This window comes from Quercus robur, chromosome 2, assembly GCF_932294415.1.
Source record: "Quercus robur chromosome 2, dhQueRobu3.1, whole genome shotgun sequence".
NCBI classification, from domain to species: domain Eukaryota; kingdom Viridiplantae; phylum Streptophyta; class Magnoliopsida; order Fagales; family Fagaceae; genus Quercus; species Quercus robur.
The window spans coordinates 58,160,926-58,305,104 of record NC_065535.1 but is presented as its reverse complement, the minus strand read 5'-3'; the positions used below and the strand labels follow the sequence as shown (position 1 = coordinate 58,305,104).

The following is a 144,179-nucleotide window of genomic DNA, read 5'->3' as shown; positions in this document are numbered from 1 at the left end:
AAAAAGTGTGGGTATAGAATTTTCCTATTGATAATATTTACAAGTAAATAATGGGCAAAAAAGCATTTATATTTTCTTTGAACCTGATGAAGCATGAATTCATTAGTCAAAGTGGACAGATGGAACTCCTTGTCGGCGCAAATATATCCTCTATAAGGGTCACCGATGTGGTGCCTGCCACAACGCCTTCGATGCCAAAGTTAGAATAAAAAAGCACCTTTTGAAATGAAAATGGAAGAACAAGATAAAACCAGAGTGCTTTCTCAAAGTGTGAATGTATGTGTACCTTCTGTTGACAATGTAAGGGCTTTATATATGTGGCTTTGGGTGCTAGCTGTTGTGGTTGTTAATGCTTTCTCTAGTAACGCCTCTTGTCCAATAATGGGGCTTTTAATAGGTTCCCAACGGTCTGCCTAGCTGATTTGGTAACTGCCCAGGTCATTGATCGACTACATTGAATGACTCCCCTACCTTCGTCACTGATGACTGGTTTCTTCGTCACTCAGGACGCCTTTGTCATGAGTGTTTTCTTCGTCATGAGTGTTAGCTTCATCTATGGGATGTAACCTCGTCATTCCCATCAGTTGCCCCCCAGGTTCTGTGGTCGTCTATGACGTGTCATGAGGATCACAGAAGACGAAAAGTTTTCCTGAGCTGTCTGTGACTCTTGGGGTTTTGTTCTGAATTTAATGCTTAGTGGCGGCACTACACACAACGTGGCCACGTGGCGCACGTTGATCCATGGAGTTAATGGCATGACCCTTGGGTTTCTCGCTGGTTTTTCAATCGTTTTTGAGCCTTGATTTGAAACTTCTCCTCTTCTAGTATCTTTTACTTTTCAGAAAACAAAACAAAAGCTTCCCAAAAACTGTTCCGAGCGATTTTCTCGAAACTTCCTTCTGTCAATCTTCTCCAAACCAGCGAGCTACGCCTTGGTGCTTTGCCATTTGTGGAGGTACGTTTTTCCTTACACGTTTTTACCCTTTCTTTTCTATCTTACTGTAGTATAGCTTCTGATTTTCTTTTCTTCCTTTGCTTTTGTTGGTTTTTGATTTTCTTGGGGATTTAGCTTGTGTTGTCCTCCTTTGCCTCTTTTTTTCTGTATTTCCATGGTTAATAGTTCTGAGGTTAGGATAGCTTGTCCCTCCATTTCCTTTCTTTTTGCGCGCCTAGGGGAGTCTTTGGGTGTTTTCCCACACTTAGTGAATTTTGTTTTTAAGGGTAATTGCCTGGGTATTGTTTTGGGTGATTTGTTGCCTTTGCTTCGCCAATCGCTCAGTTGGTTCGAGGGTCTAGTGAGCGGGAGACAGGTGATGTCTGAGGTTAAGTCTAGTGACCTCGAGACTGGGTTATCGTCCAATGGCGATCCGATGGAAGGGGACACAGCTGTCTCTGCTCCTCGAGAGGTTAAGGCTTTTTATGCCCTCAGGGAGGTGTGCGGTTTGGATGCCGAAACTGTGAGTAGATTCAAGGATAGGTTTCAGTTTCCGGCACAAGTTCATGTTCATCTACCCAATGACGAGGATAGGGCCTGTCACTTTTTTCCAGGTGAGGTATGTTTTTACGAGTCGACCTTCACCTGTGAGCTTAGGCTACCCGTCCACCCGTTCCTGATGGATCTCCTGGCCCATTTTGGTATTGCTCCGGGGCAGCTCATGCCCAACTCGTGGAGGATTATGATCAACTGTATGCAAATATGGTTGGCCTCCAATGGAGACATGATCAGGGTAGGTGAACTCACCTATCTGTACCGTTTGAAAGAGTCAAAGGAGTACGGGTATTATGAGTCAGTTCCTTGGGAGAGAAGAACTAGGATTGTCAAGGGTTTACCTTCATCCTTCAGATATTGGAAGTAACGATTTTTCTTTGTGTCCGGGGATGATTTCGAGACTTAATCCAGCAGTGATTGGGGTGATATCCCGAGGCTGCTTCGTCGGTGGGGAACCCCGACCTTAGGTGCGTCAGTATTCCTCTCCGTCATTTCAATTTTGTTGCTTTTGATGTTTTATTATCGCTGACTCCTTTGTCTTCAATTTGGCACAGTTAAGAGACGGCCTAAGCTTAAGAGCAAGCATAAGGAGCGCATCGAAACCGCAATCGGATACGCAGAGACGATTGAGAGCTGGGACGATCTAGTTGATCCCCGGACCCTTGCCTTCTACAACTTTAGACCTGACCCATCTCCTTACGTCCTTCGTAACATTGACATTGAAGGAAAAAAAAGTAAGTACTGTCATCGTCAGTGTTGGTTCTTCTCATGTACACTTAGGATTTCCTATTAAGTGTTTTCCTCTTGCAAAGATGACGACCAAGTTTAACAAGGACATGTACGCGAAGATGAGGTCCAAAAAGGACGAACCGCTGTCCAACTTAGGGAAGAAGGTCGTGCGCGTAACCGAGAAGGGCCCTTCCGTCAATCCCCTTGGCTCCGTTACTCCGATGGTTTCTGCTACTAAGACGACGAGGACGGCCTCTTCAACCATGTCGATAGAGGAGATCCCTACTCCAGGCTCCAAAAGGCCACGCGTGACTGATAAGGAGAAGGAGAAGGTTGATTCTCGATCATCCACAATATGGGATGACGAGAGGCTGGCTGTGGACAGGGCTCACGAGGTTGTTACTCCAGCAGATTTGAGGGCCCTCTCTGACATGTCGCTTAACGAGGTCGCGTCTCGTCATGTCCACAGGCTCATCTAGGTACGGTGTTCTCCTTTCCCACTTTTTTTTTTTTTTTTTTTACTGACAACTTGAAAATTTCTTTCCAGGTGTTGGGGGAGAGCCTTCATATCACCTCTGAATATTTCACTCAAGAGGCTAAGGTGGAATCTCTAACATCTCGGATGGAGGCTTTGGAGAGGGAGAATTCTGAGCTGAAGAAGAATTTGATCGTTTCTATGGACGAGACAACTTCTTTGAAGGCAAAGGTCAAGACCTTGGATGACGACCTCAAAGTCGAGCGCAAATTGACTCAGGAGAAGGATGAGCAGCTCCTTTCTGCCAAGGAGAAACTTAAAACCATTGCTACCAGATCAGTTGAGGCCTTCCAGACCACTGACGAGTACAACATAGTACTTTTCAGTTGGTACTTCAAAGGCTTCAAGTTTCTCAGGAGAAATCTGGTCAAGCATCCTGCTGGGGTCGACATGGAGAGTCTAGACCTATAGGAGGTTGATAAGGAGATGGCGATGGATGAAGCTGCTCAATCCTCTGCCCCAGAAGGTGATGCCTCTAGGACTGCTACTGACGCCCCGGCCGGTGAAGATGCTGATGCCTAATTTAGTTACTTAGAAAAAAAATTTGTTTTTGGTGGATGCCCGTCATGTTTTGGGGCCTTTTTTTTTTGTAAATCTAATTCCAGAACAATTATTTGTTATCTTATTTTGAAGACAATGCTTGTGGCCCAGCGTTTATGGGTTTTTAATTGAGCATACTTACTTGTTTATCAGATGTTTGGGCCATTTTACATTCGTCCATATTTTGCACTTGAACATGGATTTTTAGCTGCGATCTCTCTATTCGTCAATGATCTGTTACTTACTCACGACCATTTAGATGGGCTTGGATATAGCCTAAGTGTTGTTTTGATTTGTTGCAAGGTTCTTGTCCCTTTTCTTTTTCTCCTTTCCTTTTTTGTGGATTCGTCAGTAGCCTGAATCCGTCAACCGGATCTTGTCACTTGCACCTGCTTAAGGATTGTGCCTGCGTCAGTGGCTTGTTCCCGTCGAGGCGGGGCCTTCTTGCTTGACTTATACTCATTCAAGGGACATTTGTTGCGTTTATGGCTTCGTTAATGACTTACATCCGTCAAAGTGGAATCTTATCACTTAGCCATTTTTTGGTGACCAACATCCATTCAAGGAATCTTACCACTCAGGCTACGTCAATGATTTACATTCATCTTAGCAGAATTTTATCACTTAGCATTTATAGCCTTATACCCGTTAGAGAGATCGTCAATAACTTACATCCGTCAAGGCGGAATCTTGTTACTTTAGTTTTTGTCTTATACCCATTGGAGTTATCGTCAGTAACTTATATTCGTCAAGGCAGAATCTTGTTACTTAGTTTTTGTATGCCCTACACCCTTTGGAGGGATCGTCAGTAACTTACATCCGTCAAGGCGGAATCTTGTTACTTAGCTTTTATATGCCTTATGATTGACTAGACCTGCTTACACAAAGACATTAGAGGAATAATTCTTTTATTAACTTCAAGAATGAACGTATTCGTCTATTACATCTACTAGTGGTACTTTTTTAAATGCTCAATGTTCCATGGTCGAAGGAGTCTTTGTCCGTCCATGGTTTCCAAGTGGTAACTGCCTTGTCTTGAGTAGTGAATGACTCGGTAAGGTCCTTCCCATATGGGACCCAGCTTTCCTTAGGTAGGGTCTTTAGTTGCTGTGGTGGTCTTGCGCAGGACGAGGTCTCCTATGTCCAGTCGCTTGAGTTTAACCCTCTTATTGTAGTATTCGGCCATCTTCAGCTGGTATTTCGTCATCTTGCTGGATGCGTTGTCTTTTACTTCGTCCAGACAGTCCAAGTTGAGTCGCAACTCATCGTCATTGCACCCTTCGTTGAACGTCCCTCGTCTGACGCTTGTTACCCCCACTTCGACTGGGATTATTGCTTCTGTGCCATAGGTGAGCCTGAACGAGGTCTCTCCTGTTGGGGTTCTTGCTGTGGTTATGTAAGCCCACAGGACATTAGGTAATTCTTCTGGCCAGGCACCCTTCGCATCGTCCTGCTTGGTTTTGATAATCTTGAGCAGCGTTCGATTCGTCACTTCCGTCTACCCGTTTACCTGGGGATGCCTCGGGGACGAGAACTGATTCTTGATCCCAAGGTTTGAACAGAAGTCTCTGAAGCCTTGGCTGTCGAACTGCCTCCCATTATCTGATATGATCGTCAAGGGAATCCCGAACCTGCAAATTATATTCTTCCACACAAAGCTCCGAATTCTTGTCTCGGTTATTGTTGCTAGAGCCTCTGCTTCAACCCGTTTTGTGAAGTAATCAATAGCATCAAGTAGGAACTTTACCTGACCTTTACCTTGAGGTAGTGGGCCGACGATGTCGATCCCCCATTGTGCAAATGGCCACAAGGAGGATATAGTCGTCAGTTTCTCTGCTGGGAGCCGTTGCACATTCTCGTATCGCTGGCACTTGTCGCACTTCTTGACGATCTCAACAGCGTCCACCTGCATAGTTGGCCAGAAATATCATGTCCGTACTACCTTGTTCACCAGGAATCAGGGGCCAGTGTGGTCGCCGCAAACTCCTCAGTGGATCTCTTCCAGGATGTATCTAGCTTCTTGTTTATCGACACACTTCAAGTAAGGCATAGAGAAGCCTCTCTTGTATAAGGCGTCATTAAGGATCATGAACCTGGTCGCCCTCTTCTTGACCTTTTTAGCTTCTTCAGTGTTCTGAGGGAGGTGCCCGTCTTGGAGGAAGGATATTATGGGTGTCATCCAGTTGTTTGCGCTCTGGATGGTAAATGTTGAGACCTCTGCAATGCTGGGGTGTTTCTAGATCTCCATCGCCAAATCCATGCTAATCTCCCCTTTTTCTGATGACGCTAGTTTCGAGACTTCGTTTGCCCCCATATTCTGACTTCTTGGGATCTACACGAACTCCACTATATCGAACTCCCGAGTTAGATGTTTCGTCAGCCTGAGGTATTTCTGCATCCTTTCTTCCTTTGCTTCGTACTCCCCCCTAATCTGCCCGATCACTAAGCTTTGAATCATTTTGGATTAACAGGTTCTTAGCACTAAGTGCCTTTCCAAGCCTCAATCCCGTCAGTATCCCCTCGTATTCAGTTTCATTGTTGGTAGCCGGAAATTTTAGTTGGACCCCATATTTTAGCACCTCTCCGTCGGGGGTGGTTATGACAACCCCTACTCCCCCCCTTCCTCTGGGCTGACGAACCATCAGTTTGTATCGTCCATCTATCAACTCCGTCGGTAAGGCTGTCTTCATCCGGAATGGTGAACTCTGCGATGAAGTCCGCCAGAGCTTGTGCCTTGATTGCCGTTCTGGGATGGTACTCGATGTCAAATTGACTAAGTTCAATCGCCCATTGGACCATTCTTTCGGCTGCCTCAGGCTTGTTCATTGATTTCTTGATCGGTTGGTCTGTCATTACGAGGATGGGGTTTGCCTGAAAGTATTGCTTTAGCTTGCGCGAGGCTACTATTAACGCAAACGCAATCTTTTCAATCCTTGGATACCTGGATTCAACCCCTTGGAAGGTTTGGCTGACGTAGTAAACTGGGAGCTGCTTCACGCCCTCTTCTCTGATCAGGGCTGCACTTACTGCCGAGGCTGACATTGCCAAGTATAAGTATAGGTCTTCCCCTTCTTTGGACGGGCTTAAGAGGGGTGGACTGCTCAAGTAACGCTTTAGTTCCTGGAACGCTGCTTCGCATTCGTCGGTCCAGGCGAAAGCCTGCTTTAAGGTCTTGAAAAAGGGCAGGAATTTGTCTGTAGCTCTGGAGACGAACCTGTTTAAAGCTGCTATCCTTCCTGTGAGTTTTTGAACATCCTTGACGGTCCTGATGAAACGTGAATTCATCAGTCAAAGTGAGCAGATGGAACTCCTTGTCGGCGCGAATGTATCCTCTATAAGGGTCACCGGTGTGGTGCCTGCCACAACGCCTCCGATGCCAAAGTTAGAATAAAAAAGCACCTTATGAAATGAAAATGGAAGAACAAGATAAAACCAGAGTGCTTTCTCAAAGTGTGAATGTATGTGTACCTTCTGTTGACAATGTGAGGGCTTTTTATATGTGGCTTTGGGTGCTAGCCGTTGTGGTTGTTAATGCTTTCTCTAGTAACGCCTTTTGTCCAATAATGGGGCTTTTAATAGGTTCCCAACGGTCTGTCTGGCTGATTTGGTAACTGCCCAGGTCATTGATCGACTACATTGAATGACTCCCCTACCTTCGTCACTGATGACTGGTTTCTTCGTCACTCAGGATGCCTTCGACATGAGTGTTTTCTTCATCATGAGTGTTAGCTTCGTCTATGGGATGTAACCTCGTCATTCCCATCCGAACCTATATAATATATATATATATATATATATACACTTAAGGGCTCCAAGTAACAATCATCAAAAGCGAACATCAAAAGTTAAAACTATCTCTAAAAACAAATAGTGATGGAATACCGTTCCATTTTGAAATACTCACTTTTCATGATGACCTATCTAATTTTCAAAGAGATTTTGGGGGCATCAACAATGCAAGGCCCAAAGGAAAGATCATTGTTCATGGAATATCAACAATGTTTCCTCTTATTTAGGTTTCATGCAATAAGTGATATCTTCTTAATTTTTTATCTCATTATTGTAAGAATGATACTCATTATTTTTCTTTGTTTTTTCCTTTCTTTTTGATAAATATGTTAGAATTTAAACCTATGACGTTCACTCCATAATAATTGCTCTTATCATCAGGCTAAGATACTAATTAGTTTTTTGTATAAATAGAGTTAGAACCCGAAATTTGACGACAAAAGACTTTATCATTTGAGACAACTAGAATCCACTCTTGTTATTTTCTATGTTATACATATTTGTTCTTTATGGGTATGTATTTGTGGAATTATGTCTAGTCATAATTGTTTTTGTTAAAGATAAAAGGCACCCACATAAATATTTGTTTCTTTATGTGTATTTATTTATTATTTTTTATTATTATTATTATTATTTTAAGTTGTCTCAAATCTCAAATAAAACATAAAAACTTTTTGTCCAATAACACGCTTCCCCGTGTTCTTTAGTTTTCCTTTTTCTGCCATTTTCTATTTAAAATGAGCCTTCAGGAAATGGCACAGGCTATGTGTAATATTCAGTCATATCACCATATATATATATATATATATAAAGAAATTTAGATTGTGATAATAATAATTATTTTCCTCTTCCTCTCAAAAAAAAAAATTATTTTCCTCTTCTATTTATCCATAAAAGAAAGGAAAAACAAAGTACGTAAGATATCTGGATTCTTTCTCTTTGGTTAAATTGTATATATAGTACAATGGTTGATGAATTAAACATGTCTTTGATCATGTACGCAGAAATATGGTCCAGTGTTGAATCCAAATATGCCTGCACTATTTGGAATATTGTCTTCAACACATGTTAGATACCAAAAATCATCATTTTTTTTTTTTTTTTGGGGTAAACAGGGCAACTGAGATTAACTAAGAAACAACAGATACAACAGATTGGAACTGTTCATACATGGTTCCCACAGCATCAAGACCAACTAAGAGAGCAACATCAGCCACGGGAGGGGGGGAGGGAAGTGCCTCCTCTCCTAGCAAGAGCATCGGCACACTTATTTGCTTCTCTATAAAAGCGTTGAATTGGGACTCTCAGAATTTTCTTTAATCCCTCTTTGCAATCAGCAATAAGAACGTCATTTCCATGGATTTTCTCTTCACCTTTCAGTAACAGGTCCACCACCAGGGGCGACACCACGTTGAAGTCAGGGTGTTCCTGACACCACGTTGAAGTCAGGGTGTTCCCAGGAACACCCTGACTTGAAAAAAAAAATTATATAATAATTAAATTTTTTTTATTTGTTTACCCTTTAAAAAAAATGAGGAACACCCTCAAGCAAAATGAGAAACACTCTCAAATTAAGAAAAAAAAATTATTTGTTCTACTTTCAAGCCAAAAAAAAAAAAAAAAAAAAAAAAACCCAAAAAATTTTTGAACTAAAATCTGAAAATAAATAAATAAATAAAAATAAAAATAAATAAATTGTATCAGAGCAAGCCCACAAAAAAGCCCAACGTCAATCCTAAATGTAAAGCAAACCCAATCTAAACAAAAAAACAACCCAACAAATGATAAACAGGTAAAGCAAACCCACGAATTCTCACAAAAAAAAAAAAAAAAAAAAAACCAAAACCCAATATACACTGCAAATCACTAAATTAGAAACCTCAAATCACTAAATCAAATATCACTAAAGCAAACCTAAAGACCAAAACGTCAACAGAGCAACACAGCCAACATTGCAACACAAGCCAACAGACGAATGGCATCGCCACATCAGAGATCGATCAGCCAACACAACTCGAGCTCCAATCCAGAGCACATCGCATCGGGATTCGGGCATCGGAGATCGGAGATCGCTCACTGGATCGGATCGGAGATCGCCGATCGGTCATAGCGCTCACTCCGTCGCTCGTCGCTCGGCTCGGTCACGTCGCTTGCTCTGTCGCCCTTCGCTCGTCGCTCGGCTTGCTCCGGTGCTCCCTCAACCTCAACCTCAAGGTATTTCATAACTTCTCTCTTTTTTTCTCTCTGACTCTCTCAGTCTCTCTCTTTATCTAAAAAATTAAAATGAAAGTGAAATTTGAAATGAAATGAATGAGTCTCTCTCTCTTTATTCTTTTAAGACTTTAACAATTTAACTTTAATAATTTATCTAATTCTTTTGAACAACTGTGATTGGCTCAGCTTAGCTTTAACTTTATTAATATTTAGGCCCTGTTCTTGACTTTTTCTTTTTGGCTTTATCCGTTGGTGTTGGTGTTGGTGTGTGTTGGTGTTGGTGAGACTTGGTGAGATACAATTAATTATTTTATTATGATTTGTGATTTTGAAATTTTTTTTATTGGCAGCTGGCTCTTGTGATGGGGGTTTGTATCATTGTCTGTTGAGTGGGGTGGGGGGTGGATAGGCACATGGGGCCGGGTGAGGAATTTGAATTGGGGGAAGTAAATGCACATGGTGCAACTAATAAACAATAATTTAATTAATCAATAATTAATTAAGGAAAACAACTAATAAATAATAATTAATAATTTAATTAATCAATATATTATAAAAGATAAACAAATTAAATTATGTTAGGCTAAATAATAATTAATAATTTTATAATTAATGAAACAACAATGTAAGGACACGATTTATAACGACCCATGAACGACGTTGGGCTCGTATGTAAAGGGCCCGAACAATATGATTTGTAGAGAGTGGGTTTGGAAAGAACTGCCCTTGGGCGCTGGCCATCGGTCTGGTCCTGATTTCATGAGAGCTCATACAAAGACAGGTTTGGACTGTATAGCTAAGCCTTACATCGATGTAGTTCGAAAGGTTTGACTCCTCAGAATTAGTCCGAGGAGCATTATATTCTCACCATTCTTCCTCCTTTTTCTCCTCCTTTTTCCGGGGCCTCCCCCCCCCCCCCTTTCTTTTTAGCTCTCTTTTCCCTTTTATACTAGTATTCACTTCCCCTTCTTCATCTACGTGTCAGTTTCTCCTTATTTGGGGTAATTACTCGTCCTGTCAATCCATACGTCAGAGTGGTTGGGAAATGCTGGATAGCATGGTATGGAGTATGGGGTTATCAGGCGCTGGGCTCCACATTATGGTGTTGGCAGCTTTCTCGTTTGTACTGCTTTTGTACTGAGTTTGTCCTTTTCTTCAGGCGTTTTGTGAGATGTTGAGCGTGAGATCGTCCTCGGCCACATTCTTGGGCCATTAAGGGGCTTTCGTCATACGTCCTCGGCAATAGGCTCCTCGGCTTGGGCTTTGGGCCCTTAATGTGAAGTGGGCTGGGATTTCAAATTTCAGGCCCCACAATAGCCCCTCAAAATCCTGCTTCCCGACTTTTTAGTTGGGGAGGAAGGTTTTGGTGATGTTGGGCCCGCTTCGCGGTTTGCTCAAGTTCCACACCTTATTGCTGTTTGTGTTCTTCCATTTGCATGGGAGATGTGCCGAATTAAGAGGCATTACTTTATTCTTCACCCGCGCAGTGTCCTTTGATGTTTCAGTATTCGAGGCACGCCTTCACGAGGACCTTTAAATCTTGTGGTGGTGGATGGTGTTGGAAATTGTGCCAGAGCTACCTTGTCCGCAGCGTTTCTTGGGAATCTGCTCAAATTAAATGACACCACCTTACCCTTTATATAAGCAGGATAGGTGGTTATTCTCCTGGCATATAAACCCTTCTGCTCTCTTCAAAATCGTAACCTTTTATCCATAACCAGTTCCCACATCCAGTGTCGTCTTCCCTTAGTGCAATATGTTTGAGGCTTGGGTGGAGGTGGAGGAACTTCACCCGCCACAGAGGCACCGGACCCTTCCAAGACTTAAGGTGGCGTGGTCTGGGCAGGGGAGGCACAGATTCAAGATAATCTTCCGCCTTGATAATGGGGAAATGGTATTTCTCCCTCTTTCAGTCAAAATCCGAAGCAGGTACTGGTCGCACCACATCCTTGGTGCGTCAGGAGTAAGGTTTTCCACCATCAGCGTCGTCTGCTATACCGCAGGCGTGGTTCCGTGGAGGCCCATCAACTTCCGGCTACCTGCGCCTTTTCTTCAACGGTGCTGGCCTCAAGTTGGGTTCCCTGCACCTTTTCTTCAGCTACGCTAGCCCGAAGTCGGGCTCCCGGAGCCTTTTCTTCAACGGTGCAGGCCCCGAGTTGGGCTCTTTGGCTGCCTGAGTTATAGGCATGTAAAAGTATTGAGGAATGGCTTCCTTAGACGAAATTTTGAAGCGGCAGCACGTCTCTTCTCTGCACTTCCTCTTCGGCCCTTTCTTTATTCCCTTGTATCTTTTCTTTTCGCTTTTTGTAGTTAGCTTCAGTGTGAGCTTATTTAAGCTCTTTCGTTGTACACTGTACTATTTTTTTGTCTTAATAAAAGATGAATTTATTTACTTGTTTTAAATATTTTTCCTTTCTGCAACAACTATTTTGTCAATGGCTGTGCTCCATGTGTGTTTTTCTTCAATGATACTTAGAGCAGGAAACCTTGAAACATAATCCGACTAATTCTAATTTACCGACATTACCAGGCATAATAATGATAATTCCCAGTAAATTAAACTCATGAAACTAACTGAGATAACAGCTGAATACTCCGTAATGCGTGCGAGGAGACCGTCTGCGAACGATAAACTCTAAATGATTCATCCGAGGGGGTAGCCGAGCAATGAGGGACTCTAACTGCGTTTTGACAATGTATGGCACTATATTGCAGCTGCACCAATTCCCCTGGTACCGAGAATCCGAGGGTAGGCTGGGGAATCCATGCAGCTTTGGGATTAGCCCACTTATCAATGGGGAACTCTTTCGCGGGGTAGATTCTAAGGGCCATATAACGTCCAGGTTGTGTCCAAACCCCGTATTGTCTCTTCTAAGTAGTTGGTTTCCCCATAGGCTTGAGTCTGAGGACCATGCAAGGCCTTGATTCTGTCCAAAACTTTGTAGTTTTTCTTTTAAGTAGTTGGTTTCCCCATAGGCTTGAGTCCGAGGACCATGCAAGGCCTTGGTTCTGTCCAAAACTTGTATATTTTCTTTTAAGTAGTTGGTTTCCCCATAGGCTTGAGTCCGAGGACCATGCAAGGCCTTGGTTCTGTCCAAAAATTTGTAGTTTTTCTTTTAAGTAGTTGGTTTCCCCATAGGCTTGAGTCCGAGGACCATGCAAGGCCTTGGTTCTGTCCAAAACTTGTATATTTTCTTTTAAGTAGTTGGTTTCCCCATAGGCTTGAGTCCGAGGACCATGCAAGGCCTTGGTTCTGTCCAAAACTTGTATATTTTCTTTTAAGTAGTTGGTTTCCCCATAGGTTTGAGTCCGAAGACCATGCAAGGCCTTGGTTCTGTCCAAAACTTTGTAGTTTTTCTTTTAAGTAGTTGGTTTCTCCATAGGCTTAAGTCCGAGAACCATGCAAGGCCTTGGTTCTGTCCAAAACTTTGTAATTTTTCTTTTAAGTAGTTGGTTTCCCCATAGGCTTGAGTCTAAGGACCATGCAAGGCCTTGGTTCTGTCCAAAACTTTGTAGTTTTTCTTTTAAGTAGTTGGTTTCCTCATAGGCTTGAGTCTGAGGACCATGCAAGGCCTTGGTTCTGTCCAAAACTTGCATATTTTCTTTTAAGTAGTTGGTTTCCCCATAGGCTTGAGTCCGAAGACCATGCAAGGCCTTGGTTCTGTCTAAAACTTTGTAGTTTTTCTTTGAAGTAGTTGGTTTCCCCATAGGCTTGAGTCTGAGGACCATGCAAGACCTTGGTTCTGTCCAAAACTTGTATATTTTCTTTTAAGTAGTTGGTTTCCCCATAGGCTTGAATCCGAGGACCATGCAAGGCCTTAGTTCTATCCAAAACTTTGTAATTTTTCTTTTAAGTAGTTGGTTTCCCCATAGGCTTGAGTCCGAGGACCATGCAAGGCCTTGATTCTGTCCAAAACTTTGTAGTTTTTCTTTTAAGTAGTTGGTTTCCCCATAGGCTTGAGTCCGAGGACCATGCAAGGCCTTGGTTCTGTCCAAAACTTTGGAGTTTTTCTTTTAAGTAGTTGGTTTCCCCATAGGCTTGAGTCCAAGGACCATGCAAGGCCTTGGTTCTATCCAAAACTTTGTATATTTTCTGAAGGTTAGCCCCTCGACCAAGGTGGGGAGAGTTAGCTTGAGGTTGGAAGCCCCTAGAGCTTCTTGTGCCATTGGCACCGCAAGGCGCAGCCCCTGGCGAGAGTTTATGTCGGAGTAACAACTGCATGTCGCTGGAAATGGAGGAAACTTCGCGGACCTCTACTTGATAGAGACTTGACTCCACCGCCACCTACGCCAACGCGCAAGCCTTCCCACAGACGGCGCCAATTGTAAGGACACGATTTATAACGACCCATGAACGACATTGGGCTCGTATGTAAAGGGCCCGAACAATATGATTTGTAGAGAGTGGGTTTGAAAAGACCTGCCCTTGGGCGCTGGGTATCGGTCTGGTCTTGGTTTCATGAGAGCTCATACAAAGACAGGTTTGGACTGTATAGCTAAGCCTTACATCGATGTAGTTCGAAAGGTCTGACTCCTTGGAATTAGTCCGAGGAGCATTATATTCTCACCATTCTTCCTCCTTTTTCTCCTCCTTTTTCCGGGGCTTCCCCCCCTTTCTTTTTAGCTCTCTTTTCCCTTTTATACTAGTATTCACTTCCCCTTCTTCATCTACGTGTCAGTTTCTCCTTATTTGGGGTAATTACTCGTCCTGTCAATCCATACGTCAGAGTGGTTGGGAAAAGCTGGATAGCATGGTATGGAGCATGAGCTTGTCAAGCGCTGGGCTCCACATTATGGTGTTGGCAGCTTTCTCGTTTGTATTACTCTTGTACTGAGTTTATCCTTTTCTTCAGGCATTTTGTGAGGTGTTGAGCGTGAGATCGTCCTCGGCCACATTCTTGGGTCATTAAGGGGCTTTCGTCATACGTCATCGGCAGTAGGCTCCTCGACTTGGGTTTTGGGCCCTTAATGTGAAGTGGACTGAGATTTCAAATTTCAGGCCCCACAAACAATATAACAAATTATAATTTATAAAAGACAAAGAAATTAATGAAACAACTAAACAATAATAATTAATAATTTTATTAATATTTTAAATGAACTTATAGTTTATTGTTTATTCTTTTACTAGAATTATGGACAAATATTTGATAAAAAAACCACGTACCCAAAATTCATCTCCTTGATGATGGCTTTGGATCTTTCAACTAAAAAAAAAAAATTAGAAACACTCTAAAAAAAATTCCTAAAGTCGCCACTGTCCACCACAATCTTCACATCCAATTCAATCAGCTCGTTAGTCAAGTTCAAGTTCAACGTTGGCAGAGACTTGAGCAAGCCAAGTTCAACGTTGATGGAAAACCGCTTTCGTGTAAAGAGGTTTGATCTGAAAAGGAGCGTAATGATGAGCAAAAGTAATTTCAGATTATATCATAGACTCTTGAGTATTTACTTAATTACTCATGGATTATGTGAAACTCTTGAGCAAGCCAAGTTCATCTAGCAAGCGGTTTGACCTAACTAAGAAGAAGCATGGTGGTTGAAATAAAGGAGTAATTTCAGATTATAATTATCATGTTTTATTATAAAAAATTTATAAATAAAAAATAAAAAAGAGTACGTTATCATAGACTCTTGAGTATTTACTTAATCACGGATTGTGTGAGAACTTCTTTTTTCTTTTCTTTTCTTTTTTTCTTTTTTTCTTTTTTTTTTTTGTATTCGAATTAGCAAGCTTTGCAACTCATGGATTATGTGAGAACTTTTCTTGTAATTTGCAATACTGGCTCTCTTTAAAGAATAAGAATGATTTTTTATTTTGAAACTATATGAAGCTCATTTATTGGAGTTCTGAAGTAAAGAAACTTGCATGTAAGTTTATATGATGTACTGCACCAAGGCCAGTCTATTTTAGTGGGAATTTAATGATTTATGCCATGTTTGGTACCCCTATTTGAGCAATAATTTTCACATTTCAAACACACTTACACACTTTTTCACTCACACATATTTAAAAAAATTACAAAAATCTCATCTCTCTTCATGTCATTGCCAATGTTGTGAAATTGGATTGTATCCAAAGTTTTTTCTTGGCCAAAATCTAAAACTTATCTTCTAAGTTTCACATTTTTGTCATTTCAATTCTCTAAATTTAACTTTTGTCATTTCAATTCTCAGAGTTTCAATTATACTCAATTCAATCCTCTGTTTATTACCTGTTAAATTGCATTGTTAACTTACATAAGACGAAGCCATTTTATGGTTTAATTAATATTTAATTTTTTTTAATTTCTGAATTTTAGAAAAAACGTTAATTAAAAAAAAAAATCATAAATTAAACCCAAAACCAAAGTCTGAGAAACCCCGAAAACATAAACTAAACCCAAAACGTTAATAAAAAAAAACATGAACCAAACATAAATTGGAAATTACTAGGGATTAAGAGGTCTAGTCAAAGCTTACATTTTCCATATTGTTTTTCAATTGTTGATTTGTCACAGTCGCACACGGTTTGGAATTTTGCTAAATATTTTTGGTTTGCCTTTGGCATCAATTAAATATAATGCTATAGTTTAATAATGGTTATGTCCAGCACACAGAAATTTACTATGATATCATCCCAATCTCTGCCTCTCGTGACAAAGGGGAAACTCATACGGGTTTTACAAAGAGCGATATCAAAGACCCTGATTTCACGAATCGGTGGTGAGCAACAGAACTCAAATGCTCCAATCAAAGGCGGTGGGCTGAAAGACCCAGATTGGAATTTCAATGAGAAGTAACAACACACAGAATTTGATGGTGAATAATAGCATGAATTTTTTAAGCAGTGATGGCAGTTTGGAAGATGATTTGGAGAGTCAAAATCTACCGTGGGCTCAAGGGAAAGCAAGGCAGGATCAAAACATAATGCTAAAGTGCAATAACAGTGCAATTTAACGGAAATTAAACGGAAGACTGAATTGAGTATAATTGAAATTTAGAGGACTAAAGTGACAAAAGTTAAACTCAGAGGATTAAAATAACAAAATGTGAAACTTAAAATGTGAGTTTTGCATTTTAATTTTTTTTTTTAGATTTTTTTTTTTTTTTTTTTTTTAGAATGATTTTTTTTTTTTTAGATAGAGATAGAAATTGTATCCTAGATTTAAATGTTAAGTGTATGGGATAGATTAGGATGAGTGTTTAAATGTTGTCATTGTGATGCGTATTAATTGCTTGTACTGTGTTGGCCAGATATGGTACGCATGAGTTGGAACAATTTCTTTGGATTAGCCATTTAAATCCAATAACCATTAAATACATATCAAATTGATAAGGACTCTCTCCTTGAATTTGGTTTAATTACTTAAAAATCAACTTCTTAATTAAGATTTTTTTTATAATGAAATTCTCAATTAAGACTTAGCAACCACATGAATCATTGAATCTCTCACTTCTTCTCATTTAGTTTGTCAACTCATTATTTAATTAATTCATTTAATCATTTTCAATTTTTAATATTAAAATGCACCACCATATGAGGGAGACCACAAATCCACAAAACAAGGCGACTACTACAGTGACTTCTAGGCCAAACACATAGCTAATGCAAATAACATACAAGTGCAATGCATGAATCGTGCCCCGCGTGCGTGTGTATATATATATATATATATATATATATTAAAAGTCAAAGTTGAAAAAAAAATTAAAAAATCGAATTATATTTCAAATTTGAAGCCTAATTTTGCCAGGTCCTATCTAAAATTTTCAATCTCTGTGCAAAAATTTTCAATCTCTATGCAAAAGTAAATGATACATTAACACCTAATATGCAAGCCAAGAAGACCACAATAATAACTTAAGCAAGAGCATCTCACCAGCACACTGATATGGGTAAACTCTTAAGCTCCTCTCTTTCTCTCTCTCTCTCTCTCTCTCTCTAACGTTTCCTTCATCCTTCATATTTTCAGACAATCTGTATTCTATTTTATTTCATATGTTTAATGGGCAAAGATTCTATATTTTGTTTCATATTTTCTTTACCAAGGTTTGGCTTCATCAAAATATGATATTCGGAAAAGATATTCATGTCTGCCAAGGTCAGTAGTTTTTAATTTATATTTATAACGATGTTTAAATTCAAAGATATCCCGCTATATCTCCATTTACTTTTTATGATTGGATTATAATAATAAAAAATGATGTTATTAGAATTTTTTGGGAATTTCAGTTTTATGTTATTTTTGGTTGTTGAGAATCATGGTTTTTTTTAAGCTAAAAAAAGAAGACTATATAGTATCATGGAATATGAAAGGAAATTTGTAATATTTTTGAGTAAATTGTTGTGGTTTTTTTTTTTACTCCAACATCCAAATGTTCCATTAGTGGTGCTTGGGTAGTAATTTACATAGCCAGACTTTCATGTGTTTAAAGAATTTGTAAAGTTAAATATGAAAGTTTCATTTAGTTCTTTGTATGTTTCATGTTGTGATTCAATAGGCCTTACATTTTTTTTTTTTTTTTTTTTTTTTTTTTTTTTGAGAATAGTAGGCCTTACATTAGAAGCAATATCCCTGCCCAAATAATATTGCCTATTGATTTAGTGTGATATATGTATTGGAGTAGTGTTGGCATTTATGTGGTATGATTCCAATATCTATAACCTCAATCTCAAATTCTCAATTAAGGTCAATCTGTTTTATATGTTTCTAGGGTCGTTAATGGGTTAGGTCGGGCCGGCCTGATCCATTTTTACTTGGCCTATGGGCACAATGGGTTGGGTATAGTAGGATATTAACTAGATAACAGGCCGGGTCATGGGTTGGGGTCGGGCTAGGCCGAAAGAGAAAACTCTAGCCCATGACCTACCCATGGATAATGCCCATTTTGTCTTTAGCGGGTTAGGCTACCCATGCACTTATGTTAGCATCTTATTTTATTATTTTTATAAGGAAATAATTAAATTTTTATAAGGGAATAATCAATCTATTATTTTTTAATGGAAAGAATCAAAGAATTTAATACTTAATTAAAAAAATTATGGTCAAATCAATTTAATTTTTTGTTTTGTTGATGGAAATCTATTTAATTTTGTTTATTAAGGCTTTAAATAGTTTTTAATTTTTATCTTTAATATAAAAAAAAAATTCATATGGTTAATTCAAAGTTGTTAAACTACTAGGAAAATATATATTTAGTAAACTAAGTTAACATAATCACTTTAAGTATCTTAGTGGTTTAGAGAGTTCTCTTAAGAAATTCATTTATAACGTCTCAAGATCAATCCTTCATACTAATTCTATATATTTTTGTTATGAATTCTAAGTTATTGAGCTGAGCAATTGGTTGTGCCAATGGGCTGGGCTACTGGGCTAGCCCACTAGGTACCCATGGACATAAAAACTAACCCACGACATGACTCACTAGGCTAGTGGGCTACCAATGGGCGTCAATAACAACAGGCTGGGCCGCCCATTAGCCTAGTGAGCCATCAGTCTAGTTTTGTTTTGTCTCTTGGTGAAATTGTTGGCCTGACTTTTTTCAAAAAAGTTCTATATATATATATATATATTATTCATTAAAATTTATTGAATTTCCTTAATTTTGATGTCAAATAACTTATTTATTCTACTTAGCACAAAAGTCGAGACAATTACCTCACCCAATTAAGTAAAAGCCTCTCATCATTATCATTATTGAATATTTTTGTGCCTAAACACGGATTATAAACTATAAAACATGACAGTTATTAAAGCACTGAAGAAAAAAAAAGGCAACCAAAGTGAACCTATTGCCCATTAATTATATCATAATTTGGAGTCTTCTGTGAGAACCACAATCGAAGACGACCCTTTTTAAATTCTCCTCTTTAATGGATGAATAGAATGAATGTCCTCATTACTCAATATGGAGATTCAACTGCCATTTGCTGGAGTGAAATTGAATTTCACTTTAACAAAATTTCCTATGATTGTTGGATATATAATATTTAAGAAGATCGGGAAAATTGAATAAAGAATTTGGATAGAAAAACACATGTTTTATTGTCATTTGCATCTCATATTCTTAAATCTATTAGATTATAACCAAAAACAGCAAAGAATGGTTTTATTTGTCATGAACATATGTTAAAAAGCTAATTATTTAAAGCACAAATTTTAGTTACAAAATTGTTTGTAGCCTAAGGTTACAAAATTAGTTGTAGCCCAACCTTACTTAATAAAATAAATATTACTACATATTCTGAAAATCTAACCGTTGAATTGCATGTTCTTTACGCTCTTAATACATATGTTAAATTTTTTGTCAATTGAATATTATTTAATATATGATCTATAGGCTTATGTTTTATGCATAACTTTAAACAAAAACTTACAATTTAAACAATTTATTGATGACATAGCTATTGATCTTTAATTTTTAAAAAAATTTACAAGCATGGAGGATATAAGAAAAATATATAATCCAATGGTAGATTTATCAAAATTCACCTCCAATAAAAAGATATTAAGTAAGATTGTAGTCATAGATTACAACCAATTTTGTAACTAAATTTTGTCTTTATTAGAGATATATTAACCTATTAGCATAGGCCTAAGCCTAATTTTAATTTGTGTGCAAGCCAAGGGGCTATTTGGATTTTGGTGTTTCCATCACCCGTCACTCTGTTTCCATCACTTATTACTCAAAAATGGTGGGACCCATGCAGAGAAAGGCTGTTTGGGCCTGTTTTCAAGTTTTGTTTCCATCACTCAATTTTCTGATTTTTGAGTAATTAAACAAAACTGAAAACAAGTTTTGGGTGTTTTTGAGTTATGGAAACTGAGTTATGATGGCATTTTTGTAAATACACACACGTTGAGGGACCCACGGTTAGAGCACTTCTCAAGTCCAGCCGCAACTTTTGACAAACCCACCAACGACTCCTTCAGTCAATACAATGTCTGATCATTTCACACTACAACTCCAAACCACACAAAGCACAAAACACCATCCAACCTCATACCTCCTCACACACACCCTCAGCCCAACCATGCCTATCGAGCCCACCTCAGCCAACTCGCGCTGCCTCGAGCTCAGACCGTTCTTCATGACGCCATCTCAAGCTCAAGACATTTTTTAATGTTTAAGGTCCTAGAAAACCTAGATTGAGCACTAAACAAAAACTAACAAAACCCAGTAAAATTAAACTTAGAAATCTAAACGTTGGAAGAGATCGGCTCCGCTAGGTCACGATGGATGAGATTAGCGCCACTGCTACATGTCGAAGAAGATCTTATGGTGCTAGGTGACAATGGGCACGAGGTAGGCGGCGCTAGGTGATAGTGGAGATCAATGCTGGGTGACACTAGAGATTGGCGCTGGGTGACGCTGGATTTCCTTTACTAGGTTCGTCAAGGGTTTTAAGAGTAATAGGGCTGAAGGGAAAAAATAAATGAAATAGCTTTGGTGCTACTGTGTTACGTGGGTATGCTAACTATGAGCCTAACATGGTACTCAGGCAATAGGTCCCACAAAAAGTAAAATTTTTTGAGTTATCAAAAGTTGAAAACAAGTGCCAAACATGCCACCTTAGGAAGGTGGGGTATTTTCAGTAATAAATGATGAGTTATTGAGTGATGAGCAATGAGTGATGATATTTTAGTGATGAGTGATGAGTGAGCATTTTTTTTTCATCCAAACAACCCCCAAGTCTTCTACTTGTACTAAAAATTTATTAGTTTAGGGTTTAGTCTACTATATATAATTATGCTATGGTTCATTGTAACACAGATTTTGTACTACACCCTCATATAATAAAGATGTAACTCTTAAGGATTTCCTTCGTGGATGTAGGCCGGTGTTCTTATGTTCCTATTTTATACTTCCCTCTTCCAGATCTATTCAAGCATATTCAACATGAAATATATCATAGCTTGAACCTATACTAATGGACTAATATATCTCTAACAGTACTTATTTAAATTGAATCTTCAAAAAACTACTTTTGCCCTAATATAAAAGAGTAAAACTTTCATTCAATCCAATACACTAAAAAAACACAAGAATAGCATATTACCGTTTTTAAAATGACATGATATAATTTTTAATCACTTATCAAGTTTGTGTTGCCACTTGCCACTCGAGCATTGGAATAACCAAAATCTCTATATAAAAAATGAGTTTGTGATATGGAATACTCCACAATATTTTCTATTTTTTATTAAAAAATGTAAACTTGTAAACTACACCCATTATTTTTGGTCAATTGTTATTTTAGTTCTTTAAAAGTTTTACTTTTATCGTTTTAGTAATGTAAGTTTACATTGCAATTTACAATCACCATTAGTCATTCTATTCAATTTTCCATTAGTTATTAAATTTTTTTTAGTAAAAATCATTAAATTTTGTTTGAAATAATTAAAAAATTTTAAAACAAAAAACATGAACCCATATTTGGGAATTTGGCACACACAGATCTTCACCACGAAGACTTTCCAAATTTTCAGCAATACAAGGACTCAAATGAAGCTTTATAAATTCAAATCACATTCAGCAAACTCAAAATTACTATAAAAAAAAAAAATCATTTTTATCTATTAAAAAAAATAATTTGATTATAAAAATATTTGAAATTTTGGGTAACACAATTTTCCCAGATTTTCAAACATGCCAAACACTCAAAAAAAATTATACCAACTATAAATCCAACCCAAAAAAATCAAACCAAGTAACCCAAAAATGGAGAACACAAATAGCTTACCACAAATAAACCATGCAAGAGCATTAGTAGCACCCTAAATTTACACCAAATTTTTGGTTAAAAACATATTTTTCCTCTTTTAGTTAACTACTTTTTCTTTTCTCTCGCATGTTCCTTATTCTAAACCATATTCAATTAGAATGTTATTTTTTCATTAATTTTTTTATTATTTCTATCACTTTGCAAAACACCCATTTTATGTAAGATCCTAAATAGTATTATTACCAAAATTATCAACCCAAAGAACACAAATATTAACGAAAAAAACTTTTTCTCCTTGAAGAGAAAAACCACAGGATAAGCTTTGAATAATTTTACTATTATCAAAACAATTACAATAATTTTCAAGTTTATGCCTAACTTGAGATTTATCAAATAAAATAGTAAATCATTTTGTGTATGTTTCACAACTAAAGAAAATATCCTTATTTTCTTTACTCTCACACACACACTAATTATTTAGCTCAAAGGCAACGACACTTTGCTCTCTTATCTCTATTTTCTTCTCTCTCTATGCGGCTCTTCTTTTTCTGGCACACACACTAATTCTCCTTACACGACACCTACTCCTTACTTTTATAAGCAAGCTAGCTGCCTCACTTCTTTTTCCCAAGCAGCATATGGATTCCTAATAAAACTTGAGTTAGGACTCTTCTTAAGCTTGGACACACTCATTAAATGAATTTACACGTGAGCTGGACTTTCGGTGTCATGCACCCAACACTTTACTTCATCATAGTTACCAAGAAACAGAACAATAAACAAATGTTTAGGGATGAAGAGTGCTCCCTAAAGATATAGGGAGCAACTGTAACTGAAATCCAAATTGGGCAGGAATAAGATGTAAGTTGATACAGTAAGTTTTTGAGTTTTTCTATTTAGATAACTTACTACCAATGCTCTAAGGCCACCCTAATAGCCCCCATCATCATTGAGTTCAACCGCCAAACCTCCACAATAAACCCATCATCACCGATGGCACAGTGACACCAAGCCTGATTATAGGCAGTGGCTAAGGTTGAGGTCGGTCTTAGTGTCAAGAACCTTGCTATTCGTTCCATGAACATAATGTGGTGGGACTCCATAGCCATTGCCGAATCACTAGATCTATCGTCCATGCCCAAAGTTGGATCTCACAATATCGTCATCAAGAAAATTTAGATAAAAATGATTTTCTTTAATGGTAATTTTGAGTTTACTGAAAAATAAAGTTTAGCTACAAACTTGGTTATAGCTTAATTTTCTTTAAAAAAAATGACTACATATTTTTAAAATCTAACCATTGAATTGCATATTCTTTATGCTCTTAACACACATGTCAATTTTTGTGTCAATCAAATGTTATTTACTATATGATCTATAAACATATTTTTTATGCGTAATTTTAGACTACAAAAACTTGTAATTTAAACAACTAATTGATGACATAACTATTGAACTTCAATTTTCTATAAATTTTGTAAGTATAGAGAATATAAAAAAAAAAAAATGTAATTCAATGGTAAATTTGTCGAAATTTGCATCTAATAAAAAAATATTGAATAAAATTGTAGCCTTAAGCTGTAATAAAATTTGTGGCCAAACGTTGTCCTTTGCTAAATGTTGATTCGAATTTATGGAGCTAATTTGATTCATTGTGTTGTGAATATTAGGATGTACCAGATTGTCAAATATGGGTTCATGTCTTTTTTTTGTTAAATTTTTTTTTTATCATTTAAAAGAAAATTAAATAAATTTTAATATAAAATTTATTATTTAATAGTTAACTCCAAATTGGATGGAAAGACTAACATTAACGGCAAATGTTAGCTTAAATGACTAAAACAATAAAAGCTAAACCTAAAAAACTAAAAATGACATTTGACTAAATTTGATAAGTGTAATTTACATTTTTGACCAAATAAATAAATAAACCATGTGACAAATGTACTTTTATAGAATGTGTAAAATAATATATTTACCATTTTTCATGTTTTAGCCCAACATGTAAACTAAGAATTATCCTTTATTTAATTCTTGTTGGGATATGTATGGACGAAATTATAATCCTCATCTTTTGAAAAAAAAAAAACAGCTGAAATACTTTATGAAAGCATGAACTACCTATCTATCTATCTATCAATCAATATATCTTCATGCGTTGACCTGAAACTCTGAAGAGAAGACTCTAATTTTCTGTTTCGTGCTCGCTCAGCCTCGGCCTCGGCCTCGGCCTCAGTCTCAGGCTCAGGCTCTGGCTCGGCCTCAGTCTCAGGCTCAGGCTCAGGCTCTGGCTCTGCCCAACCTACAGATACAGGAGAGTCAAACAACAACGCTCTTCAAAGTTCAAAACTCCCCCAATTGACACTGCCACCTCCTCACCTGAGCCTCGCCCAGTTGCGATTATGAGTTCAGTGGTGGTGGCCGTCAAAGGCGTTGCCGGCGGAGCTGGTGGCAAAGCAAGCCGACGCGCCGTTCGTTGGGCGGTCGAGAATCTCATGCCCGAATCCGGTCGCTTCATATTGGTCCACGTCATGCCCAAAATCACTTATATACCGACTCCATGTATGTTTGTTTCTTCATTTCTCTCTGCTTTGTTGTTTGGTTCCCGAGAAAAATAGTTTAGTAAAAATTAAAACTTTTGAGAAAATACCCCCAAGAGAAAAGGACATGATGTATTTTTTTTTTTTTTAATGGTTTTGTGTTCTTGTCTTTTTTTTCTACAGCGAAAAAAAAAAATTTGTTTCAAAAACATAATTTTGATGTTTTATGAAAAAACGACAACGATGTTTTCAAGAGTAATTCCCTGAAAACAGTTTTTAGAAACACGTTTCTGCTGTATTTTCTGTTTTTGTGAACTTCAAAAATGTTTTTAAATACATGAACTAAACAGGTCTTAGATTCATGTTTTCAAAAAAAAATAAATAAATACTAGATGTTTAATAAAAGGCGTGAGAAAATTAAATTGTGTACTCGATTGTACCAAATATCATTTTTTTTTTATAAGTAATTGTGCCAAATATCATTACTTGCTATATTAAAAAAATACATTAGTAGAAGTAGTAAAAAAAATGGACAGAGGTAAGTTAGGTAACGATGAGTATGATTTTGGATGATATGATATAATGGCGGAAAGAATACACGTAGTCGACCTTGATTATTCAATTGAGAACCCATAGTCGACCTCAAAGTTCTGGGACTAAGTCCGTCCTAAAAAGCACAGTCACTTCATTTAAGGTGTTGTTCTCCTGTCTAACCAATACTGTACTGGCCATTTCATGTTATAATTTTTTTAAAATTGCTCATGTCACGGTGTTGTACTGTGTCCATGTCCGTGCTTCCTAGACTAATTATTGGTTCATGTTATTGCTATAGATCTACTTGAGGTGAATTTTCCAATATTCTACAGTATATATCAACTATATTTGCAATTAACCAATAAAATAATATAGAAAATAAGTAATTATGGGCCAAATGTGTTTGAAATTGGACATAAATTTTTAAAACTGGCTGTGCTGTGGTGACCTACTTATATACTACAGCAGGAGAGCCTATGCCTATTGAAGAACTGGACGAGAATGTGGTGGCGATGTACGTGGACGATATGAGAGCAAAGTTTGAAGAAGTCTTTGTACCATTCAAGAAACTATGCAAGACAAGAAAGGTGAGATTGTCTTCTAGATCAAGCTAGATTCTGTGCATGTTGACCTTGTAAAGAAATATGAATGTTTATTATGGAACTTCTGTAGATGGAAACCCTGGTGCTGGAAGATGATGATCCTGCAGCTGCACTTCTTAGATATATATCTGAGGCGGGGATTACGAGTTTAGTGTTGGGTTCTTGCTCTTCAAATTTCATAGCGAGGTATGGCATCATTTTTGTACTCGGAGTATTACACATTCATCTTTCATAAATATTTATGATGCTATATGGTTAGAATAATATATGTGTGCGTGTGTGTGTGAGAGAGAGAGAGAGAGAGAGATACAAATAGTCAGAACAGTTGTGTTGTGACTATTTTGTACAATTAATATCAACATTATTGAGGACACCTAGGAGTGCATAGTAATTTGTGGGAGTTACACATGTAGTGGCACAAGTTTGTTTGCAAGTTTTGGCTACATAGATAGTGTGATATCTGAATTATGTGGTTTGAATTGGATTGGATAACTAATTACACATTGAGCTTACAAGATCAAGTTAGGCTTTATAAGTCGTGACAAATGGTGTCATTTACTGACATCTAAACTCTATATATGTGGTCAATATAAAATGGTGAAGCCCTTCTTTGGCATTTTCTATGGTAAATTTGGGGGTTTTATTTCCGTACTTCCCCCAATGTTCTTATAGTTGTAGTTCTTTCTTTTTCTTTCCATTTATCTTTTTTTTTGGGGGGTGGGGAGTGGATCCAGTTTCATACTGTTTTCTTTTGTGCTTCTTATGAGATTTATCGCAATTTCTTTAGGAGATTAAAGGGGCCAGGGATACCAACAACTATCCTAAAATGTGCTACCAGCATTTGCAATGTTTATGTTGTTTCTAGAGACGAAATCATCAATAAACCAGCTGACACCCCATCTGCTAATGGTGAGTTGGAAGTACATGCTATTTCGGGTAAAAAAATTTCATGTTGTTAAATGTTTATCTGTTCCTCTTACAGAGAGCTGTATGCACACAAGTTATACTCAAAGAGATTATGGAGAAGGTTCCAGTGATATTAATAATCAAATATCTTTGCTTCATTCTCCCACCGTAGAATCCAATGTTTACGGCAGCTTTGAAGCAACATCAATATCACTACCTAGTTACCAAAATTCTCTAGACTTCGCACATGTGGATTCTTCAATATATGCTAATGAAGATCAGGAAAGAAATCTTCTCAACTTAGTAGGTGACTTTGAATCTATTAACACTAAGAGCTGCAATTCCTTCTCTACAAAATCTGAGCAGGTGAAATTTTTGAGAATTTTCTAACACATGCATATTCATTTGTAGAATTTTTCTGTGCAAGTGTAACATGAAGTACCTTTCTGCAGTCTGAAGTAGAACAACTGCAAGTTGAAATTCAAAATACGGTTGTCATGTACAAACGAGCTTGTGAAGAGCTGGCTCATGCTCAAAACAAAGTGAGTTTGATCTCTTATTAAATTAATATTATGGTGTGAGTTTTATTATTCTATGGTGTTACAGATATCTGCAGTGTAAACTTTATGTACCTTCTCATTTATTTCTAACCTTTTGAAAAAACAAAGGATATGAAAATCAGTGTTTTAGGATTTTATGTTTCAACCAGGTTTGCAATATGCCTTAAAATGAAAATTAATGTACTTGACACACAAAATTGCACGTATATAGTGAACCTATCAAAATGATCTTGCAGAAGAATGCATTGTTTTGATTTGCTCAGAAAAGGAAGTTATGACTCTCATGGACTTCTTACCATCGGTTCTTCAATTTCCAGGTCCAGATAATTTCTTCTGCATGCCTTGAGGAGGCTAGAAGAGTGAATGATGCCCTAGAAAGAGAAGAAACTTTGAGGAAAATTGCTGCTGAAGAGAAAGCCAAGTATTTGAAAGCTATGGAAGAGGTTGAGGAGGCAAGAAACTTGCTTGCTAAAGAGGCTTATGAAAAGAAGCTAGCCGAAGTGGATGCCTTAAGAGAGTCCATGGAGAAACAGAAAATTGTTGATGCACTATTCTCTAGTGACAGGAGGTACAGGAGGTATACAAGGGATGAAATAGAGGCAGCAACAGATTTGTTCTCTGAGATTAATGTGATTGGCGAAGGTGGGTACGGGAAAGTTTACAAATGCAGCCTTCATCACACCCCGGTAGCTGTTAAAGTTCTAAGGCCTGATGCAATTGAAAAGAAGCAGGGGTTTTTGAAAGAGGAGTTTCTGAAAGAGGTAATTTTAGCTTGTAATCCTTTTCACTTTTCAGTCACAATGTTTCTAAACTCAATTGATCTCTTTGGTCTCTCTACCATCATGGGTACCCTATCGAAGTTTTGTTTTAGAAATTCAGAAGCCTACAAAAACTCACTGTGCTCAGGATCCTCTTTGACTAACTTGAAGTCAAAGGCCCTTAACAATATCATGAATGTCACGGGAAGTTCCCAAATTGTCATTTGAACTCTCTAAAATCCCATAAAATGCCTATCCTCTCTGCATTTTCCCTCCCCCTTCTCCCCAACTAAACATGGTGTATATCTGATTCTTTATTTGAGATGGTTGACCTCTCCCCCTGAAACTTTGTTTTTTGGGGTTTCAGGCACTTGTTTATGACTTTGTATCATAACAGCAATGGCAGCACTCAAACAATTCTCAATTACACTTAACTTTTTTTTTTTGGGTGAATAATTAAACTTACTATTCAATCATAAAATTCTGGTTGCATTTTGGCAACATGTGTGCTTCCCTGCCATTTTTCAATGAATACTGGATTGCAAATTACTTTGGTGCTAACTTTCCTGATCCATAGTTTGTTGCTGTATGATGCAAGTGTTTCCTTCTGTTCTCTCCCAATTGTTTGCAGGTTGAAGTTCTAAGCCAGCTACGCCATCCGCACTTGGTGTTGCTGCTTGGAGCCTGTCCTGAGACTGGTTGCCTGGTCTATGAATATCTTGAAAATGGAAGCTTGGAGGAATATCTTTTCCACCAAAATGGAAAACCACCACTTCCTTGGTTTGTTCGGTTCCGAATAGTTTTTGAAGTAGCTTGTGGGCTTGCATTCTTACATAACTCAAAGCCAGATCCAATTGTTCATCGAGATTTAAAACCGGCTAATATCTTGTTAGACAGAAATTATGTGAGCAAAATTGCTGATGTTGGGCTGGCTAAACTCATCTCTGATGTTGTGCCTGACAACATCACTGAATACAATGAATCACTTATTGTCGGTACACTCTACTACTTGGACCCAGAGTATCAGAGAACCGGCACCGTCCGACCCAAATCAGATGTATATGCGTTTGGAATTATAATCCTCCAATTGTTAACAGATTGTCACCCAAATGGACTTATAATGACTGTAGAAAACGCCATTATGAATGGCTCCCTCCCTCGCATTCTAGATAAGTCGGTTAAAGATTGGCCACTTGCTGAAACAGAGGAATTAGCTCGAATTGCACTTAAGTGTTCAAAGCTTAGATGCAGGGATAGACCAGATCTTGAAACTGATGTTCTGCCAGTCCTCAAAAGACTCAATGAAGTTGCAAATGCTAGTGTGAAAGTGGAAAGATATAATAGTCACGCACCAAATCACTACTTCTGTCCAATCCTACAGGTAAAAAAATTGCACTTATTAGATAAAAGTTCAATTTTATGTATTGCTTGCCTCCATACATTATTTCATTGGTAATGCAGGAAATAATGAGTGATCCACACATTGCTGCTGATGGTTTTACTTACGAGTATGAAGCAATCATGGCATGGCTCATGAAACATAATGTATCACCAGTGACGAAGCTTAAACTGCAGCATTCTATGTTAACACCAAACCACACATTACGTTCTGCCATTCAGGAGTGGAGGTCACGTATGACATTTTCGAGTGCCTAGATTAGAAGAATGTATTGAATTGTGCCTCCAGCAAAGAATTTCAAAAAGCTATACGAAATGGATTGGGGGAAATACAAGTATATAATGTAGTTTAGGATAACTTAAGGTGCCTTTTGAATTATTACTAGGACATAAATTGCTTAATTATACCGTATATAAATGGAATAGTGAATTTGTATATCATATGTATACCTCTGATGATTCTTCTATCATAATGATGCCCCGTCCAGGTAGGCATCGAGGCTGCTCCTTTTGTATCCTTCTGTTTTGAATGAATAAAATTCTTATTCTCAGAAGAAACTGTAGGTCCTTTTGGCCCTCCAATTACTTCAAATCCATGTGGTTTATACCATCTGACATATGAATTGCTTGGATTCAAAAGATATGCATGTCATTTACACTGTTTAATCAAATGCATGTCCTTTACCCTCCTATTACATCAAATCCATGAGGTTTATTCCATCCAATATGATCCGACACATTGATGCACTTGGATTCAAAAGATAGGCATGTCGTTTACACCTTTTAATAAAATTCATGTCCTTTACACCGTTTGATACAGCAACCGAGTGTCAGTTGCACAGTTTTGCAAGTACCTTCATACCTCCCTAACTAAAATGCTCATGTTCAGACCGCTGGATCATAAAACAGTGGCTCATAAGCTACCAAGAAAAAGGTATGGAATTGTTCCGCATTGGGTTTTTTTATATTTTTCTCTCAACTGCTAGTGTGAACTTTAAAGTCTCCTACAGTACTTTTTTTTTTTTTTTTTTTTTCTATCTATTACTAATAGCAAAGATCATTTGAGGACCGGCTTGAATGTGTAGTCAATGGTAATCAAAGTCTGTCCCACCTAGGAAATATGTTCATATTTTCTGTTAAACAAGTCAGTTTAGCACATACAATCATTTTCATTTCTGTCTAGCAAATTTGAACACGAGTGGCTTATGAAACAACGGTCATTGACATTTTAGTTTCTCAATTATCTGTACATGTAGCTTTGGTCCCTAGAGGCAACAGAATTCTGACGACATTGATATTGCAAGTGTATGCTGGAAATGTTTAAATTTCAGTTATCCACTTGAGTAAACTCTAGAGCATTTGCATCTGGATCTCGTGTAAAGATTGCAGGCCTCCCAGAGCGGCTAAGTGTGTAGGGAATACCTGCAAACACATTCCCTAAATAAGTGTAACTGCGGCTTGAAAAATCTATCTCATAAAACCCACTAATACATGCTGACATTGTCTACATGGAAAAATTGACAAACTGGAGAAAAGTAAAAAATTACCAGCTTTATCAAGGATTGCTTTCAGCTTAGACACGTCCCTAATTGCAATACAAGTATGACGATCTCGGCCCCCATGTTCAGGTCGTCCAGTTAAGGGGTCAGGATTGGGAAGCTCCATCAGATGAATCATCTCAGAACCCACCCACAACCAAGCACCTCTGTAAGGGAGCTTATCATCTGGCCTTGCTTCATTTATTTCAAGACCTAGTTTACAATTGAAAAAATAAATAAAATGAAAAAAAAAAAAAAAAAAAAATCATGATTTGTTGTTCTTCAGCAAACTAAAGCATATGACTCCAACATTAGTTTGGAAAAGTAACATACCTAGAATATTCTGGTAGAAATCAATCGACCTTTCAAGGTTTTCACACAGAATTCCAACATGGTGAACACTAACAACTCCATAATCTGCTCCAATAGCAGCCAAAAGATGACAAATCAAACTTTAAGCCATAGAGGAGAAAAAGAAGTGCATTATGTACCATCGAAGGGGAATAGTGGATCATGAGTGAAACAGCAACAGCTTAGCCTTCTCCCCACCCCCACCCCTCTAGACTTCATATTACCATCTGTTTAACGCTTTTCACATTGTGTGTGTGTGTGTGTGTGCGCGCCTGTGTGTTGAGAATACTAAAGTAATTCTGATAAGGAAAATGGATAAATTTAACTATCCAGAGAAACATTTTACCAAGAGAACAAAGATGCTCCTTCAGGAGCTTTAGTTTGAATTTCATGTATATTTTTGGGTTATGTAAAATGTTATCACGTTCCAACCAAGCAATTACCCAAATGAGCCAATACACTATCACATTTGTTTTGACTTCCAAGTGAAAAATCAGAATAAGAATTAGCACCTTCATTGACACTAACAGACTCTTTCTCAAGTACATCTCCTTCAACAGCCATCTTAGCTTTTGTCACAAAACTAAGGTCATGCCATCTACCATTTCTCACACTAGTCCAGTAACTTTTAGAAGTTATGTTTGTAGATACAGTAACACAGACACGATTCACCTGCAAAAAAGGCAGGAGGGAGTCCAATCAAAACGCAATGACCAATTGACCATCAGAAATGAGACAAAATATGTTAAAATCCCACCAGAACCTTAACCAAAAAAACATAATTCAATTCTGGAATTCCAGTAATATCTGCACAAGCTAGACTACAAATAACTGATATTCTTTATTTCCAGCAAGGCTCAAATGTTACAAATGCTACTGGATTCTATTTTTGTAATGATCTTCTCCCCCACTTGATTAGCATGTAAAGCCAGAGATCCTCCAATAACTTTTAACAATTGGAAGAATAACCACAAACACTCCTTCATTTCCAGCACAAGGTGTAAATACTCCCCACATTTGAGTCATTTCCATATATGGGATTGAAGGCAGAACTCAAAAGCCTACAACTGGCTACTCAGGCCTCATAAAGAATGCACTGTTTCCACATCAAAATTTTCAAGTGTCCAAAGTAGGAGTAACATAAACATTTGCAGAATCCATGGGGTTAGCATCCAGAAGAACAACACTAAATTTAACAGGAACCAATTCATAGATCACAAAACAAAATAGAAAAAAGTTGTCTTTGATTGTTAAAAGTAGTAATATCCATTTAAGCTAATATTATCACTCGGGGATTTGTTTGAGACCAATTCACGTATCAGTTTCAACTCAAAACACCAATTTTATGACCTTGAATTCAAGAAAATACCTTCCTGGTCCGAATTTAAACTCTTGCTATCAGATTACCAAACAATTAACGATCTAAGCTCTATGCATAATTGCCCAGATAAATAAATATTTAAAAAAAAAATCAACAAAATCGTAGATTTTGATTAAAAATTGGTTCTTTAGAGACTTTCAAATAGTGAAAAATGATCAAATTACCTTGTGTTGCAGAAGAACAGTGGGAGATGGACTGAGAAGGGAAGCCATGGAAGAGCAATAACTCATCTGGGTTTTCTTTATTAGTTGTATTTTCTTTTATATAAATTGGTATGAGTTGTATTTTTTGTGAACCCAAATGTCAGTAATTATTTCCTTCACAAAAAAAAAAAAAAAAAAAAAAAAAAAAAATCAGTAATTAGCTTACCACTCATTCTTGATTCTTGGGCCTTGGCTCACAATTTTTCACCCAAAATAAATAATTTTTGGCCGACAATATTTCATCATTTCCTAATCATCAGGAGCCACTACTGCCATACTCGTGTAATTAATTGTCTAAAAGGATGTATAAAAGGAGTCCAAATTTTTTGTCTAACTTTTTCTATTTCACTCTATATTTTATCAATAAAACTTGTCACATGTTCACCTAATTAACTAATTACTATCATTAATTAATAATGTTAGTATTAATAAGTCAATAATGGTAGTATTTAATTAGTTAGGTGAACATGTGACAAGTTTTTATTGATGGAGCATAGAGTAGAGAAAGAAAAGTGGAACAAAAAATTTAGACGGGAGTAAAAGGTCCTTGCCCAAAACAAAAACTTAAAAGAAAAGTCAACGAATCCAATAAAAAATTGGTTTAAGAAGTTTTATTTTTTTTAATTATGTAAAAATAAAAAATTAATTAAATTATTTTGATGGTTTTTTAATATTTATGATTCTTATGAAAGTTGTGTCAAAATTTTCTTAAAAATTATTTATTAACAATTGTTCTAAAGATACCCGTTGACAAAACCCAAAAATAAAATAATAAAATATCCTTAAAATTTAAACTAACGCTCTATTTGTTTCAACGAAAACATTTTTCTAGAAAACATAATTAAAAAAACAGACTCATTTTCTTATGTTTGATAACTTTGGTTGTGATCTTGAAAATAAGGTAGAAAACATTTTTTGATGTTTGGTACATGCAAAAAAAAAAAAAGCAACCTATCTTGTAATTCAAAACAATTATTTGAAGCAAACTCCTTTTGCAAGACATATACAATCAAACAAAGAGTGGGACAAGGAACAAGGTTGATGATGAGAAAGGGGGAAAGAGGGGAGACAAAGGCGAGGATGCAGAAGAGACTAAGGAGAGAGATCCGCTTAATGAGACTGTCCATGGGTCAGGCCAGGCCAGGTCGGGTTTGTGCCCAACCCGAACTTGTCCCGAATAATTTAGGTGGATGAAAATATAACCCAATCCAACCCAGATTATCTAGTCAGATCTTCCAATTCAAGTCTCGTCAGTTTCGAGTTGTATTGGGTTGGTCTCGGGTTTTATCACTGGGGCCGATATTTATCAGATCCGTCGAGATCTGGCTGAGATCTGGCCGGATCTATCAAGATATGGCCTAGATTTCATCGGATAATAGCAAGATCTTTCTAGACCTTGAAGGATCTGGACCAGATCTCAACAAATCTATACGAGATCTCGCAAGATTTGGTCTTGAATGCGTAATAAATCACCAAAAAGGTTCCTTACGAGCGGGTCAATTTCACGGGTTTTGAAAGGAAAACCCACAACTAACCCATGGGGGTCGGGTTAGAGAGTTTGGAACCCGTGTTTGAATGCTAGAGTTGTCAGATCGGATGGCGGCAAATCAAATGCCAGCAGGTTGGCCGGATTGGGCTGGCCACTTGGACACCCTTACCACTTAATGTTGGCATTAGTGCCTAATGGAGTATCCCATGTCTCTTTTCTATGGCTTGTTTTCCAAAGGAAAAAATAAAAAATGTTTTCTGTTGATCAAAATGTACATTTTCCGTTGACCTAAGTTTTCCAATCTGCCAAATACTAAAAATGCAAAAAAAAAAAAAAAAAAAAAAAAATTCGGATAATGTCTTCCGCTCAAACAAATAGAGCAATATCAGCCACTTTTAAAGCATTTCAAAATTGACTAATTTGGTTTCTTAAACAGTTGTTCATTTTTCTCCTCTCTCTTTTGAAGTTTTGATGATTAGAGACTAAATTTGTTAGTTTTGAATTGTACTTGCACTAATTCGATCCAGGGTCAACTGTAATTTATATAAATAAATAAAAACAAAAACAAAATAAAACAAAAGGTGATAATGTTTAATACATACTTCCTAAAACCATATCAAACTAGAATGTCCCGAAACTACAGTTGGCATTTAATCATTTAATGTTGCTTCGGAGTGTTCTATTGACGTTGAAGGTCAACTGGTCAAGTACAATGAAACACACTTCTCAAAAAACAAAACAAGGGTTGTTAATAAAGTCAAAATTTTTGTAAAATTTTGAGTAAATCATATATTTAGTCCCTATTTTTTACAATATATTTTAATTTGGTCTTTAACCTTTCAATTGTGTCAATTTGATCCCAAACCTTTCAGTGTCATGTCAATTTAGTCCCTATTGTTATATCTTGGATGAAAATTGATGACATGTCAAATTACCAAAATAAAATTTGAGTGTATTGTCACATAAACAAAAGTTAATTTTTTTATTTTGGTCATTAGACGCCTCATCAATTTTCATCTAAAAAATAACGGTAAGGACTAAATAGACATAGTACTGAAAAGTTAAGGATCAAATTGATACAATTGAAAGATTAAGGACTAAATTGAAATATGGTGTATAGGATAGAGACCAAACATATAGTTTACCCTAAAAATTTTTACCAATTTTATATAATGTAAGCATGACTTAGATACAGTATTTATGTGTTATTCTTTAGGTTCTACTTTTAAAATCTTGCTATATAGATTTTTTCTCATGGGAACTTAGTGTATTTTTAAGTTAAGTAACCACATGGTTGAATCTTAAGAGAAAAACCTAAGAAATAGCACCTAAGATATTGTACCTAAGTTTTGTCCGCAAAGTCAATACAGCCAATTTTTTAAGTTTTATTTGTTACTTCTTGTACTATTTTTAATCACTTCATCAATATATATCAATTTTTTATTAAGTAAATCTCATAATAAATCATCTTTAACGCGGGACATCTTATTGTGCCAGTTAACATTCCCAGAAAAACAATAGGGACCCCATAAAAAATTAAAGAAAAACATAGAAGAGCCTGGAGTTCAACGAGCACGTCAAGCAAGTCGCAACAAGTCATACTTACCCCTCTTAAAGCCCAAAAAATAAAATAAAAAGGGTTCACACCTAGCCCTCTGAACGTTTCGTACCCACTTCCTATTTCATAAACTAGTTCCCACTTCCTAGGTTTGATTGCTCCAGAACATAGAAGAGCTTGGAGTTCAAAGAGCACGTCAAGCAAGTCGCAACAAGTCATACTTACCCCTCTTAGAGCCCAAAAAATAAAATAAAAAGGGTTCACACCTAGCCCTCTGAATGTTTAGTACCCACTTCCGAGGTTTGATTTTTTAATTCATAAACTAGTTCCTACTTCCTAGGTTTGATTGTTCAAAAACAGTTGTGAAATACTATACACATAGTATGTTTCTTTAAAAAACTTTCTCTCTTCTTTTTATATGTGTTAAAAATACTTAATATTTTCAAAAGAAAAAATAATGGGCTAATCTTAAATTGGAAAATGAGTGTAAGTTTAAGAGGTTTAAAGTTTGTATTGTGTATCTAAAAGTTAGGCCATTTTGAATATATACTACTGTAAGTTCCTTTAAAAAATCTTATCTCCTCTTCCCATGTGTATTAAAATTCTCAACAAAAAAATAAAAATAAAAAATCATATTTGGACCCTCAAAAATAAAAAAATATATATATATATAAAAAAAAAAAGAGTCATAATTGGCTCCTTAGAAAGCGGAAACGAATAACATAGAAAAATAATATATTTTTTAATTAATGTATCTTTTATTTAATCAAACTCACAAATAAGCATGTCGCATGATATATATAATCATAAAAAAAAAATGATCTATATAAGTTTATTATTATATATTTTTCTCATATTGTTTGTCACAAATAGAATATTAATCAGGCTTGCCTCTTGCATACTATTAAAATTGAGTCAAAATGAATGTGGGACCCACACGTTTTTTTAGGTGGGTCAATACTGAGTTGCCTTCACATGGTGTCCACCCATGTGATAGGGAGCACTAATGTATCAGATTAGATATATAATATATTATTTCTATTCATTTGAGCGTTCACATTAATTTGTATAATTTTTTTTTTTTGGTTTATTTTGATATTAAGAACCTAATTTTTTATTTTATATACACACTTTTCAAAATACATTACATTAGAATATTTATTTTACGTTACATTTTATTAAAATATTTTTTTATTTTTTTAATTATTTATCTTTTTTCATACATAATAATTATCTATTATCTTCCTTCATCCTCATAATACGGAAAATAAAAAATTAAATGCAAAATAAATAATATCAGTATAAATTTACATGGTTACTGTAGTAGCAATGTATTTTTACACAATTTTGCGTGGCTTGATGTGGGTCAATTTTAGGCTTGATTGAATAAAATATGGTCATTTTTCAATTATACAAACACTAATACGAGTGCTCATGGGAATAATAATACCATATGATTTAGTAGCATATTTGGGAAACTTTGTTCAGGGACGACAGTTAACTTTATCGTTACTTAAAGTGATATATACACAACATTTTCATAACAAATATTTAGTGGTAAATTATTACTAGTTCTAATTTAAACTCACCACTTAAATTACTCTTTTGTCTGAGAATAACAACCTGCCACTTAGAATTTATTGTGAAAATATTGTGGATATAACATTTCTTTAACACAACCCCTGTCTAATGCACTGAACATAAGCTTAATCTGCATTTCTTTAATCTTATAGATATGTAATTATGTATAACAACAAATAAAATCTAATTATTTAGCAAAAATTCAAATTGAGTGCTCTATATCTAAAAAGAACAAAATATCACAAAACTACGAGCTTAAAAAAAGATTATATTATTGTCATTTATATGCAAAATAATTTTAAACTTATATATTTACACTGCTGTTTTGGTCAAAATTTAATTGAAGTTTAAATTTGCTGACAAATGTTTCGATCTTAGTACCATTGGAATACTGTATTTGTTTATTGAGCTATCTCCATTCTCCAATAACTTTTCCCTGTTTGTTCCAAACAGTTATAATTCTGTTTATAAAATATATGTCCCTATTACATTTAGGAAGTTGGCTTTTGTTGTTGTTGTTTTTATTTATTTATTTTTTTTATTTTTTTTTATCATTCGTCGATACAGAGTATGTCAAAGAGAGACATCCAACATGCTCACAGCTGCACCACTATTTCTGTCTTAAACAGTGTCAAACATTTGTTTTATCAATTGCTATTTCTATTTTTTGAATTCATTCGTGTTGTAAGTCATTGTTGTTTAATTTTGTTTTGATTTACATGGTAAATCATATTCCTTATTAATTGATTTTTAGATTGTTTACAGAATCACAAATAATAGGTTTATTTGGATAATAGTTATAAGAACTAAGAAGAAATCACACAGTATTCACAGGCCAAATGCACTAATAAAAATTGAGAGAGAGAGAGAGAGAGAGAGATGTTCTCAACATTATCACTCATTGTCTAGTGTCTATAACACATATCCACCCATTCAATGTCACACATTTTCACCAAGAGTCACACCATTTCACAAAGGGGTACAGCTATAGGGTATAGACTGAATTAAGCCTACTAAAGAAAAAAAGAAAAAAAAAAAAAAACCACTATACACCCTAGTCACTCCATAAGTATAAGTGCTTGTAAGATGTGGAGGGTAAGAGCTGAAGTTCAAATCTCCAAGAGATAACTTCACATACATATACACTTAGATTATAATAGAATATAATTTTTATCTTGTATTATATATATATATATATATATTATTAAGCATACTCATTTGGGTTCGGCCCAACCCAAATTATCTAACAATCATCTTATTAATGAGTTCTTAGATTTTAATTCTTCAACCAGTAAAGATAAAAAAATTATAGTACCACAAATTAAGTCACAACTATCCACATGTCTAATTGTGAGTGGTGGAGAAAAACTAATGGTCCATGTAAAAATAACAAGCCGTCAATAACAATTTATCACATAGGAAAAGTTGTAACTTAAATTTTTTTTTTTTTTTTTTTTCATCCAGTTAAGACCTCCATGATTGATTTCCTACATATTTTCTTAACCAAAAAAAACCAAGTCATACTTTATTAAAAAATAATAGTCATAATTGACTCCAACAACATAAGTGAAATTGGATTCAAAAGAAAAGATATCTTTATATCTGACCCTAACTTTTTGGTTGACTCTTGTTATTATGAATTTAGTTTGATTACAGAAAAAAATGGAATTTTCACATTGATATTCCTGTCATTGTATTAATGGTGCAAGAGAAGACTTGTCCTGTGATTGGGATTGTTTTGAACGTTATCGATCATATTCATACGCGGGCGTCTAAATCAAAACCCTAAAAGGTTGACTATTGGTGTGATTCACGGCCACGGCTTAGACTCTAGACACTTCTATAATGTTTGCGGTTTGTACTGTTGCAATAATTTATCAATAACTTGCTTTAAACTCTTTTCTTAAAAGTTTGGCCCACTGGAACAGGGCTTTCTGGGTTATAACAGTATATTGTAGACCAAACTTGAATCTTTGACTCACTTCATAGTCATACAATGACAAAATATCCTCATCTTGTGTTAATATCGAACACTATAAATTCAAGTATTTTTATTTTTTTAATAGAGTTTTAGTTTATAGCGTTTACCTATGATAATTGTGCTCTTTATCATCTGATTAAGATACTAATCGATTTTTTGTATAGATAAAAATTGAACCCTAGATTTCTTATTCAATCATAAATTTTTTTAATCAATTGGGTTAATTGAACATGCAAATTCAAGTCTTTATTATAGCATCTAAAGTCATTGTATCTTTAGACAGTTCTCTTAATTAGTCTGTCACAATCATTTAAGAAATAAGTCAAATATGCATGCAGTTTATAATGATTTATAATATAATTTCTAACATGCGTATATTGACTTATTGTGTAGCAAAAATGAAACTAGTTATTAGCTTATTGTGTCGTTGACGAGCTACGCTACTACATCAACGCGTGACCGTACTTGTCCACGTGAAAAATAATCTCTAGCCTTAAGTACGTTCTCATATATAAATCCTCTCCATTAATTGGAAATTAATCAATTAGCATAGTTCATATTAAAAAGTACACATCTAAAGATGTATTCGATGTCACATTTATTTAAAAATTTTAATAACAAGACATTTTGTATACTGTTACATTTAAAAATTAAAATTTCAACCTTGAAATGAATTATCTCTATTTCTAGTGAAATAGAGAAGATCAATCCCCTCTATATTGCTCATATTGAAACCTACGATGATTTGGCTTCATAGATTTTGTAAAAAAAAAAATTAAAAATTAAAAATTGAGCATTATAGAATAATAACGATATCATGAAAGATTGAATAAAACTCTTTACTTTCCTTAGGTTTTTTTTTTTTTTTTTTTTTTTTTGATAATTATAAACCCTACTACCACTAGCCTCTTAAAAAAAAAAAACTCTATTACCAGCATTAATTACAATATTTTATTTGATCATGGCATTTGTGGGGCCCAATAATTTGTGGCCCTGGCCCATTTATTCATTGGGGCCCAAGGCCCAAGCCGAGGAAGGTTATAGCCAAGGATAGGTAATACAAGTACAAAATAGTCTTGGGACACAACCGAGAACGAATCAGTCCTCGGCATGTCTGAGGTCCTCCTAGAAGAAAGGACAAAAACGGTATAGGAACAGTTTGGAAAAAAATCTAAAAATATGGGTTGATGGGACAAGTATCAGTCCTGGAAAATTGAACCCCACACGTGGACGTTGGATAAGGGATACAGGCTAGTATAAAAGGAAAAGCAAGTGATCCGAAGAAGTGGCTAGGAAAAATGGCCAAAAACCAGAGCCTCCCAGCCCGCCTCCAGGAGAAAGACTCCTAAGGCGATCACGATTTAATTATGTATGAACACCACGAAAAACTCACCGTCTGGTGACTAAGGTCTAGCCTTTCAAACCTACGCTCTATAAGTGATATTGTCTGGGCCTTTTTACGTGCGAACCCAATATTGTTATGGGTTGTCACAAATCGTGTCCTTACAATTGGCGCCGTCTGTGGGAAAGGCTTGTGTTTTGGCACAGGTAGTGGGTCAAGACAATCCCTTACATCATTTCCAACAGCCGGATGTAGTGTTCTAGCGTAAAGTTCCACTAGGAGCTATGTTTCTTTACTAGGGGCTGCGCTTCGTAGCGTCAGCAGCACGAATGGTTCTAGGGGCTTGGCCAAAAAGCTAATTCCCCTTAAACCAAGGTCCCATGCCATAGTCGAGGGGGTAATTCCCCCAACTACTTATCAAAATCAAGTTTTGGACAGAACCAAGGTATTGCATGGTCCTCGGACTCAAACCTATGAGGAAACCAACTACTTATAAAAATCAAGTTTTGGACAGAACCAAGGTATTGCATGGTCCTCGGACTCAAACTTATGGGGAAACCAACTACTTATCAAAATCAAGTTTTGGACAGAACCAAGGTATTGCATGGTCCTCGGACTCAAACCTATGGGGAAACCAATTACTTAAAAATCAAGTTTTGGACAGAACCAAGGTATTGCATGGTCCTCGGACTCAAACCTATGGGGAAACCAACTACTTATCAAAATCGAGTTTTGGACAGAACCAAGGTATTGCATGGTCCTCGGACTCAAACCTATGGGGAAACCAACTACTTATCAAAATCAAGTTTTGGACAAAACCAAGGTATTGCATGGTCCTCGGACTCAAACTTATGGGGAAACCAACTACTTACCAAAATCAAGTTTTGGATAGAACCAAGGTATTGCATGGTCCTCGGACTCAAACCTATGGGGAAACCAACTACTTATCAAAATCAAGTTTTGGACAGAACCAAGATGTTGCATGGTCCTCGGACTCAAACCTATGGGGAAACCAACTACTTTAAAATCAAGTTTTGGACAGAATCAAGGTATTGCATGGTCCTCGGACTCAAACCTATGGAGAAACCAACTACTTAAAAATCAAGTTTTGGACAGAACTAAGGTATTGCATGGTCCTCGGACTCAAACCTATAGGGAAACCAACTATTTAAAAATCAAGTTTTGGATAGAACCAAGGTATTACATGGTCCTCGGACTCAAACCTATGGGGAAACCAACTACTTATCAAAATCAAGTTTTGGACAAAACCAAGGTATTGCATGGTCTTCGGACTCAAACCTATGGGGAAACCAACTACTTAAAAATCAAGTTTTTGACAGAACCAAGGTATTGCATGGTCCTCGGACTCAAACCTATGGAGAAACCAATTACTTAAAAATCAAGTTTTGGACAAAACCAAGGTATTACATGGTCCTCAGACTCAAACTTATGGGGAAACCAACTACTTATCAAAATCAAGTTTTGGACAGAACCAAGGTATTGCATGGTCCTCGGACTCAAACCTATGGGGAAACCAACTACTTAAAAATCAAATTTTTGACAGAACCAAGGTGTTGCATGGTCCTCAGACTCAAACCTATGGTGGAAAGGTCAGCTACTTAATAATAATTCTAAGTTGTTCAATCTTTGGATCAAATACCATAAGAGGTTAAAGCTATGAAAGTGATTAGGAAGATGGTGAAACACCTTATTACTCAGCAACCTGTAGGGGCTGTTCATTTTTGGGTTATATGCCCTCGGATGATTACCTTCTACACCGCACCGAGCATTCAGCTGTCATCTCGGCTATTTTGGGGTAAGTATTGTTTTCTCAGGTCGGCATTATTGTACCAAACAACTCTATTAAGTTCACAATAATATCTTTTCCTTAGCAAGGGTTTCAACCCTAAGTGTCATTTGTTCAAGTTGGCATTATTGTGCCGAACAGCTCTCGTAAGTTCATGATAACGTCTTTTTTCTTGGTAAGGGATTTCGGCCCTAATTATTGTTTTCTCAGGTCGGTGTTATTATGCCAGACAGCCCTAATAAGCTCATCATAATATCTTTTCCTTTTCTCCTTAATAAGGATTTCAGCCCTAAGTATCATTTGCTCGATTCAGTATTATTAAGTCGGATAGTTTCAATAAGCACAGAGCAAGATCTTTTTATTAACTGGGATTTTGGCCCTAAGCATCGTTCAAAGTATAGAAATAAAAAAAGAAAAGAAAAGAGAAGTCGCAAAGTAGTGTATTTATTTTCGACATAACCATTTCGAAAAGAAAAGATAGAATATATGAAATAAAGCAATGATGACTTTTATTGATATAAAGGGGTATTACAGTGTACAAGGAAGGGCTTAAACAAGCCTATATAGAAAACGAGTTACAAAAACAACGACAAACGAATAGCCAGAAATCTTTTTAAGCTGTGCTCCCAAGTCTTTCCAAATTCTGCCCCATTAACATCCATATTGAGAGGAGGACCTTCCTTGGTGGGAGAGGAGAAGAAGAGGAAGAAGGAAAAGCACCAGGATGGATCTGGTGGTGGAAAGAAGAAGAAAGAGAGTCAAAAGGAGGCACCAGTGAAGGAAGAAAGGAAGAAGCAGGGATACTTTGTCCCTGCGTCAGTCCTGACTCCTAACACGCTGGTGCCATGTTAACTATGCTTATAAGAGAGCGGCTGGTACTGATAATGGGTGATCCCAGCTCAGTCGCACCAAAAGTTTGACACGACGAGCCCCTGCTTCAGATTTTAACTGAAAGGAGGATGAGAAATATCTTGAGTCTCACCCATCCCTGCCCTGACCGAGCCATTTTGAGCTTCGCAAGAACGTAGCATTTCTGGGAAGGGTATGGTCTCTTCATTCCCACTCCTGTCTTGGACTTATCGCAATTCAAGGTGTAAGCAAGCGGATAAGGGAAATTCTGGGGGAGGCTAAGGATTTTCAGACTTCAAAAGGATTGAAAGGGCTCTAGGTAAGAGAGGTAACCTCTTGCTTTCTTTCTTATATGAAGGGCAAAACGAGAGGCATTTAATCTGTCCAAATTTCCAAGAAAATTGGTAAACGAGAATATTCTCGTTCCACTTCCCCACACCGTCAATAACCGTTGAATTTAAATGGTCTCGTAAAGGGAAATCATTAAAGGTGCGTTTCGGATAATGAAGCGGCAGGAACGCATCATGAATGAATTCAAAAGAATGTCTAGTAGTCCGGTATGTTTCCTAGATAGATGAAGAGACACCCATATTGATGAAGGGCAGATCCAAACAGTCCGCAATAAAGGCTTGGCATTACCAAAACCCTCCTCTCCGACCAAGAGGTCGGACAGCAGGATTTTGAGGGGCTATTGTGGGGCCCAATAATTTGTGGCCCTGATCCATTTATTCATTGGGGCCCAAGGCCCGAGCTGAGGAAGGTTATAGCCAAGGATAGGTAATACAAGTACAAAATAGTCTTGGGACATAGCCGAGAACGAATCAGTCCTCGGCATGTCCGAGGTCCTCCTGGAAGGAAGGACAAAAACGGTATAGGAACAGTTTGGAAAAAATCTAAAAATATCTATGTCAATAGGGAAGGATACGCTGGATAGTTTAAACGACCAAGGACAAAGGGAAAGCTACCCTTACTGTCATTCAATATTCTGCACCTGACAGAGCCATTCCATTCAGCTTTTACAACCACCTCCAACCACTCTGGATATGGGTTGATGGGACAAGTATCAGTCCTGGAAAATCAAACCCCACACGTGGACGTTGGATAAGGGATACAGGCTAGTATAAAAGGAAAAGTAAGTGATCCGGAGAAGTGGCTGGGAAAAATGGCCAAAAACCAGAGCCTCCCAGCCCGCCTCCAGGAGAAAGACTCCTAAGGCGATCACGATTTAATTATGTATGAACATCACGAAAAACCCACTGTCTGGTGACTAAGGCCTAGCATTTCAAACCCACGCTCTATAAGTGATATTGTCTGGGCCTTTTTATGTGCGAACCCAATATTGTTATGGGTCGTCACAAATCGTGTCCTTACAGCATTAATTAAAGTTTGTGCCAAAATTTCAGTCATAATATATATTGAGATATATATATATTTATTTATGGGAAATGCTAACGAGTGCCCTTAGGGAACTCGTTAAAAATCCAATTAAAGAAAGTTTTTATGGGAAAAGAAAAAAAAATTTATAAACCCGAGATATTGTAGTGCAGTTACAACTTGCAATTGATAAAAAGAATAAATTTGGTAGCCAATAGTTTTTTATATTAATTGGCAAATACTCAGGTTCAAATCCCCTATTTTCATTATATTGAATTATATAATTAAATATTTTATAATAAAAAAAAAAAAAAAAAAAAACTTCAAATGAGCTTCATGTATTCAATTATACCTTTTTTATATATAATGTATTGAATTAAATAAATAATTATTTTAAAAAGACTTTCAACAATCTTCATGTATTCAATAATACTTTTTTTTTTTATATATATATAAAGAATGCAATAAGACGTAACATGAAGACATTCATCTACTCTCACATATGAGCATCATTTAAACACAAAATAAATATCAAACTATTCTTCAAACAAACTTATTCCATGTTCTTCTGACCTTCACTCCCCACATGAGAAGACCCTTGGGTCAACCAAACCATTTATTCTACTCTATAAATAAGATTTCAAATCTTATTTATTGGTGGACAATAATTGTCAACCACTTATTTGATAAGTAATGCATTCCTTATTTGATAATGAAGAGACTTTTTCATATAATTGTTAACCCAAACCGAAACTTGATTTGGTGTAAATTTTGGGTCATTTAGTCACCTATTCAACTAATGAGTGTCGTTTGAAACCTATGATTAGGGGTGTCCACGGGTCGAGCCGGGTTGATTTTCGACCCAGCCCGAACCTGACCCGCCGACGTCGAGTGGAAAGAAGAGTGACCTGAAATGTCGGCGTCAATCGATTGAGTCAGTTTTGGGTTCGGGTGGAGATCAAGTCTGTTTGGTTGGTTTCAGCTCATTGCCGAAATCTGCAAAATCATCGTCGGAAAATGTAAAAACTCACAAGATCTACATCAAAATTGTCAAAATCTGCACCAAAATTGCTGAAATCTGCTAGAAATGGCTGGATCTAGCTAAATCTCACCAAATATGGTTGAGAACTCGCTGGATCTCCTCAGATTTGAGCTGATTTCGCCGGATTTGTATATAACCTTTGTCGGGTCGAATGGCTCGGGTTTTGGAGAAGAAAACCTGCCACTCGACCTGCCGGCATCGAGCCTTGGGCGCAGAAACCCGAAATCGACCGACGGGAGCGTTGGTTCGGTCTGAAATCGAGTGGAGATTGGGCAAGTTGGTCGGTTCGACGGGTCGCGGTCGGGTCTGGACACCCCTACCTATGATGATTTGGCTTCATAGATTTTGTAAAAAAATTAAAAATTAAAAATTAAAAATCGAGCATTATAGGATAATAACAATATCATGAAAGATTAGAATAAAACTCTTTACTTTCCTTTGTTTTTTTTTTTTTTTTTTTTTTTAATTATAAACCCTACTACCACTAGCCTCTTAAAAAAAGCCAAAAAGAAAAAGGAAAAAAGAAAACCTCTATTACCAGCATTAACCACACTATTTTATTTGATCATGGCATTAATTAAAGTTTGTGCCAGAACTTCAGTCATAATATATATTGTGATATATATATATATATATATATATATATATGGGTTTGGTTCAAATTATACCCGGTGTAATTTTAAGTAATATTAAACCACTCAATATTTTTTATCTGGATGTAAATTTTGACAAATCCACCGTTAGATTACATTATCTTGTATATTTTCCATACTTGCAAAATTTCAAGGTGTTCAAAGATTAATAACCATGTCATCAATCAATTGTTTAAATTCAAGTTTTTATTGTTTAAAATAATGCATAAAAAATGAGTTTATGGATTGAATGGTTAATAACATCTAATTGACATAAAAATTGGCACGAATGTTAAGTACATATAGAACATATAATTCAACGGTGAGATTTTCAAAATATGAATTCTATAACAAGTTATTAGGTGGTGTAACATTACTTAGAGTTACATCAAGTGTAACTTGAACCCAACTCTCTCTCTCTCTCTCTCTCTATATATATATATATATTTATTTATTTATTGTGATAAACCCGAGATATTGTATCGCAGTTACAACTTGCAACTAATAAAAAGAATAAATTTGGTAGCCAATAGTTTTTTATATTAATTGGCAAATACTCGGGTTCAAATCCCCCAATTTCATCGTATTGAATTATATAATTAAATATTAAAAAAAAAAAAAAAAAAAACTTCAAATGAGCTTCATGTATTCAATAATACTTTATATATATATATATATATATATATAAATTGTGATAAACCCAAGATATTGTAACACGGTTATAACTTGCAATTGATAAAAAGAATAAATTTGGTAGCCAATAGTTTTTTATATTAATTGGCAAATACTCGGGTTCAAATCCCCCATTTTCATTGTATTGAATTATATAATTAATTTAAAAAAAAAAAAAAAAAACTTCTAATGTGCTTCATGTATTCAATAATACCTTTTTTTTTTTTTTTTTTTTTTTTATATATAATGTATTGAATTAAATAAATAAATATTTTAAAAAGACTTTCAACGAGCTTCACGTATTCAATAATACTTTTTTTAAATATAAAAAGAATCCAATAAGACTTAACGTGAAGATATTCATCTACTCTCACATATGAGCATCATTTAAACACAAAATAAATATCAAACTACTCTTCAAACAAGTTTATTCCATGTTCTTCTGACCTTCACTCCTTCACTCCCCCCCATGAGAAGACCCTTGGGTCAACCAAACCATTTATTATACTCTATAAATAAGATTTCAAATCTTATTTATTGGTGGACAATAATTGTCAACCACTTGTTTGATAAGTAACGCATTCCTTATTTGATAATGAAGAGACTTTTTCATATAGTGTGGTTAACCCAAACCGAAACTTGATTTGGTGTAAATTTTGGGTTATTTAGTTACCTATTCAACTAATGAGTGTCATTGGTTGAACTAGATTTATTAAAATTGAAGTAACTTAATTGAAGGTGTTACAAAGAACTCATCAATTTTGATTAGATTTAATTGGGTCATATACTTAAACAATCTAATTAAAGAATCAAGTCAATGCAAGCACTGTATCATCTATCCGGCTAGCCAAGTTGGTATGTGTTTAATAATTATGTTTTTCACACATAGGAAACATTAAAAACAAAACAGAAACAAAAAAACAAAAGCAACAAAGTAAACGTTCTTTCCAACCAAGAAAAGCTAAATAGGTAACAAGAGTTCCAACCAAGAATATGAGCGAATTTCCAATAATTTTTTTTATTTATTTTATATATATAGCCAAAACTGAAAGAAAATCCAATTAAATTTTAATTGGATTTTCAATTTTGCGCCAAATGAATTATTGAATGTAAAAATCGAATTGTCCAAATCCAATTGGATTTCAATTGGAGTCTAATTTTCCACCACGTGTCCATTTATTTATTTTTATTTTTGTGGCAAGTGAATTATTGGGTAAAAAAACCAAAGAATCTAAATCCAATTAAATTCTAAATCATATATATATATATATATATATATATAATTAGAAAAAACCATTACACATTTTAGAAAAGTATGATTTAAAAAAAGTGTAAGCTAGTACTATGTATAATTTGAATATCTTCTAAAAAAAGTATAATCGTGATTGTTTTTAATTGTACCCGTGCATATGCACAGAGCTACAAATTAGTTATAATAAAATCATGAGTATTAAATCCACTTTCTTAAGGAACAAGATGATTAAAATCTCCATAATTAAAAAAAATTATCATTGTGTTGAGATACTTAATCAACAATGAATCTCATATAGTTTAATGGAAGAATCCACTTGTGCTTCAAATGTTACTAAAATTGAAGTCAACAATGTAATTAATTTATCTACAAAGTCAATTAAGCAGTGCCTAATGAAGAGACTTTTTCATATAGTTGTTAAACCAAACCGAAACTTGATTTGGTGTAAATTTTGGGTCATTTAGTTACCTATTCAACTAATGAGTGTCATTGGTTGAACTAGATTTATTATTATTTTTTTTTGATAAACTAACTAGATTTATTAAAATTGAAGTAACTTAGTTGAAGGTGTTACAAAGGACCTCTTTCCCTCTCCCCTGTGTGTGTGCGTGTTTGTTTTTCAAAAAAAAAAAATAAATAAAAAGAACTCATCAATTTTGATTAGATTTAATTGGGTCATATACTTAAACAATCTAATTAAAGAATCAAGTCAATGCAAGCACTGTATCGTCTATCCGGCTAGCCAAGTTGGTATGTGTTTAATAATTATGTTTTTCCCACATAGGAAACATTAAAAACAAAACAGAAACAAAAAACAAAAGCAACAAAGTAAACGTTCTTTCCAACCAAGAAAAGCTAAATAGGTAACAAGAGTTCCAACCAAGAATATGAGCGAATTTCCAATAATTTTATTATTATTTTATTTATATATATATAGCCAAAACTCAAAGGAAATCCAATTAAATTTTAATTGGATTTTCAATTTTGTATCATGTGTCCCATTTAATTTTTGATTTTGCACCGAATGAATTATTAAATGTAAAAATCGAACAGTCTAAATTCAATTAGATTTTAAATTGGATTTCAATTGGAATCTAATTTTCCACCACGTGTCCATTTATTTTTTAAATTCTTATGGCAAGTGAATTATTGGGTGAAAAAAACCAAAGAATCTAAATCCAATTAAATTCTAAATTATTTATTTATATATATGTAATGAGAAAAAACTATTACACATTTTAGAAATGTATGGTTTAAAAAAAGGTAAGTTAGTACTATGTATAATTTGAATATCTTCTAAAAAAAGTATAATCGTGATTGTTCTTAATTGTATCCATGCACATGCACAGAGTTACAAATTAATTATAAAAAAATCATGAATATTAAATCCACTTTCTTAAGGAACAAGATGATTAAAATCTCCATAATGAAAAAAAATTATCATTTTGTTGAGATACTTAATCAACAATGAATCTCATATAGTTTAATGGAAGAATCCACTTGAGATTCAAATGTTACTAAAATTGAAGTCAACAATGTAATTAATTTATCTACAAAGTCAATTAAGCAGTGCCTAAAAAAAAAAAAAAAAAAAAAAAAGAAGTCAATTAAGTAGGTCCATTAATTGGAGAACAAGGAAAAAAAAAAGTTCCAAGGAAAACTTCTAGTTCTAGGCTTCTAATTCCTCCACAATTTGCCAACTAAAGTTAGCTAATGACTAGTACTATTGAAAAATATATTACTTTTCTTTTACATATATTCCCTAAATTCCCGTACTCGTTTTTTGGCTGCTTCAGCCTTTCCTTCCTCCGCTAGATGAAGCTTCTTCGTAACCTTCACCTTTTCCCAAACGTGTTGCTTAAAGCCGTAAAAACAGTCCCAAAACAACAAAACTAAACTAAAATAAAAATAAAAAAAGAAAACAAGTCGCAATCACAAAAACCAATACCATAGATCAGCATCGGCATCAGCAAAGTTAGAAAACCAAACGCGTAGGCCTCCACGACAATCCAATCTCTTCGAATTATTTTTAAAATCAGAAAAGTCAAGTCACCGTCTAAGACTCAAAGCCTTTCACACACCGCGTTCACACTTACGCACACGTTTCCTTCGACCTGTTTTAAATATTTAAACCCCCCCAACCCCATCTTCATTTCTCCTCAACAACTACTACTACTACAACAACAACAAAACTTTCAAACCCATTTTCGTGTTCTAATTCAGTCATTTCTTCAAACACTTTCATACTACTGTTTCAATTTCGTTCGTTTTCGTATGGAAATTACCTCGTTCCCATTTCTTAATCAGGAGGATTTTTTGCATTTCTTTACTTCGTTTCAAGAAATGGACGGTGTCAATGTGAACGGCAACAACAACAGCAACAACAATGACAATAAAAAGCGGCGAAGAAAGAGCGAAGACTTCAACTACTACGACGACGACGAAGAAACCAAGAAGAAGAGCAACGGGTTTACGGATATACTCGCTTCAATCATGTTGCTTGATGAGGAGGAGAAGCAAGAGCAAGAGCTGTGGTTCATGGAGGATCAGCAAGACAAGGCCTTATTTGACTTCAACCAAGACCAAAAGACTCATGCTATGGACGATTACCATGTCCAAATGCAAAGTCGTTACTCTGATTTAGAACAATTTGATGTGTCAAGAAAAGCCAAGCGAGCTCGTCGCTCTGCTTTTGCTGTTACTTCAACAATTGCAACAGCAGCAGCTGCAGCTACTACGGCTGATAATTCCGCTTCGAGTTCTCCGCCGAAGCCGGGTTCTGCAGGCACACCCCACCGCAGGTTGTGGGTGAAGGACAGGTCTAAAGACTGGTGGGATCAGTTTAGCAGTCCGGATTTTCCAGATGAGGAGTTTCGCCGCGCCTTTCGGATGAGCAAGGCGACGTTTCAAATGATCTGTGATGAATTGGATTCGGTTGTCATGAAGAAAAACACAATGTTGCGTGATGCCATTCCTGTCCGCACGCGTGTTGCTGTGTGCATATGGAGATTGGCTACTGGGGAGCCATTGAGGCTTGTGTCTAGGCGATTCGGGTTGGGCATTTCGACTTGCCACAAGCTTGTTCTCGAGGTTTGTTCGGCTATTAAGGGTGTTCTGATGTCGAAATTTCTTCACTGGCCTGATGAGAATAAGGTTGAGGTTGATAAGGAAGAGTTTAAATCGATTTCGGGGATACCAAATGTTGGTGGTTCAATGTACACTACTCATGTTCCTATTATAGCGCCCAAGAATAACGTGGCTTCTTATTTTAATAAGAGGCATACGGAGAGGAATCAGAAGACATCGTATTCGATTACGGTTCAAGGGATTGTTGATCCTAAAGGTGTGTTCACTGATGTTTGTATTGGTTATCCTGGTTCTATGTCTGATGACCAGGTGTTGGAGAAGTCTGCTTTGAGTCAGAGAGGGAATATGGGGCTTTTGAAGGATGTTTGGATTGTTGGGAATTCTGGTTACCCATTGACGGATTGGGTTTTGGTTCCTTATACACACCAAAACCTCACTTGGTCTCAGCATGCTTTCAATGAGAAGATTGGGGAGGTTCAAAGGGTTGCTAAGGAGGCATTTGCGAGGTTGAAAGGAAGGTGGTCTTGCTTGCAGAGGAGAACAGAGGTGAAACTCCAAGATTTGCCAGTGGTTCTTGGGGCTTGTTGTGTGTTGCATAATATCTGTGAGATGAGAAATGAAGGGCTGGAACCAGAGCAGAGGTATGAGATTTTTGATGATGAAATGGTTGCTGAGAATGGTTTGAGGTCTGCGAATGCTATACAGGCTAGAGATCAGATTGCTCATGATTTGTTACATCATGGCCAAGCAGGCACTCGTTATAGTTGAACATTATTATAGTTGGTTATAGTTAGTTAGAGTTTCATGTATTGTGCTTTGTCTTTGATTGTTGTCATTCTTTTTAGCTATGGCTTCTCGTAGTCATATGTGTACAATAAAAGGATCGGGTTTTTGTGTATATTGCCCTCTAAATATATGATTGATAGCTTTTGTTATAAACGATGCAATCTCTGTCTGATCTAATAGACACGATGTTACTGTAGAAGTAGAAGAGAATTCCTTTTTATCAATTTTTGTGTAGATTTGCTTCAAGTCCATGGGACCCCATTAGAGAAGAGATATGCATTGCAGACTTGCAGGTCCCTACAACTAGGTTTGACAAAATTATTAGTCAAGAAACATCTGAGCCCCATTGTTTTCTGATGTAACAGTTCCACAGGTGCTGTTTGAATTTATCAAGAGCTCTGTCCTAACTTTTATGTCTGATTGCAACGCGTTTTTTCTGCAGATGCATTGTAATTATTTTCTCTTTTGTCTCACTATCTTTGACCTTTAGTTTTGTTGTTTGAGCTAAGCAAATTGTTTTTTTTTTATGTCATTTGACTTTAAAGGTAGCCTTTCTTGGCAGTGATAGGGGCGAGAGTCGAAAGTGATTGACTCAATTATCATAGTCTTTACATCTGTTAACCATGCATATGGGTTGATCTGTTGAACCAGTCACCCCTACTAGATGGAAAACTTTTCATTCTTTCTCTTTTTGGATGATAAGAACTAGATGGAAGATTTCAAGATTCCGTAAGAGCAAATGAGCAATGTCTTATGCCTTCAGAAGAATTTCAGACAATTTTTATTGTATGTTAGTCAGTGTAATGTGTATCTTTCTTCTGACACCAGTTTGGTTTTCTGCACTATTTTATTAGGTCTGTCCTCAAAATAGGGGCGTTCAAAAACAATTCCAAGTCATCAAATGGAGGTTTTCCATTATGCTTTGTAATTAGATTTTTAGGTGCAAAAGAGTTGGTTTTAAAATTTGGAATGAATTTTTTGCCTTTGACCTGCCTTGGAGTAGCAGCTGCAGAGGATATTGCATAGATGGTGTTAATAAGTAATGTTTAATAAAGTGACAATAATCTGGTTAATAGTAACTCTAGAGAACTAATAAGTAATAACCATTACCACTCTGATCGAATCGGTTTAACATTTCAAAGTGAATACAAATCATTTGCGATTTGCCTCACTTTTTGTGTTTCATTTTATGTTCTACTAATTATAACTTAAAATGTATTCATTTGACTTTCCTTATAAATGTATCAAAGTTTAAAATAGAAAAAAAAAAAAAAAAAATTCATACCATAATTAGTGGAGTATAAAATAATATACAAAAAGTGGGACATAAGATTTGTATTCAATTTTACATTTCATGTACGTCCTATTATCTATTATTTTAAATGGAACAAGACGATTTTGTATGCATTTGTTTGGTAGATTTGATTTCTTATCATCTTATGTTCTCATTTTTGGATGGTTTGTCAACAACATTAAAATTTAGAACATCTTTCATTTCTATTTTGTTTTAATCTCCACCCAATAAAATCTCTCTCTCTCTCTCTCTCTCTCTCTCTGAATTGTAAGTCAAGTAAAATTTAGAAATCCAAGTTCTAAACTTTCACAAGATTCCTCCCATATTTCTTTAAAATTATAACAATGCTGTCAAAGGATCATGATTTAAAAAAAAGAAAAAAAGAAGAAAAAAGACTCCAGTAATTTGTATATTTCTTATAATTATTTTAGGATAAAAGGATGATTTCATGCCTTATATCAGATTATGTCACAAACAGATAAAAATATATAGTTGGTTTTTTTTTAATTATTGGGGAAGAATATGTATTCAACTAAAAGATAAGTGCTTTCTCAAAAAAAAAAAAAAACTAAAAGATAAGTGCTTCCTCAAAATAAAAAATAAAACTAAAAGATAAGTGGTCCTTCTACGCGACACATGTCTTTAGGGTCCCAGTCAAAAATCTGACACCTTTAAGGTCCCATTCAAAAATTTGATACAAAAAAGATAGACACCAAAGATATTCTCGAACTAGTGTATGTTGTGTTTTCATTCTATTGGCTAAAAAATCCGCCCACTGATTAACATTTCTTGGAATTGAATTTGGAAATTTCCTAGTCTCCTCAAAATTAGAACTATCTTTTGGAAATGTGCTCACGAAGGGGTCCCCACACGTTGCCTAATTTTTTCTCCATCTTCGATTGTGCTCTCGATGCAGAAAGGTGAAAACCATTTACCCATTTTAAGAGGCTACTTCAGGCAAAAATGTTTGAATTACTTTATATGATCAAATTCCTTCTCACATAGTTTAATTGAAAATTGAAAATTTTTTTTTTTTTTTTTTTAAGAAAAAGAACGCGGACTTTGATGCGATATGCCGATGACAAATTCTTTTTTACCAAAAACAACAAATCACATGTTTAAATACAACAAGAATCTGTCTCTTCAAATAAATAAATAAATAAATAAAAGGTAAAATTGTTTGTCAATTACTTCTCTTAAATTCTATAAAAGTTATAACTCTCCTTAATATTTTTTTTATTAAATGTCCATTAAATTACATCTTCTTTTTATATCTTTCGTAATTGCAAAATTTTCAAAAGATCAAAAATTATAGTTATGTCAATATTTAAAATTTTTAGTTTTTGTGATATAAAATTTGCATACAAAATAAGTGTATGAATCGAATAATAAATAACATATGATTGACATGAAGTTTGACATGCATGTTAACTATTAAGAACATAAAGAACATATAATCCAACAGTTATTATTTGAAATGTTGTAACTATTGACTATAAACTAGTTTGTAGCCAAACTTTATCATTCTATAAAAGTGGAAGCTTTATACACTAAATATGACTTTATATATACATGAAAATTTTTATAGTTTATTAATGTCTTCCCTAAAATTATTTACTATTTTAAACCTACCATATATAATTAGTAATTAGTAATTACCTTTCTAGTATGTTTGGATGGCAGGATTTGGGTGATTAAAATTTAAATACCTTATTTAGATAGTTTAAAAAAATATCAAGAATTTGGATTTAACAAATTTACAAAAGATTTTAAACTTTGAAATCCTTAAATTTGAAACAATTTATAAACTCATGGAAGTTTAGAAATCTTTAAAGACAAACTTCAATAAATTTTAAAATTTATAATTTCAAATTATCATAAATATAAAACGCATTCAAACAATGAATTTTAATATTTATATATTTGGAATCAAGGCATTCTAAAAGCATTATTTTAAATTCCAGATCTGAATTCAAATTCAAGTATTTAAACACAACTTTCAAGTTTTTGTTTTTGTTTTTGTTTTTTAAGAATCAAGTTTCTTAGCATATATAATCAGTGAACTACAAAACTAGTAATATTTTTCTTTGGTATAATTTATCTAAACATTGTTTATGAGGTTGATCTCATGGATGACCTCGGGACCTCGGGTGTGGGTGTGATCATACGTGATGATGGTGGAAGAGTGGTTGCAGCCCTTAGCAAAGCGCTGCCTTTGCACTACCCTGTTGTCTAGACAGAGCTCTTTGCCATGGAGCAGGGTGTTCTCTTGGCCTAGGAAATGACCCTTCCAAGGTCATCTTTGAATTAGATGCTATCTCAGTCATCTAGGCAATCTCCCAAGATTTATATGGCAACGAAACAAGTCATCTAATTCAAGGGATTCAGCTTGCGAAATCGTCTTTCTTAAGTTCCTCTTTTCATTACGTGAAAAGGGACTACAACAAGGCTGCCCATGAGCTTGCCCAGTTTGCCAAATGTAATCATGTCAGTAATGTCTGGAAGGGTGTTACTCCACCCTTTTTAGATCACCTAATTCAATCAGGTCTTGGTTGAATTTGTAGGCTTTGGCCCTGTTGTAATCCTTTTTTTGTGTCTGTGAAATTATACATTTTCTTATTGACCAAAAAAAAAATCAGAAAATTCTACTTGTCTTTAGTTAAAAATAAAAAAATAAAAAAAAATAAAAAAGATCTCACGGATGACGTTTACAACACAGGAGTTGGGGGGCCCATTAGGTCATATCACATTATCACCCAATAAAACTACTACAAAGCACAAATCCTAGGTGTGAATGTTTCCTTACCTTTTGACCGTTGACTTAGCCTCAAATTCAATAGTGAATTTTAGGTTATAAAATTTTGGCTTAAGACCCAAAGTTTGGAAATCTTTAAGGAATCGGCTTCAAACCAATTCCAGAAATCAATTTCCGGAAAATCACTGCGTTTGGCTGTCACGGAAAATATTATTTTCCGAAAATTGATTTCCTGTTGACCGAAATTTTCACCTTGACCACGGAAATGAATTTCTGCCTTCATTTTCACTTCAATTCATTTCCGTGGCTTGCAAAACGCTGAGAGAGAGAGAGAAAAAACAGAGAACACAACATGAGAGCGAGAGAGAAAGAACAAAAAAAAAAAACAATCGAAGAACACTGCGTTTCAACGAGCAAGATCACGAACCCCGATCCACGAACGAGATCGAAGCCAACGAGCGAGATCGAAGCCAACGAAGTGCGAGAGCTCCGATCGATCCAGCCACCCAGAGCTCCGATCGCGATCTCCGCTTCGATCTTCGCGCGATCGCGATGCGCCGATCGGAGAGATCGCGATCGCGCGAACGCGTCGATCGCGATCGCGCGAACGCGTCGATCGCGATCGCGATCGACGCATCGCGTCGCCGAGCGCGACGATCGCGATCGCGCCGACCGCTCCGATCACGATCGCGTCGATCGCGATCGACGCATCGCGCCGCCGAGCGCGATCGCGATCTCTCCGATCGCGAGCTCGCCTTCGTTTGTCCTGATTTGATGATTTTTTTCTGGGTTTTGTTTATGTTTTGATGAATAAATGATATTATATAATCGTTTGGTAACCAAGAAAATGTGAGAAAATGTGAAAATGTGTTTTCAATGCTATTTTCAAGAACACAAACAAACATCAGAAAATATTTTCCGAAACATTTTTGAAATGCAACCAAACACATGAAAACATTTTCCTTTCCGGAAAATAGCATTTTCGGAAAATATAATATTTTCCGGAAATACTTTTACACGAACCAAACACAGCCTAATTTTACGTCCTTACAAGTTTTAAAATTTGAGTTCTACCACTAAGGTATAAATAATGCTAGGATTACAATTTTTTACTATAATTTTTATCACAATTTGCTCACGTGACAAGTCGTGAATAATGAAATAAAAGTGATAGATCTACAACTCTATCATTTACAACTTGCCATATGAGTAAATTGTAGCAAAATTTGTGATCTTAGCATTCCTAAGGTATATTTTGTTTGTATTAGCAATCCCTCCGTCCATATTTTTCACTAAGTGTCACATAAATTTGTTACGTGTATTTAGTTCATCTAATAAAATCATGTCATGCCATTTTTTAAATGAAAATAATGCGGCATCATTTTACCCAAAAAAAAAAAAATTGCTTTATTTTTCTTAGTTGTTTATTTAATGAGTTGTGTTGTGTCAATCTACTTAATAAACGAGTTGTGTTAAAATTAAGGGGAGTTAACATGATTATTAAACAGATTGGGTCATGTTGATCTATGTATTTGAATACCAACATTAAAAAATAAAATAAAAGTATTTAAATACCTTTACCTTGATATGATAGCGCATGATTCGTTAACACAAAATGTCACCCCTAATCAGAACATTATACATAATCTTTGCTTTTATTATAACAATCAATGAAAAATATGTGTAATACTTAAAGTAGTATTTTTTTTTTTTTTTTTGAGAAACTACTTAAAGTAGTCTTGGAGTAGTGTTTCAGGGATGAGCCTCATGTATCATGTATGGGTCTAACCACCTTAAAAAAACTAGGGGGAGAGAGAGAGAGTTCCAAACCGTTGGATTGGAATACCAAAAATAGTGGTCCCACGTTAAATACCAGGTGTTGGTGTCTTCTTGGAGGAGTCCTCAGACACAACTGTAGGAACTCATGGACTGACCAATCAAAGCCACCCACGTGTCAATAGATAAATAGACGTTGAAGGAAGAAACTGTAGAAAGAAAGAGAAAATTACAAAAAGCGAGTTTTTAATTTTGTCTATTTTTCTGAGGTCCCATTCGTTCCTTGGGCTTTGCTTCGTTGTCACCATCATCAAAATTCACACACACCCAAACCCATTTTTAGAGAGAGAGAGAGAGAGAGAGAGAGAGAGGTATGGAGAATGATGTGGTTAAGGTTGAGGTGAGGAGAGAAGAGGAGAAGGACAAGGTGGGAACCATGGCTAAGGAGGAGGAGGAGGTGGGGTCCAGCCTGACCATGGAGAGGGTGGCTGCGGCTAAGCAGTATATAGAGAGTCACTACAAGGCTCAGATGAAGCACATCCAAGAACGCAAGGAGAGGTAACTCTAGACAATGGGTTTGTGATAATTTGCTTTATTTTCGAACATGAAACTGATAGTTTGGTTGATTTTGGAACATGGGTTTTTTCTTTTTCTTTTTTTGTGGTTGGAGTGATTGTCATATGTTATGTTTTTGTGGGCTAGAGCAATTATTTTATGTGCTTAGCCAAAAAAAAGAGAGACGGTGGGTTTAATCTTGGCATGTTATAAGAAATAAGAGATGGGGGTTGTGTGTTTTTTTTGTTTTGTTTTGTTTTATGGCTTTGGATTTTTGATTGGTAAAAGGGGGCATGGGTTTATAAGGAAATTATGAATTAATGTGTTTTGGCTGTTGTTGGGTAGAAGTGGGGACCACATTAATTTAAGTAATAGGCAAATTACATGTCTGAAGTGGGACTTTGAATGTTAAACGTCTGCATTTTGTGATTTTGCGTATTCAAACTGTCTAAAAGCTCTAGGAATATGGATGCTAATGGATATTTTGAAAGAAAGTTAGAAGGAATGTATTTTTTAGCTGTATATTAATGGTTCTGAATCCCATTACGTAATTATCAGCTAGTCTTTATTCAGAAAAAGTTCTGTAAAGGGTTTGTCATAATTTAATTAATTAAAATGTAATTAATGAAGTGTAATGGCGAACAAATTGAGTAACTGCAAAAAGATTTTTTTTTTATTTAATTTTTTTAATTTTTTTAAAAGGTTAAATAGTTTTGAGTTTTGGCTTGGTAAACGAGCCTCTTTGTTTTAACAACATATGAAATACACGCAGAATGACTAAAAGCATAAGATGCAAGCTTCATGCCTTGTATCTCAAAGAACAAGGCACATTTGTCATAGGTTCCAAAAACTTATAGGTGTGGGCTTTGGGGAATTCAAGTATCTATTCTATAATTGTTTACCATTGTTATCTTCTTGCCATCACGTATAACCCTCATGCCTCATTTCCAAACTCTCTCATGCTTGCTAGGAAATTTATTTGTTGGCTATACTTGTGTTCTTGCTTCATAAATGTGCATGTGCACATATGCACATGTACACAGACTGGCATTGCATTGCAAACCTTGTGATTTCTTTGTCTATGCTTAAATTTTTTGGTCCTTGTTTTCTAAGCAAAACTAGTATTTATTAGATGATGAACTTTACAGTTTAATGTTTGATCTTAGTATGTTTCCTATCTTGATTTTATTATTTACAGGCGCTCAGTGCTGGAAAGGAAGTTAGCATCTTCGGATGTTTCAGAAGAGGAGCAAGTCAATATACTGAAGGAATTGGAGCGTAAAGAGACTGAGTACATGCGACTTAAACGGCACAAGATATGTGTGGATGACTTTGACCTTCTGACCATCATTGGGAGAGGGGCCTTTGGAGAGGTTAGAGATGTGGATATTTTATAAACTATATACAAGCTTCATTGTGAAGATTTTTGTTATTATTTTCTTTAACATTGTAGCAGTACCAAATTATTAATATTATTAATTATATATATATATATATATAACAAAAAAAAAAGCATTGCTAAGATATTAATTCTCAGTGTTAAGCTTGGTTCATATCTGGGAATTATTGTGTTAAACTCAGATGGTCATGGTGTCTAAAATTACTTAAATTGTACATTTTATATATATTAAAATTATTTTAGAAATAATATTAATTGTTCATTAATCAATCCCACACAAGAAATCAAAGTAAATTTTAAGGTAATAATTTACAGGAGTGGAAATCTTTATACACCACTAGTGAAGGAAAATCTGAAGGGAAATGAAGTTGGAGGTGGAGGCAGCCATGGTGGGAGTCTTGTGGTGGTGACAGTTGAGGGTGGAGTACTGGTGGTGATGAAGGTATTGTCAAAGATATTTTTGATGATAGTGATGTGTTGGTGCTAATCTTGGTGGTAATACAGTTGAGGCAGTAGTGATGGCATTAATAAAAGTGGCAATTATGGCATAAGTGAAGGTGGGCTGACCAATCATTGGAAGCTATGGTGATCCAGGAGTAGACACATCTTGGCACTTGTCAGTTGAGGCATGATGTTGGTGGATGATTTGGAAGGGTTTGGTGGTGGTGGTGGTGCTCACAATAGGTAGTACTGGCTTATGGAGGTGGTGGTGGTGGTGTGTGTGACAGCACTATAGATCAAGGTGAAGGCTGTGGTGTTTAATTTGCTAGAAGAGTTTGGGTGAAAGAAGAGGTTAAGGAACCAAACTTTTAATCGAGATGGGTAATTCATTGAACTTGGGCTGAAGTAGTCCCAACATATAGTGGAAAAAGGAGTAAATTCCTATCCTTGGTGAGGATATAAATGTTTCCTGGAAGTGGAATTCCAATTTTATAACTGGAAAGCTCCTTTGTGCTTAATGTGTGTCTTTAGAGAGAAAAAAATGCTTGTTGCTTTGTGAGAAAAGAGTTGCACTCAATGAAGTTGAAGTTCTTATTTTTGAAGACCTTATGAATGGACTTCAACCTCTTATTCGTTTTCAATTGTGGATTTCCTAGAATTCTTGGATACCATGAACTTTTGTTAACCTTTAATGTATATTGTATTTTATTTTGTATACGTCCCATGTACTAGGGTTGCTGCACTCTTTTTGCGCTTTTCTTTCCAATAAATTTTTACTTACAAAAGAAACATATAACCAACAATGGATTCCATTGAGCTTGCAGGATTTCAGTATCATTTTATGGGATTTTTTTCCCAATAAGAAAATGACTCCCATGAAAAAGATCAGGACTTCTTATTTAAACTTGAGAAAAAAGCTCCACTAGCTTAGGTAGTAAGAATTGACAAATTATTTTCTCTCTATTTTAAGTTACAATTTGACTGGTGAAAAAAGAAAAAATTGTGGTGACTAAATGACAAACTGTTTACTGTAGTTCTTGATAGGATATCCAAATTTTTCTTCAGGTATTTAGTTCAATGTTTTCCTGTTATCTTGTTTTTTCTGAGTACATTTCAACTGCCTTGTTTTTGGTTTGAATATGCTATTATGCTGGTTATTTGATTATTTGTCCTGGGGAGGTTTCGTACATTTTTGTTTGATGCTTATACATGACTATTTTACAGGTTAGACTGTGTCGAGAGAAGAAATCAGGCAACATCTATGCCATGAAGAAGTTAAAGAAGTCAGAAATGCTTAGCAGGGGACAGGTGAGATCTGGTATTATTAAAAGTTTAATTTAATATAGGTAATAAAGTTTTATTGAAAAAAGAAGAAGTTTTAAATTCTTTTAAAAGGTGCTATTAAACTTCAATGTAATACTCTTTATACTATTCTTCCACTAAATATATATAAGACCTTCTTGTTATTCTCCAAACTTTAACTGTATCTTTTCCTTCCTACTGTTAAATTTACCAGATGAAACGTTTGTTCTGTATTTCTTCTACTCTTGTAACTTTCTTGAGTGCCTTGGAATAGAATTTTGAGTTCTATAAAGCTCTAAATAATGGCCTTTCTAAAATTCTCTTGGTGATCTTAGAGATAGTTGAACTGTCCAAATGGTCCCTTCTCTGTAAAATGTGGAGTTGTCAAAAAAACAGACCTGGCAAAGGGTCTGTTTTTCTTTCTGTTTCACTTGCTTTTTATATACATGCTTTCTAGGAGAGAAAAAAGGATTGTAATTTACTACATACATTAGAACTAGTGGTTATTATGAGATATAACTCTCTTTTTCAATGTCAATAATTAGCTTGTTCTCTCAAATTTAGAAGAAATAGTAGAATTCATGAAAATTTAAGGTGCCATCTAATCTTTTAGGTACTGCTTTTCTGCTGTAAAGTGGGTGTATGATTTTTTCATATTGAGAAGTGATAACATTTGATTTCAAGAATCAGTATCATTAATACTCAATAATTCAACATTTAAGCAGCTTCCTTATGCAACAAATATGGTTTTCTTGTATTTTTGTCAAATAATCAAAGAGTAGTTTTTCAATGTTTCCCTAATTACTTCAAATTATCTTCACATATTACTGGCATAATTTGTTCATGCTCACTGATTGTCTATTCACAATGTAGGTTGAACATGTTAGAGCTGAAAGAAATTTGCTTGCAGAAGTTGCCAGTCACTTCATTGTGAAACTCTACTATTCCTTTCAAGATGCTGAATTCTTGTATCTAATTATGGAATATCTTCCTGGTGGTGACATGATGACTTTGCTCATGAGAGAAGAAACTTTGACTGAAATTGTTGCTAGATTTTACATTGCTCAAAGTGTTCTGGCCATAGAGTCTATTCATAAACATAACTATGTTCACAGGTCGGTATATTTTGGTGACATTTTACCAAGTTGTAAGGAAATTGAGAGTTTTTCTTTCAAGCAATAAAAGATAAGCCAATGGAGAGTCTAATTTGGTATATCTGTGACTTACTCTTTGCATATTTAACCATGATTGTTACAGAGATATAAAACCTGACAACCTCTTGTTGGATAAATATGGTCACATGAAGCTCTCTGATTTTGGCCTCTGCAAGCCTCTTGACTGCTCCAATTTATCTTCTATAAATGAAAATGAAGTCCTGGATGATGAGAACTTGAATGATACAATGGATATTGATGGATGCTTTTCAGATACTAAAACTGGGAGACGGTGGAAAAGCCCCCTTGAACAACTTCAGCATTGGCAGATGAACAGGAGGACATTGGTAGGGAAATATCCATTTTTTAGTGTCTTACTGATGTGGCATTTCACTATATTCTGTACTCAATTATGCGCAGACAAAAATGCTTGCAATTTCAATTTTAACAATTTCTAGATACAATATTTAATATCAGAAGAAGAATAACAATTGCATATGCATGAGCAACTGTGGCCCAATGAAGTGTTTTTTATATAAGACAAACAATATGGTTTTAGTGGGGCATGAAACATAGTGACCTTGGGACGCTTTGTATCTACCCACAAAAACTTGGTCATACTGGTTATTTCCAATGCTTTACCACCCAGAACACTATTTATCGTCTGGGCCATTGGATTAGTTCATAACCCATTGAAGATCTAATTGTATCTGTTGATTAATGAGGAATAATGTTCTTAAAGGTCCTTACATTCATGCTTTCTTATACATATGTTTTTTGTTTTAATTACAGGCTTATTCAACAGTCGGCACTCCAGATTATATTGCTCCGGAAGTATTGCTAAAGAAAGGATATGGTGTGGAGTGTGACTGGTCAGTTTATTTATAAAAAATGACTTACTTTCTTGAATTTCATGCAATGTGATTGGTTTCTGTCCATTTTGTGGGTGTTAAAATTTTGTTCTCATGTTATTAAGTGAATGCAATAGTTATTCTGTTTCACTTCACAATGCTGTGTTATTGAGTTGCAATAGTAGTTGAAAAATGGTAGGATAAACATTATGATTTGTCAGTATAGGTATGTTGTAAGAAGCAAAACAGATTTAATTGGATTTGGACTATTTTTTCTTGGGATGCACCTATTATAAAACGGAGTATAAATAGCAATTAGGCCCTGTTTGGTTGGGAGGATGGAGAGTATAGAGAGGATCACAACATTGGAGGAAAGAAAAGAGTTCTTTTCCTTCATGCGTGTTGGTAGATAGAAAATAAATATTGTAGAAAAATAAGAAGATAGAAAATGTAGTTTGTATGAATTTACTGCTATGCTCTTATTACATAAGTGTAGTTTTTCCATTAGTATATAAGAATTAAGAACTAATCTTTTCCATTAAAATAATATGAATAGCTAAATTAGTTTAAGATTCATTCTTTACCCATCCATTTTGTTTCTAAAAATAAAAAGGAAACCACGATCTTTACCCTGCTAACCATTTTTTATCTTGCTTGTAATTATCATTTGTTTACAAATAATAATCCGCACTTAAAACATGATCTTACATTGCCTTTGCCAATTATCTCTTCTCATTTGTTATTTCAATATCTATCTCAATTGTCAATGTTGGAAAGAATTTTATGTAATTTATATGATCTTCAACAATAATTAAAATTTACTTATTGTAACTATAAAAAAATACCCAAGAACCTGGCACATCTCCCATACAAGAAAACTCTCATGTGTTGGATAAAACCAAAAACAAGTAAACAACCAATGGCAACTTCTCAATCACAGCACCTCTCCCAACCTCATATTATTCATATTATCAACAAATTAAATAAAGAAACCAACCCAAAAAAAAAAAAAACTCTCTGTGAAACAGAAATACAATATGGCCATGGCACCATTTCTTTCAAAAGGCTGATTTTGGCTTAATGTGGGGGCATGAAGTCGGCTCACCATTCTATGGCCCCATCTCTGCCTAATGGATCCAGGTTTAGAGTGCAACCCATTTTTCAGGTGTTTCCAATTCGGATTGGGCTTCTGGTTTTGCTCTGCCTCAAATGAGACTATACAGTGATTTTTTGAGTCTGAGAAGAAGGATCAGCAACACGACTAAGTTTTCTGCTACATTATTAGCAATGGATCTTATGAGGGGAAAAAAAAAAGGGTTTTTGGTGAGACAGGTGTTTGGCAACGGTAATCTGGATATGGGTAAAAGCATCATTTAAATTTCTTTCCCCATTTTCCATCATCTTTTCTCCACCTATTTGGTCAAATTTGTATTGGTGGGCCCATGTGGAAAATTCCTGGCCAAACCCTCCCTTTCTTCCCTATTTTCAACCCAATTAAGCAGTTGAAAAAGGCAATCTCTCCTTAGTTTTCTTTCCTCCCATTCTATCCTCCCAATTTTATCTGAATCAAACATAACCTAAAGTTTAAAATGTTGTATATATAGGTATATACAAGGATAGGTTGTAATAATGATGGTTGAGTTTGGAGAATATGGTTTTATAAAGTGAAAATTCAAGTTCTGGAATTTTCTAAGTGAAAATTTAAAATCTGAATTTTCTGGAATTTTCTAGAATTTTCTGGCGACTATTGAGAAAGATTGAAGAGGTTTCAATCTTTGTTAACCGCTTTATGAAAAGGTAACTAACTCTCCACACGTGCCTTTTCATGAAACATAACGAGATTTCAATCTTTGTTAACCGCTTTATGAAAAAATAACTAACTCTCCATACGTGTTTTTTCATAAAACATAACGAGATTTTATGAAATAACTAACTCTCCATACGTGCCTTTTCATGAAACATAACCCTATGGGTATAAGTAGAGGCTTATGTTCTCTTGAAAAACTAACTTCACAAAATCAAAACTGGAGAGAAACACAAGAAATCCTGTGGTCATTCTCCAGAATTGCTATCTGTAGAACCCAACAACTTGGTTGTATCCTGAAGACAAATTTGCGATAAGTAGCAACAAAAGTGTGGGGGGCAAAAATTGTCTAAGGAAAATGATATAGTCCCTCCAAGTTATCTATTTTCCTTTGTCTTTTTCGTTAATCTTATTCTTCCATTATTACTTTGTGTAATATTCCCAACATAAAATGTCCAAAAACAAAGTCATGTTTTCAAAAGAGTTTTTTAAATTATGCCAAAATAAATCTGATTTGTGGAAATTTGGCATTTGAAACCATCTAGTTTGATGTATGCAAAAGCACTAGAAGAACATAAGATGGGATTGAGAGTATTGCAGAATTAGTTTGGGTTCTTGGGCTCTATACCTTAAATTTTGTTTAGTTCTAAGATGTTTCCTGCACTTTTTAAAAAGAATTGGATAATGCAATCACATTTTTTTTAGTGAAAAGATCGTTTATGGTTGCTTTTGCTTTGGAGGTTGAAGATGGCTCTTCTATATCATTATAGGGACAAATTATTGTGAAGTATAGAGGAATACTCACACACTTACAGATGGAGATTTAAGTAATACCTTTTTTTTTTGACGAGTAAACTAGTGTTGTTCCTTGTTTAAGCCTTCCCTGAATTCTTATCTAGTTGCCTGGTTGCAGGTGGTCGCTTGGTGCAATAATGTATGAGATGCTGGTTGGCTATCCCCCATTTTATTCCGATGATCCAGTAACAGCTTGCAGAAAGGTTAATTTGCCAAAAGCACTTGTTTTGACTTTAACTTTTCAGCTGAAACATATGATGTCTAATTAGCTTGTAGGTTATCCTATTTGATATGCCTTACTTATTTTTGCCTCTTGCTTTATTCTGACGGGAAATTATTGTGTACTTCCAGAGTACCATAAATGCCTCACATGAATGGTGGGTTTCACTAATTAAATTCATGATGAGACCCACTATTCATGTGAGAGGAGGGAGTACGTATTTATAGTACTCCGGAAGTACTTAATAATTTTCCTATTCTGACATGTTTTATTTATTTATTAATTTAATGCCTCCTTTTGTATTTTTCAGTCCTAAGGCTGGGCTAGCCATTGACCATGAGTCCTCTCCCTACCCTAATCTCCTCTCCTCTTTGAAGGAAAAAATAAAATCTAATAAATGTAGAACACTTGTGTTCTAGCATCTAGTATTATTGCAAAAGATTAAGCTAATAGAAAATCGTGAATTTAATCATTCATCAATTCTTTTAATAATATTAAAGTGCTTATTATCACGTTGAGATGGATTTATATAGTTTTTCTTGGATATAATTAATTATAATTTATTATAAATAAATAGCTATTTTTTCTTTTCCGTCCCTTGGAAGGCCATTGGCTATGGGCTACACAATGAGAGGTGGTTTTTCTCCCTTTTAAATCCCTTTGGTGGGTTGGATTTGAAGATCTCTGGTGTGACACCAAAGACTTTTAATTTCTCAACCTTAGCATCAAAAATTGGACTTTGGAATTTACATGAAGCCTAGTGAAGATTTAACTTTCTATAATAATGTACTGCGCTATAAATTGATGTTTCAGGAGAAGGTGCTTTTGTTCCTTTTTATCAATGTTTCTTTTGTTAGAGGTGAATAAACAACTTGCCTGGTTCATTAATATGTAGAGTACAATCATATGGGGAAGGGAAAGGAACATGACCCCTTCAAACTCAAGACAAGACAAAATGGGCATGAGGAACTAAATTTAAACTTCAAAGAAATTGCATTATTAGCAACACAACATAGTGGAGTTTTGGTAGATGTGAATCATAGAGTTACTTAAGAAAATCATTGATTAGATATTTTCCCACATTTCCTTTTTTGTGGTCATTTTGTCTTTCCCCTAGTCCTTATTAAGTCATTCTCTATTAATTATTGTAAAGTTTGTAACATATTCCTATTTCTGTTGTTAATTGTTTAAAGTTAAGTTATATGTGATGAGTTCCTTGACATATTGCTTAATATATGTTAGATTGTGCACTGGAAACATCATTTAAAATTTCCAGATGAGGCAAGATTGACACCTGAAGCAAAGGATCTGATCTGTAGATTGCTTTGTGATGTTGAACATAGGCTTGGCACTGGAGGGGCAGACCAAATTAAAGTGTGCTCTCTCTCTCTCACTCTATTATATTTAAAACTTTTCATTCTAATATTGTTCTAACTTGTAAAAAAAAAATTCAATGGTACCTTTACCAGGCTCATCCCTGGTTCAAAGATGTGGTATGGGACAAACTCTATGAAATGGAGGCAGCATTTAAGCCAGAGGTCAATGGGGAACTTGATACACAAAATTTTATGAAATTCGATGAGGTAATGTGTCACAAATTCATCCTTCATCATTGGGAAGAGACCATTGGTTGTGTAGTTGTGTTTGACTTTCAATTGAATTGTTGAATGCAATAGTTTCTTGTAGCTCTGTTTGTTTCAACAATGATGTTTTCTAGAAAATAAGTCATTTTCCAAGAATCATTTTCAATAAAACTATCTCATTTTTCAATGTTTGGTAGTACCTTTAAATGAGTTGAAAAACAACCTCCTAACTTCCCTTATTTAGTTTGCTGATAGAGTTGTTTTCCAAAAAAATTTAGTGGACAACAATCTCTAAAAATAAGCCATACTTTTTACGTTGACCAAAGACAGTTTTCTTTTGACTTATCTTTTTTTTACACTACTAAACACTGGAAAACACAGAAAACTATCTTTACACAAGGTTTTTCATTGAAACAAACGAAGCGTAGTTATGTGTTAAATGAGATAAGGCCTTTTCCATTATTGATCATAAAAAGGAAATCACTATTCTTTTTGCTGTCTCCATAATCAGTAGTCACACAAGGAGTTGACATTCTACTTTTGAGTAGATTTGATTTTATTGTTATTATTTTTTTAAATTTTATTAAGATAAGGATTCTTTACAGAGGTATTGAGGTAATGAAGCTTCTTTCTTTCTTTCTTTCTAAATGAGAATTTTTTTTTTTTTTTTTTCATATAAAATTTTAAACCTAGCTATATATATATATATATAAAAGCAGAGACCTCATGCGGAAGAGCACGAGGTTCTACCAAGTGGCGCATTCTATGCAAAAAGAATTGAAATATTCTCAAGTGCCACATCAGAGATAAGAACAAATTAAATATTGACTTTTTGTTTTATTTGGTTCAATGTTTCAAGACTTTTCTAATTAAAAAATAAATATTCTTTGTGTCATTTGGTTCAATGTTTCAAGACTTTTTATCCCTCACATATACACACAAAACTCTTTTGCATTTTAATTCACCATTTTAATCTCTTGCACTTCTACCCCTTTAGGGCCCGATTGGTAAGAGGATTTTTGTTTTTGTTTTTAAAACAGTATAAAAACAATTTAAAAAAAAAATTGAACTTGAAACTAGTTTTCAGATAATAATTTTTATATTTTACGTGTTTGGCTCCCACTTTTAAGAACAATTTTCAAAATACTAAAAACAAAAAATAATTTCTATTTTTGAGATTTATTTATTTATTTTTAAATATTTACAAAAAATAATGTGTAAAATCTGTAGATTACTTTTTTTTGGGTGGATAATGATAATGGAATAGAGCTGATCAATTTTTTTTTTTTAATGATAAGTTTCAAATTTGAAGTGTAGGAATTCTTTTTGTGTTAAAATAAGTCTCTTAATTTAAGAGATAAAAGAGTTTGGACAAATATGTGGGGTCCATTGTTTTTAATTTATTTCCAACTATGTCATTAAAAATATTTTTTGTATCCTAAAAATACCCCTTTAGCTGTTTTCAAAATCATGTTCTAAATTAGGAAAATAGGATACAAGTTTTTGAAAACTGTATTTAGAAAATATTAGCCAAACAATAAATTCAAGTGTGGGACTCACCATTTTATGGATTGCAGAGCAAAAAATTATATTTAAATACTCTTACCAAATAGACCCTTATATATACCTACTCATTGCCCTTCATGCCATCCCGTGTCAAATACACACAAACCAAAAACGATGTTATTTACCTTAAATGTTTCAACAACACTTACCTAGCTCTAACGTTGTTGTTTTATCTAATCCTAACTTGTATGAGTTGGCTATAACCAAGGAAGGAGGGTTGCATTTTATATTGAGTGACAATGGCAATTACGATTTTGATGTTAAGGTTGGATTTTGTAGATTTGTGGGTTTTGTAAATAATGTTATTGACTGTGGGTGTTTGGTATGTGTATTTTGTTTTAGAATTAAGGAGAAAGAGAAATATACATTCTATATCAACTTTTATTCTATAACATTCCTCCAAAGTTTTTTTTTTTTTTTTACTTCAATTGAATAATTATAATGAATATGTGTGTGCAATTTATAATTGTTTCTTTTTATGATGAACTCATTTTTAATAAATTTCTATAACAATTATGCTATAGTATATATACAACATTCTCCAAAATCATCTTACATAACACATTACAACATTATCCGTGCATCACACTGGTAACTTACTAGTATGTTTAAAATTTAGGACCAGGGTGCATGCTGGTTGGGTACTTAATGGATTTGGTATTTGAACTCTATAATTAAGCTTTACATGATAAAAAATATCTTGTTATCATCCTTCTAAGAGTAATTTTTAAGTGATTAAATTCACCATTTCTTTTTAGATTAAGTTTTTGGACGGTAGTTTATAATATCAAAGCAGGCAGTCTTGAGTTTGAACCATGCCTTTGCTCTACTTCCCATTTAAAAGGTAAAAAATTCCATGTGTTAGGTGCCACTTATAGAGGGGAAGTTTGTGCCCAAATGTGAGGGGGAGTGCAAGAATAATGTTTAAGTGATTCACTTTTTTTATTCACTTAAGCTTTTGGAACAAGAGGGGTAGTTTATCAATCCTTTTTGTTTGCAGGCTTTTTTATAAAAAAAAAAAAAATTGTCACTAAGTTTATGATATTTGATTGCAATCTTTCTTCTATTTAAATGGATCTTTCTAGATCTTTGCTTATGTTCAGTATGATGCCTTTTGTACCATGGCCATGACAAAAATTTTAATTGTGGCATAGGTGAAAAATCCAACACCATCAAGAGCTGGATCCGGACCTATGAGGAAGGTATGCAATCTTTTGCACAAAAGGACGATAAAATCCTATTGGCAAATATAAAATAACTTATACATGTGCTTGTTAAGTATTTCTTGATTTAAATAAAAAACCAAAACAAGAGATAAAATGTGCTTCAGCCAATGACGGACAGTCATTAGACTTTTTAGGCATGGGAGTGAGGGTGAGTTTGAATAAATAGATAAATAAAAGAGTACCAGGAAGTTAATGAAAAGGAAAGCGTGGAAATATAAACCCAACAAGGTTCTCTAGTCATTCCAACTATGTTGTCCAAACATCATGAACATGTAAGGTAAGGATGCACTATCTTATGAAATTAGATGGCCCCATTCTGTGTGACAGTGTTTTATATGGTAATAGCCCATCCATGTAAATGGAACAAAGCATAGCCATGCTATTACTTATGACAAGAACTTGAAACGGTGCTAATAGAACCTAAAATTGATTCCATAAAATTAGTTTGGTGTGGTCCCCATTTTGTGAAATTGCCTTATTCAAATATTGGCTCAAATGTTACCTTATATAGATTTCCTTTTGGCGTTATGTTCTCCTTATATACGGTAGATATATTGGTGAAAAGAACCCATTCTTCTTCAAGAGAAAGAGGGTGGGGGTGGAGGGGGGAGTGAGAGAGAGAAGAATAAGACATATACAATTAGTGTGCAGCATGGGGGCATGGAATTTTGGTCTAAAGCTGTAAACCATCTGTTCTTATTTGGTGGACATATATTCAGCCCTTAAGCTCCAGTGCATCTCTTCCTCAGGCTACATCATAACTTTGTCACTAACGTTGCCTATCTGCGTAGGAACCTTTTTTGGCCAGTATATGCATAACATATAAGAGTCATGCTTACTTGAATATGTTCTGATTTAATGCTTTTGTGTACTTATCATTAGGCATCTTATTATTGTGCTATGACTTTGTTGGCAGATGCATTTGACTCCTAAAGATCTTAATTTTGTTGGCTATACATACAAGAACTTTGATGCTGTCAAAGGGTTGCATAATACTTTTGGTATGGTAAATTCGTTCTAGTTGAGTATAAATTTCTCTTTCTTTTCTTTTTCCCTTCTTGATAAAACAAAGCTATTAGCGAAATTATATCATGATACTGCATTGCTACCTTTTTAACTTGGTGGTCACATTTTTCTTTCAAGTATGATTAACTAATTTTAAATCATTTTCTGCTTATACGATGCTTGTGCACTGCCCATGAGACAGAAGCTATTAAATTATAAGCTTATCTAATATGCTCAACATTTAGCAGTCTTATACATTTAGCATGCGTTTGGTTGTTTCTCCAAAAAAAAAAAGTGTGTATGTGTTTTACTAATTGTTATTTGCTGAAAGTACAGTATAAAAGGAGGGGGAATTTTTTTTTGCGTGTGGGGCCTGCCAAAATAAGCACACAAAGGTGGCTTTTGTGGGGCTTGCCAAACTTGTAATGTTTGAAACAAGGACATTAATTCACTGTGTTATTATACCTTAAATTTTAACTGACAAGGTTAAAGATGCTTGTATATTGGCTTAGAATGGTGCATGCTTGGATTATCAATTTTTCTTCAATTAAGTTAGTACTTGACATCCCCATCTTGGTTAAGATCTGTACCTGGTTTTTCAAATGAAATCCTTTTCTGATAATATCAACAATAGCAAGTGTCAAATATAAATGATATTGTAACCTGTACTTCACTTTGTAAACAATCCAAACTCTCTAATTTTGGTAGACCTGCTTGTGTATTTAGCCTTCTCTGTCATAGCCAACAAGAAGATTTTCAATTAATTTCATGATTGCAGATTTGAAGAGGAGCACATCACCAAAGCGGACATCAACTGACTCTTTCCTCAGTAATAGATCCTAGTCCAGTGCTAGCATTGTTGAGTGTGCTTTTTGTATATCATATCTAGTAGTAATTTTCTAATGGATAATATTCCTTGCTAGGTGACTCTGCAGTGGACTTCTCTGCTGCTGACGACTTGGATGCAAAGCTGCTTGCAGCATCTGGGGATTCCATGTCACAGTGAAGAGTAACTGACCCTCACCATGTAAAAGAAAAAACATCTTGATTCTTGTGGAATAGATGGACAGGCCCTCTTATGAAGATGGTGGGTATATCTGCTTACTTTTCAGTCAGGTTTTGCTCTATTCTGCATTATCAATGAGTTAACTGGCACAATGTTGCAGGACTTCTAAGTGTACAGTAATGTTGAGGAACTTGAAGAATACCCTTCGATGGGTTGGTTGGTAGCATTAGTAGTAGTTATAATTGGAAAGTTTTTGTATCAAGTAGGAATCTTGAAATCATGTTCAGGTCCTGACTACCCAGGTTGGCGGACTATGCCTTCTCTTGCGGCAGTTTCTGGCGCCTTTTTTCTTTTCTTTTTAAGTTTTGTTCTACTTCATTGTAGTCTAGGAGCCTGTAAAATGCTTTATGGGTGTATTGAAGATAAACATTCTGAATCTGAAAACTGGTATTGTATAAAGGACAGCCTAGGGCTCTGGTGAGCAGATATGAAATCAAGTTTTTACTTCCAAAAATTGAATAATAATGTCTTTAACTCTTGAAATGGACAAATGTCTTTTATCTGTAAGCAATATTTGGCATACCCTAAAAAATTAGTAATATGTAGGGGTGATCTACTGTTTCTCATAGAAATTTGTTTTCAAATAAATAGCATTTTCATATCTTTCACTTCTTTGAACCTAGGCAACCCTGGGGCAACTAAGTAGGGGTGTGTAGCCAACCCACCTACCCACCAAAATAGACCTGATCCATCCCAATCCACTGGGTTGGTTCTGTTTTTAGGGGTTGGTGGGTTGGGTTAGATTGTGAATTTTTTTTTTGCAATTGGTCGAGTTGGGTTTGAGTCATAAGATTTACAAATCCGCTTAACTTGACCTGACTCACTTATATTTAATATATTTTAAAATTTTAAATAATATATTATACAATTTTGTTATTTACTTTTTGGCTTCTCTTCCTAAATAAAACCCAAACCTTGAGTTCTCTTCATTTCAATCTCCATCTTATCTCACATGTTAGCTTGAACTTTGAATCACGGTTAAAATTTAAAATAGTTTTGTTGTAGTGTTGTTCTAATATTCAATTTAATAATAATAATAGTAATTAAAAAAAATTGTACAACCCATGTCTAATCTGATCCATGTGAGTTGGGTTAAGTTTGATTATTTTTAACCCACTATTAGGTTGAAATAACCCCTCAACCTGACCCATTTACACCCTTACAGGCAGGGGTGTTCACGGTACGGTGCGGTTTTTGACTATTTTTAGCATTGCACTTTATGGTGCGGTTTAGTCAAAACCATAAGTGCGTCGTACCTAAATTTGTGGTTATATGTGCGGTGCACTATGATGCGGTTTAGAGTTTAACCCAAAATTATAATCGCAACGCATCTCATTTTAACGGTTACATGTGTGGTACGATGTATAAGATGCGGATTTAAGACAATATATTTTTCAAATTTTGGGTTTTTCTATTCCAGCCCAAAACTGATTTTTTTCCTTTATTTTAAGCCAAGTTTTAAACTATTGAGCTAATTTTTCTTTATTTTGGGTTGACTTTTCTTATCAACACTTGCTAAGGTTATTAATTTTTTTTTTTTTTTTGAAAACTAGGGTTATTAAACTATTAATAATATATTTAATATTAACAAATAAATATATTAATATATAGAGAGGGTGTGGTGTGATCCTGTGCGGTGCGGTTTGTGCGGTTTTCTTATTATAAAACTGCAAACTGCATTGCACCATGCGATGCTGTGCACTATTACTTGCAATGCGGTTATGCCATGTTGCAGGCAATTTTAGTGCGGTTTGATGAACACCTCTTACAACTAAAGATAAAAATTTGGAATTAAAAAGGAATTATATGATCTTCATTGATTATACTGCAAGAACAATGTCTAATATGAGATGTTGCCTTATTGCCATAATTAATGAGCTATACAAATGACATCTTTGGTTTTTTTTTTATTTTTATTTTTTTATTATTATTTTTTTTTAATAATGAAATTCTTTGGTATTGTATTGATCTAGAAAAGTTTCATGAAATAATGAATTTTTTTATATACATTTTTGTACCTTGTGAATTCCGCCCTTCTTGAGGGTTGGGTGCTTGTCTAATGTCAACCTCGACCCTAGATTGGAGGCTGAATTAGTGTGAGCCAACTAGATTTCAGGCTTAAAAGAAATTTTTTTTTTTTGATTGAGTTTATATATATACAATGAAAGAGGGAGAGTTGAATCATGGATATCTCTTTTAGAAAGAGTAAGAGGTATCAATTGAGATATAAGGCTCTTAACCTAATTAAATCCTAATGTGTCCAAAGTTCAAAATAAACAAAACACACTTAACCAAAAAACTTTCAGTAAGCAAGCTCATGCACTACAATCTTTTATTTTTGAATGCCAAAAAGTATCAAGGAAAATATCTCCAAAAAAGAGAATCAAGGGCAATAAAAGACTTCAAACTCTTGTACTACAATTGATTCTTGTTCTTTACATATATCGTATTTATTCTTGAATCATACTTAAATTAATCAACTATTAAATACTTATGTAATTAGAAAAAGACAAAGATTAATTAATTGTAAGTATCATCAAGACACGGATATTGTTGTTGTTATTATCTTATGGCAAGGGCGGAGCTTGGTCGATTGGGGGGGGGGGGGGGGGGGGATTACCCCCTGGCTCCACCCAAACCCCCATTTTTTTATAGTATACATATGACAATCATATATTTTGAACTTTATGTGGTTCAAGTTGAATTTTTGTTAATGTTTTGCATTGTTGGAGAAAGAAATCTAAGATAATGTTATTTTCAAATTATGTTCCATAGTGATTAGTACATATACATACATTTTTGTATCAATACAAATACACACGCACTCACGTGCGCATGCACACACACACAATAAGAGTAGAACATAAGAAATAAACGTTTTAAACTTTAATTGAAGAGAAAGAATATTACCTTTCAAAAGTGTTGAACTTTCTTTTTTTTATGTTATGAATTTTTTTGCATAAGAAAATGAGTAAGTAATAAATTTTGGAAACAATAATATAACAAAATCCATAATTTTATATCAATTTCATATTAAACTCTAAAGTTCATGCACATTATTTGCTAATAGGCCTGTCCATGGGTGGGGTTGGGTTGGTTTTGGACCCAAATTGGACTTGACCTGCCGGCGTTGAGTGGAGGGTGGAGGAACCCAAAACTGACCGCCGGCATCAATCGATCGAGTTAGTTTTAGGTGAGGGTGAGTGTTGGTCGGTTTGGTTCAGGGACGGACGCAGGAATTCAAGCTAGGGGGGGCCAGAAATAAGCGGAAAAAAAAAAATTTCGGGAGGTTGTTGTGGACCTTTTTTAATGTAAGCCCGTCGAATTTCATCTAACAACCTATAAAAAAAAATTGCTATATTATGGTTGAAAATTTTTTATCAAGGGGACTCTGAAATTTTATCACTTTTTTATTTTATAGCAATTACAAAAAATTGCTCCGTTTGATAAAAATTGAAATCTATAGAGTAACATGGGGAGTTGAAACGACGATGCTTCGCTCTTGTACCAATAAAGTCACTATAACTTAGTCAAGTGTCACAGTCACTCTCTCTCTCTCTCTCTTTCTCTCTGTCTCCTCCTTCCACCTCCATGAAGGAGAGGACTTTTGGGTTTCCTTTCTCTTCTTCTCTCAAAATTTGATACTTCCAAAACCCAAAAAGACAAAAACCTCTCTCATTTTGTTAAAAACTCCTACATTTTTTATTTTCAGACATCCTTAATCTCTGTCTTTACTCATGGCCAAACCTAGACCTTGGAAAAAGGACTTGGATGCCTACGCCATTAGAGGCACTACAACGGTTGTTAAAGGTAACAGACTTTTCAACTAACACAACCCCATTTCTTTGAAAAATTTTCAATTTCAGAGATGTAATTTGGTGGAGTCGTTGAAGTACGAGAACGGAAAGCCGTTGAAGTATGAGATGGGTCTCGCAACTCACAAACGTCACGGTGTCACGGCAACACGGTGTGGGCGTGGGCGGCGGCGTCACGGCGTGGGTGAGTGGGTCTCCGTCTCTCTGAGTACTCTCTATCTCTACTTTGTCTTGCCTCTCTATCTCTCTGTCTCGCCTCTCACTTCCGTTTCTTTTTTTCTTTTGTTTCCTTCATTTCGTGTTTTGCTTTCTCCGTTTAGTTTTGGACTGTTGAGAGTGAGAGCTGAGTGTTTTTTTTTTTTTTTTTTTTTAAAGATTTACATGGGTCATGGGCTCCTGGGCTGGCCGAATGATGGGCTAGGGTTCATGATTTTTGTGAGGGGGGCTGGGCTAAAAACTCAGGGGGTGCCGGGCTAAAAACTCAAGGGCCTAAGCCCTTTTTTTTGAAAATTTTACTTGCTAAAAAAAATTTCTTTTGGACCTAAGGGGGGCCCGGGCCCCCTTAGCCCTCTACCTGGGTCCGTCCCTGGTTTGGTTGGTCGCTGGAATCTGTAAAAATGTTGCCAGAATTTGCATTTTTTTTGCAGGAATTTGCATTTTTTTTTTCGCTAAAAATTGCTGAGATTTGGCCGAATCTAGCTAAATCCCACAACCCTAGTTGAGATCTAGTTGGATTTAGTCAAGATCTTGCTAGGTCGGGTCAAGATCTTGTCAGATCTAGCTTGATTTTGTCGGATTTGGCTTGATTTTTTATAGAGCTCTAATCGAGTTCAGGTTGCTCGGGTTTTGGAGAAGCAAACCCGTCACTTGACTCGCTAACATCGATTCTTGGAATCGGAAACCCACCGTTGACTAATTGGAGTTTCGGTTCGGGTTGTAATCGGGTTGACGTTGGGCAGGTTGGTCGGTTTTTCGAGCCATGGTTAGGTCTGGACACCCCTATTTGCTAACATAAAGTACATGCATAATGGTTACTATTTGATTTTAAATTGTAACTGTAAAGACCCAATTTGAGTTCCTAGCCCAGCACGTGGATGGATTTAGGCCTAAAAAGCCCAAAACAATGAATTTGTGGAGGAATGGGTTGGAAAACTGGGCTTTAGTTGGTCAAACAACGAGCTAGATAGGTTTGATGACAAAAAGATGAAAATGGACAACTGTAAAATGAAGAAAGAACGTCCTCGGCGAAATACAAGGACAATAGTTCTTATATAATACTCTTAGATAACGTTACAAGTTTGATTGCGGATTGCTACAGTATTTATTTTCTCAATTTTCCGATCTCCCATCTTGTTTTCTTCTTCTTCTTTTATACTTTCCACCTTCCACTTGTATGCTAGATGGTTAGGGTTGATACTTGTCCCATCAGCACTTCTCATAAGTCCTCAGATAGTAGCTGTTCAGGTATCACTTCTACATTAATGCGGCCAGGGGATTAGCTGCAGTGCATTTAATGCGGAGGTAGCAGCTTTCTCCCCAGATATTTTGAGGCTCATCCTTATCTTATATCTCTGCAGTGGTTGTCCACCCCAACTGAATTTCAGGATTTGTCATCCTTACTGTCAAACCATCTTCTAGGACCTCGGCCAAGTTCGGCCGAGGAAGTTTTCATCCTCGGCACACTCTCCAGAGCCATTATGACCAAACCCCACATTTTATTTATCAGCACAATCTCCTCTGACGAAGACATCTCCTCCTCGGGTAGATCCTCGTTCTCGGCTTGGGCCACTGGCCCAATACATGAATAAATAATGAACTTCTGGGCCCAAGGGCCCTATAGTAACAATTTAATCATTTTATGAGTAACATAACCAACATAAACTGTACTAAGTTTAACTAATTAATAAAAGTCATTGCATGAGAATTATAAGTGGAATTGCGTGCATAAATGGTTACTGTATGGGGTAGAAATTCGAGGCCCAATTAATGATTGGGCTTGGATCAAGGCCACTAAAATTCATTTGTAAATATGGGTTTATGGACCAACACTTGGACTCCTAAATGATAGACTATGTCAAAAAAAGAAAGTAAATGCAGAAAGATTAGATTTAACTAGGTTGATTAAGGGAAAAGAGTTAAATTTATCTTTCCTCAGAATGGTTGAGGAGCCTTTTACACTTGATGGATTACAAAGGTAAGTATTTTCTTTCTAGAATTGAGGATTCGATCTTTGTTCACTAGGGATCCGCCTTTAGGATACTTATCCCATCCTCCCTTTTGAGGCCATGCTAAGTAGATTATAGGCCGTGCTAGCATTGTTCAAGTGTCATTCAGCCATTAATGTGGCTGGTATGATTGGTGTAGTGTATTCAATGTGGAGGTGATGAATGCTTTTTTGGAAAGCTTCCCTTCCTCCTTATCCATACTAGTCACTATTGCCTCCCTCAGCTCCCATATTCTGGCCTCGTATGGTCTCCATCTCACTTTTCTCGCGTGGTCCTTATTCGAGGGTCTTCCTTGAGCTATCCAACTCTTCGACAAAATGCCCCTTTTTCTGGGTCATTTGGGCCTACTTGGATCAAGTTGATTATCACTTGGGCCTTCATACTCCTCATACCAAGCCCAATAACACTAGTACTCTTAGCCTCTCACAGTTACTATTTGGTTTCAAATTGTAATAATTTAATAATTTTATAAGTAACAAAACTGACATAAGCTGTACTTGAGATTTTTACCTAATTAATAAAAGTTATTGCATGAGAATTATAAGTGGAATTTTGAATATTAAATAATTACAACATGATTTTTATTAATATATAAAAATCCTAACAAATAAAAAAATATAATAAATATGCTATTTTTAACGGATTTTCTAACATAAAATACTGCTTTATATTGGCATAAGCATCATTTTATTATTATGATTGTTCTTAAGTATTTTATAGATGTGTTCGTGTTGTGTTCATGCGTTATGTACTTGTTTCTATATATGTTTGTAAATGTATGGAGACACGTATATTAATTATAAATTTTACTCTTTGGAGTCAAACCTTGACTTCGCCACTAATTATAGGTTATTATTATTATTATTAACTTTTTTATTTTTGTCAAGAGGAATCAGGGACACAATTTTTTTTTTCTTTCTTTTCTTGAGAAACATGATGTTTGGTATTGTTAGCGAAGAAAAAGTGATTAGTCTATATATATATATATATATATATATATAACCGAAGCCTCTGTTGGCACCACAATTTTCCACGTCAGCACAATATTTAAAAAATAAAAAATAAAAATAAAAACATTATAACACCTCAAAACCCTAGCAACCTTACCCTCAAAACCCTAGCAACCTTACCCCTCTCTCAAGTTAAGAAATATAAAGCCACAGTTTCTGCAAACTCTCTCTCTCCAAACGTAAATATCAAATTCAACCCCTTTAATTTCTCTTTATATTTTTGAGACTTCTATAGAGTTATAGTGAGTTATGCTGATTTTGTTTTTTGTGTGTGCGTATAGATGGTCATAATACTCCGGTATTCCAAGAAAAATTTGTGTTTTCGTTAATTGAAGGCCTTAGAGAGATAAGTGTTGTAGTTTGGAACAGCAATACAAAAGACGATTTCATTGGCAGCGGAAAGTAATTACTTTGTCTCATATTTTTGTTTTTTGAATTGATTTTGTGTGCTTTTTAGACCCTTTTGGATCAATTTTGTTAATTGAGTGTTTTTTTTTTTTTTTTTTGATAGGGTCCAATTGGGAAAGGTTCTTTCAAAGGGTTACGACGACCGCACTTGGTATCTGTATACTAATAGTGGGGGGTAAGTGCTATAAATTACTAACCTTTTAAGTGTATAATCTGTTTCTAAAATTATCTATAATATTTTGTCCTCCGAAAATTTTATCTCTTTAATTTTATTATATTGTGTTTCTTAAACTATAGACAGATTTTCTTTATTTCTTATTTTCAATAATAAATCATTTTATTGCAATACCGGTAATTGTTTGAGAAATCCAATATGTTCATATCTCTATAGAATAGAGAATAGTAGAATCCAATTTTATTACAACTACTTAAATTGAGTTGACTTAATTCCGTACAATTACAAAGTATAGCAAGAAAGATAATGGAATTAATTTTTGTAATTTTTATTTTCTTTCCATGTTTTTATTGTTGATGAGAAATTAAGGCTCAGTTGTACAATATGTGTAAATTTTTCAGAAGGCTACTTTAAATAGTAAGTCAATGTGTCTCTTACATTTGGGTATTAGTTTAGAATTATTTTCAAATGATTGTACTAATAAAAGTGAATGTGTATAAATTTTGTTTAACTATCCCGTGCATCGTACGGGTTAGCGACTAGTTTATGTAAAAATGATTGTTCACGGCTCATAATTGATCACTTTAACAAGATGTGACAACAAATGTAGCAAGTGACATAATCCTAAAAGTACTGTTTTTTTAATGTGCTACTTTGCATGTTAAGTTGTTACGATTTTACAAGTAAGGACCATGTGTTTAAAAGTCAACCGACTAGGTCCAATGAGTTAGAAGTTTTTTAACGTTATTTATCATTGGCATTGTTGTACCGTTATTCTTATTTTTTATCATCATGCAAAGGCACAAACATTTCAACTCCTATTTCCACGAGTATTGCCTTGTATATAGACTTATTTGGAAATGAAAAAGTTCACGACTACCATCAAAACCAGTTTTTGTTGTCTATTGCACAAAACCACGTGACCTCTATCACTATTACTCATAGTCAAACCACCACTTTTGAATTTTGATTCTTTAACTCCATGAAAATTCAAGGTTTTTATTTTTATTTTTAAATTTTTTATAGTTGATAATTTTAAGTCATAAAAATTATAAATTTGTAAGAGGGTATGTTTAGATGTATATCATATGTTTAAAATAAATTCATATATTTATATATACTCATTTAGTAATCGCAACATCATAAATTGAACTGTACTTTTTCTTTTTTAGAAGGAAATTGAACTATACTTTTTAAATGAAAACCAATGCTTTTTACCATTGCTAATCAAAATTTCCAATTTATTATCACTACAATATAATGTACACATACCTCATTACAATATAATTATCAAGAAAACAAAATCTGTTAGAAGAAATATTTCTGAACTAAAATAAAAAAGTTAAAAATCTAAATAGAGAAATTCACAAAAACTATAAATCTCGAGAATTTATCAAAACCCACAAATACTAAATTTCTATGTAATGAATAGTTGAACACATCCTTAATCCTTAATTAATGTGATTTTTGTTAAGGAATAATTAACATCAATAATTGCTTATATTGTTACAAATCACACAATCATTTCACTCTTTTTTTGTTTTTTTTTTTTTAATCAAATGGAATAATAACACACAATCATTTCTCTTACTACATATGACCTTAAAATATACAAAAAAAAATACATATGATTTGGTAGTATAAACTTGAAGCTGGATTTCATTTAAGCCGGCTCAACACTTTTAGTGTTATTCCCAAAATACCCCTACTTAAAAAGCAGCTAAAAAATCCGAATAAAAACAAAACATGGGCAAAAACGGCAATTCGGACACAGCCCAAATTCATTGCCGATCAAAACACAGGGTGCTTCGTCCTCCATGGCTTGTTTGTACGAACCTTCGATTTCGAGCTCCAACTCATAAAACAAACCTCAAAAATACCAAATTCGGAACCTAAATGAACTCTTAAATTTTCCCTAAATCTCTCAATCGTAGCGAGCACCTACACTGATACTACAATTCGAAAGGTATACAATTTTCTTTTTTATTTTAAAATTTTTTTTTTTAAATTTTATAAAAAATCTATGCTGATTTAATTTCTAGGGTTTTTTTTTTGTGGTTTGCTCTAAGTTTTTATTTTTTTTATTTTTGGGTAATTGAAGATGGATTTTGGTTTCCTTTTCTGGGTTTTTGCTTGTGATTCAACTTCTAGGGTTTCCTTTTTTGTTTGCGATTTTTCTCTTAGGTTATGTTTGATGAACTGAGATTGAGACAAAAATCGAATAATTAAGAAGAAACAGTAATTTTAAGCTTATAGTAGCCAAATTTATGTGTCAGTATATTTAATTTGCGTGTGTGTGTTTTTTTTTATTATTATTTAAATTAAATTAAATTAGAATGATATAATAGAGGATAATTTATGTTGTGTCATTGGTGGAAAATTTAATGGTGAATAATTTAACTGAGAAAGTGAACTTAAGAGAAATACCAGACAAAAAAAAAAAGAGTGGGTTTTTAAAAAAAAAAAAAAAAAAAATTTTATACAGAGGAATGTAATTTGAAAAAAATTGTTACCCCTACTGGCTGGTATTTACAGAAAGTTATTCAAGTGATTTTGGGGAAGTTGCTGTTGAAATTAATGTATCAATGGTGGTCATTTTGGACACGGATTGTCTTCATTCCAAGTGAAATGGAGACTCCATTTTTTTGTTCACACACACACACACACACACACACATATTTATATATAATTTGTTTCTTTCTAATTGTGTCTAACAGTGTGCATGCTGTTACGTCATTTAAAAATTGATGACGTTTAAATGTGGTGGTCTAGATACATGTTTAGATTTGTAATATTTAATTTGAAACCGTGAAGTAGATCCATATGAAATGGAGAGGATCTTAATCCAATAATTTTTACCTTAAATTAAAAGAGTATGACCAGCTATGTCAGTCGTGACAGTTTTACCATGTAGGTTTATTTCATGTGCAAGTAAAATTTCAGCCATTGTTTGGGTGCGGGCAATATCATATATGTCCCTTTTAAAATTTTATTTTTTATTTTTTTATATAAACTTAGTTTACTAACTACTCTATTTAAGAAAGCCATTTTGCTTTTCTGCCCATTTTAGGATAAAGTGTAATTTTGACAAATCTAAAAGTTTATATGATGTCATGTCATCTAAAATCTCAATTGACTAACTAAAGGATAATAACTGATCTTAAATGATGTTGCATTATTTACACCTTTAGTATTGTGACAGCTAAGTCTTCATCGTAAAATGGAATCCATTAATTTCACAAGTAAATGGAGAAGATCCTTATTCCTGAGTATAAGCAAAGTTGGATTTTTTTGTGACTGATATTAATCAAATGCACAATTGTTTGTTATTCTTGCTCTCTCTATGCAGTCCTTACTCAGGAGGGGGCATGGGTTGTAAATTGGCAATGTTATTTATTATAAAACAGTTCAAGGTTGGAGTCCAGGTTGTTGATTCACTTTGTTGTTAATGCAGCATGTAAGTCCTTGTGTCTGAACTTGATTATGTATTATGTTACTTATAAAAAAGGATTATATTAGTCTTAATTAAAATTTATAATTATGACAACCCATTGCATTAATGATTGAACACTTCTCTGTGTGTAATTTTAGCAGGGGCTAGTTGCTTAAGTTTTCAAGGAAGATTGTAATTTCATGTCACTTTTTTCTTGTTCCTCACTAAGGATAAGGAAAATATTAGGATATTGATACTTGGTTTTTGACCAGTAGCTTGTTAATTTTTTTTTTTCTCCTAAAGATATGTTGGCTTACTTTGATTGGCAAAATCTTCAAACAAGCTTGCAAAGACTAGGAAATCATTGGAGCATAAACATTCTGATCCTAATTGATAATTTTGGGAGATACTTAGATTATGAGGCTTTGCATTTCATGGATACTAGTTAGTTAGAACAATGGAGAGATGCAATTAAATTTCCTTGACCAAGGAAATGACATGCTTCAAGAAAAAAGTGTATAGCAAAGAGTGTAACCCCAAGTGATAGCATAATTGACTGGGGACCACGCCTCATGAAGCAGAGGTCATTAGTTTGAATCTCCCCTTTTTCCTCTCCTTGGGACTAAATCTTACTTATCAAAAAGCATAGAGTGTGTTGAGACGAACAAGTGGCAGTACAAGAAAATATAAAAGAAATGAATTTGTAGAAGCTAGTGGTAACACCAACTGAAACAAATTAATAAATAGCAGTTTCGTTTTGTGGGGGCTTCATCCATCCACTTTATTGACAAAGTTGTTCATCTGTACAAAAAAAATCTTTTCTCTATGGAGGATATTGTAGTACCTTCTGTTTTGGATCTCAAAAGTGTGAAAATGGGTGAATATTATAGATTTTAAAGTTCTATAGTTTATGCATATTGGTTTATTTTATTGTGTGTATCCACAAAGAGATGCGCACATGTGCATGCTCAAACATGTTTTGTCATGAACTATTAGTGATTTGTCTGGACCTTCAATCTACTTGTAATTTCAAGTTATATATGTGTTACAAGCATTAAGAAACATAGGATGTGAAGCCCCTACATATGTCATGTAATTTGCATATTTGGTTTCTCCATTGCAGGAGAACTGTCTGGATCAGCTGGTCATTATTAGTAGCATAAATTCAGCCTTTATGTGCTATATTATCTCAAATTTGTCATGCACCACTGTGTTTTCTGGGTTTGTGACACAGTGGATGTGTGGAAATTAATGCAATGGCAACTTCTAGCAAATTTGATTTGCCTTCTAGTAGCCCGGATAGACCATTATACACCAGTGGGCAGCGTGGATCCCACATAGCTGCTCAATTGGACAGGTCGAGCAGCTTTCGTGAGAGCATGGAGAATCCAATTCTGTCTTCTCTTCCAAACATGTCTAGAAGCAGTTCCACAGTGACACAAGGAGATGTGCTGAACTTCTTCCAATGCATGCGTTTTGATCCGAAGACAGTGGTTGCAGATTATAAGTCTATGCGCCAAGTGGAGTTTAAACGACATGTTAGTGTTGCACTTGGCATTTCACCAGATGATTCTCCATCTGCTTATTCGAAAGGCAAGCTGCTACCATTAGCAGACGAAATCAAACGAGCAAAGGCTGGTCTTCGTGAATGCTCTGTCAAGGCGAGGTAGTTTTTATTTACTTTGCATTTTAGATTGGAGTTGTAACTAGTTATAACATTGTAATATTTAACAGGGAACGTATGAAAATTTTCAATGAAGCCTTATCTGTATTTAACAAATTTTTCCCAAGCATACCATCAAAGAAGAGATCTCGATCAGATGGTTTCTCTAATGACCGGTCTAGTGTGTTATCAAATGATCGGTCAGTCTTGGGGACAAATGTAGGAAAGATTGGAATTCAGAGTCATGCCATTGCCAGTGGTTTTGAACTTGAGCAGCAAAAACCTGAAGAAAGGACTAAAAATGCTGTCCCAAACAAGCGCACTCGAACTTCTTTGCTGGATGTGAGGGTATGTTACTTTGGATGAATGTCTCATTTAATTAACTTGCAACAATTATTATAATTATCATATTGGTTTTTGGATTATTTTTGGGTAAAACTACACAATACCTTAGGTGTAGTACATTAGGTTTCCCAATTAAATTCAAACACATTGATGAGTTGAATTTAATTGTCCTTTGAAAAGATAACACTATTTTTGTTTTATAGGTCAATGCAATCATGTGTTTGAATTAAATTGGGGAATCTAATCTACCACACTTATGGAACTGTACCTAAGTTTTTCCTTATTAGTTTTTGATTTCTGTTTGTTGCTGCCTTTTGACGATCACCATATGACGTTATAGTTCTTGTGGATAACATGATTTTTTATGTTTATGCATAATTTTTAGTACCTTACAATACTTGATACATATCGTATTGAGTGAAAAAGTACTGTATCATTGATATGTATCGAACATGCTCATGAATTGTACTATACATTGTATGAATTGTGTCATATTGTAAAATCGCACAATACATAGCTATGTGGGCTTAAATTGAGTTTTTTGTTAAGATTTGTGCTTTAATTCAAGTCAACAAGTTGTTAGACTTGTTTTTAACATAAAATTATTGGGCTATTTGATTGAGCGTAATAAAAATTTGGACTACTCACTTGACACTTCACTTTCATATTTGCATTTCTGTTCCATGAATAAGGTATTAAATGAAAATATAATTAGTATTTATTTTTGTTATATCTTATGTTTGTTATAAGTTTCGAAGGAGTGGAATGGTCTTACTTTTGAAGATAGGGAGAGCTCCTTGGATCATTTGAAGGATTTGTTTGCTCTTACTCTTTTTGATTGGTCTCGGATTTGGGGTTTCACATATTGTTCTTCTATTTTAAAGTTCTAAGTTTCTCTAAGATTTTCATTTTGAGTTGTCTGTTAAGAATGCCTTGATATAAAAATAATAATTAAAACAAAAGAAAATGAAAAAATAGTAAATGTTGATGATAAGGAAGAAAATGTCAATGAAGAAATAACTTTGCAAAATGATGAACATGATGATAACATTGAATTAGATGGAATTGATTCGGAAAGATGACGAATATGATGAGAAAAAAATTATAATTTTGGCTCATATGTTATATATTACAAATCAATTTGAACATGGATGTTATAAACGCATTTTAAATTGATTTGTTTAGTTAGCTCTGCTAAATATTATTACATAATTAATGATTAAATTAGTCATTAGTTGAATATATTATAAATTTATAATGAATATACCTTTTATATATATATTTATACTTTTTTTAGGTGTTTGTGTATCTTACGATACACGATATGATACATGAAAAAAATAAAATAAAATAAAACAAAACTGATTCATAATATGATTCACATTTTGACAACTGTGTTTATGTATATACATTGCTGCCATATAATGTGAAAGCTCTCTTTCAGTTAAATTTCCCTTTACAGTTATTACTTAGTTTGAAATTTTTTTCTTCTTGTCTTGATTGTGTGAGACGATATGGTATTTATTGTTGTTTATATGTTTTTATTCATTTCAGTTCTAGCAGGTAACTTATTTACTTTGTAGTTTCTTACATTATATGTATATGTGTTTGTGCACCTGTTCAGGTTATTGTTCTTATATTATATTATGCATTTGGTGGCATGCTGGATTTTCTTGCTCTATATGTTTTTATTTGGTCTACCTAAATTTTTGTGTGACATGCCCATTGCCTGAGTTATTATTCCTCTTAGAGGTGTCTGACATAGACTCTGATAAATCTAGATGGATGTGCAGAGTAATGCCATTGTCAGGCCATCTGGGGCTATAGATAGGGACAGAGAAATGCTAAGGCTTGCAAATAGTGGTGCAGTTCAGGCTGAGGATCGATCATTAAATATTGGTGTCGATTGGGAAAAGACAAAAATGAAGAAGAAGCGTTCTGGTATTAAGCCAGATGTTTCTCCAGGTACAACGTCAACTAAACCAATTGATGGCTACCGGGAACCTAAACAGGGAATACAGCAAAGACCTGTTGCTGATGCCCGGTCGAGGTTGAGTAATGAATCCCATGGTTTCAGGTTTGACTTCTTACTAGTATTCAAACATCTCATAATGACTATTCTAATAATAGCATCTATTAAAAGTACCCACTTGGCAATGCAGGTTCTTTTAGTTGCCATTTTGTTGTAGTTTTTTATTTATTTATTTTTTCCCTGAGAGAAACTTGATAACAATTAGCACTTTGTAGGATACAGGTGTCCTCTGTAATCATTAAGAGCCTTTACTGAATAGCATAAAAACTAAAGAATGCTGTTGATGGCTGATAAACTTGTGTCCATATGTTGAAGCCTCCACTTAAAAAATATTGTGGGGGTAGATATGATTGTTGATAAAGATGATGTTCCTTATACTGTAATTGCATTGTTTCTCTCTTCTATTATCTTTATTTTCCTTTCTGCGTATTCCCCATTAAATAGTATGTACTCTTATTCTTCTTAGGATATCTAAACTTTTAAAAGGGGTAAAGTTTCTGCTTTATGCATCTGAGGTTTTTACACCATGTAGGTTTTTAGTTGGATGTTATTCTTAATTTTTATGGTTTAAGAGATAGGTTTACTGCTAACATTGAGAGTAGTAAGGAAGTACAAATTAGCATCTTTTTAAAGTAGTAATGTATTAACTAGGCAAGAGGGCAAGTAAAGACACGCATAAATGGTAAATTTTTTTTTTTGGGTTTCATTCTTTTATATTCAAATTCATTTATTATTTTTTCTGTGTCATCATTCAATGCTGTATTATCCTTATATAGGCTACACTCAAGGTAAAAAGTTAAGGAAAACACCTCAATGTTTGATATTAATGGTTAGTAAACCTTTGGTTTCACCTAATTGCATGAGGCACGCAACTATAGCCTTATGGATGCATATTTGGTTTATAGGACTCAAAAGTTTAATGAAGTCCAGGAAAATATATTTGCAATTTTGAACTTACAATATTCATTTTTATATTTCAAAATATCCAGAAACTGACACTTTGTCTATTATATCATATTCACATACTGCTTAAAAGGTGAAAGCACTTGATGCTAAGGATACAAATCTCTGTTTAGATATTGTGTAATTTCTTTTTTGGCCTAGCAGTGCTGATTGGTTAACTTTCTGCAAGTTTTAATTAGAATCAAGCCCATAAATTGAATTGTGAAGAATGAAAGAGTACTTTTCTTGAGGATTTAGCCTTGTAGTATAGATGGGAAAAGGCTACCCTAACTCAAAGAATTAAGTAAGTGTAGGGGAAACTTAGATGTTAGGGCATCTGTTTCAAGTGACATTTCTTTGAACATTTAAGTCTTTTTTTTGGGGGGAGGAATTGACTGTCATTTTATGAAACAAACTTTAATTTTAATAATTATCATTTATAACTCTATTTTTTGGTAAGTTTTATCATTAATAATTCTTTATTTGAGAGGTAATATTGAAATGTGTCTTTATATAGGCCAGGAGTCCCTAATGGAGTTGTTGGAGTTGGAAAATCAGATGGTAACTCTCAACAGACTGGCTTTGGCATGCGTTCATCTGTCCCTAGGACCGATGCCGACAATAGTTCCCTGGTCAATGATAGGAGAGATCGTCCTATTGGTTCAGATAAGGAAAGGGTGAACATTAGAGCTATTAATAAGTATGTGCATCCTTATTTTCTTGAGTTTTGGTCACTTTGTCTTCTTGACCATATTATAATTGCAATTGTTTCTTATGAAAATTATTTTCTTCTTTGGAGGCTTGTGTTCCATTATTTTCTGTTGGAGGAACCTTTAGTTTGATATTGAAAACCCCCTTTTCTCTGACTCTTTTGTTTTTTGTTTTTCTTAATAATAATTTTCATTTTCTTTGTGTTGTGCAATGCTCAGGACAAATGTTCGTGATGATTTCAATTCAGCTAGTCCTACTTCAAACACGAAAATGAATGCATCTGTTCGGGCTCCAAGATCAGGTTCTGGTGTTGCACCAAAGTTGTCCCCTGTTGTCCAGAGAGCGAATGTTCCTAATGACTGGGAACTATCTAATTGCACAAACAAGCCCCCTGCTGCTGTTGGATCCAATAATCGCAAACGAATGGCCTCAACACAGTCTTCATCCCCACCTGTTGCCCATTGGGCTGGCCAGAGGCCACAGAAGATCTCCCGTACTGCAAGAAGAAAAAATCTTGTTCCTATTGTTTCAAGTAATGATGAAACTCCTGCTCTGGATACTGGATCTGATGTTGTTGGTAATGACATTGGGTTGGGATTTGCCAGACGCATGCCTGGCAGTTCTCCTCAACAAGTGAAATTAAAAGGTGAAACCTTGTCTTCAGCCGCCTTATCTGAAAGTGAGGAGTCAGGGGCTGTGGAAACTAAATCCAGGGATAAGTGCAAAAAGTCTGATGAGATAGATGAGAAGGTTGGGCAGAATGTACAAAAGGTGTCCGCTTTGGTCCTGCCGTCAAGAAAGAACAAGCCAATTACTGGGGAAGAAATTGGAGATAGTGTTCGAAGACAAGGGAGAACTGGGCGTGGTTTTACATCCACAAGATCTCTCATGCCAATGACAGTTGAGAAGCTTGGTAATGTTGGAACAGCTAAACAGCTTAGGAGTGCCAGGCTTGGTCTTGATAAGACTGAAAGGTTAGACATTTTCATCAAATATCTTTTTTTTTCTGGTTGTCTAATAAATTTCTCCCAAATTTGTTGTCTAACAATATTGGGCCACTTGGATTGATGTCTAATAGTTTTATGAAATCTTTCATTCAGCAAGGCAGGTCGTCCACCAACTAGGAAACTTTCTGACCGTAAGCCGTATGCTCGTCAAAAGCATACAGCGATCAATGCAGCAGATTTTCTTGGTAGTTGAACTACAACTGTTTAAGAGAACATTTATAAACCCTTAAGTTTCTGTGGTTATTTATTTTTTTCCTCTTAATCACTTTTGGTTTTATTTTATTTAGTTGGGTCAGATGATGGGCATGAGGAGCTATTGGCTGCGGCAACTGCTGTCATTAATCCTGGTATTGTTCTCACTGAAAATTTTGCATTCATCTTGTTGCCAAAATACTTGTAGTTGTTGGGTTAATTGATTTGATTGTCGCTGCAGCTCGTGCCTTTTCCAGCTCCTTTTGGAAGCAGATGGAGTCACTTTTTGGATTTATATCTGATGCTGACATTGCTTTCTTAAAGCAACAAGTAATGGCCCACCCTTTCTATTGCTAAATTTTATATCAGATATATAATCATATCTTGCAGACTTTGTTTTCACTGTGTTAAAAAAAAAGTGGTATAGGTAAAGTTGGCAGCATAATTGCATTTCATATAACAAGTTATCTCTTTGACTTGGTGGAAACTTAACAGGTTTTAGTGTTTGTTTCTATGATTTATTGGATCAGAAATCCATTTGTTGTTTTAATTAATTAACAAGCAACCTGATATTTACCCTAAAATTAAAATAAGACAAAAAGAAGTAAATTCTTTACATTGTAGTTGCTTTGGCAGATTTACTTGCTCTATTCAGATTTGTGGATGCAGTCTTTGTTAATCATAGGATATTCAAATGACATAAAGAAAAATGGTTATATGCATATAAGTGATTTTGTTTTTGCCAATTTGGAGTTCTTCATGTTTTTCTATCTTGTATTTTACTGTTTTTGTCCTTTTATCTTCTCCCTTCCCATCTTCTTTATTTATTATTATTATTATTTTTTTTTTTTATAGCTTACTATTTATTCTTTTGTTTATTTGTTTTATTATATGAAGTTGTGTCACTGCACTAAGGTTGTATTATTAAGTCCGTGAGTATCAACTCTTAGAGCCTTGAACCTAATATTGAGAATTGAAACACACTTTTTTTATTCTTTTTATAATGAATTTGAAGCTTACTAGCTACATGTTTAAGTACTCTTTTTTTTAGCCAGTATCATATTTCTTGGTCACTTAAAATTTTTTTTAAAAGTTTTTTTATGTAGTTTGAAGTATAATGTTTTAAAATTTTTGTGGTTTCTGAATAGTGCAAATTAAGGTATGGTCTTTATCTGTCTATCTATATATAGTTCGGAGTGTCGTAGTTTTTTTAGTTAAAATCCTTTCATATTTAAGAGCAATTATAATATTTTATTTATATTTTATTTATTTTCGTTTAATTTGTCAGGGAAAGCTTGATTACTTGGTTCCTACATCAACCCCAGTTCATTCTAATGTTAATGGCTGCAGTACCGTTCCTAATGGATTTGGGTTTATTGAACATGAGAGAGAGATGGAGCCTGCTACTGAAGCAAGAAGCATCGAACTTCTTGCAGAACAGTTAGTACCAGGTATAGGGGATCATAGTGTGATTCCTTTATATCAGAGACTCATAGCAGCTCTCATTTCCGAGGAGGATTGTAGTAATGGAATTGAAGACCTAAAATTTAGCGCATATGAGATGGATGGAGATTTGGAATCAAATAGTTTGAACCACCAGTCATTAATTAACTTTCAGTTTGCTGGGCCTACTGCTTTTAACGGCTATAGGATAACTGGTAAGATGGAGCATGATGAACCCGAAAGTGATATGGTGGGCTTCCTGAACACAGGGATGAACTCAAACTTTGGTCATTCTCCAAATGGTTTACATTCAGATCAAACATTGATGCCTAGCATGGGCTGTTCAGAATATCTGTATGATAATATGCATATAAATGAAAAACTTCTCCTGGAGATTCAAAGTATTGGTATTTTTCCAGAACCTGTGGTAAGTCACTTCTACCAGCACTCTAGTACTAATTTTACATTCTCTTTTGTTCCATTAGATGGTGGAGATTTTTTTATTGTTAAATACGATCTCAGAGATTATTTTGACAGTTACATAATTGGCTGCTTATATTTATCAAATGTTTGATTTCTGTATCATTATGAAAAAGAAGTCCCCTTAAGCTTCTACTCTTGTTCTGATATGTCCCCTTGAAGCTTCTGCTCTTTTTCTGATTTTTTGTGTTGTTTGGGGGGGTGACGGTGTAGGGGCTATGGGGTTTTATTTTTTTCCTAGTTATGCTTGAATGCTTTATATCATGCTTTTTTACCTTTGTTATTGAGGTGTTTTAACTGTAGTATGTTGATTGCATGTTCTTTGTTATTCAGCCTGACATGGCACAGATGGAGGATGAGGGAATCAGTGACGAAATCAGTAGATTAGAAGAGAAGTCCCAAGGACAGGTATTTGATACCTTTTTATTTTTTTTAGGTAAATTTTATCAAGTATTCGAAACAGTCAGGCTTTCCTTGTACACAGGTAGTGTACTAGGGATACCACAATATTTATCAGAAATCACATAGATTAGAAGTTCCTCCAAGGGGGAAAATGAGTGACCACTGAATGCAGCCATCACCATACATAGGTGGTAAGAAAAACTATTTTAGCTCCAAAAATGAATGTTTTACCCCTTCAAAAGTAGGCTGGTTTCTTTCCTGCCAAATAGTGCACATAGCACTTAAGGGAATGACCATCCCATATATCCACAAAACAATGTTGACCAAAACTCCCTTTCTGGCAAGCCTGAAAATTCACTACCCTCCTGAGCAAAGCCCAATGTATACCAAACATACAAAATCAAAGAGAGAAAATTGTGCGCAAGCACAATGAAGAAGGAAATGGTCTGTAGTCTCCCCACTGTTCTTGCACATGCAACATCACTTGACAGTACAAATATGAGGCCTCTGGAGATTATCCATAGAATTTTCCCCCTAGCTGCTGTCCAAGTGAAAAAAATTACTTTTAGCAGGAACCTTGACTTTCCAAATACTTTTCCACAAAATGTTTTGTGAACTACCAGGAGTAATAGCCTTATAATATGACCTGACTGCAAAAATACCACTCCTAACGGGATCCAGCACATCCAGTCTTCCCTATCCCTAGTAACCTTGGCGGACTTGAGAGGAGCCAAAAATGATTGTAGAATCCCCAACTTCTAATCATGAACAACCCAGATAAACAAAACATCCCAATGCAAAACACCATTAGTCCAATTCATATGGTCTGTTACAGAAGCCTCTTTATTCTGAGTTATGTGAAATCGTGCCGGAAAGGCCTTCTTAAGAATGACATCCCCACACCATAAGTCTAGCCAAAACTGAATGCGGTAGCCATTACTGACCTCAACCCCAATAAAAGCAGTGAATTTCCCCCACCCATTTCGAATATGTTTCCAAAAGAGACCTTTAAGACCCCGTAAGTCCAACCTCCCAATATATTGCCAAATCTTGTAGCCACCATGGTTTTCCATAATGTATCAATATCCATAGCCCATAGGATACCCACCACAACTTTTTCCCCAGCAAAGCACCGTTAAATCATTCTAGGCTTCGGACCCCCAGTCCACTGTATTGAATTGGCTTATAGATTGTTGTCCAATTCACTTAGGAAAACTTTAGGTTAAGTTGTTGGAGAGTTTACTCTTAAGCAAAATGAAGTTGGAAAATAAAGCTTCTTCCTACCGTCCAACTTCCTTTCCATCTTCTCCAGAATTGGGTCCCATATTGCTTTGAATTTATAACTAGTCCCCAATGGTAGTACCAATTATTTCATAGGTAGAGTCAATATCATACAACCAAGAATCTCAGCCAAGCTCTGATATTTTTGGAACTTCTCCAGTGGGAACAATTTCGGATTTGCTTAAATTACTTTTTAACCCAAGGAGAGTTTTAAAACACTACAGAACTCCAAATAGCCAATCTCTTCTAGATCATTCCCACACCAAATCACCGTGTCATCTGCAAGCAAGAGATGTGAAATCATCAGAGGCTCACTTTCCCTTCCTCCCCCTGAATAAACCGCCCTTCTACAGCTTTTGAGAGTATCTTACTCAACACCTCCATCACTAGAACAAATAAAAGTGATGATAGTGGATCACTCTCCTTATTTGAACCTTTGCAAAAGCCTTTATGCTCTCTCTTCTATATTGTGTTCATTTACAACCTCCTGTCCGCTTATGGTTAGTATGGAATAGTCTATGTAGTGGATATACCTATTTTAGTTGAAAAATTTTTCAAGTAAATGTATTTATAATGGGAAAAAAAATGGAGTTGGAAATGGAAAAGGAATATTCATTTCGCATGTATCATGACATTATTTATAGTTGAACTTTCCATCTTACAATGAGCTAGATTCTTTTTATAAGATTCTCATCATATGAATGTGTTTGTTGATGCGCTAGTTTTCCAAGAAGAAAGACTTGCTAGATAGACTGTTGAAGTCTTCCTCAGCCATGAAAGATCTTCAAGAAAAGTAAGATTTAATGCTTTATTTTCTGAAAATCTTCCATGCTATGTTTAACCTAAGCTTTTGTTCATCATGGTGTAAACAAAACATTCTATTCTTGTGTAGGGAGTTTGAACAACGTGCCCTTGACAGACTTGTGAGAATGGCCTATGAGAAGTATATGGTAATCTTCTTAATGTTCAGTATTCTGTATCTCCCTCTTTTGTCTTTAATTTGGAATTAGCTCCCATGTTCCTTGTTTGAAAATATTGATATGACTTTGGTGGGGCATAACCAAGAGCTAAAATGACATGGTGAAAAAGGAAAAAGGAAAAAAGATGGACAAAAAAATAAAATAAAATAAAACTGTAGCAAAATTGATATTAGCAGCCCCTAAAGCTTCTTGTAACTACTCCAGTGAGGGCCAGGAAGCAGAGTAGGTGTAATGCTGGACCATACAGAACAAAGAAGAGGAAAATAGGAGATGGTAATGGTTTGAGCACCTCAATTCTTCAGGTCCATGTTTGTTAAGTACATAACATCAACAACTGGAAGGGTTTCCTAAAATTATCGACTAAGGATGATCTTATCAGTTTCCATTTGGTTTTTCTTTAGACAGACAATATTGTTGACTACCTCCCCCCCCCCCAACCCAAAAAAAAAAAAAACCCTCCTTGCTCTCTTCAAGATGAAAATCTCTACTGTTAAGAGAGAGAGAGAGAGAGAGAGAGAGAGAGAGAGAGAGAGAGAGAAGAGGGGGGGGGGGGGGTGCATCAATTAAATAATAAAAAAAGGATGGAGAAAGTGAAAAATGCAGTATATTCTAGGTCTCAAGGAACCCTTAAAGTTTAAACCTTGCTATTTAATATTCTGATTTATGATGGCTTTCCTGAATGACTTCTTTTAAGATTTGCTTCAAGTTTGATTGTCATTATAGACGACTATTATTGAAAACCATGTCCACTGAAATGGGTCAAGACCTTATGGTTTTTGTCCAAGTTGTTACCTGTTTCTATTGTTGCTCTTAAGTGGATTTAAATCTAATAATGAGGAATCTTGGGCCAGTATACAAGTGTTAAGCAACTGGATTTTCTTTTTCTTTGTTATTTTTGATAAGATATGGAGCTAAGACCTATGGCAACATTGCCCCATCCTTAATGGTGTGTTTATTTAGAGGGATTTTAGGGATTTTAGGGAGGATGAAAAATTTAGAAGAGAAAAGTGGAGAGATAGCATTTTAAGTGGTTATTTGGTTGGGAGGGGAGGAGGGAAAATAAGTGGTGGGGCCCGGGTGTTTTCTCCTTGGGCCCACCAAAAAGTTCTCACCAAAATGGGGAGAAAACTAGGAAGGGGAGAAAAGCTCAATTTGGGCTGACCAAAATGCCCATGTGCACAGTGCACATGGGCGATGTTCTTGCCAAATTTTTTTTTGGGGCTGCGTTCTTGCCTTTTTTTATTATTTTTTTATTTTTTTCCTTCTTCTGGGCATGTTCTTGCCATTTGCTTTTTTTTTTTTTTTTGGGGGCTTTTCTTGTACTCCTCAGTATTTTATTTATTTATTTTTTGGTGCTCATCTTGCTTTGGCTTGTGCTATTTAAAAAAAGAAAAAAAAGAAGTGTCCATACACAATTTTTTTAATAACAAATTTGTTACTTTTTTTGTTTTATTTAATGGGGGATATAATTGTAAATTTATACCAACTTCATTTTCCATCCTCTCATTTTTCTTCTCAACCAAACAAATAAGTTTTCCATCTCCACTTTTCCATCTTCTCAATCAAACACAAATGAGAGAAAACTAAATCTCTTCTATCCTCTTCCCATTTTCTATACTCCCACTTTTCCTCTCCTCCAACCAAACGGACCCTAAAAGTCCTAGTTACAAGGCCTACTGGATCATGGTGTATTGCTGGCAGTCTTGTTATAGTTAGGCTTTTCATAGACTCAATTAAGGAGTGGTACTTGTAAGTTGTAACAAATTTATGAGAAAACTGTATGCGTCAACCAACTTTTGAAAAAAATTTGGCAGTTAAGGTCTGTAAACACATGCTTCCATGGAGGATTTCTTCTTTTGATTCTCTTTAGATATTTTATCTGTGGGGTAAATAAAAAAATCTAAAATCTTGCAAATTATAGGAATCGCTGTTTAGTTGCAAAGTTGTTATATCAAATGGAGAGTGTCTCTAAGTTTGCACCAACAGCTTTTGATCCAAAAATTCTGACCATGGTGGATGACTCTATTTAAGCGTGCTCCCTGTCTGCATTGATTTCGGTGTGTGTATTTCATTTGTATATTCATCTTGATTTTCATTATATGTTTTTCCTGCAATTTCTTTACTGTTTGCTTTCATGTGTTCTTTCTTTTTTCAATTTAACATAATTCTGATTGAGGGCATCTAGATTGTCTTGGAAATTATTTTTGCCTCGTCTGATTATCATGTCTGAGGCTATCACATGGTGAAATGCTGCTGGAATTCTATTTCTGAAAGTTTATTTGCATATGTGGTGGATTGGAATTTAATACAGTTGTTGTTTTATAGACATGTTGGGGTCCTCATGGCACTGGTGGGAAGAGTTCCAGTAACAAAGTGGCCAAGCATGCTGCGATGGCATTTGTTAAACGGACATTAGAACGATGTCATCAATTTGAAGATACAGGAAAGAGTTGCTTCAGTGAGCCCTTATTTAAGGATATGTTTCTTTCTAGGTCTTCCAACCTTAATGGTGCACGTCCAGCTGATTCTACCACAGAGGGTGAATCAATCAAACCATATGCCTCCATCCGTTCTATGGAAGGTAGGTTTTCTGGTATTTTCTCTGTTGCCTTACGGGAAAAATAATTGTGATCTGCTTAATGTTCCATATATCTTTGAACATTTATTTTTTACATCCAGTATGATCCCTTGGGAAAAGTTCTTTGTGGGGATTTGCAGTCTTCGGATTTCTTCCGTCTTTTTTGTTGTGTTAGTGTGATGTGATTTAGTTGTGGACTGTTATCTTTTGTTTCTTTTGCAGGTTCCTTGAGTTCACAGAAAAGCCCTTCACAATTTAGTCAAAATGCAGACAACCATGATATTAACTCCTTGGATGTGCTTCCACCTGTGAACAACTTATCCGAACAAACTACTAGTAGAGAAGATACATGGTCAAATAGGGTGAAGAAGAGGGAATTATTACTCGATGATGTCGGTGGTACTATAGGTACTTCAAGTTCCCCATCAGGCATTGGTAGTTCTCTATCAAGTAGTGCCAAAGGAAAGAGAAGTGAGAGGGACAGAGATGGAAAGGGACACAGCAGAGAGATCATATCTAGAAATGGGAATACTAAAATTGGTCGGCCAGCTTTATCCAATGTTAAGCTGGAAAGGAAATCTAAAACAAAGCCTAAGAAAACAACTCAGCTATCTGCGTCTGTAAATGGTCTTGTTGGCAAGATGTCAGAGCAACCTAAACCAGCGTTGCCTTCAGTATCAAAGTCAAATGAACTTACTAAGAGTGGCAATGTCAAGGCAAAAAATGAGTTTGGCTTGGATGTATTGGATGACTCTGAGTCTCTTGATTTATCCCATCTACAATTACCGGGAATGGATGTATTAGGTGTGCCTGATGATCTTGATGATCAGGAGCAGGATCTGGGTTCATGGCTGAACATTGATGAAGATGGTTTGCAAGATGATGACTTCATGGGCCTTGAAATTCCAATGGATGACCTTTCAGATTTAAATATGATAGTTTGAAGTTGCTTTCTTTGTATAGTCTTGTTCATTATACCATTGACAAACAAAACAAAGTTGCTGTTGTCAAGAAATGACCCGTTACAGGGATGGTCATTCGGCTGTCCGGTTCACAATTAGGTTATATAAATTCTTTTGTAGACTCCTGCACAAGTTGATTTTCGAGTGAACCTTTCGGATGTTTTGGATTTTGCTCCTGTATTAAGTTGGTGACTTCGACTGTAAATTTTTGTTCAAGGTACAAGTTAGTATGTCCTAGAAATTATATCTTAGCAAACACTGTATCTGGCTGTAGCTGTCACAAAGGAGAGAACAACGCCTCTTGTACATACATTTTATATTTCTAATAAAATCAGCTTTTTGTTCTATTATCTGCTGGCTGGCTTACTCAAATTTGAGGTATTTCCTTCTTTCCATGCCTTTCTGTTTATGATTCCTTATGGACAATTTGACCCTATTGTCTGTTACTGTCGATGCTGTGGTAATGCATTAATCTCATTCTAGGTTTGGTGCATCAAGGATTTTTCTTTGAGAAAGTAGGATTCATTAAGTAGTGATCTGAATATAATCAAGGTTCAAGTTTTCATCAAACAAATTGGTTTTTGCTCTTTTACTTCATACTTTTGCTGTATTTTCAGGTTTCTGATTTTTTGTAATCTCTCAGGCTAGCAGATGGTAAGATCTTTCTTACCAATCTTTGTTCTGTTGTAATTCTTTGAAAGTCATACACTGTATATATGGACTGTTAATAAGCTATAATTTTGTGATATTATTTCTTAAGGGTAGGTGGTCATGCTCAGTGGCAGGAAGTCCCATATGCCATTTTAAATGATGATGACTTTAGGGATTTTATTTTTGAACTAAACCTTATGATGATTGCAGGGAGCATGTAAGGAATTAGTCATCTACCTTGGATTTTCTTGGCAGGATTTATTTTTAACCTGGAATGATTTGCCAGGGTGTCCTTTTCCTAAGCCCTGATTAATTTGCACGCAGTTGTGTATGGCTGAGGTATGTCTTTTAACTTCAGCCCTGGCCTTTGGTTGACAGAATCAAGTTTTTCATTTGTTTTAATGATTTTATCTGTTTTTCCTTAAAAGATTCATTCTATGATTTAATTTTACACGAGGATGCCTTGGCACATGGCATTGATGCTCACGAGGCTAGCCTTTAGTGCTATAAATGAGGTGAGCTGAGCCAAGCCAAGTATTTAGAAAATTAAAAGTTCAAGATAGATTTTTTTTTTTTTTTTTGGTAACACAAGTTGAGTTTGAGCTCATCACTAAGCTATATTGCACATTAATGTTTCATTCCTTTTTATTGTCGAACAAGTTTGAGCTTGTTTATGAGCTACTTGATTAACTTATTATTTTCCAATATATAGTAAATATATAGTAAACACCACGACTAGAATTTTTTACCTTTTCACAAATCTATGCTAATAATTAATAACTAAATTATAGTTAAAATTAAATTATTTGCAGAAATTAGATAATATTATTTTTGTTTAAAAACTCATGAAAATTAGATTCACCAACCATGTATTGTATTAAAAAAAAAACATTTTGTTAAAAATTATATATTATTTTTACTACGAAATGGACTATTTATATTATCAACAAATTACAAATAATATTTTAATATCTTATGAACTTGTGTACAAACTTACACAATTCAATATTGAGTCTATATTAATGCGATTTATACATTTATACATATACATATATAATATTCTATATGTTTAAATCTAGTCTCATGAACACATTATTATATTTGAGCTTAGCTCATTTAATAGTCAATTCATCAAGCCTAAACCTAGGCTCAAGTTTGGCTGTTTACTAAAAAAAAAAAAAAAAAAAAAAAAAAAAAAGATTTCTAATCCAGCTGAGCTTAGCACAGTTCATTTACAGGCCTTATATAGGTTGCCAATTGAAAACATAAATTTTCTTAGTCATTTCATAATTACAGTTTTATGTTGTTAGTGCAGTTGAGATCTCAAAACCACTGCATGACACAGGATATTGAAGTATTTTACTCTGCTCTCATTTTCCATTTATGCTGGTAGGTAATTTTTGAAGTTTATAATGCAGTGCTGTATATCTGCCCCTTACCAAAATAAGTTGGCTTTTAAGCAATCAGATCGATGCTTTATTTTTGTTGGTATGTGTCTCGTTTGTACAAGGACCCTATGTATGTCTCGGCTTGTTGGCTAAGGAAATATAAATTTGCTGCCTTCAATAAATTTTAGTAATTTATCAAATATGTTTTATAGATTGAGTTTTACCATGTAATGCCCAGGTGATCAAACAAATTCAATAGTGCTGAATTTATGTGAAGATGGTAAAGGTAGTAATTTTGTTGTTTTGGTGTGGTGATAGGAATAGATTGCCTCCACGGATACATGTGCTCATCCTGCTTGTAGTTGATTGCGATTGCGATTTATCAAGCAATGGGATATAGTTATAGTGATAAAGTATGGTGTATACTATAAAAGCTTTCACTTGCACAAATTAATGGCCCGTTTGGATTGAAGGGAAGGGAAGGGAGGGGGAGTAGAGTAGATTTGTTCCAAAATTAGCTTATTTTCAACCAACTCTACTCTACTCTCTTCCACTCTCCCTCCTTCCTCCCTCCATCTAAACGGGCTCTGAGGGTGCTTGGGGTTTGAGGGGTGGTCAGTGGTTCTAGGCTCAAGCATCTCTTGCAGTGATTTTGCATTAACCCTGCCAGTTCTCTCCCCCTATAATTGGCCAAAACAAAAACAAAATCACTATCACTATATCAACAAACAGGACGAAGTGAGCCAATTGCCTGATTGTGAAAATATTTTTGTGAACGCGTGTCATTGGGTTTTTTTGTTGCACAAACATGTGTCGTGCTTGGATATGTTGGCAGTTAGAACCAATTTCTTTCGCGTACTTTGTGTTAAAAAATGAGTAAGAGAAATAATGTAATAAAAATGTGAAAAGAAATTTAGTAATGTAGGCTAAGAAATAGTATTCGTTTTTGGAAATAAATTGGCTTTAAAGCATTTAGTGTCTGTTTGGATCGCATTTGCGCTTTTGCTTTTTTTTTTTTTTTTTTTTTTTTTTTAATTATTTTTTACCAGCATCTGTTGCACTGTTCATGTCCAATGAACAGTGTATTAAGACAAAGCTACAGTGTTTTCAGCAGTGAACAGTAATTTAGAAATTATTTTTTTATTGTTTTCATAAATAAATTTTTAGCAAAATAAGCGATATCCAAACATATACTTAACATTAGTAAAAGTCCACTTCCCAAAAAAAAAAAGAAAAAGAAAAAGTAAAACTCTAGCAGTGGTATTGCACTGATGCACTCTATGACGTGTCCATTGTGTCTTTGGTTCAAATATCACCTCTCTTGTCCTTCCTATTTACCTAGCAAAATAAATGAAGAAATAGAATGAAGTAGAAATTGAATAAAAAATATCTCTGTGGTCGCACAAACAAAGGCGCAAGTATTCAAATTTTCTTTTAACTTCATATGAAGCTATACCTATCAAAAAATACATATATATGTCAAGCTAAAAATAAGTCAAATTAATGTGAGGGTTCGTGTAAGCAACACCGGCCCTTGTTCTCAAGGTGCTTTAAACAACCTAAAGAATGCTCTCAAACTTTTGTTTGTTTGTTTTTGTTTTGTTTCTCCTCGCTCACTTTTCCAAATGCTTTATTACCATCGTCCTTCGCAATTTGCGTACTATTCCCATTTTTTTTTTTAAGTGGTATTTATTTGACCCAATCATCGTCCGGGCCAGGTTTGGACCAGCTTTGAGCCTCCACTATGTCTTAAAATACTGGTTCGGACCTGGACTTTAAGACCAAGCTGGGCCTAGAACAATGATCAGGCCCAAACTACTCATAATCCAGGTTTAAAAAAAGAAAAAAAGAAAAACAATCAAGAGGAGGAACATTTCATTGGTAAAAAGACTGCAAAGAGTCACGAGATACAAAGAGAGCAACAGCTTCAGGATAGGATTCAATCAACACCTACCCATCTTGAAATATAGCCTTCAAGCTTAAATCAAGGATTAGTAGATCAAATATTCCATGTAATTTTCAATCTCTTAGAGCATCATCATCAGGTGTGTTAAATGCTATAATATTTGACATTTGGCACACCAAACATAAAAAACAGAGCATCATCAGGTGTGTTAAATGTGTCAAAATTTGAGACATGTTATAGTACCCTCTTAGAGCATTCTCATCAGTTCTCTCATAAAAAATGCCATTTTAACACATCAAAAACCTACTTTACTATTTGACCACATCATTTTACAATACACCATTTATTAGATGTTTTATTTTTCCATTCTATACATTAAAATAATATTTACACCACATTAAAATAATATATTAAACTCCTACAACAACAACAACAATTCCTCCACCACTGCCGCAACAACGGTCACCAACAACCACTGCCGCAACAACACCAACAGCCACCACTGGCACAAACCCACGTCCACAAATGACACCTTAAAAAAAAAAAAAAAAAACAACAACAACACAACCAGGAAAAAAGAAATCCACAACAACCAAAAAATAGCCACCACAACTACCTAATAATCACCATCACAACCACCAAATTGCCGCCACAACCACAGTACCACTGCCACAACTAACCTACAACCCACCACATTCACAAACCTCAAAACCCATCCCAAATCAAACAAACCCACAGCTTAGGCGGTGAGGTCGGCTTTAGGCGGGAGACATCGACGGCGAGATAGGCTTCAGGCAGCTTCAGGTGAGATTGGTTTCAGCAGCTTGAGGTGGCTTTAGGTGAGATTGGCTTCAGGCGGCTTGAGGATGAGAGAGGAAGAGAATGAGAGTGAAGAGGGAGCTGTGGAGGACGACTATGGCTCCGGTGAGATCGGCAGCTTCGGCGAGATTGGCGGCTTTGGCAAGATCGACAAGAGAGAAGAACGAAGATGCAGAGAGAAAAGAACGAACACAGATGAGAGAAAAGAACGAAAATGAGAGAAAAGAGAGAGAGAAAGTCTGAGCGAATAAACAAATAATAAAAAAATTTGGCATGGATGTCCGTACCGTCTCATATTTGAGATGGTACTGTAGCTGTGTGCCAAATTTTTTGGCATTTGAAACATCTCATGAGGCTCATATTTTGGGGTTTGGTGTGCCAAATGCCAAATATTTGGCATTTGGCACACCTGATGAGAATGCTCTTATGTTTGGCACGGTACATACAAAAATGGTATAAATTTTTAATTTTTTTTATTCTTACTTTTCTCTCTCCTCTCTCACCTGTCTTTTCTCTCTCCCATCTGCGCTGAGTCTCTCTTCCTCATTCATTCTCACTCTCAGCTTCTCCTCTCTTCCTTTCTCTAGAGCACACCGCCGTCCTCATCTATAGCCGATCTCATCGAGTAACAGACTTCACCAAGCTGCTGCTGCCTAGCCTCGAGGCCGATCTCCCTGCCACTGCTCAACTCGAGGCCGATCTCGCCAGCAATGGCCGATCATGCCTTGAGGCTGATCTTGCCAGCAGTGGCCGATCATGCAGGTGGGCTGTGGGTGGTGATGGTGGTGGTGTTGTTGGTAGGCTGTGTGTGGTGGTGGGTTGATTTGGGGCTTTAATTTGGAAGTTTTAGGTGATGGTGGTTGCAGGTGCGCTGTGGGTGGTGATGGTGGTGGTGGTGGTGTTGCTGGCAGGCTGTGTGTGGTGGGGGGTTGATTTTGGGGTTTTATTTTGGTAGTTTTGGGTGGTGGCAGCTAGTTGTGGCAGTGGTGTTCGGTTGGTGGCAATTGGTCGTGGCAGTGGTGTTTGGTTGGTGGCTGTTTGGACTGGTATTGTGTTAATATTATTTTAATTTATTGTATATATTATTTTAATGTATTGAATTGTAGAATAGAACATCTAATAAATGGTAAATTGTAAAATGGTGTGTTAAAATAATAAGGTAGGCTTTTGGTGTGTCAAAATGACATTTTTTATAGAAGACCTGATGGTGATGCTCTAATTGTAACTAGGAAAAAAAGTCATGTACTTTATATTAGATTGTATTTAGGACCAAAACTATGTAATTTCTTATGATCAATGTACATTTATTCTCAAATCAATAAAATGATGAATTTTTCAATTGTAGTTTTCTTATTTTTTCCAATAATTAAATAAATGACGACTCCATTGTAAAACCCTTAATCTAGGTGAGAAATGTAATCAATTGAACCTCCATTTTGAGAGGCACCAACGTGAACTCACCCATTCACATGGATTTGGCCCAAACCAATCAATTCAAAATAGGTCGGGAGCTCGATCTCGAACAATAAGCTTCACACACTCTATGGTGATTAAACTTTTGGGACTTTTGGATGGACTTAGTTTAACTCATAACCTCTACATCAGTATGATCTTTATTGAGATAAAAGTCAAATCTATGGTTAAGATGCTCACATCCCATAATGCCTTATTGTTCTTCACTTCTTATTACCCTTGTAGAGTTGTAGTGCTATTATATTTCATTGTAGGTTCCTACTCCATCTTTTTGTATTTTATTTCGTACTAACTTTTTACAACTTTGCTACAATGAACTTTTACTAGTAAGAGTTCACTATAGCAAGTCCTACCTTTTTTTTTTTTGAATAATTTGGTTTTTACTCTCTCTCTCTCTCTCTCTCTCTCTCAATTAATCTTGGACCCTTTTTCTCTCTCGAATCTGTGTGGAGATTGGCATTTGTGGAGGAGGTTGTGGGTTGTGGTGGAGATTTGTGTTTGTGTTGGAGATCATTGGGTTTAAGTCATGGTTGTGGTTAGGGCATGTGGTTTGTTCCGATTTGGGCCGCAGTGGTTGTGGATGGGTATGTGGCTATGTCACATTAGTTGCGATTTGTTTCGATTTAGGTTTGGGTCACAGTGGTTGTGGGTATGGTAGTTGCTACGATAGTAAGTTTGCTAGGTTTTGTTCCAATATGGTGGTTTGTCGCTGGTGATGTTGAGTTTTTTGGGTTTTGTGTTTTCTGGCGATAATGGATTTGGTGGTTTTTGTGAAAGAGAAAGTGTTGAGAGAGAGAGAGAGAGAGAGAGAGAGAAATTAAATTAAAAATATTGATGTGAAAAATAAGAAATAGAATGTAGCGTAAGTTATAAAATAATGTGTGTTAAGATAGGTAAATAAGCATTTTAGGGTGTTAAAAACTTAAAATAAGTTTTTATTTTTTTCAAAATTTTTATTTTACAAACTCAAATATGAATGCCTATAACTCAAAAACAAAGATATCATAAAATGTCATATTAACAAATACTTTTAGAGTAATTACTAATAAATTATTTTAGAAAAATTTTAACATCACTTTCTTAAAAAATATAAAAAGTTCAAAAAAATTAATTTTTTTTTTCTATAAAAATTTTTAAAAATATTTTTTAAATTAATAACATCAACTTTTTCGATCATTAAAAATACTGTAAAATTTTGTTGTGAGCTGTGACTAGACTTTTTAAGACCTCGATCTATTGGATAATGTTTGGGTTAAGAAAACCATGCAAAAAGGTCGGTTGAACATGTGGCGAGAAACAAGAGGATTGAGGTTGGTGCTAGCATGCAAATTTGTGAGGAAAAGAATCACAAAAGATAGTTTTCTCTTACTTGGGAGGTTAATTTGTCAGTGCATGCATGTACCTAAATGATACACAACTGACAACACAGGTGTTACAACGAGATCAAAAAAACAAACGATACACTTGTTCATCTCCCTTAAAACTCTCACTCTTACTTTATCACGTCACTTTGGTCACCGACTCCCTGAATTTCAAAACATGTTGACAGTGACTTTCGAATCTCTACCTGTCTTAGATATATTCTGCATTACGTTTTAAAAAATGAAACATCTTTCATTAAAAAAAAATAAAAAAAATCAAACTATCTTGTAAGGTCGCCCCCATGTATACTATGTAGTCTTTCATATATAATATTTGATATATTTTATGATTAATTCTACACAGATGTCACAACCTCAAGACACACACGTAGGAGGTTGAATCTTCCATGAGAATTAGCGCATCAGATTATTCTTGATTCATGTAATAAACCTGAAAAATAAGTATTAAATTTTAATCATGTAAGATGTACTAGTATAATTGATCTAAATATATATAAAATAAGAATAACTGTGATTGGCATGGAATATAGCTGTTTAGCTGATTTTTTTATTTTTTATTTTATTTTTTGACATTATGATGGAAGGAACCTCAAAGAAAAATAAAGCCAAATCTTTTATTGTATGTGCTTGTTAGATTTTTGACAATAAATAATTAATATGTAATATTTTAAATTCTTCAATTAAATTCAAGCATATAATCTTAAAAAACAGTAACCATATAAGACAATATTATATCCATATAATTGTGTTACATTAATCAATAAATAATATGATTAAATATAATTGGGGAACTAATTACTTAAATTATTTGCTCAAAGATTTTTTTTTTTTTTTTCTTTTAAAAGTCCAATTGTGCCAACAAAGGTTAGCTACTTTATTTTTCTAACAAAGATATGACTCTGCCTATTGGACACGTGTATTATTTCTGTTTTTTATTTTTTATTTTTTATAATAGTCTAACGTAATCATGAATTCGTGATTTGTATGATTTAAAAAAAAAATATCTTTTACCAAAAAAAAAAAAAAGTAATCGTAATTTGTATGTTTTATGAGAAGGTTCCTCTTCTTGTCTTTGTCCACTTCTTTTTCATGCCTTAATATCAGTATTTTGAAACAGTAAGCAAAGCAACTCACACATCCATTCTTGCTTTAATTCTGTGTTTTCATTGTTTTTGGAAAGTATACATTGATAATGTTTCAGCAAATACTAGTATATTCTTGATACCTGATAGTCGAGTTGATACTGTTTTGACAAACTCTAGAATGAAAGATCTCTAGAGATGTGAATGACAAAGTAGGTGGTGACTTGTTTTTTGTTTTTTTGTTGCACTAAAGATTAATAGAAGGAGTTTTAGTTGAAACATGAAAGTAACTAAAATGGGTTGCCTCAAATTCAGGTAACTAATTTGGACCTGTGTTTTTTCTAGGCTTCACTATCTTTGTTTTGATTGTTTCTTTTCTTTTTCTTGGGTTTGTTAGATGGTGGGAAAAGTTTTTTCTAGGCTTCACTGTCTGATTAGGTTCACTTTCTTTTTTTTGTCTATGGATCAAAGGGTTGGTTGAAGCGGTAGATGAAACGATTTTTTATCATATTTTTAGTCTTTTGTCTTCTTCTGGTTGATGGAGTTAAATAGAGAAGCGTCCAGAACTGGAAAGGTTTAATAGGGTCTACAGGTATCTATTTCTAGCACGCAGTTTCAGTATATTCTTAGATTCTCACAAAATGGAAATTCAAATCCTTTTGTCTAACAATTTTTATTTCATTCATCCTTAGCTCCTTCACTTTGCTCATGCATCTGGGTTATTTTTTATCTCAGATTATAGTAAACTCTTTTATTTACTTTTTGTTGAGTATAGGGATATTTCCAATCAAAGTCAATTCATACACACTGAAACCATCATATGTTTCTTCACTGAATCCAACCTATATGAGAATAGAAGTGAAGTAGTTGAAGAATTGTAGTTTATGTGATTCTAGAGGGTTAGGAAAGTCTGAAGTTTTATTTTTACAAGGCAAAAGTGAATCATGAAGGAGATGTCTCCACCCATTTCTTTTCCATTTAGGCTAGATAATATGATCTGTAATGATTCATTGATAACAACCCACAAGGAAATCAATGGGCTCAAGTTTCTTGCAAACACAACCTTCTTGTTGTCAAAACCCACAACAAAGCCAAATCCATCTTATGAGTCAATTTCAGGTGGAAAAGAAGGTTGTGGTAGTAATACTCCACAAAGTAGAATTAGTATAGTATCACAATCTGCAGAAGTAGAGAACAGGGAAGCAGGAGGAACCACTGTCTCAAATTTCGTTACTAAAAATGGAGGTGATAAGATTGATTGGAGAAGCCAGGAAGGTGTCCTCATGTCATTAGATGGGAATAGTTCTGAGATAAGTACAACTGTGATGAATTTTGAGATTGTTGACAAGTCCAAACTGAAAGAATCAAATGTTGAGTTGGAGCATGCACAAGATCCTTTTGCAATGGTGTTGGATCTTGAGAGTAAGGAAGGCAGTGGATGTAATGGATCTGATCCAAAATTATTTACTGACCCTTCTGAGTCTGGGGTGCTGCAGGAAAAGAAGATATGTAGAACAAGTAGCAAAAATATATTTGAACTGGATTCTCATCCCCTTTGGGGTTTCACATCCATGTGTGGAATGAGGCCACAGATGGAAGATGATGTTGCGGTTGTACCCCGATTCTTGCATATTCCTGCTAGAATGCTGTTGGAGGAACATGTTCCTAATGGCATGAATCATCATTCAAGTCCTTTAACTGCCCATTTCTTTGGTGTCTATGATGGTCATGGCGGGTGTCAGGTATGGTTATGCCACTTTTCTTCTAATTTCTCATTAGATTATACGTCTTCAAGTTTATTGATTTCATTGGAAGGGCTTTATTTTTATAGGTTGCAAATTATTGCCACGAACGTCTACATTTGGCTTTGACTGAGGAGATAGAAATTTCCAAAGCGAGCTTGTCCGATGGATGTACTGGGATTAGTTGTCAGGAGCTATGGAAGAAAGCCTTCCTCAATTGTTTTGTCAAAGTTGATGAAGAGATTGGGGGAGTTCACCGTGGCAACAGTGGAAGCAACTCTGAGACTAATCAAATACCTATTGCCCCTGAAACTGTTGGTTCTACTGCTGTAGTTGCCATTTTGTGTTCAACCCACCTAATCGTTGCAAATTGTGGGGATTCAAGAGCAGTTTTGTCCCGTGGAAAAGTGGTTATTCCATTGTCAGTAGATCACAAAGTAAGGCATGTCTTTGTAGTTTTGCACTTGGTCACAGAGAGTCCCTCCCTGAGATATTAATCTTTCTAGTTACCTTTATGCTGTTTTCAGCCAAATAGAGATGATGAACTTGCAAGGATAGAAGCTGCAGGAGGCAAGATCATAGAATGGAAAGGGTACCGTGTTTTTGGTGTTCTTGCAATGTCCAGGTCCATTGGTACGCATCTTTGATCCTTGATCTCAGGAAAATGATCATCTCGTTTGAAATTGATCCATTTTATTGTTTAAATTAAATATTATAAATCTAAATATATATTTAGTGTCATGTCACATTCTCTATACTATTAGATCAAAGAAATCAACTATAAATATCTTAGTTGTCTGATTATTTTTGTGAGTTCAAAACTGGAAATAAACATGTAAGAGTGAATGACTGGCAAAAAAAGTATATGAACTAGCTGCAGAAAGCGAACAATGATCTCGTCACACCAAAGACAACCATAAAGGGATCACATTGTATACACATGCACGGCTACATACACAGTGTCAATATCATAATGACATCTTGTTGATGCCATAACATTGTTCAGTTTAACAAGAGTTCCTTTTCATGTAGGCTATTCCAGCATTTCTGAGCTGATAGCTTCCTATATTTTAGTTGCCACTAACACTAAAACTATTATTCATGCACAAGAACATTTGGTTTAAGTTAATTAATGAACTTCCAATCAGAAAACCTCTAGAGATCCTCCTAATTTATATAGAGAACATGCTATACCATTTTGATTGAAATGTCCTAATTCCATGCGGATGAAGGTGATCAATCTGACTTCTGATTTGCTCTATCGTCCTCAGGTGATAATTACATGAAACCATGGGTCATTCCGGATCCAGAAGTGATGTTTGTTCCCCGGTCGAAGGAAGATGAATGCCTGGTTTTGGCCAGTGATGGTTTATGGGATGTCATGACAAACGAGGAGGTTTGTGATATTGCAAGAAAGCGGATCCTTGTGTGGCACAAAAAGCATGGTAATACCCTACCCGCAGAAAGGAATGATGGCGTTGATCCTGCAGCTCAAGCTGCAGCAGAGTACCTCTCAAGGCTTGCTCTCCAAAAGGGAAGTAAAGACAACATCACTGTCATAGTGGTAGACTTGAAAGCTCAAAGGAAGTTTAAGAGAAAACTCTAGTAGGAGGTTCACCCATCTACTGGAGTATTTGAGATATGAGATAATAGATCAGTAATATGGTCCAGCCCTTCAATTTTTACATGGGCTGATTGTGATACGATAGAGTTTTGTATACTGAAAGTTGCAATACAGACTACAGAGTACATTTTAATTAGATTTGTCATGCACCACCTTCCTGAGTTGGTTTAGGTACTAAGTTAATAGCGAGTATTTGCAGTTTTTATTGTCATCTTGATATGAATATATACTCGTACAGCCACATTGTTGTCCAGGCAGGGACTTAATTTGTAATTTAATTGCCCTATGTTTTAGTTTCCTCTTGCAGCAAGTAGGAAAATTATCCAGGAATCAAATTCCCCCACAATCTTTCCGAAACCCAAACCAAGTTAACATTATCGAAATTCTGCTTGCACTAAGGTTTGTGCGAAAAGCTCAAAGAGAGTTCAACAAATAACGATCCCCCCAATACCCTAAAAAATAAAAAACCATCATGTAAGAAGCATGGACACAGATCTGAGTAACAGACGACAATTTTTGAAAAAATAGGACATGGACATAGTGGAACACATCTATTAAATAATTATTAAATATATTTATATTTATATTTTATATTTTATATATATTATTAAGCATTTATTTTTCATGTAGTGCCGTATATCAAATTAAGAGTAATAAAGGATAATAAAGCAAATTCATAACTTTTGTTTTGTTAAATGGTATTTGATTCCTCTTGTTCTCATGTCCCGAACATGTCCTTTAATTTAATTTTTTTGTTATTTAAATGATACGGTTGGGACATGCATGCATAAGTGTCTCAAACGTATCAAGTGTCCTACACGAGTATGACACTTTAAATAAAGTGTGTGTGCTTCCTAGCCCACCACCAAACCAAAAGTTTGGGGAAGAGGCTATATATATTTGTTTGCAAATGCACATTCATGAAAAAAAGTTACTAGAACATGTTAAAATTGCAATATTCAAACACTAAGTCTGATGCATTTGCAACTCTAGGCAGGCAACTAAACAAATCTTGGCAGGTTCCTCAAGGATAATTTCATACAATTATTATTTCTATAGGTTTAACAATAAGTCCTATTCCTTGTATCATTGCACATACGCCGCCTTTCCTTGACAACATAAAACCCAACCTTATGATACATTTTCTCTTCAGATTCCGACTCTTCTGGATGAGACACCCTGACCGCCAATCTTTAAAGATCTACCTTAGTGCTTGCCGGCATAAGCTCAAGAAACCACTTTATTTCAGTTGCACTGAATACTAAAAATCATTCACCATGTCTTCAAAACTTCTGGCAAGCTGTTCTTTCAAATCTCAGTTTCATATGATAATTACAGAATAGCAAGAGATTTATGCTTTCAAGTTCAGCATTGAAAATCAAGACTTGGACATACCATACAAGTTTTATAGGGTTGCAAGTGGAGATCCCGCACTGGTGAAGTAAGATGAGAGATCGATGTCCAAGTCTTCATACAGGGCAATGAAAGGGTGGGTCTGTGTTTCAAAACAGTAAAATAGCATCAGATTTAGACTAAACAAACATCCTACTTTATTTGTTCAACATTAACTATAAAGCTGGAATAGAATTGCAGGGATTATCCATACCATAAGTTCATGTGCTGACGGTCTATCTTTTGGTTCTTTCTGTACACTAAAATAAACAAAAGATCCCCAGGATAGGGATATAACCTCATGAGATCAGAAGTTGCAAACATACAGGATAAAAATAAAACAACCAGATGGCAAATATGTTAGCCAACTATTGGTAGGTTACACACACACCCAATGGATCTTGAGCCTATAATGAAGAATAATGAAGTCTATATGACTCTTCATAACTTAAACAAGCAAAATTTAATCTTTACCATGCAGAAATAAATGAGCTGAATTCTTGAGAAAAGTGATCAGAAGGTGCAGAAGGTGGCGGTTTCTCGACAATAGCTTCCATGAGCTCATAGAAGTTAGCCCATCCTTCACTCTGCTCTGATGGTGAATATGGAAACTGGCCTGTTGCGCACTCAAGCAATACTAATCCCAAGCTCCAAATGTCACTTTTGGTGTTATATTTGCCTCCAACAATTCTCTCTGGCTATAAAACACATTGCACATAAACAACTGGCAAATGTCATATATAGCCAAATAGACACTTATTAGCAGCTACCAAAAAGAAAACAGTGACAAACAAGAGATAGGTACGACATTTATAAGATTTATCAAATTACTCACAGACATATAGTTGTATGTGCCAAGAAAAGTATTAGCCTGGCCAGAAGTGCTGTCCATTATTGCACTCACACCAAAGTCAGTAATCTTGACCTCCCCTCTATGATTTATCAACAAATTAGAAGGTTTTAAATCCCTGTGGATAATGTGTTTTTCATGATGAAGATACAGCAAACCCTTCAGCACCTGCATCAATGAATAAAAAGGAAGAACAGGAAAATAACATGTTTGAATTAATATTTGCTATAGATAGAATTTCATATAAGTATATGATATTCAAATTTTCCCACCTGCTTACAGATGGCAGCAAGATATGGCTCTGGAATTGTTCTGACCTTTTTCAAGAAATCTAATAGAGATCCACCATCCATGTACTCTAATATGATTGAAATGACACCATTATTATAGAAAGACTGGTAACAGACAACAACATACGGACATTGTGCTGACTGATTTATTTTCAACTCCTGAGCAATTAGCTTGCGATAAGACTCCTCAATATTCATTTGAATTACCTGGATATGGGAGAATTCATAAGAACTAATGTTAAAGCAATGAGAGATATGTAAATAGTAAAATGTGAACAAATGTTAGTTGGATTGAATATCTGAAAGCTTGGAGATAAACAATTCTGCATGGAAGTAGCCTCTAATGCTGGTTGACAGGAATGTTGATTTGCAAAGCCAGATAGCAACAAAAGAAAAGAGTATCATTTGAGACATCAATTGACAGGATTTATTAGTAGCACCCTTTTTTTTGCCTGACTTAATAGCACGATTTGAAACTTAACCTGTTAAAATTTAGAGGGAAAACTAAATAGCTATTTTAAGGACTGCAAGAACTATCAAATTGTTTCCCTTAAATTCTGATAAAATAATCTTGCACTGATATCTTTTAAAAAGCAATCCAAATGGATTACATCAGGTGGTAGAAACATATAGAAGCTCTCAACCTCACTCATCTTGAAAATGTGGTTTTAAATGTCAAAATGTAATAAGAAGTGAAGGATGATATTTTGACTCCAAAAAAAGAGGATGAATGATGTAAAGACCAGTGTCAGATTATGACTGAAATAGATATAGCTTCAAGAACTCTTTGATCTATCTTCTACTCCCAACTAAACAAGGTTTTTAAGTTATTGATGCCCAATGCCATAGCTGCGATAATGCTCAATATGTTATCTTGTGAAGATGAGACATGTAAAACTATGACAGTTGTATTGATACTGCTTGAAATTAGAACTACAGGAAAACGATAAGGACACTGACTTTGTTAAAGTGCATTAGAAGATATATGACTAAATTTTTTTAAAAAGAATGAAGTAAGAAAATGCATGATTAATGTAAAATAGTGTTAAATTTTGCACTACCTTCAATGCAAAAAACTGGCCAGTCCATTTGTGTTGCACCAATTGCACAATTCCTCCATTTCCTTTTCCGATGACTTTAATTGTGTCTAGATCTTCTAAACTCAACTGGTCGTCTGATGGCTTGATAGGGGGTGGCTGAACACATAGGCATATGCATAAAACAAATTACAAGGTATTCTTGAAAAAAACATAGAGAAGTCAGAACATAGTCAAGATGATAAAACCTATCATGGAGGAAATTACTCAGGGCATAACATATTTTAAATCCGTCATTTGACAAATTAGAAATACAGATGAAATTTCAATAAATGAGTAAATGACATTCGGTGGGTGGATCTCATTTTTCTTTAGCCCAAAAGTCAGATTACTAAGTATATTCCGAAGCAAGCCACGATCAATTTCTTTCTAACCAGGTGGGGTATCACAAAAACCAAAGCATACCAATTCTTTGAGGCAACTAGGCAAGCTATAGCTCAACTGGTCCCCATTGAAGACAAGACAATGTAAGGTTCAGTTTTAGATGAAAATTTTGTAACTTTCCACAAATCAGAATGAGCCAAAAACAATCAGCCTTTCATTATAAAGCTTCAAGCTATCACAAACTAATATAACCATGGATTCAACAGGGTTATTAGTGCTTTGTGAAGGTTTTGAATATTCAACTAACAACTTCTCACCCGAGAGGGGCACAACAAGCTTTGAGAAGCCAGTGCTAAAGTCTTCAGCATTTTTATAATCACTTAACTTGGCTTCCCAATTTAAATTAAACAAAAAAGAATGAAAATTCAATTAAAGCCTGTAATTTTAACTATTTGGGATCCAATAAACCAAAACCCCTCAATGCTCCTAACACTGCAAACTTCAAGATTCAATTTTGTTTTTGCTGATTTGAACATAGAGAAGCTAAAATTCAGAGAACAAAATATAAATAATTTAAAATACCGATCTAAACCAGATGACCCAGTTGTTCTCAATTGAAAGCTTATAAAAATTTCTTCAAATTAAGTACTTCCAGAAACCCAAATTGAAAAATTGAAATATATATGAATCTTACAGCTTCAACTTCGCTTTGAGTAACAATTCGAACCCCATCTCTATTCACCAGTAGATCGTCAACCATAAACGTTCCGCTTTGAGTCCTACCAATTTTCCACAACCCCAATTACTCAAAAAAAAAAAAAAAAAAAAAAAAAAATTTACAAAGTGGAAGAGAGAGAGAGAGAGTTACAGGAACTTGGAGAAGGAAATCTCATCAGGAGGAGGGAGAGAAAGCTTGAGGTCAGGGATTAAGCTTCCCTTCTTCATTTCTATCTCTGCTTTTGCTTTCTTCTACTTCCAACTTTTGTGGTGCAGAGCAAAACAGAGCAGAAGAAGAAGAGTGAGGGTTTGTGAGATGAGTCTTTTATAATGTGAGAGAGTTCTGAGAGAATAAATAAAATAAAAATATAGTTTTGGAGTTGGGATAGTACGAAGTTTATATAAAAAGTATTGGCTGGCAGTCACCAATCACCACCAACACCATTAACACCTATGAAACCAGCAAGAAAAGCAAAGCAAAGAAAATAAACACACACACTGACTTTACTTCCGTTTACTTTTCTTCTCACTATTGTGTATTGTATTTGTATACAGTGTTGTTTTGTTTACCTTTACCCGCGCCTCCTTTTTTTTCTACTTCCACTTTTTTTTTTTGTTCAAAGTCTTTCTTTTCTTCCTTTTCTTGTCCTCTAATCCACTCACGACACATTGTACGATAGATTACCCAAATATGCAAAATGGAATTCCTACTACTTCACGTGAAATTTGAAAGACTTGGACCAAAAATTTTAAGAGTCTGTCGAATAATAAGCATAGATTAAGGTTAAGCTTTTTTTTTTTTTTTTTTTTTTTTTTTTTTTTTTTTTTTAATAATTGTAATACCAACTTTTAATGCGGTGGAATCTGTTTGATTTTTTTCTTTATTTATGCAATCAAGCATCCATTAACATATCATATGCTTTAGGAAAAAAAAAATGAATTGAAAGTCATGTATCCCATTATTCACATCTTATTCCTTGCATTTAATAGTGATCACATCATTTAAAACTATAATAACATGACTTTTAGATTCTATTCATTCTTTAGATAGACTTTTTAAATTTATTATTATTTTTAGAACAAGAATCATAATAATTAACCTAATCCATAAAAGGAATTCATTTATTTTATGTATCTAAGTAAGTAGTTGACATTCAAAATTTTGGGGCTAAAGTTTGGTAATTGTTTGTTTTCAACAAAATACATGATGTTACATCATTTAAAATTTTAAATGATGTAGCATTATATTCATCTTTAAAATTTGTAATATTAATCTAAATCATGAAATAGACACAATTTCTTGCCTAAATAAGCAAATGTTGGCTTCCTGCCTTTCCTTTTAGGCAAAACTATATTATCAATTCTAAAATTTGGATCAAGTACAAGTCTCCAACTGCCATGTCATAAACCTCTTCACCATATATTAAATATGATAATAGTGGAGGGTTGTGAATGATTTTGTGTGTGTGAATGGATACATTATTTTAAAATATTAAAGTGAACATATTATCTGGTTTATGGTTGGGAATTGGGATTGTGTGTGTTGAAAATGTATTTTATTATTAAAAATAATGTTCTTGTGTTTAAAATTTATTTTAAATAGTAATGTGAAAACATTATCTGGTGTATGGTTTTTAAGCGTGGGATTGGTGTTGAAAGTTGTATTTATTTACTTATTTATTATAAAAACTAATGTTCTTGTTATTTTATATTATCGGGGAGGAGTGTTTTTATTCTAGAAGGTGAAGCAAAAAACAGCTTTACACTTTTTTAATTCCTATTGTTATTTTATTTTTGTGTGAATATATTAATTTTGTATACGTTGATGTAATACTAATAGGCTTGAGCGTCGGACTTGACCATGAAGGTCACTCAGAAATTTCTCAGATCGTGACAGGGCTTCGTTCACACTAGGATTAGATTGTTTGGTTAGAAAATTTATCAACTTCCCATGTAAACATGGGGCACGTGTTTTTGAGTTTGACTAGTATTTATATCTATTTGAATTTCATAACATAAAATCCCTTCCGCTCAATACATAAATTTACGTCATTGAATCAAACGTATGGAGCGGATCGACCACAATAAAGGAAACAAAGAAAGGTGACGAACATTATTCCGAGATGCACTCAACATGTATTAGTTTGTGTTAAACAATCTTAGATGTACTTCCATAAAAAAAAAACAAAACAAAACAATGTTTTTTATTTTATTTTTAAAGAGAGTTTCAATTTATGGCATTCGCTCCTGATGATAGATTTTTATCATCAGACCAAGACACCAATCAATTTTTGGTGTAGGTGGAGATTGAACCCCAGATCTCTTATACAACCATCAGAAACTTTACCAGTTGAGCTAACTGAAACCCACAAAACAAAACTGATGATACCGAAAACAATACCACCAATGAGTCACACGTTCCTCGTACGATCGCAAATGGCACCTGCACAACGAAAAGGAATAACCTAGCAGAGAGCACCGGTGTGGTACCGGCCAAATACCCTCCGAAGGTCAAGTTAGAACTATTCTCACTGCTCTAGAGTGCTAGAGAGGGTAAAATTATGCGTACCTCGAGTAACGAGAGTGCTAAGGTTTTTATAGTAGCAAGGGTCATCCCTCTTTTCCTTGGAGTAGAAGTCTTTTCCTTATAGGAGTCCCTTTGGGCGTATTTTCCGGGATCCTTTCCTTATAGGAGTCCTTTTGAATATTCTCTAGCGTGGGAAACAAGTCAACTCTTGACTTACAACGTGGGAAGCAAGTCGACTTTATGATCAGTCCGTCAGCCTCGATGTATCTCCTTCAGCTTTTTGGGCGTCACTTGGTGAAACCGTCAACCTTGGAGGCATCAACTATAACCGTCAGATATTGCTCCGTCTATTTATTTATGGGAGACAGCATAACACCGTCAGTCTGAGGCGCAGCTCCTTTTATCCTCATCAGTTGCCCCCTACTCTACATGCTTGACGTTTAGAACCGTCAGCATGTGGAGTTATTTCTAAAAAAGAATTACGAATGATTCCTCGGGCCGCGAGCTATTTAATGCAAGGTCACGTGGCGCGCGGTAGTTGGCCTCGTTTCTGGGCACGGGCGTCGCCTCGCGTTTCGTGCGTTTTCCCCCTATATAAATATCACGCCTCACTGCTTTATTTCGCTATTTCAACTTCGAAGATCTTTCAAGAGAGAAACCGTCACTCTTACAAACGATTCGTTCCGTCAACTTTTACCAATATCGTCATCCTTCAAGTTGTTTCACTTATTCAAGATCCATTTCACCTGTAAGTTCCTCTTCCCTTCTCTTTGTTTCTCTTTTTATTTTTACTTTTGCCCAAAGAATTTTTTATTTAAGAACGTCAGTCTAGGGACTTAGGGTGTATCCGTCACTTGTAGGTAGTCAGATGTCAAGTGACGCGTCGAGTGATCAGTCGTCAGTCCGCGACGGAGCGGGCTACGACGAAGTTTTTGGCTCAGGTCAAGAGTCCGACGGCTTTTCTGAGTCGTCAGGAAAAGAAACGTCAGCCCAATCCCTTAGTATTGACGTAGAAGACCGTGTCGAGGGAGTTAGGGAAAAAATGTTAAGTGAGGTTGAGGTCCAGGGGATCGATGAGGAAGTTGTTGATAATGGTAACTGGGAGGAAGGTGACGAGGAGATCGATAGCGACTGAGGTAGAGGCTGTAGTGACGGTAGTGAGGATGAGGGTGACGAAGAGTCCAGTGAGGGAACTTCGGGGAGTTCTGGAGGTAATCGTCCCTTCATCCTTCCAGAGGAGTGGGCCGTCAATAAATTTCTCCCAAAGATGAGCAACAGAGTTTTTTCTGAGTTGCGCATTCGTTTCCAAATCCCAGATCACATTCCTCTCCGTCTCCCTAAAAAGAATGAGAAGTGTTATACAGGGAGGACGGCTGATGTGGGGATGTATGACGCCATGTTCGCAGCTGGCCTTAGACTTCCACTGACGGCTTTACACCGTCGGCTGGCGGATTTCTTAGGATTGTCCGTCAGCCAGATATCTCCGAATGCTTGGAGGATCTTTATTGGTGCTGAGGTCCTCTGGGGTCGTCTGAGTGGAGGGAACCGTCAACTTTCGCTTGACGAGTTCTTTTACTGTTACAGACCTCAGCATAAAGTATCCGCCAAGGGGACATATCATTTTGCACCCCGTGAAAAGAGCTTAAGATTAGTGTTCGATATGCCGGATTCGAATAGGAATTGGAAGAACAGATTTTTCTTTGTTAAGGGGACGGACTGGGTGTGCCGCCCGGATGAATGAGACATGTTGCCTGGGGGTTATTTTGATAACACATGGGCTTATATTAGGGAGTCAGGTTGCCCCCCTTTCTTTTTACCGTCGCTTTTTCTTTTCTATGTAACTGTCACCGTCTCTTTTAACACCGTCTGTTTCCTTTTGTTTCAGCCATCGCTCGTCCGGAGGTGTCTGACGAACAAAGGGAATTCATTCGTCGGATACTCACCATCCCACTTGAGCAACGTAGGTGTAGGGATTTGATAACCCTAGACACTCTACATTTGTATTGTGGTGGTCCTGAGCCGACGGTCGAAGCTCGGAAGTTGGAAGAATTTTCAAGAAAACGTAAGTAAATGCATTGTTTAATCCGTCTGCTACTACTCATCCGTCAGTTTATTTATCCGTTAGCTTTCTTTGTGCAGAGATGGAGGCTGCGAAGCAAAGGGTGAGGGCCGCTGCTGCCCGTAAGAAGGAAGAAGATAAAGCTAAGGGAAAGGAAGGAGCGTCAACTCCTCATTCCTCCTTGAAGGGCTCAATCAAGAGGAAATCTGACGGAAAGGATGATCCTCCTTCCAAGAAGGTGGCCGTCACTCCTACGGACGTGCCCTCCCAGAAGTCACCCCCCAAGCCTAGTCACGGTGCTGGGAAAGGAGTGATGACTTCCTCTGGTCCCGTCATTGAGGGGCCCCGTTGCTTGCTGACTCACAAGGATTACGCTGTCGAGGGTCTGGAGTCTCTTATTAAACAGACGGATCTGGATCCTTGTGCTCAGCTTGGGACGGATGACCTGGGGGCGTCAGCCTTCTTTGATATTGCACGGGTATGCTTCCTACTTTGATTAATCTGATCTTTATCTTTCTCAATAGCTGACGGTTGTGTTTCCTTCAGGCCTTGGTTTGTGTTAAAGCACTCCAAGACCGATGCGTGGCCAAAAAAGGCGTCGTCTCTCGGGTGAGGAGGCACAATTCCACCCTGATGGATCAGCAGGCGTAATACAAGGAGGCCGTCCGTCTCTTAAACACAGAGCTGAAGGACGTGAAGGAGAAGTTAGGAGAAGCAGAGGGCGAGCAGAAGAAACTTGAGGAGGAGGTCTCATCTTTGCGTGCGCAAGTGGTGACGGCTGGGACTGACGCAGTCGAAAAATTTAAGACAACTCAGTCCTTCATCGACTCCTGTGCTGATTACTATGGCGCAGGTTTCGATGATTGTCTGAAGCAAGTGTCGTTAGCTTATCCGGAGCTGGATCTGTCTGGAATCACCATGGATACTTCCGTTCCAATGACTCCTGCCGCTGACAGAGATGACGAACCCCTCAGTTTGGATTCTTTGCTTAATGATGCTGGGGTTGTTTTGGCCCAGCCTGCTGTCGCTACCCCTGCTGGGCCTTCAGATCAAATTATGAAGGATAAAGCTGACGGAGTCTCCAAGGATGCTCCTGCCGCTTAATCCTTGTTATTAATTGTAATTTTTGAACAATGTCTTCAAGTGCCCTTATGTTTGTTGGGCTTTTTGCTTGTAATTCCATCTACTCCCTGTTGTCCGTTGCTTTGAACATATACACTGACTTTTATTGCTTGACTAATTTTAATGAGATCTCCATTATTCTTTTATATTTAGCCTTTTTTGATTAGCTCGTCATCTTTACAGGCTTGTTGGTTGGAGAAACTTATTTGTAAGTAGTCTCATTTTTTAGTAAGACCGTCAGTACTTTGACCGTTTACCATATAAATTTTTCATCCATTGGACCGTCAGCTCTTCAGTGATGGCTTCTTTGGTATGTCCCATTAGATGATCGTCGATTTTTTGTTTTTAGCTTTTCCGGATCATTATTTTCTTTAGTCATTAGCCTCGATGTCTTTTGACATCTCCGTTGGTCCGTCGGTTTTGAGTGTCCGATCCATATGATAACTCTATCTATTGGACCGTCAGCTTTTAACTTTAGCCTTTTCGGACCGTTATTTTTATGGCCATAAGTCTTGATGTCTTTTGACATCTCCGTTGGTCCGTCGGTTTTGAAGGCTCGATCCATATGATAGCACTATCTATTGGACCGTCAGCTTTTTAGCTTAGCCTTTTCGGACCATTGTTTTCTTGGCTTTTTTAGCCTTGATGCCTTGACATCTTTCATTAATCCGACAGATTTTTCTTTAGTCCGTGAGTTATGGACTTAGTCGTTTTTGGGCCGTAAACTTAGTGGACCGTCGGAGGAACAATATACTTCAGCAATTTCTGAATAAAACTCCTCTTATTGCTATGCATTTAAATAAAAGTAATTAAAACCAAATCCTGCCCCTTGGGCTAAAAAAAAGTATTGTTGCGAAAAAAGAAACTAAAGTAAACGATAAATCTGAGGAGTTAAACTATAATTTTGCTGAAAAATAAAAGAAGTTGGTCTTCATGCTGCTGCTCCTATTGGTAGTACTTCCGTAGGTGCTCGGTGTTCCATGGATGTGGTAGTTTCTGTCCCTCCAATGTTTCAAGGTGGTAAGTACCTTTTCTCTGCCACGACGAGACTCGGTAAGGACCTTCCCAATTGGGGCCGAGTTTCCCTTGGGTAGGGTCCCTAGCGGCGCCCATGACCTTCCTAAGAACAAGGTCTCCGACTTGGAAGTCTCTGTGTCGGACCCGAGAGTTGTAGTATTTGGCCATGCGATCCTGGTACCTAACGAGCCTTTATTCTGCTGCTGCCCTGATCTCATCCACTAGGTCGAGCTGTAGTCGCATAGATTCATCGTTTTTGTTCTCATCATGGTTGTGTACCCTATAGCTTGCGAGTCCGACTTCTGCCGGGATGACTGCTTCGCCTCCGTACGCCAGGCGGAACGGTGTCTCTCCTGTGGGTGTTCTTGCCGTCGTCTTGTATGCCCATAGTATACTCGGCAATTCTTCAGGCCATATACCCTTCGCCCCCTCGAGCCGAGTCTTGATGATTTTGAGCAAGGATCGGTTTGTGACTTCGACCTGTCCATTAGCTTGAGGGTGGGCGGGGGAGGAGTAGTGGTTCTTTATTCCTAACTGGGAGCAAAAATCCCGGAAATGGCCGTTGTCGAACTGCCTCCCGTTGTCCGAGACAAAGACCCTAGGAATGCCAAACCTGCATATGATGCATCTCCAGATGAAGCTCCTTACGTTCTTCTCTGTGATCGTGGCCAAAGCTTCAGCTTCCACCCATTTCGTGAAATAGTCGATGCCTACTACCAGGAATTTCAGCTGTCGTACAGCTGTAGGGAATGGTCCCATAATGTCTAATCCCCATTGTGCGAACGGCCACGGGGCCGTCATCGGGGTCAGCTCTTCGGTCGGTTGTCTAATAATGTTGCCGAACCTTTGGCATTTGTCACAGGCCCTAACGTAGGTTTCGGCGTCCTTCTGCATGGTGGGCCAATAGTAACCTGCTCGCACGAGCTTGTGTACCAATGATCTGGATCCTGAGTGGTTTCCGCAGATTCCTTCATGCACTTCTCTCATAACGTAGTCTGCTTCTTCCGTACCCAAGCATCTTAGATATGGTCGGGAGAAACCTCTCTTGTACAGGACGTCTTTTATCAGGACGAACCTCGCCGCCTGGACTTTAAGTTTTCTTGCGGCTTCCTTCTCGTCTGGTAAGATGCCGTCTTTTAGGTACGAGACTAACGGCGCTGTCCAGCTGCTGTCGGAGCATATTTCCTGCATGTCACTGATATCTATTAGCGGGGAAAGTTGTACGAAGGAGAGTACATTACCAGGGACGACCATTCGTTCCGCTGAGGCGGCCTTCGCGAGACGGTCTGCTCGCTCGGTTTCCTCTCTGGGAATCTGGATGATTTTGGCTTCTAGGTCGCCCACTCTTGCCCTCACTTCATCAAGGTACTTCTTCATCTTTTCGCTCTTGCACTCGTAGTCTCCATTTACCTGGTTGGTGATGACCTGTGAATCGCAGTAGACGACTACCCTTGCGGCTCCTGCTGCTTTGGCGAGGTCGAGTCCTGCTATCAGAGCCTCATATTCTGATTCATTGTTGGTGGCGGGAAAGTTTAGACGGACCATACATTCAATAGTGTCTCCTTCAGGCGATAGCAACACTATGCCGGCCCCTACGGCTTGCCTGTTGGATGATCCGTCCGTATGTATGCTCCATTGAGGGGACTCTGCTGCCCCCTGGTCCTCGTCGTGGGTGAACTCAGCTATAAAGTCGGCGACAGCCTGTCCCTTGATGGCGGTCCGCGGACGATACTGAATGTCAAATTCGCTCAGCTCGATTGCCCATAATGCCAGTCGTCCCGCGGCCTCGGGGCTGCTCATTGCTCGCCGTAAAGGCTTGTCAGTCAGGACGTTTACCGTATGAGCTTGGAAGTACGGTTTGAGCTTTCGAGCTGCCGTAACCAATGCGAAGGCAAGTTTTTCCATCAGCGGGTATCTCTCCTCGGCACCGCGAAGCGCTCGGCTTGCATAGTATACGGGTTTTTGCACTCTTTCTTCTTCTCTCATCAAGGCTGCGCTGACAGCTGCGGGGGAGATGGCCAGATAGAGAAAAAACTCTTCTCCCGGCTGCGACGGGCTCAACAGCGGTGGAGAGGAGAGGTAAATCTTCAACTCTTCGAACGTTTGCTGGCATTCGTTGGTCCATTCAAATGATTTTTTCAATGTTCGGAAGAAGGGCAAACACTTGTCCGTTGCTCTCGACACGAACCTGTTAAGTGCCGCTATTTTTCCATTTAGGCTCTGTACCTCCTTTACACTTCTTGGCGGTGTCATTTCCATAATGGCTCGAATCTTATCCGGGTTCGCCTCGATTCCCCTTTGAGACACCATGAATCCCAAGAATTTTCCTGCCGTTACTCCAAAGGCGCACTTCCCTGGGTTGAGCTTCATATTGTAGGAGCGGAGTGTATCAAATGTTTCTTTGAGATCTTCTAGATGATCTTCCTCCCTCCGGCTCTTAACTAGCATGTCGTCCACGTAGACCTGGACATTTCTCCCAATCTGTTGCGCGAACATTTTGTTCATGAGCCTTTGGTACGTTGCGCCTGCGTTCTTCAGGCCGAAGGGCATGACCTTGTAACAGAATAGGCCTTGGCTGGTTACGAACGACGTTTTCTCCTGGTCGGCTTCGTGCATTCGGATTTGGTTGTATCCCGAGAAAGCGTCCATGAAGCTTAGCAACTGGTGTCGGGCCGTGGAGTCTACCAGGACATCGACCCTCGGTAGGGGGTAGCTATCCTTGGGGCAGGCTTTGTTAAGGTCGGTGAAGTCCACACACATCCGCCATTTCCCGCTCGCTTTCTTCACCATTACTACATTTGCTAACCAGTCGGGATAGTACACTTCCCTGATGAAGCTTGCTTCCCGTAGCTTTCTGACTTCCTCTGCTATGGCTCGGTCCCGCTCCGGGGCAAATACCCTCTTCTTTTGTCTGACGGGTGAAAAGGCGGGCGACACATTCAGCTTGTGCACCATGATTGAAGGATCTATTCCTGGCATATCTTCATAACCCCATGCGAATACGTCTCTATTGCGTCTGAGGAAGGTTATGAGCTCTTGACGGATTGTGGGGTTAGCGAGCGTTCCAATTTTGGTCGTTCGGCCAGGATCGGAACTGTCAAGGGGTATTTCTTCTAGCTTCTCGACCGGCTCCGTTATCGTCCGGTGCTCTTCTATACTTAAAGTCTGAACTTGGTCCTCCATTTCCACCATGGCTATGTAACATTCGCGCGCGGCCATCTGGCTCCCGCGCAGCTCCCCTACTCCGTAGTCAGTTGGGAACTTAATCATCAGGTGGTAGGTGGAGGTTACTGCCTTCCATGAGTTGAGCGTGGGTCGCCCGAGGATGGCGTTGTAGGCTGATGAGCAATCAACAACCAAGAATGTCACGTCCCTGGCTATCTGTTGGGGGTAATCACCCACAATTACGGATAAGGTGACCGCGCCCAGTGGGAATACTCGGCTCCCGTCGAAGCCGACCAGCGGGGCATTTGTTGGGATCAGTCGCCCCCTGTCGATCCTCATCTGCTGGAACGCGGTGTAGTATAAGATATCTGCTGAACTGCCATTATCGACGAGCACCCGGTGCATATTGTAATCCCCTATACGCAAGCTGACGACGAGTGCGTCGTCATGTGGATGGTGAAGACGTCGTGCGTCTTCTTTCGAGAATCCGATTACGGGACCTTCTCTTCTTGTTATCTTCGGCACGGCTCCTGTTAGTTGAACACTCTGTATCATCCGAAGATAGGTCTTGCGGGCCTTCTTGGATGACCCGACGGCCGTCATTCCCCCTACGATCATCCTTATATCCCCAATCGGGGGCCTTGGTCGCTCGTTATCCCGTCGGGGGTGTTGGTCTTGCGCGGGGGGATCCGCTCTATCCTTGCTGACGAATCTCTGCAGCTTTCCTTGTCTGATAAGGGCTTCAATTTGCTGCTTGAGGTCGTAGCAATCAGCTGTGTCGTGGCCGTGGTCGCGGTGGAACCGGCAGTATTTATCTCGGGAGCGTTTGTTGGGGTCACTCTTCTTGTTGAACGTCGTTGGTGGTCGCCATTGAGCGAGTGAGTACCATGTAACTCTTTGTCTTGGAGGCGAGAACGTGTTAAAGTGTCCCCACAGACGGCGCCAACTGATGATACCGAAAACAATACCACCAATGAGTCACACGTTCCTCGTACGATCGCAAATGGCACCTGCACAACGAAAAGGAATAACCTAGCAGAGAGCACCGGTGTGGTACCGGCCAAATACCCTCCGAAGGTCAAGTTAGAACTATTCTCACTACTCTCGAGTGCTAGAGAGGGTAAAATTATGCGTACCTCGAGTAACGAGAGTGCTAAGGTTTTTATAGTAGCAAGGGTCATCCCTCTTTTCCTTGGAGTAGAAGTATTTTCCTTATAGGAGTCCCTTTGGGCGTATTTTCCGGGATCCTTTCCTTATAGGAGTCCTTTTGAATATTCTCTAGCGTGGGAAACAAGTCAACTCTTGACTTACAACGTGGGAAGCAAGTCGACTTTATGATTAGTCCGTCAGCCTCGATGTATCTCCTTCAGCTTTTTGGGCGTCACTTGGTGAAACCGTCAACCTTGGAGGCATCAACTATAACCGTCAGATATTGCTCCGTCTATTTATTTATGGGAGACAGCATAACACCGTCAGTCTGAGGCGCAGCTCCTTTTATCCTCATCAAAAACAATGTCAGATAGACATTGCATCAATGATCAATTATGGTAATTGATGCGATGCTTATCCAAAGTCCAAACTATGCTTTTCTTTTTTCCACACTTGTCATTTCATGGTTCTCTTTTTAATTTTTAGACATACATTGACCGTAAGAAATTTATTTGCTAAACTATACTTTTAGTTCTTAAAGTGTGAGTTGGTTGGATTTTAAACCCTTGTTAATCAAGTTCTAAGTACAAGTAGTTTCTTAATCATGTTATGAATGGTCCTTGGTTAATGCAATCAATCACTAATATTGTGTAATCCGGGGCGTAGCCAGGAATTATTACTTGGGTGGACCGATTTGTAGTAGCAATATACTAAATATAATAGATTGCAAGGTAGACAATAGATTGCATGATTTGAAGGTGAATATTATGACCAATTTGAATGTGATTAGACCACAAAGCTTGAAAGCTATGACAATGATTATTCGGTTCTTTGTATATGGATACTCTATATCTTTAGAGGTTGATATGGACTGACTATGAGATAAGCACATCGAATTTCATCTTGTTTGTTGACAAGAAATTTATATATTTGTTCACGTGATCCTAGATCACAGTCTATCTCTTCGGATTGAATTCTTGCACATTTGGAGGGACGCTCATCTGCCATTGAAGTATTAACAATTGTTTCTACAAGTGTCCTAAGTTCTGAATGATTATATTTTATTATTATTTTTTGTTTGTTTTAAGAATGCATCAATTGTTTGTTGTTTGCTCATTATTTAGAACCTAATTTCAAATCCAATTCAAAAAATCATAAATTAACTTGGGAGAAAGATATAATAAATTATCATATAAAATTAATTCTTGCATGAAATATAAATACACCATTAATTAAATAATGACCCTTTAGGATAAAAAATTAAATAAACAAATTAAACAAAAGTATAAACATACAACTAAACCAAAATTTTTTTTTGGTGCTAAAATACAACTAAACAAAATAAATTAGCAACACCCCCACTACCTTGCATATTGTTTTGGGCCCATTTTTGTTTTATTTTAGTACAATAATAGATGTCTATTGGAACTTTTTTTTTTTTGGCTGAAAAGATGTCTATTGGACTAAAAGAACTTAAAGAAGTTTGGGAATAATTTTTTTTTTTTTTTTTGGGGGTGGGGCGGATATTTATTTTAGGAAGTGCCCATGTCATTTTTCTAGCTACTCTAGAGGAAAAAGAAAAAAAATTGGATATAGAGAACATGACACTATGGTGACCTAGGGGAAACTAATGGAAAAATAATGTTAGAAAACCACTAGGAGGGTTAGGTCTAAAAACCCCGAGGCAAAACTAAATCCACTAACTGGATAGAAATTTGATAATACCAAATAACCCTATTCATAGTAAAACTTACTATAGTTGCCCAAAGTAGCTCCAAGACCACGAACTTCTTCAATTATGAAGATATTGCACACAAATCTCAGTCAACTTTAAGTATCCAGTTGAAGATTTTGGTCTATTACTGAAATTTAGTACCAAACTACCAATGTACCATGCACTCACTCTCTCTCTCTCTCTCTCTCTCTCTCTCTCTCTCTCTCTCTCTCTCTCTCTCTACTTTTGGGTTGGCAAAAGGCAAGCATTGCATCTCCCGCTATCAGAAAATACCGCAATAGTGGAAGTGGAAAATCCGGTTTGTCACCAGTGGATGGTTGGTAGGTTTGTGAAATTTCTAGGTGATTTTCCTCATCTTTATATTTTACCTATGAAATTACAATTGTCAAATTTGTAGTTTGGATTAGCATATTTTCACTCAAAGAGAATGGCGCACTCTCAAAAGAATTACAGTTTTTTTTTTTTTTTAAGGATAACAGTATGTTTACATTCTCAAATTTTGAAACTTAAAGGTGTAAAATTTAAATACCCTCAAACTTTAAGGAATAAAATCCAAACACCCCTAAAATTTAGGAGGTAAAATCCAAATTCTGAAACATCGGAGTGTAAAATCCAAACACCACCAAACTTCAAGGGGTAAAATTTAAATTCTGAAACTTTAGGGTGTAAAATTCAAACACTCTCAAACTTTAGGGGTGTAATTTGTAATATACCCTTTTTTTAATATTAGAGTGAACATCTTTTCATGTATAGTTTTTAAAGGCAAGATTGTGTTTTTAAAATTTATTAATTATAGAACATCGTTGTTGCATTTTCTTTTATATTTGTAGGTGAGTGGAATGCTTAATAGAATTGTAATAAGGATTCCAATGAACATAAACATTAGATGTTCAAGGTCTCACTAGTTAGAAATCTACAATAAGAAAGTTTTGTTCACTAGGCCAAAGGCCAATCGATCGGGTTGGTCAGAGGTACGCTGACGGTCTAGTTAGTAAAGAAGTTAACAAAGTAAGGTCAAAGAAAATGACAAGGTGTCAAGATGATGGAATGTATATATTTCTCTTTGGAGTTCATATAGAGTTCTTTCGGTTGCAGTGGGTATGTAATTCCCCATATTGTTATGGGGTAAATCTGACATCATGTTATCCTTTCATGATGCTTAAGAGGAACTAAGCGATGCACCTTCCCTATGGTCGCAAGGGGGAAGGCTCTATCACCTTGCATTTAATATAATTGGCGGTAGATGAGCCATAATACATGTAGGATTTGAAGGAAGATATTTAAACTTTGTTTGTTTAACTATAAAATGTTTTCAAATGTAAAATATAAAAAATTTCAAATACAAACCACCAAAACTAAAAACTTAGTCGCTAGAGTTGCAGGTCTGGCAACTGGACTGCCAACACTGGCTATCAAACTATCGACTGCGATCACCAGATCACTAGATCTGATGACCCAACCACCAGATGGATGAAAGAGCCATTGTGTATTTTTGTAAAATATTTTACCAAGTTTTTAAAAGTAAAAAGTTTTATAACATTTTATAAAAGATTTTTCAACCAACAAAAAACATTTTCAAGTTTAATTAGATTTTACAATGAAACAAAGACGGTAAATTGCGAAATGTTTTCTGTAAAACATTTTACAGCGAAACAAATACAACATTAGTTTCCTTAGATTGGTTGGATGAGGGAAGAGAAAATAGATTAATTTGGAGTGAAATTTTTGTGGGGCCCAACATTTTACTATTAGCCCAAATTGGGTGAAAAGAGAGGGAAAGGAAGAGAGACATGTCAAAACTTTTGACTTATATTATGAAATTACTAAAATGCTCATCATAAGTTAAAAGTATTTTACGATTTAATTTTTTAAGGGGCACAAATGTAAAAACACACATTTTTCTTTCCCTTCTATTTGTAAACCAAACAAAAATATTAATAAATATTGAAGTTCATAAAAAATAAAAAACAAAAATGTTGATTATTTCTCACTTCCCTTCCTTCCCAATTATCCTAACACCCCAAAAAGAAAAACTTTTCTTTTTTCTTTTCCTTTCTCTTTCCCTTACCTTCCCCTTGTCCTTTCTCTTTCCCTAATTTTCCTCATTTTATTTTTTTGTGGAGCCCAACATTTGCTGTCAGCCCAAATTGGGTGGAAAGAGAGGGAAAAGAAGAGAGGCATGTCAAAACTTTTAACTTTTATCTCATGAAATTACTAAAAGTATTTTACTACTTAATTTTTCATGGGGCACAAATGTAAAAAGACACATTTGTGCCCCTTAAATATTGTAGTTTATCAAAAACAAAAAAAATATTGATTATTTCTTACTTACTTTCCTTCCTAATTATCCTAACAACCTTACCTTCCCCTTTTCCTTTCTCTTTCCCTTACCTTCCTCTTTTCCTTCCTCTTTCCTTCCCTCAACTATAACAAACAGTCTAACACTACTACGTAAATGACTAAATTTTGCTTGTCATTTGTATTAGAAGAAAAATAATAGTTAGCGGCTGGACCCTCGGACTTGACCACCGAAGTCAGTCAGCAACTTCCTAGATCGTGAGAGGTCTTCGTTCACACTTGGGTTTTGTTTGATGGAAAAATGGTGCCAATGAAAATGACTAGACATGTGCACGTGTTTTTGACTAACTAATTCATGAACCTCTTCGGCCCTAAACATAAATTTATGTCATTGAATCAAACTTTTCGGATTGCTTAAAGAAAGAAAGAAAGAAAAAGGAAAATCATAGGAACAAACATTAAAGTGCGATGCACAACACTCAACCGTACATCTGTTTGCGTATCATGACCCTTGCTGACACTAGATGCTTATCCAAAGCCAAAACTATGCTTTTGAATTTTCCGCTCCTGTCCTGTCCTGTCCTGTCATAGTTTTTACTTATGCAATATAAACCATTTAGGAAACTTTTCATTGCAGGAGCTATATAATTATAAACATAATTGTCAATTTGAATGGTAAGACGATAGTAATCATTTAGCATATTGAACAAGCAGGAGTATTTCTGAAAGACATGGGGATTATATGATTGGTTCCACCATGTTCAAGTGTCACATTTTCAATGAAAGGAGCTGAAGTCGATCACTTTATACTACACAAAAAGAGAAAAACGGGGACCCATGTAGAAGTGACACTTACGAGAAACACCAACTGTAATTTCCTCAAGCTTCCTAAACATTGGCCCAGAACAGTAACAAGCACTAGAATTTTAGACAGAAATGGCTAGCCAGTATTATTAAATGGTCCATGCAGTCCTCTCTCTCTCTCTCTTTAATTTTTTATTTTTGCAGTGTCTCTAACGAACATGAATTCTCCGTCTCACCTTTTATGTTTCATTTTATGTTTTACCAATCATAATTTATCATATATTTGTTTAAAATACAATTAAATACATAATAAATTGTGATTAATAAAAGATAAAATGAAACATAAAAAATTGTACAGATGACGGTGATATGTATAAATCTATAACTCTCAGGCATCTAGAGAGTGTGAAGATCAACTTTGTCACTGGTGGATTGAATCGATCAACATAAACCAGGTGAGTTTTGAATTGACAATCCACTCTTTATGAACATTAATAGGAAGTGTCAGCTTTGTCAGAACTATGACCCCACTAAAAATAAATACACCTATTACATGCATAGCAAATAGCATAGCACTGTGATACAAACCAATCCAGCGAGTATGTAGTATGTACAACCTAGTTAATACAGCTCCACTACCATCATAAGTGCCCGTTAAGAAACAATTTTATATCAATAAATTCAACCTTTTATTAGATTTTTTTACTAATTTTATATGATGTACATTTAATAAAATTAATTTTTTGAGTTTTTCTTGTTACTTTAATACTATTTTTATTCATTTTATTAATTTATATCAATTTTTTAATAGATAAACCCCACAATAAATCATCCTTAACAGGCGTCATCAACATTTCCTTCGCAATTTGGCAGCCATCTTTTCTGGTTTCCTAAATGACTCTGAAGTCCCCATGCATGGGTCTATGCATGTCGGCAGCAAAGACAAAAGGATGAAAAATAAAAGTCCGGTACTGTGGTAAGGGCAAAGCTTGGCTCTACAAGTCAGTGGACAGGACACAATGCAAACATACAGTCAAATTTGGATGCCTGTGTGGGAGTACTTCTTGTTTAAGAACAATAATTGATAAATAAACTGAATTTCATTATATTCAACATATGATATAAATGATTAAAATTCACATAAATTAGAATTTATCTAATTTTTAGAGGACAATGGAGAGATATTAACTTGATGATTTTCAAATTAATCTCATAACAAGAAAAGCAAATTACCGTAAATTCATATATGTTTTTAGATGACAGGGTTGAGGCGTAGACCAAGTTACTGTTTTGAGACGATACACGCATCTACAAGGTTTCTAGTGTAGTAGACTAAACATTGTATGTGCCGCCCTCGGAATACAATAACCCAACCATTTTTGTTGATTATCCTTACAAATCCATACCGCCTGTAGGATATGAAGCTCTCAATAGTACTTTTCTTTTACCCAAAAATATAGTATATACAAGGATATATTATTTTCATAAAAAATGAGAAAACTAACAAAGTAAATATATGAATAGTTTTCTATTACATGAAAATATATATGGAAAAAAGTTTCTATTCTCTATATCTCTCTTTCTAGCCGGATATAGGTTACATAATTATATAGGCTGAAGAAACGTACAATAATGCTATGTTTGGACGTTTGGAGGGAGATGAGAGTAGAGGGGAAGAGAGGGGAGAAGAGTAGAAGGGAATGGTTATCCTCCACATTATTTGAATGTTTTTAAAATTAAGTAAGAGAGAGGGGAATAATTAGCATTTTCATAATTTGTAATTTTGTTAATATGGTAAGAGTAAATTTGGTAATTTATTTGGTCAAGTATTTCTATGCTCTACTTTCCCTTCAAATTTGTCCAATTTGGAGGAATTAAAAATGAGGGATTAGAAGTAGTTAGAACCCTCCAAATCCCGACCCCCCCTCCATCTTTAAAAAACATCCAAATAAGGTAATTTAACTTACTCTCCCTCTCTCCACTCTACTCCCTTCTACCCCTACTCCATCCAAACAAGCTATAAAAATCATGTTACTTTGGGTTTTAAAAACATTTACTTTATTGCTGTTATGATTATCTTTTTTCTTTTTTTCTTTTTTGAGAAGGAAACTGTTATGATTATCCTTAAAATGGATAGTAACGTGTGGCTATTGAATTGCATATAAAAATAATTAAGATACTAGCTAGCCTTTTTGAACATAATAATGCAGCGGATACAAAATCCTGATTTGAAAAGTTTCAGCTCTGTGACATATAAGTTTGTGGTCAAAAACAATTTTAAGCTATGCGTTGGAGCAAATTCAAAAGCTTTGAAAACGATAAAAGAAAACCAATGCCATTATTAGAGACATTATAATATTGATTGAATTTTAAATGTATAAAACCGATTTCATCAGTTCACTTTTTTTTTTTTTTTTTTTTTTTTTTTTTTGAGGGAGATCATTTCACTTGAATGACCATTTAATCAAAATTATGATTTTTGTAATAATATTCCAACAGTACTATATTTTACTTTTTGGATGATGTGGTCACCCTGTGCTTCCTTGACCTTGACCTTCCTAAATCAGCAAGTTGCAATTATTCTACAGAGCAAAAAGACTGACACACTGGGAGCCCACCATATAAAAAATAAAGAATAGTATCACAATTATACTATCTAACAAGAAAAACTTATCGAGGAAAAATAAACTTTGATGGGCAAGTTTAGGGAGGGTAGTGTGGAACTTATTTGCCATCAGAAAGAAGACAGAATAGAAAGAGAAACGAGACTGGGAATCATACTCTCAAAACAGAATGCTGCCAACATAAGGATAGCCACAACCACTAGCATCAGCCTATCATCCCACCACAACTTCCAAAAATTGTGCAATACCATCAAAGCTATGGCACCATACTCCCCGCATACATGTCGGAGATGTCGCCATTGTCATCACCACTATCGTCACCACTTACGCATTTACCTCCACTATTACATCCATCTATTACTTCACTCTCAATCCTAATCACCATTATTAGCGTTGAATGATGTGACCCACAAAACATCCTTCACAATATTCACTACACACTCTTGGGAGAAAGCGAGGGGAAAGAAGTTCACAAAAGGGAAAATAGCTAACATGGATATGCACACAGAGAGGCAGAAGAAACCCATGTTTTGTTGAAACAAAAGAAAAAAAACCCACGTTTGGTTGCAAGAAAAGAAGTCAATATCTGGAAACAGTTTTCCTCATTCTCTCCCTAAATAAAGCCACAAACCAAGAAATGCATATACAACAAGAACTTCATCATTTGAGTGCCTGCGATTGAGTATCACACCTGCAACCATGAGACACAGCTTTTCTGCTCCTGGCCTTTACGGAAACCATAGAAACATCTATTTTCAGTCCAGTCATTGGTACAGTACATGCAAGACTAGAAATGCTTGAATATAGGTATCAGTCATGGTAGCAAAGTCAGATAAACAAAATTGTGCACCAAATGTGCACACAGGCTCATACACGTGGAGTGGAGTTCAAAGCCATCTACGCTTACCTAGTCTCTCACCACTCAATGCTTCCTTATCTAAGCATTGTAAACATGCTTCCAATAGAATAAGCAATCTATTGCCATTAACATCCTTTGCCAGTAAAGAGTATGTTTTCACCAACTTTTTACCATGTTGCTATAATTAAAATAAATTTCTCATAAGTACCTTTTTTGTGGATATAATTTATCAGAAGTACTAAAGCTAAAACATTTAATCACTCTCATTAATTTAAGGATTTATGTATTCAAAGATAAAAATTTCACACCCAAAAATTAAAATAACATTTATATTGCTGTATTCAACATTAAAATTTAATCACCTCAGATTACCCATAGAAAACTAAAATATATACAAGTATCTGTCCATATTGCATAAAATTAATGCCACAGTAAAAAGAATTAAAAAAAAAAAAAAAAAAAAAAAAAAAACTGTCACACACATCCATCCTGGTTGCACACACTTACCAAATAGATCACTCTGTTATGATGAATGGATTAACTTCAAGATTCAATGATGTTGAATGAAAATTTAGATAACAGCTGTGGCACGCCTGAAATGATTGGTCCATACGTCTGCAATGCAACAAAAAAATGCTTCAAAACCAGCTGATAAACTTATTTCCACTAAATTCTACACAGGAAGTTGGATATCCAAGAACATATTATTCCATCTCATTTTAGATGGAATCTTAATACAAGTTGGTGATGCAAGGTCATCAAAAAATACTGAAAGAAGGTCAATTATTGAAATTTGAAAATGTTCATGTGTCAAAAAAGTGCTAAGAAATTAAAAAATGAATTGAATGAAACAAATAACAAGCTGGAATCTTCTCAAATATAATGTGAATTACAATGTTGATTCAGTGTATGTTTAGATACCGCTTATTTTGCTAAAAACTGAAAACTGAAAACAATAAAAAAATAATTTCCGGATTACTGTTCACTGTTGGGTAACTGAAGTTTTGCCTTAATGCACTGTTTATGTCCCATGAACAGTGCAAGAGGTGTTAGTGAAAAAAAAAAAAAAAAAAAAGAAGCAGAAACACAGAAACGTGCAGATGCAGACGTGATCCAAGCAGGCCTTCAATCTCCATGGGAAATTATCAATCTTTAGAAGGAATATGGAGTTCAATACCTTGTGATTTTCATGAATCTGGCAAAGAGGAACTGCAAGCAATTTAAGGTTTTTCGGTACAATAAACTTCCGACTATTTGGCAACCTCACAAGAAAGAGTTTCGTGCACTCCTACAAACAATAAAATCATAAGAAGTAAATTTCCAAAGACATCAAAACCCAGAGTGGTTTAAAGCAAACCAACTACCTTAGGACATTTTACATTAGGTGGCAAGTATGGATACACTAATGTTTCAAAGTCAGGCTTCCACCACATCCCAAGGCATTCTCCCACCTATCAAATACAATATTCACATTAACATATTGCAATGAGACTACTGATATGAAAGCGATAAACTTAAAGGACCTTTCTAATACCTCCCATCCAATCTCATCACCACTTTCATTGGCAGAAAGCTTTCTTGACAGCTTACGTCTCAATCCATCAATATCTGTACATTCAATTCAAAAGGTTCCCAGTTCAGCAAACCCTTAGAAAAATAACCCATGACTGAACATGATTCACCTTTCCTATTTGATGTATGATAATCTGTCCATCTACCTGATTCACCCAGTCTCAAGCGGCCACCAGGAAGCTTAAAGATGGAATTCCTTACTTGCAACAGCAACAAATGTGGATGTTTGAACAACTCAACCTGAAAAGATGCATCTTTTCAGTATAGTCTAATATGCCAGAATATCTCACTAAATGTTACACAAATCATACTATTTTAGGAGAAACCTCAAGGATACTTAAAACTATTAATGAAGAAAAGAGAATCCACATAAAAGATATCAATTTCCATATCCCTGACCCCCTCCTCAAAAGAACAAAAAGCTGAATAATAAAAGATAAATCCTGAATAAAAATTTCCTTGAAGATTAATATATAATATGGTCTTTATAATTTAGAGTTCTATCATACATACCATTAAATTCTTCAATCAAATCCATATGGTATTGCATCTTATTGAGGCCTCAATGTGGGTCTTCTCCCAACAAACATGTTTTTATTAAAAAAATCAGCCTGTGCATGTTTAAAAAGAGCCTCAATATGTAAGAAAGCATAGATAAAGTCGAATTAGGCCTCCAGCCCCACCTCAATATATAGCTGCCATCCCAACCAAGATTTAAAAACTCTTATGCCTTGGCTCTCTTATAGCGAATAAAACAACTCATATAGACAGTTAGTCTCTTCCTTCGATCCATATCTGCTTGCTTATACATTGGAATGAAATTGTAATTCAAATGATTCACTCATATTGCTTTTACAATTTTCTTCCAACTAATACAAATGAAAAAATTTCTTTTGTCCACAACACCAACTAATAATTCTGTGTCTTCAATGTCAAATTTAGCAACATCCATAAACACTTTCAATGATTGATACACAGTTATCTACTGCAATTCTTATTATATTCAAGCAGATCTTGCAATTTCAGTCCAATCAACCCTAATCAATAGCTGGTAGTTTGCGCACTCAATGATAAGCAGTTATAAATAACACAAAATTTTATGAAGAGTTGCTTGTTGTCACACTTTTAGAATGCCATATCAGTAGATGATGTGGGTGTTTCACGATTCATATATTCTCGGCCATTTTACTTCACATAATAAACAACAATTTCAAGCAGAACCAATATCATGCTTAACAAGTACTGTAACCAGCACTAATATCATAATTAGCAAGCACTCTAAAAAGAGCTGGGGTCACTGATGAATAAACACATACTAATTTATTAACCTCTAATCCGATAACAAGCAAAATTGGCTTCCTCATATTACAGCAATTTACACTCATTCACAAACATAAAAACAAAGAAATTAGGAATTAACACACAAACACTTTATGATAAAATTTAACAGAAAACTTGCAATTTGCAAACCAAATAATTAATAATAATAAATAATATAATATCATCATGATAATTTGATAAAGACTAAATGACTAACCAGAATAACAGCTTGCACACAAGTCCTTAACCCATGAGCAGCATAGCTAGACAAATTAAACAAAAAAATAAAATAAATGACCAATAAACTAATCCAAAACAAAGCAAACCCAATTGGGTACACATAGTGAGTGAGAGTGTATGGATGGGTATACTTGGATTTCATCCTCTGAACACGATCAGCCAAGGTCTCATCCTTAAAGGGTATGACTTCTTTGGATCCAAAATAATAGTTACTCAGAGAGTATATGTCTATTACAGTAGCATGACTCTGATCATCGCTGTTGCCACTACTTTGACTGACATTACCGTTTGAACGCACTTCATCTCCCATTGCCCTGAAACTCAAGCAAGCACACTGAGAAAAGTAAACTTTGATGAAGAAGAAGAAAGAAAGAAAAAGGTGCGAACTTTGTCTCTGCTATTACAGTTTGGGTTTGGAACGTGGCGTTTCCAGAGACTTGGACAGTTAGTACTATATATGCGTAAGATGTTGTGTCAGCGAGGATGTTGTGGGCTTTTTGGTGAGGTAGGAAAGATTGTGTGTATTTGGGCCTGTTATAATTTCTGGGCCTTAGTTCTAATTACATCTCTCTCTCTCTCTCTCTCATCTCTCTCTCCAATTCTAGGGTTGATTTGAATTGAAACAAAGGGCCTTTGGTAAGATTTCAAATAATTGTTTTCAGTATTTAAACACTGAAAATTGTGGGTAATAAAAAAAAAAAATACATTTGGTAGAGAATTTTATTTAGAAGTGTTCGAGTTATGTTTTTTATTTTAAGATATTTAAACACTGAATTTAAAAAATTTCTCATTTTTCATTTTTTGAGTTGGCATTATTGTAAATATTTTAAAAAACATGGGACCCATAGAATTAACAGTACATTAAACCATTTCTTTCTCTTTCTTTCTCATGCTCTCTCTCTCTCTCTCTCTCTTCTTTCTTTCTTTCACACTTATCTTTATCTTCTCTCTCTTTCTTTCTTTCTTCCACATTTACCTAACCCTTTTTTTTAAAAAAAATTTTCGGTGTGTAGGAGTGTATAACGTTCTAGATGAACGTAGATTTTATGATTATTATTTAATAATTTAAGATCATGATTTATCCCACTATCATTCCTTTGATCTTTTGGGCCACTGATCCTATAACTATAAGCAGCCTCAAGTAACAGAGTTTGACCTTATCTTCTTAAAAAATAAAAAATAAAAAAAATATCTGAGCCTTTATTTTTTTCAATCTTGACGGGGATTTGATTCTGCAAAAGAGTTTGGCAGAAGAGATGGGAGATAGGGAGAAAAGGAGATGGATGAAGCAGATAAGACTAGAAGAGAACCAAAAAGAAGAGAAAGTATAAGGAATGCAACGGTAATGAGAGGGAATTTCTCTCTCATCAAATAAAATAATAGTAATTCACTGTACATATCAGATAAATACTCACTTTAAAAAAAAAAATACACACTCATATTATACACACGACTATATTTTTTTCATTTTTAAAAATATATTATTAGAAATATGTTACCAAACACACTTTTTTTCATTATGAGCACTTTAAACACATGATTTCACAACATTTTTTAAACCACAATTTTCACATTATTTTGAACAATAATACTTAAAATCTACTGTCAAACAGGCCGAAACTCTTTCATTCCTTTTTGTTGCAACTCAATCATATATTAAAAATAATAAAGATAACAGCCAATCACCCATCGACGAAAGTGCTCGAACAAAGGCGAATGATTGTCTGCCCAAGGGGGCACACCCATCCTCCAACAAAAGAGCCCCCATGCCACAACTTGATAAATGAACTCCTTTAGAGCTGGATGTATACATCTGATAAAAAGTCCCCCCTTCAAATCAACATTTAATACTTTGCTCTCTCGCCACTTCTTTTGCATTATGTGCAAATTGGTAGTGCCCCTACTACACATTTTTGGGGTGAAAACCCTATCAACTTGTCCCCTTAGCTAGCTTGAGGGAATGGTTTGTTATCAGAATCATGGGGAGCTGATCACCAACTCACCCTAAGAAAACAAAAAAAAAAAAAAAAAAAAAAAACTATACTATAGACCCTCACAACTCAAAGAAGAGAGACATGTTCACCAAAGCAATTATTCTTAACATTTTTACTCAAAGCTTTGAAATCCTTTCAATTAACTTAGTATTTGAAGTGCCATTGATCAGTCTTCAGGTTGATTAGAACTTAGAAGCCTAGAAAGTGGAATGTTTTAATCGTGTAAGCTTGGATCCAAAGAATAGGAATATCAAACTTTTACCCACCATATACAAGTATGTGAAAAAATATTGTTTTTAGGGGGGGAGGGGGTATCCTAATATTTTCTTCCAAGCTAAGCAAAGGGTATGGCTGGTTGGTTCACTTTGCTTCAAGATGATAAAAGTAATAAGGAGGTCAAGTGGTTCATTGATTTGATTAATAGAAACACCTTGTCCTTGGCTTTGGCACCTTGCTATTCAGCAGATGACACTAACACTTAAGCAATCATCGTCGCAACCTCCCATTTTGTGAATGTGTCACCATCTCGTTGAGAAAGAAAAGGTCAATTACTATTTATAACAACTGAAGACCTTTTTATAAAGTCATATATGCTTATAGACTGTTATCCTTATATCACGGCTTAATTAGATTTAGAGTCAAGTCAGTCAAGCAAGCAGGCAACCACTAAATCAATGGTTCGGTTGGATATAAAACTTTCTCCAATGTTTTGAAGTAATCAAATCATGTGTACATGCTTTTTCTTTTTTTGTTGAAATCAAAAGCGATAGAAATCATGTACATGTTGAATCATGACTTAAGGCAATCACAACTATATGATAATTACTGCTTGCTAGTACTATGTTTAGGCTAGAGTCCACAAAGAATTTAAAAAATAATAATGAGATTGTTAAAGAAAGAAATTATGAAACATGCAATATCGGCCTCAAAATCTAGGTACCCATCATGAGGGATGCCCTTAGAGCATCCACAGTAGCTGTGGCATAATTTATGCCATTTTACCACACTAAAGGCCTACTTTATTATTTTACCACATCATTTTACAACATCCCATTTATTAGATGTTTTATCATTCAATTTTATACATTAAAATAATATTTTTTATACATTAAAATAATATTTACAACTCATCAAACACAATCAACAGCCACCACACTGCTACCAACAACCAACAGCCACCACCACACAACCACCACATCCTCCACAACCAATAACACAACTCAAAGAACACCCAAACAAATCCAGCCCAATTCCACAACAAACAACCATAACCCCAACCCAAACAACCCATCAAATCCCAGCCAAATCCTCCACGACCCAAACAAATCCAGCCAAACCCCAACCAAATCCTCCGCGACCCATCAACTGCCTCAACCAATCACCGACCCAAAACCTTCATCACCACCACCCATTGATACTACAACCAAAGCAAAAGCTCCACCTTCAACTGAAAACCTAGCTTCAAACGAAAACCCATTCAACCAAAAACTCACCTTCAACCGAAAGCCCCTTCCATCGAAAACCCACCTTCAACCGAAAACCCAACAAAAAAACCTCACCTTCAACTGAAAACCCTTCCACCAAAAACTCACCTTCAACCGCCCCAAAACCCTTCCACCGAAAACTCACCTTCAACCACCCCACCTTCAACTGAAAACCCACTAAAAAAAAAAAAAAAAAAAAAAAAAAACCACCTTCAATCAAAAACCCTTCTTTGCTGACACCTAGAGATGACAATTTTTCCCCGCCTCGCTTAACCCGCCCTCCCCGTTTCGCCCTGTGAGGGTTTTCCCCGCCCCGCAAAGGCAGTGGGGCAGGGATGGGGCAAGATTTTAGCCTTGCACCACGGGGCGGGGCGGGGATGGGTTTAGACTTTTTAGACCCACCCCTCCCCATCCCCGCCCCGCATTACTAAGGGTTATAATTGTAAATTTTTCATACCCTAAAACCCTACTATTTAAACAAACATATTAATATTAGCATATTTTATTCTACCCAATGTGATTCTCTGTCTTTATTTTGTTATGTGTTATAATATGAGATTTTTATTTTATTTTTATGATTGTCGTGTTAAACACTTGGATATATTATTCAATTTTTTTAAAAAAATTGATTTGATTTGATAGGATAAATTTGTAATTTCAAGTATATTTTTATTAATGAAATAAGTTTCATTAAAAAAATTGTACCAGTTGTAGGAAAAATTAACAAAAAGTAGAGTTTTACGGGGCGGGGCGGGGCTTTGCGAGGCCCTAAAGGGCGGGGATGGGGTGAGAAAGTATTCCCCGTTATGCGGGGTGAGGCGGAGATGGGGCAAGACAAAACCATGCGGGGTAGGAATGAAGACATCCCTACTGACACCTAGTTACAGCTCAATCGAAACCCACCTCTGCTGACACCCAGCCCAACTATCGAAACCCAGCTCAATCGAAACCCACCTCCGCCAACACCCAGCCCAACTGCCTCAACCAAATCCTCCGCGACCCATCAACTACCTCAACTAGTCGGCGTTGGCATGGAAGAGCAGTGAGGGTTGGGGTTTGGAGGAGAGGATTGGGGTGAGAGAGTGAGACTGACGGAGAGATGAGAGAGAAAGAGGAATAAAAAAATAATAAAAGCATTTGCCACATCTGTCCATACAGTGGCAAATATGTGAGGATATTGTAGCATGTTGCAAAAATTATAGCATTTGGAACATCTGATAAAGAGGGTTTTTTGTGTTTGGTGTGGCAAATGTGCCAAATATTTGGCATTTGGCACATTTAACACATCTGATGCGGGTGCTCTTATCGAGTGGGAGAAATGCATGCATTTATTAGTGCATTACACAAAATGATGGGTAAACCAATGAATACCCTACTTATTTAGTTATTTCTGACACATCATAATTTGCTTTTTACTAAGGTGCATTTTTTATGGGATGGTTACTCTACAAATATAATTTATTATTTTTTTTTGTGAAGAGGTAATGACCAAGGTTTAAGTCTCTAAGAGAAATTTTTTTTACACATATACAATTAGATTAGGTTCGAGTAAAATTTCTATCTCAAATCAAAAAATAAAGGTGAAGAAGAATATGTAATTGCCTTTTATTAGTTTGTTGAGAATTCATGGCAATTTTAAAATTAAAACCAAGTTGTTGTTGTACATCTTTTTTTTACCCCTTATGAAAGGTTAGTGGGTGCACATGGCGGATTAACGTTATTTGCAATGGATTTCTAAGATTCGACAGTTTTTGTCAGATTTATTGGCATAGATAATTTTATTTTTTACTTGGTTTATGCATAAATTTTAGTTGATGATTATAATTAAACTTTTGAATGCTCTCATCCGATGTATTTATTTTTGTGGTTTGTTTTTATCCATGTATTTTATGGAAGTTTCAATTTGATTAAAAGAATGATGAAAATAAGGGCATTGTAATCAAATTAACAGTAAAATTCACTTTTTATTATTAAAAAAAAGGGAAAATTACACTTGATCACCCTAAATTATGCATGAGATTACACTTTGCATCCTAAACTATCCAAATGCACACTTTGCACCCAAAACTATTACACTTATCACACTTTGCACCTTGATGTTACTTTTGCTATTATATTTGACAAAATTTTACTACATGTGCTTGGCACATGCTTCTTGCTTAGGTGGAACAAACATAAAAGATTGAAACACCCTTCTTCAAAATCAATTAAAATGAAAAGCCATATTTTTCCAAATCTCTTGTCTCGCGTGTGTGCCTCTCCCCAAATTTGTATTCTTCTCAAAACCTCAGGTCCCATCCACCTAACTCACCCATCGTCCAAAGAGAAAGAAAATACTCAAATTTTCTATCTTTGGCCAGAAAGATCCA

General features: G+C 35.7%; 8 protein-coding genes across 12 annotated transcripts; 5 read left to right on the top strand and 3 right to left on the bottom strand.

Moving 5' to 3' along the window:
* The first annotated feature begins 17,077 nt into the window (after window positions 1-17,077).
* LOC126714188 (U-box domain-containing protein 34) lies at window positions 17,078-29,818 on the top strand. 2 transcript variants are annotated; one of them, XM_050414220.1, is made up of 11 exons: window positions 17,078-17,174; window positions 17,329-17,380; window positions 24,218-24,567; window positions 25,545-25,666; window positions 25,752-25,867; window positions 26,469-26,590; window positions 26,760-26,953; window positions 27,040-27,129; window positions 27,465-27,908; window positions 28,537-29,286; window positions 29,367-29,818. In XM_050414220.1, exons 1-11 carry the CDS (start codon window positions 17,171-17,173, stop codon window positions 29,559-29,561), a joined length of 2,439 nt encoding a protein of 812 aa, XP_050270177.1. In that variant the 5' UTR covers window positions 17,078-17,170; the 3' UTR covers window positions 29,562-29,818. The 2 variants fall into 2 exon arrangements, with proteins under 2 accessions (XP_050270177.1, XP_050270176.1); XM_050414219.1 differs by having other exon boundaries at window positions 17,079-17,174; window positions 26,664-26,953.
* A 688-nt stretch (window positions 29,819-30,506) lies between these two features.
* LOC126714189 (glyoxylase I 4) lies at window positions 30,507-32,905 on the bottom strand. Its single transcript, XM_050414221.1, has 5 exons — window positions 32,738-32,905; window positions 31,705-31,864; window positions 31,175-31,258; window positions 30,851-31,054; window positions 30,507-30,725 (listed from the first exon to the last, which is right to left on the bottom strand). Exons 1-5 carry the CDS (start codon window positions 32,801-32,803, stop codon window positions 30,631-30,633), a joined length of 609 nt encoding a protein of 202 aa, XP_050270178.1. The 5' UTR covers window positions 32,804-32,905; the 3' UTR covers window positions 30,507-30,630.
* A 17,591-nt stretch (window positions 32,906-50,496) lies between these two features.
* LOC126714187 (protein ALP1-like) lies at window positions 50,497-52,340 on the top strand. Its single transcript, XM_050414218.1, has one exon. The coding sequence runs from the start codon at window positions 50,630-50,632 to the stop codon at window positions 52,208-52,210; it is 1,581 nt and encodes a 526-aa protein (XP_050270175.1). The 5' UTR covers window positions 50,497-50,629; the 3' UTR covers window positions 52,211-52,340.
* A 5,970-nt stretch (window positions 52,341-58,310) lies between these two features.
* Window positions 58,311-73,511, top strand: LOC126714186 (uncharacterized). The gene is made up of 14 exons (XM_050414217.1): window positions 58,311-58,611; window positions 59,807-59,981; window positions 61,673-61,756; window positions 62,624-62,865; window positions 63,008-63,251; window positions 63,697-63,776; window positions 66,473-66,557; window positions 67,817-67,948; window positions 68,044-68,157; window positions 70,878-70,925; window positions 71,866-71,950; window positions 72,733-72,783; window positions 72,878-73,041; window positions 73,121-73,511. The coding sequence occupies exons 1-13, from the start codon at window positions 58,427-58,429 to the stop codon at window positions 72,958-72,960; spliced, it is 1,608 nt and encodes a 535-aa protein (XP_050270174.1). The 5' UTR covers window positions 58,311-58,426; the 3' UTR covers window positions 72,961-73,041; window positions 73,121-73,511.
* An 8,907-nt stretch (window positions 73,512-82,418) lies between these two features.
* LOC126714184 (uncharacterized) lies at window positions 82,419-99,454 on the top strand. 3 transcript variants are annotated; one of them, XM_050414215.1, is made up of 16 exons: window positions 82,419-82,619; window positions 84,003-84,110; window positions 85,210-85,752; window positions 85,821-86,097; window positions 87,876-88,171; window positions 89,586-89,768; window positions 89,998-90,753; window positions 90,880-90,971; window positions 91,074-91,133; window positions 91,220-91,308; window positions 92,267-92,848; window positions 93,235-93,309; window positions 95,307-95,377; window positions 95,477-95,534; window positions 97,890-98,145; window positions 98,365-99,454. In XM_050414215.1, the coding sequence occupies exons 3-16, from the start codon at window positions 85,343-85,345 to the stop codon at window positions 99,084-99,086; spliced, it is 3,927 nt and encodes a 1,308-aa protein (XP_050270172.1). In that variant the 5' UTR covers window positions 82,419-82,619; window positions 84,003-84,110; window positions 85,210-85,342; the 3' UTR covers window positions 99,087-99,454. The 3 variants fall into 3 exon arrangements, with proteins under 3 accessions (XP_050270172.1, XP_050270171.1, XP_050270173.1); XM_050414214.1 differs by lacking the exon at window positions 84,003-84,110; XM_050414216.1 differs by lacking the exon at window positions 84,003-84,110 and having other exon boundaries at window positions 82,420-82,619; window positions 87,888-88,171.
* Window positions 99,455-107,812: 8,358 nt separating this feature from the next.
* On the top strand, window positions 107,813-111,424 carry LOC126714183 (protein phosphatase 2C 77). The gene is made up of 4 exons (XM_050414213.1): window positions 107,813-109,547; window positions 109,637-109,984; window positions 110,075-110,180; window positions 110,819-111,424. The coding sequence occupies exons 1-4, from the start codon at window positions 108,750-108,752 to the stop codon at window positions 111,151-111,153; spliced, it is 1,587 nt and encodes a 528-aa protein (XP_050270170.1). The 5' UTR covers window positions 107,813-108,749; the 3' UTR covers window positions 111,154-111,424.
* Window positions 111,425-112,115: 691 nt separating this feature from the next.
* On the bottom strand, window positions 112,116-116,351 carry LOC126714182 (mitogen-activated protein kinase kinase 2). Of its 2 annotated transcripts, none has more exons than XM_050414211.1 (9): window positions 115,993-116,351; window positions 115,819-115,903; window positions 114,765-114,899; window positions 113,686-113,910; window positions 113,399-113,581; window positions 113,038-113,261; window positions 112,778-112,823; window positions 112,567-112,666; window positions 112,116-112,471 (listed from the first exon to the last, which is right to left on the bottom strand). In XM_050414211.1, exons 1-8 carry the CDS (start codon window positions 116,067-116,069, stop codon window positions 112,577-112,579), a joined length of 1,065 nt encoding a protein of 354 aa, XP_050270168.1. In that variant the 5' UTR covers window positions 116,070-116,351; the 3' UTR covers window positions 112,116-112,471; window positions 112,567-112,576. The 2 variants fall into 2 exon arrangements, with proteins under 2 accessions (XP_050270168.1, XP_050270169.1); XM_050414212.1 differs by having other exon boundaries at window positions 112,116-112,397.
* Window positions 116,352-135,500: 19,149 nt separating this feature from the next.
* On the bottom strand, window positions 135,501-138,833 carry LOC126714181 (pre-mRNA cleavage factor Im 25 kDa subunit 1). The gene is made up of 8 exons (XM_050414210.1): window positions 138,720-138,833; window positions 138,464-138,646; window positions 138,310-138,355; window positions 136,919-137,012; window positions 136,735-136,808; window positions 136,565-136,651; window positions 136,378-136,488; window positions 135,501-135,815 (listed from the first exon to the last, which is right to left on the bottom strand). Exons 2-8 carry the CDS (start codon window positions 138,640-138,642, stop codon window positions 135,744-135,746), a joined length of 663 nt encoding a protein of 220 aa, XP_050270167.1. The 5' UTR covers window positions 138,643-138,646; window positions 138,720-138,833; the 3' UTR covers window positions 135,501-135,743.
* Window positions 138,834-144,179: the final 5,346 nt, after the last annotated feature.

Excerpts from the sequence above, each read along its gene's own strand:
- LOC126714182 (XM_050414211.1), bottom strand. The coding sequence starts at position 116,069 with ATGAAGAAGGGAAGCTTAATCCCTGACCTCAAGCTTTCTCTCCCTCCT. Across the intron at positions 113,262-113,398 it reads GCACATACAACTATATGTCT|CCAGAGAGAATTGTTGGAGG; the intron begins GTGAGTAATTTG and ends TGTGTTTTATAG. Across the intron at positions 112,824-113,037 it reads AGCTCATTTATTTCTGCATG|TGTACAGAAAGAACCAAAAG; the intron begins GTAAAGATTAAA and ends TGTTTATTTTAG.
- LOC126714189 (XM_050414221.1), bottom strand. The coding sequence starts at position 32,803 with ATGAGTTATTGCTCTTCCATGGCTTCCCTTCTCAGTCCATCTCCCACT. Across the intron at positions 31,865-32,737 it reads CTGTTCTTCTGCAACACAAG|GTGAATCGTGTCTGTGTTAC; the intron begins GTAATTTGATCA and ends CCTTTTTTGCAG. Across the intron at positions 30,726-30,850 it reads AGCAATCCTTGATAAAGCTG|GTATTCCCTACACACTTAGC; the intron begins GTAATTTTTTAC and ends ATGTGTTTGCAG.
- LOC126714184 (XM_050414214.1), top strand. The coding sequence starts at position 85,343 with ATGGCAACTTCTAGCAAATTTGATTTGCCTTCTAGTAGCCCGGATAGA. Across the intron at positions 90,754-90,879 it reads GGTCTTGATAAGACTGAAAG|CAAGGCAGGTCGTCCACCAA; the intron begins GTTAGACATTTT and ends TCTTTCATTCAG. Across the intron at positions 95,535-97,889 it reads TGGCCTATGAGAAGTATATG|ACATGTTGGGGTCCTCATGG; the intron begins GTAATCTTCTTA and ends GTTGTTTTATAG.
- LOC126714186 (XM_050414217.1), top strand. The coding sequence starts at position 58,427 with ATGGAGAATGATGTGGTTAAGGTTGAGGTGAGGAGAGAAGAGGAGAAG. Across the intron at positions 71,951-72,732 it reads AGGGTTGCATAATACTTTTG|ATTTGAAGAGGAGCACATCA; the intron begins GTATGGTAAATT and ends TCATGATTGCAG. Across the intron at positions 72,784-72,877 it reads ATCAACTGACTCTTTCCTCA|GTGACTCTGCAGTGGACTTC; the intron begins GTAATAGATCCT and ends ATTCCTTGCTAG.
- LOC126714188 (XM_050414219.1), top strand. Across the intron at positions 27,909-28,536 it reads AAGAGGAGTTTCTGAAAGAG|GTTGAAGTTCTAAGCCAGCT; the intron begins GTAATTTTAGCT and ends AATTGTTTGCAG. Across the intron at positions 29,287-29,366 it reads ACTTCTGTCCAATCCTACAG|GAAATAATGAGTGATCCACA; the intron begins GTAAAAAAATTG and ends TTGGTAATGCAG.
- LOC126714187 (XM_050414218.1), top strand. The coding sequence starts at position 50,630 with ATGGAAATTACCTCGTTCCCATTTCTTAATCAGGAGGATTTTTTGCAT.
- LOC126714183 (XM_050414213.1), top strand. The coding sequence starts at position 108,750 with ATGAAGGAGATGTCTCCACCCATTTCTTTTCCATTTAGGCTAGATAAT. Across the intron at positions 109,548-109,636 it reads ATGGTCATGGCGGGTGTCAG|GTTGCAAATTATTGCCACGA; the intron begins GTATGGTTATGC and ends TTATTTTTATAG. Across the intron at positions 110,181-110,818 it reads TGCAATGTCCAGGTCCATTG|GTGATAATTACATGAAACCA; the intron begins GTACGCATCTTT and ends TATCGTCCTCAG.
- LOC126714181 (XM_050414210.1), bottom strand. The coding sequence starts at position 138,642 with ATGGGAGATGAAGTGCGTTCAAACGGTAATGTCAGTCAAAGTAGTGGC. Across the intron at positions 136,652-136,734 it reads GTGATGAGATTGGATGGGAG|GTGGGAGAATGCCTTGGGAT; the intron begins GTATTAGAAAGG and ends TGTATTTGATAG. Across the intron at positions 135,816-136,377 it reads AGATTCATGAAAATCACAAG|ACGTATGGACCAATCATTTC; the intron begins GTATTGAACTCC and ends GTTGCATTGCAG.